Genomic DNA, 144,179 nt, shown 5'->3' on the forward strand with positions numbered 1-144,179 from the left:
TTGTCACAAAAGTTTGCACCCTTATTGAATGCCAAAACTCAACAACCTTTTGAACATGGAAACAACCTCCAAGTGTGGGACCTTGCGTGTGTGAGGTTGAGTCTCCAGAGAAGGCTGACATCCTTTCTTTGATACAAAGTGCAGTGTTGGACTAACCCAACACTTGTAAAGTCTATTCTATGATTTTAGGGGGGAAAAGGGGAGAAGGAATGCTAAAAGGGAAATGAGAGGTCATGCACCTAGATTGAAAGTTGATCCTCCCAACCCATAATTGCACAAGACATCAACATAAACTACCCAAAAATATGCACAATTTTCTATTTTAATCAGCTCCCTAAGTATATGCAAAGGTTAGAATCCTATAAGATGAAGAGAGGAATGAAGGAAATTCATAGAAAATGTCTATATGGGTGTTAACACAATCACATAATCTGAGAACAAAAAAGAATGCATTCAGATAAAGAGGTAAGATACCTTACACAAAATATTTGAATTGGAAAAAGCAAGACAAACAATTTTATTGATGTAAAGGCAAATAAAAGCTTATAGTTATAGAAAGTATGAATTCCTATAAGAGAAACAAGGAGAGAACCATTAGAAAGGGTTACAAAATTGCCTTTACAGATCAGGCGTAACTCAGATGATCCACAAGGTTTAAACACTCTAACCAACTAGGATTAGCCTACAAAAGAAGAATGATCAAATCCATACCAATTGATTTGATGGCTACGTGCCTTGCAGATCTTCATTGAACTAAGGAGCATCAATCCCCGAACTTAAGGAACCTCCTACATTGGGATGGCGTCTAAGTGTCTTGTCAGACGCATAAGTATTCAATTTGCAATAATGAGCATGGGGAAGTTGAGGAAAACATCTGTAGAAGCATGACAGAGTAATGGAAATCATCCCTTGGCTGTCTGAAATGTGGTTGGAGTAGATCAAATTTGATTTGGTTCGTTGACGGGGTCAAAAATCAATTTTTGACCCATTAAGTCAACAACCACACCAAGAAGTTGTTTAAATTTCAATGATCACCTCTAGTATAAATTTTTTCCACTATATCTCTCTCTTTCGTGTGTGGATGGTGGTTGAGATCATGACATGAAAGTCAAGCCCATGAACTTAAACAATCTCACTGCGGTATTGTGGCCAAGGATAGAACATATACTTTGACCATTGTGATACTATGATAATAAATACTCTTCATTATCAAAGTTATCACCACCTCACAGGGGGAAGGCCATGCTATCTCCAAAATACCACAGTGGAGTAGTAATAGATATTCACACCACTAGCGGACTATTGCCATATTGCAGGGGTCAAGTGGCAATTAGGGATAACCGTTGTGACCCTGTGATATCATAATTCACTCCTTCCTTGGTAGTCACCGCAACATCGCAATGGAAGAAAACTGTCGAGACCTTACCACTATGATAGAGTGGTAATAATTCCTCTGGGCCCCACCAATATCATCACCATACTACTGGAGGCACTTAACTTTTCTTTCAAACTATCATGATAATGCGATGAAGCTTTAGTGGACATCTCCATATCGCCAAGGGGAATCCATCATGAGCTTTGACCACTGTGATAGAGCAGTAAATAAAATAGTCACCACAGTATCATGGGGGGACCCAAAGGTAAGTTTGAACCACCACAATATTGTGATAAGACATATGATCCTCTCAGCCATTGGTTGTGGGTAAAAAGGGCCAGTCTCGAGATGAAAAAGAGACCCTCCAATCGGTTGGTTTAAGTGAAGTGACCACCTCAACCGGTCAATGAAAGAAAATAACAGGGCCAAGAAAAGGTTAAGGCATAAAGCCTTAAGGGGTTTAGTGTGTTAGGCCTTTGTGGAAACAAATAGGACTTAGCTAGAAGGTTATCTTGGATTGGTTGTTTGTATAGCTAAGGTTGACACAAAATAGTCAACAATTACCTATCATATGCCTCCTATTTTTGATAAGAAGAAGAAGGATAATGAAGGAAATAAAAAATTGAAGCCAAAGGTAGATTGGAAATTAGAAATTAGAACAATTTTGGATCCAATGCTATTGGACATACATGAGGATGAAACACAAATAATAAAGAAATTGGATTCATATCGATAGATTCTCTGTCAAGATTTGAATTAGGGTTAAGCTGGATGGAGGTAGTAAGGAGTGGTATTGATGATGGGACTTATCAGAAGCATCTCCTCAAGATTCAAAGATTCAATGAAGGAGTTGCAACCTATTATTTGTTGCTTCAACTTGAGAAGCAATTTTGAAATTTTGAACCAAGAAGTGACCATTGGTTCTCGCCTTTTTTGAATTTTAATAAATTTTGTTCTTTTGATTATTTGTAAGTAAAAGAAAGATTAGATCTTATCTTTAGGTCGATTTTAATCATGCTAAAAAGATTTGGAGGGATTGTTGCAAAGATTTGAGCATTGAATTCATATTTATTGAAGTTATGTAGTAATCTACTCTCTGTCATGGTAGTTTTAATGTGTTTGAAGGATTTTTATATTTTTCCAACTTGATAAGAAGACTTGTGTGAAAAAAAGAGGCTTCAGATTATCAACAACAACTACAACCTATAGAGAATGTAGAAGGATGTCTAAATTTGTCAACAATTCAAAAATTTGTTTGTCTTCTAGTGCATTAGGCAATTACCTACTACCACTTATCTTTTCTAAAAGGCCAAAATCTCGTTGCTCCTTTATCATATAAAAGGGAATTCAAGGCCCTATTTTAGGGGTTTCATGTTTTTATTAAGTTGTCTAAATAGGTCATATAGGAAGTTTTAGAAGTACATAACTATCTGCAAGTTTTTGAAGCAAGAATATGAGAAGTCTATGTTTTAGTTTAAATGTTATTTCATGAAAACATTTGAGATATTGAAACATGTGTGATTTTAGAGCATCTTGGAAAAACAAAGTGATTTTTTAGGTTATCTCCAATATTTGTGTTCAAAATCTCATGAAATCAATGGTCAAGGACCTATTTGATTTTGTCTTTGCACTGTGTTGCATATGTGTACTTGGTTTTTGTTTCTTCTAAAGTAGAGGAGTAAATACTTGAATCAAGTACACAAATTTTATGGAATACTTTTCTTGGATAATAAGTAGAGCTTATAATTCATTATCATAGCTTGATTGATATAATGTATTAATCAAGGACAATATGTATTCTTTTGGTTGACATATTGCAGTTGTTTTAGTGGTTTTGTTTTATTCATGACTCTATCTACCCTAGGATAGGCACCACTCATATCTCTTGGCTTCATAACAACATATTATCAAAAAATCAAAAAGCTACTTCCTTTTTTATGTTGTTTTGTTTTTAGTTTGTTTTAATTTTGAAGTTTTAGGGTTAGAATTATCTATTATCAAGGGTGTCAAGGCTCTTGAATTAAGGATAAAGCCAAATCTAATTGATATCATACACACTTGATTTTCACATAGGATAAAGCCAAGTATTGATATAGGTACACCCACCTTAGTCAAACAGAGCCTAAAGTGAAGAGGATTGCAGTTAGCACCTTATCTCCAACCAAAATCCTACTATGTTGGTCACTCATCCAAGTCCTTGTTGATTGAAATTGGCAACCTAATAGGGGTTACTATGGGTAATCAGTTGGGGAATCGACATAGTATATAAAGGTATTTCTCGATATCATTAAATTTTAAATACATGTAAAAGTGTATGCAAACAAGTTTCATAAATCAATGGAAACAAATAATATAACCACACCTCTATGATTAATAGGTTCAAGTTGTTCATACACTTATTCAAGAGTAAATTTATTTGAGTAGATGTGAGATAGTTGAGATATGTTAATTTAATATCAAGCCCCTAATTCATAAATATTAAAATATAAATTTTATAATGAAAATTATTTATGATACAACATACTTTGGATTGTATTATGTATATGCACTTTGATCTATCAAAACAAAAATTCTAACAAAAACAATTCAATTCTCTTACTTACAACTTACAATAAAAACATACATCTAATTCACAGAAAGTAGTTTCCACTATGTAGTTCTTGTTTCCTTTGATTGTGGGACAACATATATAAAGTGAAGTTTATTTGTTTAAAATGATTTGGATTTCATTAAATGTTTATATTTAACAATGTTAGTGTCTTTTCTTTTATAATTTAAAATTAAAAAAAAAATCAAATTTATAGTAATATTTTTAGTTAATATCATAAATATTTTATCTAAAAATGTCAATATATATATATATATATATATATATATATATATATATATATAAAATGTCATATAGATTAAAAATATGACTTGATATTGATAGTATTTTTTAGATAGATGCATTCAAGATATCTACAATAAACAAAATTCAAAGAAACACACTAAAAAGATGGAGAATTTTATGTCTTTTAATCAAATCTACACTTTGTTTAATTGAAAGGCAACCAACAATGAAACTTGTCTTTTGTTCACTTTTTTTATTCTCATGTTTTAAATGATTTTTTTACTTTCAAATATCAAGATATCAATTTTAGATACAATCTTGAAGACTTTGTACTCTGAACATGTATAATGTTAGAAATAAAAGATATTTGTAAAATGAAAATAAACATTAGAGGGATTATGATGACAATGACAATTATGTTGACAATGCTTAATCTCATTTATTAAACCAATTAAGTCACTACGCTCAATCCACCTATTACTTGTCGTATATCCCTCCATTAGAGGTGTGCATTGGAGTTTGTCTTTGTTGGTGTCAAGACATCTTTGACATCTTTCTAATTCAAATGCCTTGAAAAGGAACTAACACAAGATTAATAAACTAGAATACTCAAAATCCAAAATGAGATAGATTTAAAACTACAATGACAATCAAAAAAGAGGGAAAGAGTGAATACCTCAAGTGGAAGATCTTATTACAAAAGAGGAAGGGGTCGAGGATTTATTAAAACTTGTTATAGGGTACTTGCAAGAAGTTGGGTCCACATTAAGGGGAAGTGTTGAGGAAAAAAATCTTGATAGAAATAATACCCAATTTGAAAATGTGGTTACTTTTTTCACTTTGGGTGCCCAAGGCAAAAATCAAAATGGGTACCTATTTAGATTTGGGAATTGGGTCAAAATAAGTACTCATTCATAATAGGAATGCATTTATTAAGGGTTACCCATTTAAGAAATAAGTTCTTGTTATGGAAATGGGTACCTGTTTTTGAAAAACTTTTAATTTTTTTTAATTGTGAATTCATGTTTTCATCCTAGTGATAAAGACAATCAACAAGAGAAAATGAGTACCAAATTTATTGCTACTACCACCTCATCTAGCTAGCCTTATTGGTTAGCCAGACCTTCAAGCAAGTTTTCTTACTATTTTAATTTTTTTTTCTTGATTTAGGTTTACATTTAGATACTAGGGTTTATCAAGTTTTAAAATCTAAATTTTTAGGGTCTATAATTATACTAAACCAAGTATCACCAATGAAACTATCAATAAATCAACAAAACATAAGATCTTATACCTTGAAATTATTCATTCCTCTTTATTATCCCATTGTGTTCTATCTCCTATGATCTTGGTATTGGTGTTTTCTCTCATAATCTTGCACTAAATGCGTTCCAAGATGACTTCAAAGAGAATGAACTTTGTGGTTGATTGAACTTACAATGTGAAACTAAGATGATGATAAGATGGTATGCTAATGATATGAAACTAAGGATGTAAGAAAGCTTAAGATATGATACCTATGATGTTAAATGCAACAATGACGATTATGCTATGATAATGGAAGCTAACAGCCAACGACACACTTTTCATATTTTCTATGATCTCTTGAAAGCATGGAAGTATGATAAGCACATTAAATTCTTGACTGTTTGCTAAAATGATGATATGAGGTCTCATTTTATAAGAAATCCAAGGCTCTGATCCTATGTGGAAAATATCAATGGATAGGAATTGATCTTGAGAGAATGGATGGCTAAGATTAAATCAATTTTATTATGAGATAAAAATAAGGAGGATGTTCCTCCTATGTTCACAAGGTGGAGGAAAAGGTGGGAAGAGAGGCCACCTATCACGATGCTCTATATGGCCATGATAAGGAGGAGGAGGAAACATTCCAAGTTGTTGGAATGTGAGAGAAAAGGTAGAACTCATAAGACATGTGTCTCATGAGTCACCTTTGACTATGGTGTGAGGTGGAGAGACCACATTCTTGAAAATAGGGAAGGTGGAGAATGAAAAGGAGATAAGGCAACTCACAAGTCTCTCACCCCCTTTTGACTAGGAGGGATGTTAAAAATAAATATCCAATTAGATATTAAAAATATTTAATTTTCTTAGCCACATGTGAGCAAGGTGGCAAGTGAGGTAGTAGGTTGACTTAGAAGAGTGATGTGGAGGGTGAAGTGGACTTGACTTTGTCTTTGGAGAGGAATTAAATAATTTAGAGTTATTTAATTATCAGAGATTTAGGACTTAATAAATTAATATTTATTTGACCATAAGAAGAATATATTAAGAATGAATCACATAAATAAATTAAATTTATTTATTGATAGAGGAAGACTTTAATTAAAAAATTAATATTTAATTAATTTATCTTAAGCCAATTTTAGATGTTACATTTTGCCCCTCTTTGAGACAATGTGTTTTATCACATTGTTTCAAAGAATAAAAATATGATGCCACGATTTGTTGCCCCTAGTATAGGTTTTAGTGCTACTAGTATGGCCACTCAAGAGATCAGTGGTGAATGAAAGATTTAAAAAAAATGAAAATAGCGGATGATCTCGTAATAATGATAATGGGAATTGTGTAAGCTTGATTTGATGAAAAAATGATGCAATTATGTCTCTAAAGATATATTTTTATGCCTCCAACATGCATTCCCTATACATCTCTAGTTAGGGTTGATTTGTGCATAAATAGGTGTCAAGGGGTCCCTTTCAACTCATTTGCACACTTAGCTATAGAGAATTGATTATGGAGAGAAGGAGAACAAAGTGAAGCAAAATAATCTTGATGAAAATGGTGATTCTAGTATCCAAGCATAGGTTTGAGTGAGTTCGTTGATTCAATTGACCAAAGGAGTACATACCCTTGGTATGTGCACCTTCCATTGAACTTTCATTTGCATAAATTTCCGAGTCAAAATCAATTGTTTAAATATGCAAGATTAGGGTTTCTATACATATGTTTCTTCTTTTTGCACAATTGTTCTAATACTATTCATTTGAGCACAATATTTGTGCATATGCCCAAATGAAACACCCATGTATTCTTCCCGCACATATGATTGGAAGTTGCACATTAAAGCTGTGTAATTGACATGTAAAGCTGCACATCTATGTTTTATAGTTGTGCATCTAATTAATATGCTAAAATGTCAAGATATTTGAATAGGAAAAATTCATGATTGATGCTAGCCATTGGATAAATGCTCTGTGAGATTGATCAAATCACACAAGAGATGATAATATAGATAGGATAATATTGATAAGATATATGATAGATAGGTTAGATAGATTTGTAGCTTTAGGGTTGATTAACATGCTTGTTTTATGTTTACAGGAGGATTTGGATGTCATAATATGACGAGAGCGACATCTACCTATGCATATCTTGCAGCCATACTCTTCTCAAATAGACAAGGACATTATTGGGTCAATTGGATTGTGGCTATTGGAAACAAGGCAAAAAATTGAGAAGGGCGGGGGGTGAATCAGTTTGATCATAAAAAATACACAACCCAACTTAAATTTAGATCTGATAATTAATAATGAAATCACAAATCAACACCACATCAATAACACACATAACACTAAGATTTTTGATGTGGAAAACCCAGTTAAGGGAAAAACCATGGTGGGAACCTACGCACAATAAGATAATACCCTGTTAGGAGTAAATGAAATATTACAATGGGTAATGCACATGTATTCAGGAACACTACCTAGAGTTCACTACTCAAATCATAAAACAAGAAGGGCCACAACCCTGAGGAAGACTCACTGTCTTACAGAAAGACTCATATTGCATCTAGAGAATTATGAATTGATGAAATAGCATCTCCTACTGCCTGGTTATAGTTCCAGTTAAGAACAGTCTGATATGCTCTTCCACACTTTCTTTACACTTCTGAAAGATCAAAACACTTGCTCACACACTTATTCAATCACACACTCACAAATACCATGCAGATACATCTCTCAAATGCATATTACATATATTTATACAAATCATCAACCTATATTTCAAGGTCATCTCAACCCATAACACAAATTATAAAATAATATCCACACACACTACAAAACAATATGCAAACCAAAACAATATCGGCTAAGACATAGTCTGGACCCAAATAAACTCCTTGAATATACAACACCACCAACAATCACGCCATGAAAATATGCAACACACTACAATCATCGAGAATATTGCATAACATGAATAACACCACTGGATCAATAAAAACATCAATACCACACACAACGATCAATTTAGACCAACAACATAAATAGGTCACGATCTAGAAACATACACAATCATCATGAATTACACCAGCAATAACCACAACATCACCACATACTAGAGTCTTCATCATCATTATACCGAACCTCAAGAACACCAACTCAATTGATTGCCAAATTGAAAGATACACTTATGAACCTCCAAATCATGAAACATCTGAATTGAGGACACACCAAAACATGCCAAACACTTTGCCGAATTTGAAAACCAAGATATTGTAATTTTGGAGAAATGCGGAGTAAAAACTAGCTGATCTCACAACTCGATCAAATCACCATGCGAACCATAGAAACTTCATTTGAATCAACTAGAGATACTTATCTCAAAACCCTTTAATCCACAACAACTCAACTGCAACACATCGATCAAACCAACTTACTTAATCTGACTGCAACACTGAAACACATAGAAGAATATGTTGACATCAATGACAACACACACTCTAGCAAACTTCTCAACAATATCCAATAGTGGTATGCATTATCTATGCTTGAGATTCGAGAAAATATCATTATTTTGATAGATTTAGCAAAGAGATGGCACATGAGCATAATACTTTTCACTTGCCCACTAGTGAGATGAAAGTGACAATTGGGGATGTCTATTAGATATTGAGATTATTATAGCTAGCGAATTGGTGACCTATGATCAACATGGGAGAGCCAGGGTAGAGGCATGTTAGAGGGTATTTGAGGATGATGACATTGATAGCTAAGATCAGTTAAAGGAAAATAGTAGATTATTATGAACCACTGACTTTTATACTTGCAAGATTGATCATAGGTTTCATATGCCTTGATAGAAGATCTCATGGGTTTTCACCAGGTTAGGGTCACTGGAGTACATGGTGATAGTATTTACATGTTTTGTATAGGGTGTGTGTTTATTGGCACACCTTTATTATGACCTACACCAATTTTTTTATGATGAAGCAGTGAGTTTGTTAGTAGGTTTCACCTTGTTATACATATGGTCATGGGAGAATATAGTTGTAACACATCCTGTGTGTATGTGATTCAAAAGAGCAGGGCAACCTTCTATTTATGCCTATCATGGTATGTTATACCAACCTAAGCTTGGAAAGCTTGATTATTGGAGGCATGTGTTAGATAGTGTAGATGCAATTATTTTGTAGCCATACTTAGATTGCGAGCCATGAGATGACGATGATGTAGAGTTACCATATGTGTTTTAGATCCAATGGATTTTTAGTCAGACATTATATATCATTGAGCAACACATTGGTACCCATGTACTCAAATAGTTTAGGAGGATTCAAGGGATGCCCTAGGGTACTGTCGAATATGATCGTATGTACAAGGAGCATCCTCAATGGGGTCCTATTGTGTCTTTTGAGGCTGCATGTGTATATTTTCTATCGATTCCATATTAGGCATGGGACTTGCAAACACATATTTTAGATGCAGGAGTGACAACAGAGTATGCATAGTATTTTGTGGAGAATCCATTTCCTATATTGACTGGTATGAGTGAGATACTCCCTAGAATAGAGGATGAGGAGGAGGAGGAGGTTACGAGATAGTAGAGATGGTGATGAAGGAGATGGTAAAGGAGATATAGGTAGTAGAGGATATAGAGGCAAGGATGGTGGGGGTGTAGATGATGGTGGAGATAAAAGAGCACAAAGACTTCAGAGACAAAGGAGACATGTTAGAGCTCCTCGACAGGTACAAGATCAACCATATGGATAGGCACCAATATAGGATCAGACATAGGTTGCACATGTTGCACATGTATAGGATCAAGCATAGGAATAAGTACAAGTGCTAATTTAGGATGATGGACAGGTAGTAACCCTATGATCCTAGGCTACTCAGTTACAGGGACAGTTTGCACACCTACAAGAGGAAATGACGAGATTGATAGTAGAGCGCGATATTACTATCGACAGATATAGAAGATCAGAGGCCTTATTAGAGAAGCTTTAGTGGACTGTAACATAGGTTCCCATAGAGACAACATGATGGCTATGATGTTTGTGAGGAAGGAGGTCTATTACTAGAGATCATTATATGAGTAGGAAATCCCTCTTGAGTAGAGAGAAGGTAGTTTTGATCATAGCTCCTAGAGTAGATCTAGGCGTACATGGATAAAGTGTTGGAGTGATGGCACCACCACCTTGACCAAGACCACCAAAGGGATTAGGAGGAGCAAGACCATCAAGTAGCCATCAGACTAAGCTGATAGCTTTCGGTGTCAATTATTCTTAGGACATGTACCCATCAATTTTGATATGATCATTAGACTTGATTTTGACTTCAGATACATCTTTTGATTCTTGATATCATTGCACACTTTGACATTATTAATTTTGATGAGTTATTATGATATTAGATTGGCGAACTATTATATATGTTTATTATGGATGGATACATGTTTTATTTTATGCTTTCTAGAAACATGATTTTATGAAGATTCGACGATTATGGTTCTATTATGATTGTTCTATTTTGGTGATATTATGATTATGGCTCTATGATGATGATGTTTCTATGCAACCTGCAATTTCATGCTTATATACATTTATACTCATATGAATTTGTGATATCATCCCTATTTGGTTAATGTTATATAATGACTATATATGCTTGTGATCTATATTGGTGGATATCTATGCTTATGTATTGGATGCTCCTATATGATGAATACTTATCGTTGATGTTATATGTATATGTGATGGACATTTACATTTTTCAATGCATATGTGATGTAGTAACTTATGCCATACAAATTTTGATACAATATATATTTTTATTTCCTATGTATAATGTATATGATGTAATATGATATGCAAATGATACAAAAATTGTTTTCCATCCTTTATTTTGCATAAGATCTATATACATGATAACCTATTGATGTATGACAAATGATCAATAAATGAATAATTCAAGTAAATGAACAATATAAATGAATAATGCAACTGTAATGCAACAAAAATGTAATGTGATGAAATGATTTTATTTTATTTTTAATTCCAAGTGTACTCAATCATGAAATTAAAATATGATGACCATGAATAAAAGGATAACCTTTAAAATGCTATGAATAAAGTGCTTATAAGAAAAATAAAATGCAAGCTAACTAACATGAATGAATGAAGTCACCTTGTATACACTTTTCATGTGATTTTTGTCATCATTGAGCTTTAAAATGTTGTAAGAGAGTACACGAATATTGGTATAATTAAATCACGTTGATTTGACTATCCCTTACTATAGTGTCCTAAATTTTACGTGCCTACAATTTTGTCCTCACTTAGGCCTCACTTTGGCATTTGTCCTCTAAGGCTTGATTGAAGCTCCAATTATTCTCACACTTGTCATCAAACTCAAATTTTCACTATCTACACTTTCCTCCCTAAGATCCTAGGACCCTGATGTCCAGGATTAGGGCGCCCAATGCCCCGATCCTCCCAAAAAGGGCCCATTTTGGGGTCTCATAATGGTCGCCCAATTTGAGTGGGAACCAAGATCCCATGCTGACCTATTTCAAAAATTCAATTTATTTTTTGAGTAGCATGTATAAAATGAGGTCTCCCCCTCTTATTTTGATATAGCACATTCATAATTAGAATTCAAGATCTTAATTACACTCTATCAAATTCAAGTGAGAAAGAAATTAGTCTTGTTTCAATCATTGGAGAAAAAGTAAAGCCAATATTCAAGCATTGGAGATAACATTCATGTTTTATGTTTTATGAAGATTCTCTACTTGAAACCCTAATTCCTTGTGAAGACAAACAAAACTTCATTAAAAGGTACATCATTAGTGTTTCAAACATTTTCAGCCTTTCCCTAAAAAGGAAAGTACTTAATTATAATATTTCATTTACCTTTCAATTCTATTTCATGGTTAATTTCAAAACAAGGGTTTGACCTAAGGCAAACCCCTATTACCAACTATTTTCCCTATTTTCACTGTGTGTACGAATAGGTATAGATTTGCATTTAAGAGGAACAACAAGATTCACAGAGATGAACAGGTTCCCTTTTGGATGACGAAAAGTTTGATGACCAAGGTGACCACCACCATAGTCCTGACAATTCAAACTGAACTTCTAGGAACAAGTCTGAACCTTCATATGTACTACTCAGATCTAGGTTTGTGGCTCTGTTTGACAACTGTAGCTCATTGTTTATGCATAATTTCTTCAATATGTAGATATTTACCCTAATTTCAGTATCTTTAATTAATTCAATTTAATTCATAGGGAAAGAAAAACTCCATCTAGGAAACTAGGAATCTGATTAGAATCTTGATCTATCAAATTCCAAATTTCTCCAATCTAATGGTAATTAAGAAAATATTAGTGGTTTTATTATATTTAATGGTGAAACCCTAATTTTCACCCATTACACTTACATATATCAACATACAAGGATTTTCCTTGTTCATGTTCACACCCATAATGTCCTCGATGATCTCTTGTTAATCATGTCCTTAGATGAGTCTTCATACTACTAAAGTCTAATCCACAAGAAACAAATAAATAAAATAATCATTATTCATTATAACTCCTCTACTCTTGGACATCCTTGAGTTGCATAGGAAAGATAACAAAAATCAAGACAACCATTAAATTCTCTTGTCATAGATGTGTTTTTGATATCAAATATATGTGTCAAGATTTTGTTTGAGGTTCATTATTATGTTGTTTGTTGTCTAGAGATAGTATCGCAATCCAGATTTGTTATCCTTTGAAAGGTGGCATCAAGGATCCCATTTAAAACTAGGTCAAGGATTTACCCCCAGTCAAGAAAAGGACCTACTTTATTGTGGATGGAAGAATATGGATGAGTAGATAAAAAAAATTATTATGAAATGGGTGGATGGAAAACTAGTATGAATCTATTTTCATAATTGACCAATAATATCCAATATACATGTTTATTTGCCAAGGTAGGACCACTAGAATGTGTTTCATAGATACTGTCATGAACTTCCCTTAAGGTGGTTTGATATTGTGACTATAGAAATTTTAAATAACTTGTATGACTATAAAAAGATACCACAAACTCTAAAAATCCTATAAAAGCATTGAAAATCACCAATGAGACAATAAAACAAGTATACCAACAATGTAACTTTGTCAACTGTCCCATTGTGTCCTAATAAATTCAGATCTTTCTATTCTATGTTGGATGCTCTCAAATTGCACAATTATTTCTTCAAGATAATTAAAGCTAAATGGACTAATGTGGTATAGAAACTATATGAGAAATGCAACTATTTGGTGATAATATGCAAAAATATGGTGAATGGATGATATGCTATGATACTGCTATAATGATATTAAGCCTAAGGCACACTTTGAATGATTTATTGTTGTAAGATGCTAGATTGCTCTAAAAATGTTGGATAATGACTAGCCTAAAAAAACTAGAGAAAATCTCTTTTTATAGAGTTTATAGGGGAAATCCTACATGGCAAAGAAACAATGATTGAGAGTGAATCTTGATAGAAAAATGGCTGAGAACAATTGGTTAGAATGCAAGAGAGGAAGGAGGAAGATGTTCCTCCTACACATGCAAGATGGAGAAAAATGTGGGAGAAGAGTTCAAGTGGCAGTATGCTCAACTTGACCAAAGATGAAAACCCAAGAATATAGGATGGTTAGAGATGATGTAGGAAATGCAAGACAAGTGGATGTTGACTAGGTTGAGGTGGCAAAACCTCCTCCAAAGATGAAGGAGTAGTGGAGAGAATATAGGAAATGAGAGGACAACTAGGTTTCTTCCTCTTCTTGACTAGGACTTAGAAGTTGAGAATTAATGTGACAGTTTAAATATTCAGAAAAAATAATTTATTTAGCCACATAATAATGAGATGGAAAGATGGTGTGGATAAAAGAATGATGTGGGATAAAGATAAAGAAATTAATTAAATAATTAAGAATTATTTATTCAAGAATTATTTAATCAAGAAGAACTTTAGAAGAGTTGTGAAGATAATTAATTAAATAATTAATATTTAATTAATAAATTGACATAGAAGAATAGGATCAATGAATCAAATAAACAAAGTTTTTTAATTATTTTATTTAATAGGGGAATAAAGGTATTAAATAAATAATAAATATTTATTTAATTATCCTTAGCCATTTTTTAAATGTATACATTTTTCCCTCTTTGGGACAATGTTGGAACAACGTTGTTTCAAAGAAATTTAAAAAAAAAAATCAAGTCTCAACTTGCCCCTTAAGTTGGTATAATGTCGAGTATGCCCACTTGGGAGATTGATTAGTGATTTTTTTTGATAAATATAAATTAAAAGATCAATCTCACGATAATTTTGCAAAAGATGGCTCTTAATGTTATTAAAATTTTCCCCAACATTTTATGATTATTACACCCACAATTAGGTCAATAGAGGCTATATATGGCAAAGTTTGGGCCCATTGCCAAGTCATTTGCACACTTGGATCTTGGAGAGTAGATTGAGGAGAGAAACTTGTGAAGGGTTGATTGTTTCCAGCTACCACCATGATGATCCCCTTCCACAACCACTGTTTCAAGTGAGTTCTCAGATTCCAAAGGCTAGCCAATTATGCTCCCTCGATAGGTACCCCTGCTTTTGCTTAGTTCAATTTTTTTAATGCATTTTTTAGGTCATTTTTTTGAGTTTTGTAATTGCGCAAAATATGTTTTCTGATTTTTGAATTTCTTTAGTGTATTTGTCACATATTTTAGTGTTATATTAGGTTTTTTAGTTCTTTCATTTTATTTAACACATATGATAATTGTTTTCACGCATTTGATATTTTAGTTGGTGCTTCCATTTGTTTAGCGCATCTAATTAGTGTCTCAATGCATTTGATGAATGAAATTGTGCATACAAGGCTTTGGTGCATATATAACATACTTTAGTGCTTTTGAAATGTATTTTAGTGTGTTTGTTTGAATAGCGCAAATGTTAGGTTTGTTAGTGCATATGCAATTTGTTTTAGCGTCTTTGTTGTTCTAAGCCATATGATTGATATAATTGCATGCTTTTTAGATAGTTTGATAAGTTGATGCCATGATTGATGCTTTTCAACTGATAGGTGCTCAAAGAGACCAATCTAGTCTCTAGAGAGATAATAGGATAGGACTTGTGTGTCAGTAATGATGTTTAGGATAGATGCAACCATCATTGATGAGTGACTTTGACAACCTTGTCTGTTTGTTCCAGAGGATTTAGATATCCTACAGTCTTGGGAGTGATTTCTTGGGACAATGCACTTGATATTGGTTTTTGATGATGCAGTAGTTAGACATGTTGATGCTTGTGGTTTGAGACACCTCCTATATATGCCTGATATAAGGATAAATAGGATATTATTGACTGCACTCGCAAAGAGGTGGCATAGCAACCACAACATTTTTCATCTTCCTACTAGTGAGATTAGTGTGAAGTTGGAGGATGTTTATAGGATTTTGAGGATTCCCATTATTGGCAAGTTGGTGCAGTATGACCATCATGAGATGGGTAGCACAACAGTGCTACATAGAGTTTGATGATGACAAGATTGATGGACCAAAGATTCGATGGGAGAACACACTACTATATTATGAGAAACTGCCATTAGTATTAGATAGTCTGATTAAGGGATTTATTTGTTTGGCTAGGAGATGGTGTGGGCTATTAGTTGGATGGGGTTGTATCTTAGAGTAGATGATGAGCCATAGGACCTGTTATGCTTGGGGAGTATGCATGCTTATGCATTTGTATCATGATTTACACTAGGTGGTTTATGATGGAACTACCAATTTAGCATCTGGTATATATTATTGCAGATATGATGTTGGGAGCACATTGTTGTGACATGTCCACTATATGATTGAGTCAAAGGAGATGGTCAACCCTATTTGCATGCATATCATGGTATTGTTTCCCAGCCTAGGCTAGGGAAGATAGAGTTTTGGAGATATGCCTTGGACACTATGGATTTAGTCAGTTGGGTACCATATGTCAACTGCGAGCTGTGACTGGATGATGGCAGGGAGATCCCCGTGGTCTATCAGAGCTAGTTTTTTATTGGGAGGAATTATTATATTATCGAGCGATAGTTGGTTGGTGGGATATATAGATATTTTGGTTGCATCTAGGGGATACCCTTGTATTATCAAACATACAAGGATAGAGTAAAATGGGTCCCATCAATTTCTTTTGATATTGTGTATGCAGAGTTCTTAGCTATGCCTCATCATGCTAGGGATTTATGACCACAGCTCCTAGATACAAGGATGACTACAGATTATGCCAAGTACTTTGTAGAGAACCCATTCCCTAAATTCATTGATCCAATAGAGCCACCATCGAGCTTGGATGATGATGATGATGATGAGATTTGACCACAAGGAAGGAGGAGGTGACAGATTGTACAGGGTGGTGATGAAGAGGGTGACGATGGTGGTGGGAGAGGGAGAGGTGGAGATAGAGGAAGAGGGAGGGGTAGAGTGTGAGTGTGTGGAGGACCATTTGCAGAAAGGATGAGAGGTCTAATGTTGGTGATGGTTGGTCGTGATGGAGGGAAAGGCAGAGGGAGAGATGGCATTAGTGATAGAGGCATGGGAGGAGCTAGGGTACCCATGAGGATTGCTTAGGGTATTGATTTGGAGGGTGGATATAGAAGATACAAGGAGGAGGATCCAGAGGATGATGCTCCTTTCATTAGGTGGAGAGTGGTCAGGGTACAATAGGTTGATGCCCTAGTTCAGGCTGATATTGGAGGATAGAAACAAGATGAAGAGGTACAGGTACAGGAGGCAGGAGGAGAAGCTCAGCCAGATAATACAATTTCCTTGAGGGCTCAGATCACATAGTTACAAGCTTAGTTTGTACATGCAGGTTCATATCCAGGCTCTTACACTAGAGAGATATAACTATTGAGCACTATGGTGAGATGAGAGTACACTTGAGTATCTATAGCAGGTTGGGACCGAAGGACTCAGTGGTGACACTATTAAGGAGATGGTACAGGCAAGAAAGGAGATTGCATACTGACGTAGGCTATATGAGGATGTTGTTCCCCCAAGCTAGAGAGAAGGTAGTTATGTCCCTTCCTCACAATAGCCATCTTGATGAGGGTAGACAAAGAGTGGTGGTATTATGGGGCCTCCATGGAGGGACCCTAGAGCAGGACCATCTGGAGGGATAGGTCCAAGACACCAAAGACCAAAACCCTCAAGAGAGAGTGCCTCTTAAGATAATTGAGACTTAATTGTTGTATTTTATGGGACTATACACTTTTATGATTTTGATATCATTGTATACTTGGACATTTTATGATTTTATGATGATACATAGATAGACATTGATGGATTTTATATATGTGTTTTCATTTGATTTTTCATGCATGCTATTTTGATGATGATCTCTATCATGATGATTATGATGTTCTACTTGATGACATTTTTATTTTATCATGATTATAGATACTTATGATGAATCTATGATGATATGATGCTATGCACATGATGATTATTATGATGGCGATTTAGTATGCACATTGATTGATTATATGTGTGATGAATTTTTTATAATGATTCCCATTTCATGCCTATGATATTTGTGAAATGTATGAACATATGATGAATGCCTCTATTATGATGCTTATATACATGATGAAAATGATGATGTTATAGAAATGTAATGATAATAGATGAATAATATGCAATACAATTAATGAATGTTATGTACCTATGCAATATATAAATGACTTATTAATGGATAAATAATGAAATGGATGCATGATGTATTTAAAATGGATATATCTAACAGTTATATATACATTGTAAATATGATCCTATATATGGTAATGTGATGACACTATCAATGAACTTAAATAATAAAATTGGATGCAATAAAATAATGAGACTAAGAATGGATATTTCTAATTGAATCTAAATGATGATAATTAATTACAATGAACATAATGAATCCTAAATGATGAAAATGATACATTAATTTTTGTTTGTCCAAGTATGCTTAATCTTATTTTTGCATGACAACCGTTGATCCTATAGTATAATGAAAGGATAGCCTAATAAATGGATCACGAAATGATTATAATGGGTAATATTAAATGTAATATGTAACCTAAATGGATGAATTGTTATCCTTTTTCAGAATATTATGGTAGTGATTTATTTCATCATTGAGCTTTTAAAATGTTGTAAAAAAATACAAGCACCTAGTTATAATTACACCAAGATGACCCGAGTCCCTTGCATTAACAGATAAGGATTATCCCCTTTCATGCATAACTCAAAATATCCTCAATGATCTTTTTCCAATCATGTCCTTAAACAAGTATATACATTACTAAAGAATAATCCTCAAGCAACAAACAAAGAAAATAACCATGCTCCATCATAGATCCTATAGTCTCGGGCATCCTCGAGTAGCATAGGAAACGTGATTAACAAAAATTAAGACAAATGTTGAACCTTCTATGTCATAGATGCATTTTATTATCAAAATAGATATGATCATCCCATTTGATGCTTTTGATGTATATTGTCATTGTTTTGTTTCAACTTTTAAGTCAGTGTCTCATGATTCAAGTATTTTCATCATTCAATGATCCATGTCATGATTGTGTTTAAGGCTTATTGTTATCTTACTTGTTATCCGTATATCAAAATCCAAATTGTTATCCTCTAATGTGTGACATGCAAGGATCCCATTCTATAACTAGGTAGAGTATTTGTCCCCAGTCTAGGAAAGAACCGTCTTATTATGGATGGATGGATATGGAAAGATGGATGACTCTTATTATGGAATGGATAAGATAGGTGTGTGAAAGCACTAGCTCACAAGCCCTGGTAGGATTTTATTAGGTGGATATACACAATGGGTAATGGATAGGAATATTGTGATATGATTAGATAGATGTGGGTATGAGGTTTTATCATGGGTAAATATAATGATCATGGATATGGATGAATATGTAGAATCCAAGTAGATAGAAGGGATAGTTTATCACAAGTAGTGCCTATTGCCAGGTTTTCACCATTTGCTTTTATTGCATTTATTTATTTGTATTTTTTTTGAATTTTTTTATTTTTTAATTTTTTCTTGAATTTTTTTTTTGTATTTTTGCCCCTTGCATTAGGGTTTTAGAAAAAATTAGGTATAAAACCAACAAAGATGTAAATTGTTGATTAGATCATCCAATATCTCACCTTCAAGTGTACAGAGTTGATAGGCCCCTGATCCATAAGTAGCCACAATAACATAGGGACCTAGCTAGTTGGGCTCAAATTATTGGATAAACTAGGAGGCAAGGTATTGTATTTCAAATAGGTATAAATCTCATCATATGAGGGAGAATCGGGTCCAATCAAATGACATATAACACAGGATTCTACATCTTCATATGCAGGAGTGTATAATTGCTTAACCAAAGACTCATAGCGTGCATTCTTTTTAGATATCTCAAGAAGGGAGGCAATGGTTTCCAAAGCATTAGCTACTTTATTTTCCGATCAAGGCACTTGTTCAAAGAGAATGAAAATAAAATATTTCTTGAAGTCATCTACCATATGCTTGTATGGAATTAACTTTTCATCCTTAGTCTGATAATCACGATTCACTTGATTGATGACCAAATGAGAATATTCATAAACATTCGGATCTATTATTTTCCATTCTACTATCATTTTTATTCCTGTCACCAATGCTTCATACTCAACCATGTTATTTGTACAAGGAAATAATAGTTGGTATGATTTTGGTATGGTGTATCCTTATGGTGTAACAAACAAGATTCTGGCTCCTGATCCATGCTAAGTATATGCTCCATTAAAATAGAGTTTCCATGTGTGTTATGTGATTGTAAGGATTGGTGCATCTAAAAATTATAAATATAATGGTTGATTATTTGTTAAAAGGTTCCTCTGCCAACTAATCTGCAATTACTTGACCTTTGATAGCTTTTCGGTCCACATATTGTATGTCAAATTCATTGAGAATTAGAACCCATTTTGCCAATATTTCTATCAAATTTGCCTTCCTGAGCAAATACTTTAAGTGAGCTATCTTGGCTACAAGTTTTATTGGATGAGTCAACATATAGTGGCATAATTTTGAGATGCAAAAATTATAGCCAAACATGCTCGCTCAACTAGAGTGTAGTTCAGTTCATAACCCACAAGAGTCCCGCTAATATAATAAATTTCTCTTTCTTTCCCTTCAAAGCCTTTGTGAGCTAAGAGAGCACCAAGAAATGCTTGTGTAGCTGATATATAAAGAAAAAGGGGCTTCCCTTCAATAGGAGGCATGAGAATTGGTGGATTTATTAAATACTCTTTTAACATTTGGAAAGATTCTTCAAAGTTGTCATCCCACTTAAAAGGTACATTTTTGTGCAATAGGTACGGAAAAGGATGACATGTATTTGCTAATTGTGAGATAAATCAATAGATAGTTTACAATTTTCCTTGAAGTGAACACAATTGACTGATATTCTTGGGAGGCGGCATCTCCATGATTTGTTTTATGTTTTCAAGGTCTACCTCTATTCCATTTGCTAATACAATGTATCCTAAGAATTCACCAAATTTTACTCTGAAGACACACTTCTTTGGATTAAGACACACATTGAACTTCTCCATACGATTAAAGATCTTGTCTAAAATGGTGAGGTGCTCTTCTCTAGTGTATGATTTTGTAAAGATATCATCCACATAATCTTCTATAAAAGTATGCATAATGTCGTGGAAGATTGTGGTCATTGCTCTCTGATGTGTCGTGCCTATATTTTCAGTCCAAATGACATGATGTTCCAACAGTATTTTCCCCAAGGATAGGTAAAAGATATTTTGTCTTGGTCATCTAGGGCTATCCTTATTTGATTATAATTGGAAAAGCCATCCATCAATGATAACATAGCATGTCCTGCAGTCAGATCCACAATAATGTCTATATTTGGCAAAAGAAAATAATCTTTTGGGCATGCGTTGTTTAGATCTCTAAATTTTGTGCACACTTTGATGCTCTTATCTAGTTTTGAAATAAGTACAATATTTGATATCCAATCCACATAATCAATAGACCTAATAAATTCTCTATCCAACAAATTTTTCAATTTAGCTTTTACCAACGAGGATATATGTGGATGTATTTTTCTTAGCTTTTATTTTATAAGCTTAACAACCCCTGGAGCTATTGATTAATGGTGCATAATTAAATTTGGATCCAAGCCAAGCATATCCACATATGACCAAGCAAAAATGATTTGTTTCTCTTTGAAAATTTTGATAAAGTTTTATTTTACCTTTGCGGATAAAGATGCTACTAGATGAATGATTTTAGGACTATCCTCTATTCCAATATTAATAGGTACCATTGGTTCTATGATGACTAAAGACCTTTCTTGATATTTTGATTGGGGAAGAATGTCAAGCCTCCCAAACTTTAGTAGCTCAAAGAAGTTTTCACCATCAAATACATCTTTTGTTTTTACTTTTTCTAGATCTAACATTGTCATATCATGATTTTCACCATTATATCTATTATTCATTTTTATATTTTTGTGACTAGAAGGATTGGCATTTTCTCCAGAATTAGCCACATTGTTGAGTTAATCAATTGAGTGCATGTCATCAAATCCGCCATATAAAACATGCGTGGGATTCAAATCATCTATTATGGAATGGTCATTGTGAAAGGTTTGAAGTTCAGGTGGGGTTTCCTACCTCCAGTCAATAAGTTTGGGATGTATAAGTGGAAGGTCATCGGGTTGATTGGTATCAAAGGATATGTTGGTTAGGACAAATTTTTTTAAGGTCAATGATGATATCTTCAAGGTTGAGATTAATAACCACCTCAAGTTTGTCTGTTAATTCCGATATCGGAACATCCTCATGAAAGTCACTCTCGACATTCTGTGGATCTTGCTCTAATTATCTAGACCTTAAACTAGGTCCCTCATCATCCAGTCTATTATATGAATGAGTCACATCTATTTTCTTATCTTCAAAAGACACATCTGAAAGTCCATCCCATTCATGGGAATCGGTCTCATTGTCCTCTTGTAATTCTTGAATTTTCTAGTACAAATTGCGGGTAGCTTCCTCGACATCTTCTCTATATCCCAATCCTTTAGTTTCTTTAGGAGCTAGTGAAGTAGGTTGTATAGGTTCAGCAATTATTTCCTTCCTTATTCCAATAGGACCATGACCATTATATCCCATCATTTGCATTATAGTGAACCCTTTACCATAGCGCTCAAGAGTTAATTGTATATTTGATTCTCATATGTTTAATTTGTCTTCTTCCTCTTTGCATAGTCATTCCTTAATGTCTTTTTCATTAGTTTCATCAAATAGTGTCCCCCATTTGATAAAAGTATCTCTAGGTTATCTCTTAGAATATAAATAATTTTTCTCACCCAAAGTTGGTTTGCCATAAGATTTAGGTGAAGGAGGTAGCTATGAAATAAAAAAGGTCTTTAATTTTAAGCTTTGGTTTAGCTTGTTTAGATGTTGATGGTATTGAAATTGGGTCAATTTGAGAGATAGGAAGTGAAGTTGCATGGTTATTTAGGACAATTACTTTAGGCTTTGTCTTGATGGTATTGCAATATTGAAAAGGATTGGGATCTCCTTGGATGGTTATCTCTTGGCCATTATAAGGAAATTTCAAACATTGATGGTATGTAGATGGGATTGCTTGCATTGCATGTATCCAAGATTGTCTAAGGAGTATGTTATAAGCTATATCAAGGTCAAGCACTTGGTAAACCACACCTTTTTCCACTAGTCCCACTCTAATAGGAAAGGGAACAGATCCTTTAGATGCTCTCTCTTCCTCATCATAGGCCTTAATAGTAAAAATTTTCTTTGGATCCACAACATCCTTGAAAAACCCCAATGGAAGGACTAATTTAAAAGAGCATATATTCAAACCAGACCCTCCATCTATTATGATGCATTTTATTCTATGTTTATGTACAAGTACTTCTATATGAAGAGGTTCATTATAGGGTTAGTTTATAGCAAGGTCATCATTTTTGGTGAAAGATAGGAAGTGAGGAGTGACTAGGTGTCCCACCATGGCCTGACACTAGGTGAGATCAAGGTCTCAGGATACATTGGTCTCTTGCAAAGCTTTCTCCAAAATTTCTTTATGGGAAGGTGACAAATGTAGAAGCTCTAAGATGGATATGCGAGCAGGTGTTTTCTCAAGCTAGTCTAGGACATTGCATTGATTAGTCATAGATGATGGCTTAGGTAGTACTCCTTGAAGGGTGACTTTTCCTCAACATATTGTCACATTGCAATCAGGTTTGTTGTTTATGATAATCACATTTATATAGGAATTAATTTCAAATATGTGATTAATGACATATTCATAAGAGTCATTTGTATAATTGACCTTATCTTTACCTAATTTTGAGGGAGCTCCCTTCTCATAATTTGGAAGGGGATCTTTAAATTCCACATGCTATTCATTGGATTTATGACCATCAATTGAAATTTCTCCTTTGTCAATCAAATCTTATATAGTGTGTTTCAACCTCTGACAATCATTGGTTTTGTGCCCTTTACTCCTATGCAATTCTCAATAATCTTGGTCATTCCACCATGAAGTTTTCACCTTTGGTTCATAGTCTCTTGCTTCAATTAATGTGATAAGATTATTCAAGATAATTTTTCTCAAAGAAATTTTGAGTGGTTCACCTAATGGAGTGAATTTTCTATGAGGAAAATAAGAATTCTTTGGTTCAAATGCATTATTATTTTGAATTCCTGTTTTATTTTGAGGACCTGATAAGTTTAAGATGGGTTGTTTTGATTTAAGAGTTTATGAATCTACAACACCATCATTGACAATGTTTTTGTTCTAGGTCCAAAACCCCAATTTGTCATTGTTATGACTTGGACCAGCATTATCCTTGTAAATTTTCATTAATCCATTTTCTATCAAATCTTTCTCAATGAGAAGTCCTTTAGCAATGAATTTTGCAAAGCTATATGGACATTGGAGATGCAATCAGTAACTAAAATCAACATTCATATTGTGGATAAATATTTCAAATTTTTGTTGCTTCGGTAGATCATAGGGACATTTGTTGACAAGTTGTCTCCATCTTTGTAAGAAATTAATTTTTATTGTCCATTGCATTGTTTTCTATTGCAAAGGTCTAACATAGAGACCTCATTCTCAATATTCTAGGATAAGTGTGAAATAAAATTATCTACCAATTCATCAAATGATTTCATTCCCAGTGGCAAATGATAAAACCGCTCTATAGCTTGGCCACCCAAACTCTTAGAAAATAGTCACATTAGTTAGGTCTCAATATGTGTGATTTTGATGCATGCGGTGCAAAATTATCTAATGTGATCACGTGGATTACCTTTCCCCTTATACTTGTCAAACTTTGAAACTTCTAAATTTGAGGGAAATGGTAACATGACCAAGATTTTGTCAAATTTGTAAGGAGATATATCCTCAAGTGTATATCGTTTGGGTGATGATGCTAATTGTAACTTGGTAAATTGTGTTTGTAGATCTTGAATTTGTTGCACAAGCATACTCAAAGGATTCACTAGAGGATCTTTATCCTTTTTGCTTCTAGTTCTTGTGTTCAAATCAACTTAATTAATACCATCATTTGTATTGCCATTGGTATGTACATTGGCATTTGTTTCAGTCTTCATTGTTGGTGTGTAAATTGAAGGAAATACTTTTGTTTATGTTTTTCCATAAGTTTATGAAATTTTGGATCTTGTGTTGCTTCAAGAACATGTGCTTCATCTATGTCACTAGAGGTCTCATAGTTGCTATCATTATGATACAATGGATTTTAAGTACCTCCAAGAAATCTGATGAATCATATTGAGGATCTTTTCCTTCCCTTTTGTAAAGAATTCCATTGTTTCTCTAATTGCTCTTTGTCTTCTTGTTTCCACCATACGAGATTCTTTAAATTTCAATGAGGTGATTTAAAAGTATGAAGTTTGTGTAAATTTTGGATGAATGTTTGTATGAAAGTGAGAGAAATGTTTGATGTTTCGATTTGGAAGAATGAGACTTAACCAAGGTATCTAAAGTGCAAATTTAATCTTATGAAAGATTAAATCTTGGACTATTGAGAAATAGTGATACAGGTAAGTCAAATTGGAGATGATACATATTTATAATGGTGACTATCATTGCCAAGATTTGATTTTAGTTTATTTCCAAAGTCGAAGGATGATAAAATCCTGAAAAGGGAACCAACCAAGTTGAAATGGTGATCTTAAAATCACTAAAGGAGTCCTGATTGAAATTTTATGTACGGAATGTGTATGAAAGTATGGGAAGTTGTAAAATATCTCTGGTTTTGACAATGGACCAAGTATGTATTATCTAGAATGAAATCTACAAGAAAAAGGGTATCTAAATCATTTTTCAGTTTTCTCACAAGACCTCGAGAAATGCCCTTTGTCATAGATGCACTAAAACAAATGTGCTAAATGTTTGGACAAATACGCAACCTTTTTAGCCAAAAGCGCTACTCTGTAAAGCAAAAGTGCTATTCTGCAAAACAAATGTATTATATTTTAGGGTATATGCACTATCAAAATGATCAAATACGCTATACTGGTGATAAAAAGCACTATATTGTTTAGCAAATGTGCTAAAGTGTTTGACAAATGCACTATAGGAATAATTAGATACACTACACTAATGAACAAAAGCACTATTTTGGTTTACAAATGGGCTAAAGTGTTTAATAAATGTGCTATATTGTTACACAAATGCTATTATGGGTTTCAAAAATGCTAAAATGTGTTTTATCTAACAATTTCCTATGTTTTTCTTCAAGTTTTCTAGTTTTTCTCTCTATTTGTCTAATGTTTGTTAGGGGTGATTTTTTTTCTAATTTAATAAGAAAACACATCAGACACAATGTTTGCTTGAAAAATAAAGAGAAAATACATGCACAACCTAAAAAAAATGGTTTGGCCTAGACTTTACTTGTCGAATCCTCTGCAAGAATAGAATACTTCACTTACTCAAATAGATAGAAAATTGATAGCACTGACTCCCCCTTACACGACACTCACTTCTTGGACATATCAAGTTTCAAATTTCTAAAAATCCTGAGATTTCCAAAAAATTTCTCTCAAATTAAGTAGTACATGAGAGGAATCTTCGGAATGCATGTATCACAACTTTTGTGTCAACAAGTAGAAAGGGTAGGCTTCTAATAACAACAATTTCTAATAAGTGCATCCATTTGGGTGGTCATACAGGTGACATTTATCTCTTTATAAAAAGATGCCTCCTAGCCCTTGCGTGTTTTCACGCACCATTATGGGTACTAGGGGAGATTGACATCGATATGACACAATGACAACTGTCACTTATGAGTTTCCTCACAACTACATTTGTTTATATTGTCTTGGAAGCACTTGGCCTTATCCCCATTACCACTTGGGTCGTTCCCTCTCACTTGGCCTTATGGGCTACTTGAGAGGCATGCCCTCTAATGGGTATTAAAAATCTAAAAAGTCTTTGGTTTTCTGGTCACCCAATTAAGGGGAGAGCATATTCACCTATCACTTTGTGCAAACACAAAAAACACTGGTTCTTTACCCTCCTAGATTAATCTATGTGCAGTTTCTTTAAGAAAATAAAAAAGATTTTTCTTTTTCAATGCCAACTTTTGAAATGCCATAAATTAACTTCCTAGTTAAACTATGTGAAACAAGTATGGTCAAATTATTGAATCCCCTAATTAGCTATGTGCCTAAATGAAATTAAAAATACCATACAAGAACACCGTTAGTAGTTTCACTTTTTCAATCTTCAACGGTCGTGTATAGCTGCAGAATGTTAGATAATAAATTGACATAGAAGAATAGGATCAATGAATCAAATAAATAAAGTCATTGATTGATAACTAGCTATATGAATCTCCATAGATCTACAGCTCTCGACGTTTCCATTCTATGACCATTTTGAGGCCTATGAGAAGTGTTTCATATTCAACCAAGTTGTTGGTACAATGAAGCAATATTCTATATGACTTTGGTATGGTATCTCCTTGTGAGATAACAAATAGAATTCTTTCTCCTAAACCATGTTGTAAGATCCATCAAAGTAAAGCTTCCATAGTTGAGTTGTAATAGTGAAGATAGATTCATTTGGTAATTAAAAAATGAATATTATCAGTGACTAGTGCACCTATCAACTGATTTGCAATTAGCTGTCCTTTTATTGCCTTTCTACCACATATTCTATGTCAAATTCACTCAAGATCATGACCCACTTTGCTAGTCTACCATTAAGAGTTTCCTTACTAAGCAAATATTTCAATGGTTATATTTTGGCTACTAACTTAATTAGATGAGTTAGCATATAATTTCATATCTTCTGGGATGCAAATACTATAGCCAAATATGCTCACTCAATTGGTGTATAGTTTAACTCATAGCCAAGTAGAGACTAACTAATGTAGTATATCTCTCACTCCTTTCCTTCATGATCTTGTTGGGTTAGTAGAGCTCTTAAAGATGTTTCAGTAGCTGAGATGTATAGAAAGAGTGGTTTTCCTTCTATTGGTGACATTAGGATTGGTGGATTCATTATATATTCTTTTAGAATATTAAAGGCTTATTCACACTTCTCATCCTGTCAGAAAGGTACATTCTTGTGTAATAAATAAGTAAATGAATGACTTCTGTCTACAAACCTATGGATAGACAACAACTTTTCCTAAAGTGATCTCATTGATTGATGTTTTTGGGAGGTTGAATTTCTTTTATAAATTTGACCTTTGCAGGGTCCACCTCAATTCCATTTGTTGAAACTATACATCCTATAAGCTTGTCGAATATGATGAACATTGAATTTTTCCAATTGCCAAAAGATCTTATCCAATACACTTAGATTTTCTTCTCGTGTGAATAATTTTCCTAGGAGATCATCCACATAAAATTACATAATAGTGTGCATCGTATGATGTAAAATAGTGGTCATTTCTCTTTGATAAGTAGCTCCTATGTTTTTTAACCCAAATGGCATAGCATTCCACCAATTGTACTAGACGAACAAGTGAAAATAGTTTTTGTTGGTCCTCTGGTGCTATCTTGATCTGATTGTAACCAAAAACTCCATCCATTAAAGATAACATAACATGTACTACTATCAAATCTACAATGATATCTATTTTGGATAAAGGAAAGTCATCCTTAGGGCATGCTTCATTCAAATCTAATTTTTTTTTGCAAACTATGATACTCTTGTTTGGTTTAGAAATAGGAACAATGTTGGAAATCCATTTAGGATAATCAATTGATCTTATAAAACCTATGTCCAACAACTTATTTGACTCTACTTTGACTAAAAGTTTTATCTATGGATGCATCTTCCTCAATTTATGTTGCACTAGTTTAGCTCTTAGTGCTACCGATACATGATGCATGATGAGATCTTGATCAAGACTTGGCATATCCACATAGGACCAAGAAAAAATTATTTGTCTTTCTTTAAAGAATTGGATAAACTTGTTCTTTTCTTGCTCTGACAAAGATGTTGCTAGGTGAATGATATTCAAACTATCTTTTGTTCCAATGTTTGTAGGTGTTTTTGGTTTAATTGAGACTGAAGGCCTCTCTTGATAGGTATGTTGGGGAAGAGCATCAAGCCTTTCAGCCTTTGGTGCCTCAGAGAGGTCTTCACCAATGAATGTGTCCTTTATTTTATATTTTTCATGATATAATACTATCATAGTATGATTTTCACCATTAAATATATCTTTTATTATTATATTTTTGTGACTGAAGGGATTGTCACCCTCTCTAAAATAAGTTGTGTTATTAAGTTCTATAGTGAATCCTATCTTATTATCTCCTAGGGGTAAATGTTTCTTAAGACTTAAATAGTCAATAATAGGATCATCATTGTGGGAGGTATCAAGTTCAAGTGTTTCCTTTTATTTCCAATCTATAAGCTTAGGATATACAAATGGGAGGGGGCCATTTTGTTGATCTAGATCAAGTGAGACAATGGTTTGGATGGAAAAAATTTCCAGGTTTTATTATGGTATCTTCAAGACCAAGATCATCACTTTCCACAAGATTATCTATCATGTTAGGTATCCAACCTTCCTCATACGAGTCACTCTCGATACTCTATGAATCTAACTCTATTAGTCTAGACCTAAAAATTTGTCCCTCATGGTATGTAGTGTTAATGATAAGACTGAACTTCATCCACATGTTTATCTTCATAAGACACCTCAAAAAGCCCTTCTTGCTCATGAGAATCTATTTTACTTCTTGAAATTTATGGATTTTCTCAACTATATTTTTAGTAACCTTTTGTATGATATCTCCTTTAAAACCTAGTCCTTTAGTGTCTCATGCAAATGATAAAGAAGGTTTTATTGGTTGAGTAAGTTCTTTTCTTTATCTTATGGAACTGTGACCATCATATCCCATTCTATGCATAATAGTGAAACTTTTTCTATATTGCTTAGTTGTTAATTGTGTTTTCGATTCTTGGGACTTAGGATCACTTTATTCATCTTTGTATAACCATCACCTGATATCTTTCTCTTCAATCTCATTTGATAAAGTTTCCCATTTGAGAAAAGGACCATCAAAATGCTTTGTAGGATTTAAATATTGTTGTTTACTCATAGATGGTTTGTCATAGGACTTGGGAAACATAAAAGGATTATTCAATATAGTATTCTCCAACACATTTTTCTTTGAGCTTAAGTTTCAATTAAGAAAACTTGGATGTAGAAGGTAATTAATTCATCTCCACATGAGATGTGGATGGTGAGGTTGCATGGTTACTAGGTATGATGACTTCAGACGTGGGCTTAATGGTGTTGCAATAGTGAAAGGGATTAGGATATCCTTGGATTGTAATCTCTTGACCATTGTAGGGAAGTTTTAGGTACTAATGGTATGTGGATAGTATGGCTTATATTGCATGAATCCAAGAGCATCTAAGGAGAATATTATAGGATAAATCAATATCAAGTACTTGGCAAACCATATTTTTATCAACTACTCTAACTCTTTTGAGTAAAACAATAGATCCTTTAAAGGCTCTTTCTTCTTCGTCATATGCTATTATAGTGATTTTCTTCTTTAGATCTACCATATTTTTAGAAAACCCCAATGCAAGGACTAATTTTAAAGTGCAGATATTTAAACCAACTCCTCCATATATAAGGACTCATTTGATCCTATGTTTGTGAATAAGTACTTCAATGTGGAGCAGTGCATTATGAGGTTGGTTAATGGCCATGCCATCATTTTTCAATAAAAGATAAAAAGTTAGGCATAGTGAGATGTCCCACCATGGCTTGAAATTATTCTTTTTTGAGATCCATAGGTATGATAGTTTCTAGTAGAGCTTTATAAAATGGCTTTATGAGATAGTGAAAGATGTAAAATATCTAAAATGGATATATGTGTAGGTTTCTTCTTGAGTTGGTCTAGGATATTTGATATAGAAGATGGTTTGGGTGGAACTCCTTGAAGGGTAACCTTTCCTCAATGAGTAATAAAGTTACATTCAAGCTCATTCCTGATAGTGATCACATTTCCATGTGAGTCAATTTTAGATATGTTATTAACGGTGTACTCATAAGGTTATTTTGGGTAGTTATCATTATTACTACCATTATTGCTTGATTTTTAGGTACTTCCTTTCTTATAGTTAGGAAGTGGATCCTTAAATACCACATGTTATTCATTGGATTTGTATCCATCAATTGATATATGTTCTCTATCTATCAAGTCTTGGATAGTATTTTTCAATCTTTGACAATCATTCATTTTGTGACCTTTGCTCCTATAAAATTCACAATAATCAAAATCATTACATCATGATGGTTTAAATTTGGGTTCATAATCTCTTTCTTCGAGAAGTTTTATAAGATTTCTTGCAATGAGTTTCCTTAAAGTAGATTCAGTTGGTTCCCCTAATGGCATGAACCTTCTACATGGAGCATTAGGAACTTTTGGTTTAGATTCATTATTGTTTTGATTGTTTGAAGATGTATTGTTTTTTGGACTTGATAGATTTAAAATGGGTTGTTTTGGTTTCACATGTTGAGCATCTACAACTCCATCATTTACAATGTTCTAATTTTTGGTCCAAAACTTAGATTTTTCATTGTTGTTGTTTTAACTAGTTACTTCCTTATAGATTTTAATTTGTCCTTTGACTATCAATTTTTTTTCTATAAGTAATTCCATCTTAGTGACCTTACTAAAATAAGAACATTTAATTTAAAGTTGATAGAATAATTTTGTGTTTGGATTATGGACACACATTCCTATAATTTATTTTTTAGACATGTGGTATGGACATTTACTTGCAAGTGTTCTCCATCTTTGCAAGAAATTAGCAAATTATTCTCCATTTTTTAATCTATTGTTACAAAGATCTAACATTGAGACCTCATGTTCTATGTTATAGGGGAAGTGAGGTACAAACTTTTCTACTTGTTTGTTAAATGCCTGAAATGTAGGAGGTAGATGAGAGAACCGTTCTATTACTTGACCTCCTAAGCTGTGTGGAAAGAGTCGCATTAGATACATCTCATTGTGAGCAACTTCTAAACAAGAAGTACATAATTTTCTAATATGATCACAAGGATCTCCTTTTCCTTTATACTTGTCAAATTTTGGTACTTCAAAATTGGGGGGAAAAAGGTATTATAACCAAACCTTTATCAAAAGGATAAGAAAATATCTCCTCTAGTGAACATCATTTTGTTGAGGATCTAGTTTGTAAATCTACAAACTATCATTGTAAATCTTGAATTTGTTAATTACATCTAATGAAATATTTTCCATTTTATCCTTCTTGTTTTCATTTGTTTCCTTGTCATCCACAGGAATCATTTCTTTCAGTCATGAAATATCAAAATCCAGAGGTAGCTTTATCCCTTGTTGAGCAAGAATGAGAAAATATTTTTGTGGCTCCAATCCTATAACCTTTTCCATCAATTTATGAAACTTTAGATCTTGTTGAGAACTCAAGATATGTGCTTTAGATATGTCACCTACCTTATCTTTACTAGAGGTATCATGTTTATGTTTTGAACTTTCTTTAAAATCCATTTCTTTTCTCTTTTTCTTTTGTGCCCTAGTCTCAACCATACAAAGTTTGTTTTCTGAAGTGAGTATATGAGTGTGAGATACATACATGTGAGTTTTGACTTGATGAAATGTAGCATGGATAAAATCTTGAAATGGAAAGATATATAAAGAACTTTTATTCTCTTGTGTAGAAAGCTAATCTTGAACTATGATGAATAGTTATCAAATAATGATCCAAAGTAAGCCAAGGGAGTTGATGAATCTCACTATGATGAGAATAACTTTGTCAACTTTTTTAGTATAGCTCCTAGATAAAGGATGATGAATACTGATAAGGGGAACTAACTAAATTGTTGTTGAAATGATAAGATCTCAAAAGCACTTTGTAAAATTCTTGTTTTTCTTTGTTTGGATAGCTAAATGTGAAGTGTAGGTGCGGAATTTTTGAAATGAACGTGAAATGTCTCTGTATGACTTGTATGTTTGCTGAAATGAATTCTTAGAGGAAAAGGGTATTTGGATATGTTTTCCTTGTTTGCTCAAAACTTGGTTTCCTATACTCTATTGTGGATGTGCAGAAACAAATGTGCAAGAACAATGTTTAAATGCCCAAAATCAAAACTTGTATGCAAAAAAAAAGATTATATGCACATAAATATTTATCAAATTCATAGTAATAGTTATCAAATGCACAAAAATAGATTATAAATGTGCAACTTTGTGTTAATGACTATGACAAATGCACAAGAATAGAGTTTGAATCCACAACAAGATGGAACACATGTGCAATAAAATATAATGGATGTGAAGGAAGATTAAGTGGAAGCACAAAATTGTGGAGTAGATGCACATAAATATGAAGAAAATGCACAGGAATATGTAGTGGATGCGCATGAATACTTGTTAGATGCACATAAAAAGAAATGTTTAGCATAAATGAAGTCTGAAACTCAAAAAGTATTGAGAATCCTCCATGTTAATATTTTTACTCACTGGTATGGATGCGCAAGTCTAGAAAATATATGAACAGGAATGCAATGCTACACTTGTATACACTTGAGACTTGAAATTTTATGTTAAATTCAAGGTAGGGCCCTATGGTGGGCACCAAAAAAGTGATCTTGGAATTTGGAAACACTATAGAACTTACTAATATACCACAAATATTCTATAATTTTACTAAACCAAGTATCACCAATGAAACTATCAAGTAATCAATAAAACATAGATTATACCTTGCAAGTGTTGATTGCTCTTTATTCTTCCATTGTGTTCTATCTTCTGAGATCTTGGTATCAATGTTTTCTCTCAGAATCTCATGCTAATCTTGTTCCAAGAAGACTTCAAAGAGTGAGCTTTGTGGTTGATTGAATACAAAGTGAAAGGAATTTACAATGCAAAACCAATATGAAGATAAGATAGTATGTGGTGCAATCATGGTGGGAGGATCCTCAAAGAGAATAGTCATGACCGTGCAACAAGAGATAAACAATAGAAAGAACTCAAAGTGATGAAGGAAATGCAGAAACATGTTATATTATATCATAAAAATAAGTTACAAACTGTTGGCAATATGCGGCTCACAAGATTCGGCTCACAGGCTTGAATAAAAAACATGCGTGTAATGCAACATTTGGGCTCAAGAAAGAATGTGAGCCAACTTTGGACCTCCTTACCTCAAAAGTATTCTTTTATGTCCTAACAATTGATTCTAAATTCTTAATTACATTGATTTATATAACCAAAGCGTGATCCGCATTAGCCTAAGGTGAAACAATCATTGATGAACAAGACAAAACATGTAAAACAACAAGGTTGGCCTCCACCAAAGAGATCCATCCAGAAAATCCATAGGATGAAGTGTGGACCTAAGGGAAGGCCAACCTAATTCCTAGGAATGTTGGAAACAATGGACTAAAGTTCTGCAAGCTACATAAATGATCCGCAAGATTCACCAATAGCAAATAGGTCCAAGCGGTTCTGATGTTCTAAGCCAGAAAACTATCTCAGATTCTAGAAGCGATAACTAGCCGGGAAAAGATCCAAACATCTCATGGACTTAGGATAACACAATTGAACATGTCCACAATGAAAATCCTGCTCCGCAAGATCCAGTGAGTAAATGCAAAGAAACACAAAATGAAATGTTGAAACTGCAAAAAATGAAACAAACTGAAAGGAAAATGTTTTTGGTTGATCCAAGATTGCCAAGAACCAAGGATGCTCCTGCATCAGACATCCGAGGTTGTTGAAAAAGTGAGTCCATCACTTTTCTGGGGCTAGAGGAGAACTAAGACAATCTACCTCTGCCTGAGAAATCCATGATGAATCTTCAACTACTCTGCCTTTCCACTTCACAAGATACTCCCTGTACTGGTTGCTCCAGGTGCTACGCCCAATTTTGCTATCCAAAATCTCTTTAATCTGGTTTGGGATCCCCTGAGGTATCTGCTTCTCTAAGTCTTCTACACTATCCTCACTTAATTTTGTCTCATGATACTGATGTAGTTTTGCAATGTTGAATATAGGTGAAATACCCAAGCTATCCAGAACTGAATTTCCTCAAGATCTTATAGGGTCCAAACTTTCTCATCTGCAACTTATTATAGGTTCCCACTGGAAATCTCTCTTTTCTCAGATACACCATTACTTCATCGCCAACCTTAAATTCCTCATGTCTCCTCTTTTCATCTTCTTTCTCCTTATACTTACTATTCATGTCTTCCAAATGTTGTTTAACCTGATTATGCATTGTCTTCATATGCTCTGCAAATTCTTTTGTTTTCTGCACACCTTTTATCTTAATTAGTAATGGCTCTTAATTTTGATATGCCTCTAGGGTGTGCTTTGATAACAATATCAAAAGTAGTTCTTCTGGTACTCCTGTTCACTAAATTATTGTAGGCAAATTCTTCTTGTGCAAGATTCAAATCCCAATTTTTGGTTTTCTCTCCCACTAAGCATCTCATGAAATTTACCAATCTCCTATTCACTACCTCTGTTTGCCCATCAGTTTGTGGGTGAAAAGTAGAATTAAACTTCAAATCTATCTTCATCTTCTTCGAAAGTGTTCTCCAAAAATATCCAACAAACTTAGTATCTCTGTCTGAAACTATGGTCTTAGGTAGTTCATGTAATCTTACCACCTTCTTGAAAAATAGGTCAGCTACATGTACTACATATGTTGTCCTCTTATAGGGTATGAAATGTGCCATCTTTGAGAATATATCCACCACCAAAAATGTAGAATCATTTCCTCTTTGTGTCTTAGGAAATCAAAGTATAAAATTCATGCTTATGTCCTCCCAAGGTCTCTTTGAAATTGTCAAAGGCTTATACAATCCAACATTCAGACTACGACATTTTGAAAGTTGACAAATCCTATAGATCTGCATAAATTTCTTGACATCCTTATGAATTTGAGGCCAAAAGTAATTCTCAGTAATTAATGCCATGATCTTATCAACTCCAGAATAGTCCAACTAATCCTCCACTATGCTTCTCCTTTATCAGAATTTCTTTCTCTCATAGAACTTCTAGGTATACACAATTGAACTCCTCTAAACAACATCTCATCTTGAATGAAATAGTCCAACCACTTACTTTTGTCTACCATAACCTTTTCCTTACAAACTTTCCAAGGTTTTACAAAATCCGGGTCATCCTCATACAAATTCTTCAATTCCTCAAAACCTAATACCTCCACTCTCATCTCTATTAGCAAGTTCCTCCTTCTGCTCAATATATCAACAACTTTATTTGACTTTCCACTTCTATGCTTCAACACAAAGGTATAAATCTACAAGAACTCTACCCATATCATATGTCTTTGATTCAACTTACTCTAACTGTTCAAATACTACAAAGATTGATGATCCATATACAACAAACTCCTTAGGCAACAAATAATGTCTCCACTTCTTTAATGCTTGAATTATGGAAGAAAAATCCCGATCATACATAGATTATATTCTCTTTGCATCATTCAACTTCTCACAGAAATAAGCTACTAGTCTTCCTTCATAACTTAACACTGCTCCAATTGCATTCCCACTTGCATCACAATCCACTTGAAATACTTTATTGAAATTTGGTAAATCCAACACATGTTGCTTTGTCACCTTATACTTCAATAATTCAAAGCTCCTATTTGCTTTGGTTGTCCACTTGAAATCCTTTCTATCTCCTCTCATTGCTGTTATCATAGGGCTACAAACTGAACTGGGATTTCTGATAAACTTCTGGTAGAAACTAGCCAACCCATGAAATGATCTTACCTCTCCAATTCTTTCTGATGTAGTCCATTCAACAATTGCTCTTACCTTTGTAGGATCCATATTTAATCCATCCATAGATATCACAAATCCCAAATAGACTAACTCTTCCTTCATGAAACTGCACTTCTTAATGTTTAACAACAACTTCTCTCAACCTCTGCAAAACTTGTCTCAAATGCAACATATATTCTTCCTTTGTCTTATTGAAAACCGAAATGTCATCCAAATACACAGTAACAAACTTATCCAAGAATTTCTTCAATACCTCATTCATCAACCTCATGAAAGTGCTCGATGCATTAGTCAATCCAAAAGGCATCACGAACCATTCATAAAGTCCTAAATTGGTCTTGAATGTTGTCTTCCACTCATCTCCTTCTCTGATTTTGATCTGATGGTATCCACTCTTCAAGTCTATCTTTGTGTGGTATTTGGATCCACTCAAACAATCTATTATATCATCAATCCTAGGGAAGGGAAATATGTACTTCACTGTGATCTTGTTTATTTCTCTAGAGTCAGTACACATCCTCCATTCTACATTATTCTTAGGCACTAACACTACTGGTACTGCACAAGGATTCAAACTTTCTTTGATCAAACTTTTCCTCAACAATTCATGTACTTGTTTGTTCAGCTCCTCATTCTCTACCAATGTCATCCGGTGTGTTGCTTTGTTAGGAAAACTAGCTCTAGGAATTAGGTCCATGCAATGACTGATACTTCTCATAGGGGGTAATCCATTGGGTACATTATTTGAAATGATGTCTACAGACTTTGTCAACAAATCCTTTATCTCCTCTGGTTGTTCTTCTTCATGCTTCAGATCTTCAGTCTTCTTAGGAGCTATAGAAAAACATAAATTCTCATGTCTCATCCCATCCAGGAATTTCCTTCCATCCACCAAACAAATTCTAGCACTGGTAAAAACTTCAGTTTTCAGAGGCTCCTCCAAGGGTAACAAGGTCTGCTTCATCCCATTTGCAATAATAGTGTACATGTTTTTCCTTCCATCATGTATTACTTGTCTATCATACTGCCAAGGTCTACCCAACAAGATATCCATAGACATGATATCACACAAAACTTCATCATGATAAGATTCAAGCTTCAATCTCACCAAACATTGTTCACTCACTAGTATCTTATGATCATACCGAATCCATGCTATCTGATAAGGCTTAGGGTGCTTCAACCTTTCCAAATTTAGCTTATTCACCATCTCCTCTAAAACAAGATTATCTGAACTATTACTTACAATTATAACTTTACAACACTTACCAAATACATTACATCTAGTCTTGAATAAATTCCTCCTCTACAAGGGCTCCTCATCATCTCTAGTATGACACAAATCTCTCCTCATCACCGATAACTCTCCATCTAATGGTTTATTAGCTGATCTGGTATGGTCTTCTTCTACCAATGCCATCCTTCTAGTGTTCTGGGTCTTCTTACATTCAAAAGCTCAATGTCCTTCTCCTCTGCATTTAAAGCAGGTTCCTTTAAACATTCTTTTATCTTGTCTTCTATCATCTTTTCCATAACTCATATTCTGGTATCCATCAGGTTCTCTTCTCTGGTAAATTTTTGTATCATCCTTTCAATATGAACTACCATCGCTGCTAACTTCCTTGTCATTTTTTTGATTTGTACAGGGTTCTCTTCCTCCGGGATAGTTTCTTCCTCATTGAAATCTTCGTCAGGAAAACCATTCACCTCTACCTCTTTACTTCTAATCATGTCTTTTGTTCAACTTTTCTTCGGCCTTTAGGGCATATTGATAGGCTTCCTCAACACTCAGCAACTTGATTAAATTGAGTTCATCTTGTTGGTTACCAAAACCACAGATTAGAAAACCAAAAGACTTGCCAAATCCTCAAGTAGTCCAATCAGCCTTGGCCAAGGAACAAGGACAGTCAAGGACTAGATCCCTCTACACTTTAGGCTCCACTCAACCTAGGTGGGTGTGCCTCTTCCTCTCAAGAACAAAAGAGGTTATTTATAGTGGATTTAAACCTTTTAGCAAGTCTATATAGCTGGCAAATTATTGTTCTGCAACTATGCTTTATTATGTGCTTTAACTAAATGCTTTGTAAAGAAATGATTGTGAATGTATATTGAAAATGAGATTGCTTTCAGGACTTAAATGAAATCTGCATACATTAGTTCATATAGGATTTGGGAAGAATGTTTCTCTATCAAGGACCTTGAATGCATAAATATCAAAACCCTAAAAGATCAATAATAGAATAGTGCCTTTATCCAGGGATATATATGACACTTTGTGGACAAAATATCTTATCAACTCAAGAGAAAATTTCTCATCAACTATGAAGGTTCAGTATGTGTTACACAAACAATAAGAACTCAATCTTTCACTTAATGCAACGGCATGTGATTCACATCATAGCAAATCTATAAACAAATTTATGAAGAGGACAAAGATAATCATCAACACAAAAGTGTACACATTTGGAAAAAGAAACAACGAACCTTATATATTAATCTTCAGGAAATAAATGCATACATAAGCTGCACTTGTAGATACTCCATTACAGATTGCTTGCACAAAATGATACTTCTTCTTCCTATAGACTTCCCTAATACAAAATGACATTCAGTCCTTACAACAGTATGTTGTTCTCATGATTCTTCTCCCTTTTACATATAAAATGACTCCCTATAAGTATGTGAATCCATAGGCACATATGAAAGGACACACCCTTTCATACACAAGAGAGAGTTACAAAAAGTTGTTTTCCAAAGGACACACCCTTTGGTTTACATATATAATTTAAAAGGAGAACCCTAAAACACCATACTAAATAATGCTTTAATAATATATCCTTTATCCTCCGCTTTGATAACATTTCTCGGCAAATATTCATCATCTCCTCAATATCTCCTGCACATAAAACAAACCAATCAAATCCCTTGATTTGAACATTAAATATATCTCACCTTAAATTAGGTTTTAATTTGAAGAATCAATAATCTTTATTTCCTTATATAAATACTTGTTTAAAATAATTCATTTAAATCAAAGTATTACAATCCTTTAAGAAAATAATTTGCAAATATAACATCCATTGATATAAGATAATAATATACCCTAATAATAGTTTTTTAATATATGGTAAAAGATTTTTATATCAAATATAAAAGAAAATACTTCCCTTAAAAATGATATCTGTGAACAAATATTCCAGCCATGTGATGAGAATAAATTTTCACATCTGTAGGGCAACTCCAATTCTCTTGGGAATACTTTATCATATATACTTGCAAAAAACCAATCCAACCATTATTATATGATGTAAATATATCATTCCTTTTGGAAAAATTATCTTACCGTAGAGTAAACATTTTCAATATATTGACTTAGGGTAAATATCATATGAAAAGATGGCCTCATAACACCCAAAATACAAAATACTATCTGTCATTATCATTGGTATAAAAGAAACACAAATGCATTTTCTCTTTTAATAAAATGTTTCTTTGTAATTATAATATTTCTACTTTAATCTCTTAATAATACTTACCCTAACATATAATAAATTTAATGATTCAAAGGGTAAAAGTATTTATAAGAAAATGATCAAAATATATTATGATTTTTAATATGCATTTAAGAACATAATATTCCTTTATCCTTTTAACAAAATATCTCCTTTTTAATTTTCATAGGATAATGAAAATAAATATTGGAATATTATTTGCAAAACAAAAATGCCATTTTAAAGATAATGATAATATAAATCATTAAATTAAACTTTTGGTGAAAAATACTCCCTGTCCGGGGAAAGATAAATAAAATCATTCTGCACCCAAGATGGCATAATTAGTTATTGGTAAATAAAATTATACATTAGGGATATTTAAATATAACATCCCTAAAATATAACTAGTGAAAACAAACTTTGTCCTAGAAAAATATTGGAATCAATATGGGACAAAATGCTTTCAATAAATCATTGTAATGATTACATGATGTAAATAAATAAAAATAAAAATAAAAAATACCTTTGATGATCCTAAAAATTCTCCAATATACATGCTTAATTAATGATCTTTGAAAATATTTCATTAAAAGATAAAAAATAAAAACATTACTTAGAAAGGATTTCGGGAAAATATAAATTATTACCCTAGAAGGATGCAAACAAAATATTTTCATACTCACCTAATAACCAAATTAAAAATTAAAATTAATTACCTTAATGATCTCCATCAGAACTCATCGGGCATCGAAAGAGGGCAAAAAATGTTATGTCGATGCCCGATAAAAACTCCTCGTATTTGGATATCTTCATCGGGGTAACTTGCAATGTCGAGGTAAGTATTTTATCGCTATGTCGATCACCAATGACAAGCTTAGGGTTAGGGTGCCAGTGTTGGGTTTGCAATAAGACTTTCATAAATGATCTGAATATGGTGAGCATTGAAATGGTTGAATAATACTCTTCCACTGCCGTCTATTCATCCAGAACAAATGGATTAGACGAAGCTGAGTTCACATGAATTGAAACTCTAACAACACTAAATTCCTCCTTCTCTGGCATTTGTTTCTCTCTTACGGAGAAAACCTTGAGCATGGGCAATTAACATAATATGTGGAAGTCATGCATAATCTACTGGACCACTAGCAATTCCATTTCTACCTTGTATGATATGGGTTCGCAAAGACCACTTTTATATATGTAGATACCACTAGTGCTACGGGTACTGTTGTAAAACCAGAACTATCATTGACTGATGCATAATCATAGTCAAACACTTTAATCATCAAATATTCTTTTTGTTCACAAATCCCCGGCTGGAAATGGTGTTTGAACATGATGCAACAAACATCCGATGCACAACAATGTTAGCACATCATCTTATTGGAGACGTGAAATATGTGTAGAACTCCAGGGCAAGTCTATAATGATAAAAGCTTGATGATTCTGAAACTTCTCCAGTTGATATGTATTAAACTTCTCCAATTGATTTGTATTCAGTCTCTGACATTGTCCGAGTAGCCAATGCTTCAAATGCATTCTCAATTGTTGGATTATTACCGTCTCGCAAAGTGGAGCTGCACATTATATTCTCCATTTTGAAAACACAATGCATAGTGTCTCAAGGAGGTAGAAGCACAATGTGATGTTCCATACACATATGTATTTATTCCTTTGCAAATTCAGATGTTGCCTGTCATTATCCATAATGTTTGCATCTTGAACTGCCAATGATTTATGTGGACTATCTTTCAACTCCTCTGTAACTTGCAATCTTAGTAACACAAAATCCTCGGTAATGAGCAACAAAGTTGAGACCAAATTGGTTGGATAAGCAAGTGCCTTGTGGAAATAAAATTCATTACTTCCTTTGCAATATATTTAGTCTCTTATTTAAAAGATCAAATATATGTTTCTCAAAAGATGCTTTCATAATATACATTCTTAAATCATTTATTAAAATGACTCAAGAAATATATTCTTCCCATCTAATATTGGCCCCTTATTCCTTTTGAGATAAACTCAGTATTTCCTTTTGCAAACTGCTTCAAACTATGCAAAAAACTAAAAAAAAAACAATTTTTCCTGTGGCTCATTGTGGTGTAATTTCATTGCCGACTAACCAGGCATCTGATTACCAAGAAACTTGGCCAAAAGTTATGATAATTTCAATAAAACATGGGTTTTATTTCAAATTTCAATTAGCTCGCCAAATTTTGGTACTTTCTTTGTAAACTGGCATGTCAGAGCTAGTCGTGGGCAATATAAATTTTAAATTAATACATCAAACGACCTTTGATCTCTGTGAAAATTAGGAAGAAATTGACATAAAAATATTAGGTGGGTTGTCCTCCGATTGTTCAAATTCAAAACTTTTTTCTAACGCATTTTTATGTCAGGGTCAGTCAGGACACAATTAAAAAGCATATTAGAACTTCTTCGATCCTTGCGAAATCACTCGAGGTCATAATCCCATATACCAACAAATATTTCACCAATCGGTTTCTTGAGATCATTACTGAGTGCAAATATTTTGATCACTAAAGTTGACAACTTTTCATTTCTGAAAATTTCACTGGCGTAAACATTTGAAAACTGCCTTTGGTCTTGCTTTCAAAAAAAAATCAGATGAGTTGATGAAGGTTTGAAACCTGGAAATTGACCACCTTGTTCATGCATCAAAGTAGGTTGCAAGGAACTCAGAGTGGAATACATACTTGATCTCAATAATTGTAGAGAGAGATTTGCTTCCTAGTATGAATCTGAAACCTTAAATTTTTTTAAGGGTCCAACACATCTTGTATAGAAATCCACAACCCATTCAAATATCTAGCAACGTGTTCAATCTCATCATCATGTCCAGATTTGATATTCAACTTGTAAAATGCTTCAGTATACTCCTTCACACTAGATTGCTTCTACTTCAAGTTTTGCAACTTTCGAAACATATTCACTTGAATTTCAGTAGGCATAAACTTTGATTACAACTTGCTGACCATCCACTCCCAAGATTTGATTTTCTCTTTACCTCTTCTCTGTCTATCAACTTGTAAATGTTTCCACCAAAGAGATACACATCCTTTAAACTTAGTGCAAGCATATCTCACATTCCTATCTTCCATGGTGCCTTCAAAATCAAAATACTTTTCCATCTCTATGATCCAATCGAGCAATTCATCTGAATCCAACTTGCCATCATAATTTGTGGGGTAAAATGTGGTCTAGTATTTTCTCTAGACAATGCTCTTATAAACCTTTCATCACCCAGATCATTCACCGGTAGATTTGCTCCTTGTTTTGCAACCACTTCTTCTTCCTCATCATCACTCACATCTTCAACATGTCGACCTCTTCTCTAGGTCATTTAAACAACTTCCAATCGGGCTACAATTCCTCTCAACATTTCCATGACAATAGGGCCTGCATTTCCACATGCTCCAACACCTCTAGCATTTCTCTGAGCCATCTTTACACCAGTCCTCTATAGCTACAGGCTAGATATGAAATCTTTCACCCTACAAAAAATCAAACAAGATGCCGCAATATCCAAAACAAAAATTTGCTTTGATATGAATTGGTGCAGTCATGGTGGGAGGGTCCTTAAAGAGAACAATCCAAACCATGTAGCAAGAGTTACACAATAGAAATGACTCAAAGTGATGGAGGCAATGTAGAAATAGGTTATATTATATCATGAAATTCAGTTACAAACTACGATTCACAAGATTTGGCTCACATGCCTAAATACAAAATATGTATGTTATGCAATATTTGGGCTCAAGAAAGAATGTGAGCCAACTCCGGACCTTCTAACCTCAAGATTATTCCTCTATATCCTAAAACTTGATTCTAAATTCTTAATTACATTGATTTATATGATCATGGGTGATCTGCATCGACCCAAGGTGAAACAATTGCTGATGAACAAGATGAAACGTGTAAAACAACAAGGTCGACCTCCGCCAAAGAGATCCATCTAGAAAATCCATAGGATGAAGTGTAGACCTAAGGGAAGGTCGACCTCACACCAAAGAATGTTGGAAACGATAAACTAAAGCTCCGCAAGCTACACAAATGATCTGGAAGATTCCATAAGCAATAACTTGCTAGGAAAAGATCCAAATATCCCAGACTTAGGATAAGAAAAATGAAAATGTACACAATCAAAATCCGTATCTGCAAGATCCGGTGAGAAAATTCAAAGAAACACAGAATGAAATGCTAAAACTACCAAACATGAAACAAACTGAAAGGAAAATGTTTTTGGTTGTTGCGAGATTGCCAAGAATCAGGGATGCTCTTGCATCAGTATATTAATGATATGAAACTAAGGATGTAAGGAATCTCAAGATATGATACATATGATGTCAAATGAAATAATGAACATTATGTTATGCTAATGGAAGATAAAATCCAAAGGCACACTTTTGATATTTTCTATGATCTCTTGAAAGCATGAAAGTATAATAAGCACACTAAATTCTTGACTATTAGCTAAAATGAGGATATGAGGTCTCCTTTTATAGGAAATCCAAGACTTTGATCCTATGTGGAAAAGATCAATGGATAGGAATTAGTCTTGAGACAATGGATGGCTAAGATTGAATTGGTTGGATTGTGAGAGAAAAATAGGGAGGGTGTTCCTCCTACATTCATAAGGTGGAGGAAAAGGTGGGAAGAGAGGTCACATGTCATGATTCTCTAAATGACCATGAGAAGGAGGAGGAGGAAACATTCTCTAAATGTGTCTCATGAGTCACCTTTGACCATGATGAGGTGGAGAGGCCAAAGTCTTGAAAACAGGGAAGGTGGAGAATGAATAGAAGATAAGATGACTCACATGTCTCCAACTCCCTTTTGACTAGGAGGGATATTAAAGATAAATATCTAATTAAATATTAAAGTATTTAATTTTCTTAGCCACATGTGAGCAAGGTGGCAAGTTGACATTGTTAGGGTTCCCACAGATACTGAGAGGGGGGGTGAATCAATATCTGACCGGTAATGAAATTTTCTTAAAACTGAATATGCAGAATATAAAGTAACAGTATACCGGTATGCAAGAATTAATGCAAATAACATAATCAAAAGCATCCACATGAAAAGAACACCATAACACAAGATTTTTAACGAGGAAACCCGGTGTGGGAAAAACCTCAGTGGGATTTGTGACCCACAATATTCACTTATTGGTGGCATCTGTTCTGGAGCCTTTAGCTCTATTGGTTGCTTTGTTCTTTACATACACCCTTGACCTATAATTCGCACATTAGGTCTACCTTATAATTTATTTATTGCTTTCTATCCATATCCTACAAATGCCTACAATGATCTCTTTTATATACAAGAGTCATTTTACAATTTTCCAAGTCGGCTTACAATGATAAACAAAATATTACATATCAAAAATCCTGTCGGCCTCTGTGCCGGTATACATATTTCCTTCTGTGCCGGTGTACATCTTCTGTGCTGGTGCTAGTATAGATTGATTTTGTTGATGCCGGAGCACTATTTTGTTTGAGTAATGCTTTGCCGGTATAATGTCTTGCTGGTGCCATAGGATTGCAAGGTTGCCTGAGTAATGCTTTGCCGGTGCCATAGGATTGCAAGGTTGCCATCAATGACAAAACCTTCAATCACACACAATGTCTCATTGGAGTGTCCATATGCCAACAATCTCCCCCTTTGGTATTGATGGCAACACTCATGAGAAATTTCAAAAAGATATCCAAAAATGTGTAGACCAAAAAATGTTACCAAAAATGTGAGAGCTCCCCCTGAGCATGTGATCCCTGTGTTTTGAATTTTCTCATCTACTACTCCCCCTTTGGCATCAATGACAAAGGTTAGTAGATTTTGTAGTTGTACCAATTCATAACCTCAACCTTGTAGTTGGGTAGTTATTATCTGAAGAATATCTCCCAAAATTAAGTTTATGCCATCCATAAACTTCTTGCTCTCCTTTATTGCTATCCCAGTTCTGTATACTGTACCGGTGAGATGCTGCAAGTGCTCTGCTGGTGTTTTGCTACCCTGTGTTAGTGCCTCTGAGATTTCCTTACGCAGAGATGCTAAATAGTCCAATCTTGGACTTAGTTTAGATCTCAAAATTTTTGCCTTGTTTATTGTTTTCTCTTTTTCTCTTTCTAATTTGAGCAATTCTTCCTCAAAATTTGTTATCTTTTCCTCAAAAACTGATAATGTATCAGGTGAGTTAACAAAATTATCAGCAAGTTTATTGATCTCTTCCTGTACCTTGCTCATCTTTTTGTCTACATCCGTGGTTAAAATTTTTATCTTACAGGTGTCTTTGTACAGAGTTTTGTACTCTTTCAATAAATTGCACAGTTCCGGTAGAAGTGTGTCAAATTCCCTGTTACACTTCTTTATTCCTTCCTCAAATAATTTTTGTTACTCTTTTTCTACACTTTCCTGTACAGTTTCTATCTTTGTTTGCTCAAAATTTCTAGAAATATATTTACAAAGTGTATCCAACTGGCCTAAAGAATCTTTGTTGGCTATATAACAATTGGGAGCTATTGATTTCAAAACTGGAATTGAATCATCTATCGCTTTATAGGCTTGTGAGCTATAATCAGTTATTTTCTTGATAGATTCGAGCAATACCTCTGTTACATTTGATGGTGACCCAATAAACTGAGTGCCGGTGGAAGTGACCATGCTGGTATTGACCTCTGGTAGGTCTGTTTGTGTCTCCATCTCTTTAAGCATAGTTTTTCCTGCATCATTTTCATTTTGCAATTTTTCACAGAGTTCTCTTCTCTTGTTTCTTGTAATAGTAAGATTTTCTTGAAGTGCCTGAATAATGTCCTGAGCTACTTTTAAATCATCTTCTAATTTGATATTTTTCAACTTCTCTGCATCATAGTCAGTAAGAGCTCCTTCAAGTTGCTTCATCAGATTTTCCATCTTTACCGGTGTCAAGATCTTCCTCAAGCTGTTAGGCTTCTGAAAATAGAGGACCAAGCTCTGATACCAATTGTTAGGGTTCCCACAGATACTGAGAGGGGGGGGTGAATCAGTATCTGATCGATAATGAAATTTTCTTAAAACTGAATATGCAGAATATAAAGTAACAGTATACCGGTATGCAAGAATTAATGCAAATAACATAATCAAAAGCATCCACATGAAAAGAACACCATAACACAATATGTTTAACGAGGAAACCCGACGTGGGAAAAACCTCAGTGGGATTTGTGACCCACAATATTCACTTACTGGTGGCATCTGTTCTGGAGCCTTTAGCTCTGTTGGTTGCTCTGTTCTTTACATATACCCTTGACCTATAATTTGCACATTAGGTCTGCCTTATAATTTATTTATTGCTTTCTATCCATATCCTACAAATGCCTATAATGATCTCTTTTATATACAAGAGTCATTTTACAATTTGCCAAGTCGGCTTACAATGATAAACAAAATATTACATATCAAAAATCCTGTTGGCCTCTATGCCGGTATACATATTTCCTTCTGTGCCGGTGTACATCTTCTGTGTCGGTGCCGGTGTAGATTGATTTTCTTGATGCTGGAGCACTATTTTGTTTGAGTAATGCTTTGCCGGTATAATGTCTTGCCGGTGCCATAGGATTGCAAGGTTGCCTAAGTAATGCTTTGCCAGTGCCATAGGATTGCAAGGTTGCCTGAGTAATGCTTTGTCGGTGCCATAGGATTGCAAGGTTGCCATCAATGACAAAACCTTCAATCACACACAATGTCTCATTGGAGTGTCCATATGCCAACAGACATAGAAGAGTGATGTGGAGGGTGAAGTGGACTTAAAAGAATTGACTTTTCCTTTGGAGAGAATTAAAGAATTTATAATTGTTTAATTAATAGAGACTTTAGAATATTTAACGTAATAAATTAATATTTATTTGACAAAAAGAAGAATAGACTAAGAAAGAATCACACAAATAAATTAAATTGATAGAGGAATAGACATTAATTAAATAATTAATATTTAATTAATTTATCTCATGCCAATTTTAGATCTATACACCTCTGATTGAAATTTCATCTCAATTTCCTATATCACATGTTGAAAATCTTAATTGCCACCGACACACAGTTCTAACTAGTGAGTATGCAATCATTTTTTTTAACTAATTAGTCACTTCCTCTCTTTTCGAAACCACCTTTTTTTATTGATTCATCTATCCACTTATTAAGTTAGTCACATGAGTTAAGTGCTCAATCAAAGTCAACTATGCTAATTAATTGTCTCCAACCACCTTGTCTCATCACACTAATACATTTGGCCTCAAATTCCGACGGAGGTTTCTGACGAACAAGGCATTTTGTGATCAATTTTTTTTTTTATTTTAAAAAATGCCCGATAACGTAGAAATGTCGATGACGTTTTCCGACGAAGCATGTGTTAGTCGTAATTTCAACGACCAGAGGCATTATTAAAAAAAAAGCGCGGGTTCATTTGAAAATGACGTGCGATAGATTGAATTAACTCTTGACTTCCTCTACCTCTGCCAATTCCATTGTTTCTTTTGCCTCTTCCTCTACCTTTGCCTCTGCAAATCGGGTTTGACATTTCCTTTGCCTCTTTTGCCTCTACCTTTGTAAATTGGGTTGTCTAGCAGGTGATATTGAAGGATTGATTCTATAGTTTGGAGGTATCGAACTATTGGAGATGGCAAAATTCCTGTAGATTTTTGTATGCCTGTAAATTCCTGTGGACTTGCAGGTTGTGTGTTTGAATCATGTAAATTTGGTTGTAGACAAGTTCATTTTAGAGTGTGTCTCTCATAAATTTGAGCTTGTCATCCTACCGGTATGTTCTCATTTATCTATTTTTCTTTACTTTCCTAATGCTGCAGTTCCTAGTTATTGAAAAGTCTTCCAATTATCGATTATGTTAGATAAAGGCTAAAAGTATTGTATACAAATTAAAAAATAAGTAAACCTTATTTACTATACCAAAATCAATTTGCTTGCTTGCTTGTAAATGAATGTTTTCCATCTGCTTGCTTGTAAATGAATATTTATAAAGTAGTGATTGTATGAATTAGAAATATGATTCCTTAATGAAACTTGCTTTGGAAATACTTGATTCAAATATATAAAATCAATAAAAGGCTAGTGCCTTGATTCCTTACTGGTTTCATATAATTCCAAATGAAAAATCCTACGTTTAACCTTAGAGACAGTTTTAATAACTTGTTAATGTAACAAGACTGTCATCTCAAAGGATTCCATATGAATTGCAATTAAAATGTGACATCCAGTTAGTCTTACTGAATTTAACTTTACTTTGAAAGACCAATAAGATAATTCAAAGTTTGCCAACCAATCCTTCAAACTGAAAAATCAATCTTAATTACAACAACATAAGATTGCACAATGAAACAACCTATGTAAATAGATTTATCCAAGGAACTGATCAATCCATTGAAAAGATAGATACCATCATGAATGAGAAACACTTGAATATTTATATTGAAAATAAAATACTTAAACCAGTTGATTTCAGTGCATATCCTTAATCAACTTGGTACTTCCAGACAACGAGTTCATAATAAAATGCATAGAGATTGTCTTGATTAAAAAAACTATAAACTTGTGATATCCGTGTCTCCTAAAAGATCCCCCACATATAGATGAGGATTCAGTTTGAAAAATGAAAGGGCATACCCTTTCATTAAACTAAAATTAACAAAAAACTAACTAGAAACTAACTACCTAAAAATTGTCATAACAAACTAAAACTATAAAATACACAGTCACATATTTAAACATCTTTTGATATGTATGGCTGGTCTCCAAGCATCTGATCTCACTTTTGAATGTGCTTCAAATATCACTATGATTTGTTGGTATTTGCATTGTAGATAATATCTCTAACCACAATCTCCAAAGTGATGAATTTTTCCATCTGCTCGATTGTGTTTGTGATGTCAAGTACATCAGACCGGGCAATGTTAAGGGAAGCACTGAGAAGACTTTGGCACTCCACAATTCATTTATCCTTATCCTTAATCTGTGCATTCTGATCTTCAATTTCTGGAAAACCATGTTGTACTATTTCCTTACATTCATTAAATTAATTTTGCAATTCTGTGTCAAAGTCTTCATACTTTTTCAACAACTTTTGTATTCCTTTAATGACTTCAGCATCTGTATTGGACATTATCTTATCATGCAATAGAGTTCCTAGTCTGTTATAAATCCGGTTGTGAGATATTGCATTATCCATATTCTTTTGATAAACAACCCATAAATTTTCAAGGAAACCCTGCAATTTTTCAAATCTCTTAGTCAATAAAACAGAGGCTGTGTTAGCCCTCACACTCTGCATTTTCCTTTTCAACTTTTTATCTTCTAGTTGCACTTCCTAACATTTCTTTTTCCACTGAGACCCATCATGGATTTGTGGCACAGGTTGTCCTCCTCTTTTTAGCAATTCTTCATATAATCCCTTGTACTGACTCTTTCTTTTATCACTTTGACCAATTGTGATTTATTAAATTTTGAAATATCAATACCCATAACAGTAGTAACAATGGGATCTACTTCACCAAATTTCAATTTCATCATGTGACCAAAGGATTTATCCACATCAATGATTTTTGGCCTTTTATTTGGAGGGTAAAGAGCCCATAAAAGAAAAGTCTCTTCATTCTGGTCAAATCTATAACCGACATACACATCATTTACCCCCTAAATATCTAATTTAAAATCCTTATTCTCAGAATGTAACATGCTATCAAAAATAAATGATGCACTCATGTCCCATCTGGGAAAGATGATGATGCCTACTTCACTAAGAAGTTTTCCTCCCCTTTGAGGGGTTATAGTGGTCAATTCTAAACTGATTTCTTCCTTTAGTTTCCCCAACAATTCTGATTCTTTTTTAGGGGTTATATTTGGGATAGAGTCTCTCAGTTTTTTCCCTTTCAAATTATATAAAAAGGATTTAAATTATTTTGAATTAATAAAAAAATCATCAGACACAAAGGCATAATACTCATCGTATCTTGCATCACTATGGATGTTCAGCCTGACAATAATTTTCTCTTGGAAGTCTAGCTCTTCTGTTGTGTCTGGTGCTTGATGCTTAGATACCACCTCAACTTCTTCAAACTCACCTTCACTCTCTTCTTCAATTTCCATTTCTTGCAATCTCTTTTTCTTTTCTTCCAATTTCTTGTTTAATTCATCAATGGCCATCTGGGCCTCTTCCTCCTCCATGTTTCTAAACATGTCCTCTGCTTTCAAGTAAACATGAATATAATCTCCCAGATTTTGACTTTTCTTGCAATTGTGAATATATCCATCAGGGTCATAATTGACCCTATCAACATATTTAAACAAATTATATTCTTCAATCAGTTTCCTATCAATATCTTCATAAGCCTTTGTTGATACAATGGTAAAATCTCCAAAACTAAGAGTCCGAGGTAGGAAATTCTGCTTATGCATACCTCCAAAATGTTTGGCATTCAAAACACTTAACTATCTCACAATCTCGAGATAAGAAATTATGTTTGGTACAAGTTTTGGCAATAGATATGTGGTTCCTTTGAAACCATAAATCTTGAAGCAAGTAAAATCCTTGTGAACAAACCAATCACCCCAGTTGTGATTGACAATACCTCTTTCATAAAAAACAATAGGTCTAAGAAATCTTTTAACTTCAGTGGAAAAATATCCTAAACATGAGACACCATACATCTGGTATAACGGCTTTACTATTAGCTCTTTAAACTTGATGTAGTTTAATTTCACATATCGTGAATCCCAAACTGATGTCCATATTTGTACTGGTTGTTCTTTACCTACTCTGTTCACTGTGTTCAATTTTAAATTCATTGGCCACATACCCCTAAATCTTCCATAAAATCAAATCAAATGCATTAACAACGAGTAAAACTTGAAAGTGGGCTCCCTATTATCTCTGAGGTTCAAGAAAACTTCATGTAATTTTTCTACAACATAAGTAGCATAATCAAAGGGACTTGGCTCATACATCTGTACATTTGCTGCTAACACCAACGACCCAATATTAGCTACATCAGGGACCTCTATACCTCCAACCTATCTGCATGACATATAGGTGTACTATAAGTAGTGTCTGAAAATGTCCATGTTGAATGGGAGACCATCCTCTTTGATTAGAATGCCCTTTTGAACCTTGTGGAAATCTAAGTTCTACCCTTTATAGGTAGTATCCATTTTAACAAATTCCTCCTCTAGTTCTTCAAACCACAAGGGTACATCAGGGTTAGGGTCTAAGCTAAAAACTTCATCTATGGTGCCATGACTAAATCTGATATACACTTCGCCATTTGGAAACTGAACGCATCTCTTCACATAATTGTAATTTTTGACCAAGACTTCCATCAATCTGATATTTACGAAAACATTTGGAAAAACTAGTTTACCTAAGTTGGTTATCCACGGGTTACAAATTGGCACTTCTCTGTCCTTTCTAAGAAGTTCATAAGGAAGAGTTCATAACCTCTCACCTTTGTCCACACATCTCCAACCCCTTTAAACCTATCCTCAAGCTTGTCTTTTCTGGGCAAATTCTATTTCGACCTCCTTGATTTTGGGCCTGGGGACTGCAATTGATCAATGATATCCTGATTCAGTTTCTGTGCAGGAGGGACTTCCATTGTTTTGGATATTTTAGACTTGGATTCAGAGCCCTTAGTACTCCTCTTTCTTCTTGATGAACTTGCAGCCTCCATGATGCGTGATGAATTGTGAGCAATAATTCTCACCTTGTGTAATTTTTACTAAGATGCAACCTGCATTTGGTTCTTAATTTGCATCATGTGAGCCATCAATCTACTCAATTGCACGCATTAAATACAGGCTGATTTGGTTTCAGTTTTGAATTGTATCTGTAATGACTCATCGGTATATGCTTTCCCGATGAATTACTCCCTTGGCACTATCGACAATATTTCATTCCTTAAGTCACTTTGTTTTTTATCGGTGTGTGTCTTCCTGAGCCCTCCATCGAGTATCGACATAACCTTGAACAACCTCTACCGATAGTTACTTTTTCCTCAATGAGTCTCCTTCTCTATTGTTTCCATTGGGCATCATGATAGCTTGAAATGTTACACCCCGATCTCTTTAAGTTGTACCGATGACTAAGGCTTCTCTTTCTATCGATGTAAGTCTTACCGATAGCCTTATCAGCTTTTGACAAGACAACAATTTGCATGTTCCGATAGCGAAAGTCACGTTGATGATACTTTAGTAATGACTCGGTCGGTGTATATCCTCCCGATGTGTCTATCGGGTATCAGGATAATTCCTATCCCCTTTTAGTGATAGTTAATCACTTCTTGATGACCTTTGGCTTTGATAGGGTGCTTTCTTTGGGGTAGGCTACACTGATGGTTTGATTTGCAGACTTGTGGAGTTCTAATGGACTTCTTCCATTTCTCTTCCACTTTTAGACATCCACACTCTCTTGTTTCTTAAATAAAGTGGAGAACTAAATGGTACTAAGATTAAGAAGCTACATACTCATCACAAGTAATGAGAAATAAACAAGCTTGTCAAGCTTGAAATCAATGTGTGAGGCTAACTGAGCCATTTTGTCAAAAGTTGTCAAATTGTCCTATTCAGGTCCCGATTGTTGAAATAATGTAAATGTACGCATGGAAGGGTAATAAAGGTTTAATATATTTTTTTGAGTCCATTCTAAGGTGTTCAAAGTATCTAAGTAATGTTTAGTGGTCATTCATGTCAAAAGGCAAAATTTGTCAAGGTGTCACTAAAAAGTTGTAATGCAACAATGCATAAAATGTTGTCAAATTGTACATTTCGGTCGTAGGGGTAGTTGGAATAGTTATAGAACCATGAGAGGCTATAAAATTCATCATTTATTTGGATTAAGTGTGTGTGACAAAGTTGGAGGAAAGTCTTGTAAGGCTTGATCAAATAAAGCCTCTGGCTGTCACTTAATTCTGCAGGGTTGTGACAGTTACAGGGTTGTATATCGGTTTGAAAGTAAATATTCCATGTAATTGTTTGTTGAATAAATAGGAAGGAAGTGTATTTATATAAAGTATGTATTGGAAAATGTTTCTGATGAAGATTCAATGAGAAAATTGATATTTCGTTCAATACTTTTAACTATTGTTTTTGATAGTCATGATTATTTGTTGCTTTAGATGTTTTTCCTAATAAGATTTGGATTGAATCTAACCCCTAATAACCTATTTGAGGTTGTATAATGAAGAGTTATCTTTAATTCAAGATAGATTTGAAGTTTATCCATGGATTATAAAGAAAGTTCTAATGGTTTTTGTCAAAACTGTCATAAAATCCTTGTTGACAGGGTTGCAACAAAAGAATTGATTATAACTCTTAATGTAACTGCTCAAGTTTCTTCATATTTTGGATTCTAATAGTCAATTCAATTCTCTTTCATATGAAGTTGGTTTCATGTTGACTTATTCATAAATTTATCATTCCTAAGTTGATTCTATTAGATGACACAATAAAAAGGTTTCTCATTTTTTTAAACTTAAATATTTTTCATCAACTTGCCAAAATCAAGCTTCTTTTTTAGCCAAGAAAACTATCTAAATAAAATAGTCCTCATAATTGAAGAGAGTCTAAGTTTAAGTAACATTTCAACTTCTATATAACTATTTCTAAGAAGACTTCCGTACTTGCGATATCCTTTTGCATAGTTTGTGAAGGTTACGCACTGAAGTTTCAATAGCCCGACTTTTTTACATGTGAAGAAAGACTATGTCAGAAAATATCAATGAAGAACAAAATAAGGAGACAATTCCTAGATTGTGGTCTAACTTGAAAAGAAAAGGTGATGGAAAATGTTATTGTCCCTGCAAAATTTGTAAGGGATTAAAGACTAGAAGACTTCTAATAAAAAAAACTAAGAAACATTGTAGGCAACATGGTCACATTGAAGGGGGACATGATTATCATCCATTGGTAAGTTGTTCATTATATCATTTTAATAATTTATATACATAAGAAATCACTTCATGATGAGATCATGATCATGGTTTATTTATGTTGATCATTTTTATATAGGTCGAGCTCCCCAGGGCACATGATATGGACAACACAACCCGGAGAATATGTTTTTCGAAGTGGAGGAACATGGAGGTGTGAATATCGAAGCTGAAGATAATGATCCCATGGAAGATGACGATCATGCGCTAGAAAACACAATTGAATATGATGGTACAAATACATTAATCCATGACACATTTAGTACTGGCGTAGCCGATCATGATGATCAAGATGACTTTGATGTTGTTCATGATTTACCTATACTTGAGAAGGCATATGAGCCCATTTATGAAGGCTCTCAAACAACTCTTCTCTCCGTTGTATTATTGTTGGTGAACTTCAAGGTTATGAATGGTTTATCCAACATAACAATTTCATGTATGTTAAGGTATGTCGTATATGTCATTATAGTTAATAAAGGGTGAGTCATGTACCATTAATATTCTTTATATTAACAAATTAATATTCTGTAGATTGATAGGTGAGTATTTTTTACCACCATCAAATATTCTACCTCACTCATACCAAGAATTATCTTCCATTCTGAAAGATATTGGAATAGAGTATCAAGCAATAGATGGTTGTCCCAATGATCCTATTATATATCATAAACAACATGAATTTGCAATAGAATTCCCTGAATGTCATATCAGTAGATATCGAACAGATCAAATAACAAAAAAAGTGTCTCGCAAGGTTCTTCGTTATATTCCCATTATTCCATGTATGCAACGATTATTCAGGTGCACTATCTTGGCACAATTTATGGATTACCATGCACACAATAGAAGTTGAGATGACATTATTTGAATGCCTGTGGATGGTTCAACATTTATGGACATAGAGGAAAAGTGGCCACACTTTGAAGAAGAACCTCATAATCTCAAGCTTTCATTGGCAGTGGACGATGTCAATCCATTTGGAGAGATGAGATCTGTTTACTTGGTGTTGCTAGTTTTTGTTATCAACAATAACATTCCTCCATGGATGTCAATAAGGAGGGATTTCATAATGTTGGTGATGATTGTTCCAGGTATTTTATCATTTAATAGTCATCTACATTTAATTATAAATATTGCAGTAAAACGGTAATAATAATTATGTAATGTTTTTGTTCATTCAACTAGGTAAGTACCATGTTAAAGATATGAATGTGTATATTGAGCCTCTTATTGACAATTTTCTGGAGTTATGGAATTGTGTCACTATGTATGATGTCTCCAGACTAATAGGACAAAGACAATTTCAATTCCATACAATGCTTGTATGGACAATACATGATGCTCCAGGATTAAAATTAACATATTTAATCCAATTATGCATTATCTTGTAGGTCTTTAACCAAAGGGAAAATTTGCATGTCCATTTTGTGGTCCAAAGATGAAATCCCATCATTCAAAAAGTTTAGGAAAGAAGGTGTTTGATGAGTATAAGCACTTCCTCCACAATAATCATAAGTATCGAAATACTGGAAAACATCTTTTCAATGGGAAATAAGAGACTACATCAAAGCCACAAAGAATGACACCTTGCCTATGGAAGTTGGAATATAATAGAATTAATCATCAAGGTAATGTCATTCCATCTAATGGTTTATGTTTGGAATTTGTATTTTTCTATTCTGTTTTGTTTACTGATGATGTAATTGATGATCATGAAGGTCGTCAAGGCATTAATGACCACCTTCCAAAGGGACTAAAAAGTTATCCGAGACAATTTAGTAGGTTGCCCTACTATGAGAAGCTACAAATTGTGCATTTGTTTGATACTATGCATATTGGAAAGAATATAACAGAGACATTATGGAAAATATTGGAGGAAAGGTGAGACAAAGAAAAAGATGTCAAAAATTGTAGTGACATTCAGGAATCCAACCATGCAATGAAAAATGTCATTAAATCAAATAGAAATGGAGACCAGGTTAATATAAGTGCCCTTCCTTGGTTATTAATGGACCAGCAAAGCAATGCTATAAAAGAAGTCATACGAAAAATTCAATTTCCCACAGGATTTGCTGCGAACATAAACAATCTCATATCAAAGAAAAGTGAATTTGGGCCAAGGATGAAAACACATGATTAGAATACAAGGTAATTCATGTTCTTGTGTATTTACTAAATATTTGTATACTATGCATGTACTTTTTGTTGTATTATGTTAGAAAACAATGAAAATATCATTTGATAATTGTTGCAGTACTTTCTACCTTTATCTCTCCCAGACAACTTTGACAATAATGTCAAGCAAGTCATATATGATCTTGGAAAATACATGAGGTAAGTAGTGATGTTTGTTCAATTTGTTGTATAGATAATATATTTGCGATTTGTTTTACTTTCTATATAATATATTGTATATTATTTTGTAAAGTCTCGTTTATATATTTTTGCGTCTTTAATCTCTTCTAGGTGGTTGTCATCTAAAGAAATCCATAAAGAAGATATAAAATATTGGAAGAGAAAATTCCTCATTTAATGTGTGAAATGCAAAAGTGTCTACCTTAAACATTTTTCAATGCACAAGAATAGTACCTCATACACCAAGTTGAGGAGATTGAATTGTGTGGACCTATACACACTAGGTCAATATGGATGGTTGAGAGGCACTTGAAATTTTTGAAGGATTTGGTTCGACAAAGAGCACATCCTGAGGGTTCTATGGTGGAGGGATATATGGTATACCAGACTATGGTGCACATTTCTGAATATCTTCCTAAGTTTGCAACAAAGATCCACATAGATTGCATTTGGGATCCCAACCCCATTAACAAATTCTAAGGGGAGTACTTGATGGGGAAAGGTAGACTGAGGAAAGTGAGAGGTAATTATAAGATGTTATTGTAGTTAATTAATTCTTAATCTTCTAAATAAATCAGTTGTAAGTCATCTATTAATTATTTGTACAGTTGGTCGGGAGTGGGATGTGCTACATTTTTATATTGCAAACAATCTTGATTGGATGACGGTGTAGATTGAACGATGTCAACATTATGGTCGCAAATTAACATGGGAAGGTGTTTCTTCATTGGTTAAAGAAACACATTAATGTAATTTTTTTTGTTAATATTTTAGAGCATGTAGTCGATGGTGACCAAGTGGAGCATGATCCGGGTAGACAACATCAGGAACGTGATGTTCCCCAATCAGGTAAAGAGGACTACTATTATTCCTTTAAACATATTTAATTGCAATTGAAGTATTGATTAATGCAACCTTTTGTATTTCAACTCCAGAGGATCTAGAGGGTGTTCAACATGTTTAGGTTGAGGCTAGACAAAATGATTTTGAAGATGATGTGGCCCCATCAGGTAAAGAGAACCATGGTTATGTTCTTTAAATTAATGAAATACTTGTAACAAAAATAAAAAATAATTTGAATTTAACCCATTTGTTTGTTATTGCAGAGGACCCCCCTTTGCATCAGTGTCCTCATCCTCAAAAGAGGACTAGGCATACATTGAGATCACAAGCAGAGGGCAGAACAATTGAAGAGGGGGGAAGTGATGAAGAAAACGATGCTCCACTTAGACTTTTCATAGCTTCAAAAAAAAAAATGATTGTAATCTACATTATTTGATAATGACTGATTTTTATGTGTTAATGAATGTAATTATGTGCTAATGAATGTTCATGAATGATATGTGTTAATTAATATTGATGAATGTTGCGTGTTAATGAGTGTTAATGAATGTTATGTGTTATTGAACGTTATGTGATAATGAATGAATGTTAAAGTTTATTAATGGATGAAACAATGAATGAATGAATATTAGATGTTAATGGGGGAATTTAGAGTGATGTTAGGGGGGGGAGGGGCCAAATGAGCTTCCACCTTCATGTGGTTGGACCTGTTAAGTAGAGAATATTAAACTATTCACGAAACAAACCGAATCTCAATAAAATAAAACACTTTTCAATATTTAATTATGTTGCATAGTTGATCTTATTGAATAATGTATATTGAATCTTAATTGCAGGGTCCAATAGAGCCAACACGAACAACACCACCACAAGAAAGCGGTTTGTTTTTAAGTTTTTTTTTCATGATAATCTGGGAAGGTTCATCTGCAGTGTTATGTGTATCTATGAAGGTGATAAATAGTTTTTGTGATTCTGACATTTATTTTTTGTTCTAGGTGGATGACTTGGAAGAGGTCAGTGATTACTATCAAAATAGGGGTCGCTTTGATGAACTCATATCCATGTTTGTGATGAGCAGCAACACTAGAAGGAACTTACATATTTATATATTCAAGATGATGAATATGATAATGCTGCCATTACTATCATGAACCATTCTCTAGAGGCATGGGATCATATGCAATTCAAATATGTTGTAGTTAAAGTGACCAATGTTGAATTGTACTACAAAGTTGTACACTTTTATTTGCAAGAACACCTAGATCTTATTGATGACCTCTTGAATGTCCTTTCCCTTAGGGTAGACCACACATGAGTGGTTGACATCATGTGTAAGGTATGACTCTAAACTCTTTTATTCTATTACTATTTTTAGAATTACTGAGATGTCTTTCACTTGAGTATTAAGTTTTTCTAGATGTTCTCTTTAGCAGCTATTTGGTTTGGAAAAATTTCATGGGTATCTTTTGTTCTGTTATATTTGTTATCCACGCTGGAATAACAAATATGACTATGTATCTTTGGTGTCACTATGGAATGGTTCTTTCATTTAAGTTAAAGTGGGATGTAATTTATCATTTGAATAGTTTTATAATGATCTTCAATTTCAATTAGGCTGAGAAACATGAACTTCTTTAATTCCGAGTAAAGGCTTTTCTATAGTGAATTTTCGAGGAGGCAAATGATTCTTGAATTTTGTCTGGTTATATTTATTGCTTGCTGAAAATTATGAAATGCTTACTTATAAATGTTTATGAAGTTGTGCCTGTATAAATTAAAAGTATGATTCCTTGATGAAGATTGCTTCTAAAAATACCTAATTTAATTATATCAGATCAACAACAAACCAGTGCCTTCATCCCTTACTGATTTCATACTATTTCAAATTGAAAGATCCTACATATAACCATGGAGGCAGTTTTAATAACTTGTTTTCAAAACAAGACCATCACATCAAAAGAATCTATATGGATTGCAATTGAAATATAAAATGTAGTTAGTCTAATTGAATTTTAACTTTGCTCTGAAAGACCAATAAGACAATTTGAAACTTGCCAACCAACCTTTCAAATTGGAAATTAATCTCAATCACAATACCATAAGATAGCACATTGATAGAATCTAATAAAATAAATTTATCACATGGAACTAATCAATCAATTGAAAAGAATATACCATTCAGAATGAAGAACACTTGAAATTTATATTGAAAATAGATAATCAAACCAGTTGATTTGAATATGTATCATCCATCAACTTTGACATTTTGAGAAAACAAACTGCATAAGTGTTGTATAAAATTGTCTTGATAAGATCATTAAACTCGAGGTATCTCCCCACTTGTTATAAAAGATCCTCCATTTATAGATGAGGATTCAGTTTGAAAGTGAAAGGGCATACCCTTTCATTAAAACTAAAAATTGCAAAAACTAACTAAAAACTAACTTCCTAAAAATTGTCTTTACAATATGAACATATTATAAAAACATAGAAAAACATGACTCTAGGCTCCAACTTAGACATCAGGTCTGGTCTCCTAGCATCTTGCCACACTTCTAGATATGCTCCAAGTACTTCTCTGACTTATATGTGTTTGCATTGTTGATGATATCCCTGACAATGACTTCCAGTGTGACAAAGTTTTTCATTTGTTTCAGAGTCTCTTTCAATTCAATTCCATCAATTTGGGCAATATCAAGGGCGACATTGAGAAGACTACAACATTATGAGATCTATACATCTTTATCCTTTATCTCACCTTTCTGATCAATTAACTCTAGGAAACCATGTTGAACAATGTCTTTGCATTCATCATCTTCAAATTGTAATTCTTCATCAAATTTATTGTGTTTAGCCAACAACCTCTTTATTTTTTCAATTTCTTTTGTTTCTGCATTGGCCACTGTTTTATCATGCAACCTTGTTCCCAATCTATTTGAAATTTTGTTGTGTGAAACTGCATTGTCCATGTTCTTTTGAAACACTATCCAGAATTCTTTTAGAAAGCCTTGTAAAACCTCAAATATTTGAGTTAGTAATACACCAGCAGTATCTGCCCTCACACTTTGCATTTGTTTTAATATCCTTTTATTTTCTTGCTGCAACTCGCATTTTTTCTTCTATTGAGAGCTATCTAGAGTAAGAATCATTGGCACCTATTGCCCACTTCTCCTTAGAATTTCTTCATACAATGCCTTGTACTCGTTCCTATCCCTCACTACTCTGACCATATGTGCTTTATTGAATTTTAAAATATCCACTTTGATATCAACAGAAACAATTGGATCAATTTCACCAACTTTTAGTTTAATCATATGGCCAAAGGCCTTGTCAACATCAATGATCTTTAGTCTCTTTTGGGGAGGGTACAAAGCCCATAACCTCAAAGATTCCTCATCCCAATCAAATCTTGAACCAATATATACATCATTTACACCTTGTATATCCAATTTGAATTCCTTGTTTTCTGAATGCAATAAATTGTCAAAGATAAAAGAAGCACTGAGGTCCCATCCGGGGAACAAAATCACCCCAGCCCCTATAAGAAGTTGCCTCCCCTTTTGAGGGGTCATTGTGGTTATCTCTGCATCAATTTCCTCTTTTAATATCTTTAACAACTCAGCCTCATTATCAGGTATTATGTTGGGAATAGAGTCCCTCAATTTCTTCCCTTTAAAATTGTACAAGAATGTTTTAAATTCTTTGGAATGAATAAAAACATCATCAGCAATAAAAGCAGAAAACTTCTTTAACCAAGAGTCAACATGAACTTCTAATGTTGTCTCTATTTGGCCCTGCATGTCTAACTCTTCTTCCTTCTCTGGCACTTGCCATCTAGAGACAACTGCATTCTCATCAGATTCACTTTCTACCTCCTCCTCTTCGGTTTCAATTTCCTTGAGTCTTTGTCTCTTTTCTACCAATTCATTATTCACTTGATCAATTACCTCTTTGGCCTCTGCATCCTCCTTGTTCCTAAAGAGATCTTCAGCCTCAATACTGACATGCAGATAACCTCCCAAGTTCTGGCTCTTCTTGCAAGACTGAATGTATCCTTCACGATCATAGATTTTCCTGGCATAATGCTCATACAAATTATATTCTTCTATCAAATTCTTATCAATTATTTCATAAGATTTGGTTGACACTATGGTGAAATAACCAAAACTCAGTGTCCCAGGAAGGAAGGATTGCATATGCAAATCTGCAAAATGTTTAGCATTGGACACACTCAATTTCCTCACAATCTCTAGATAAGCTATTATGTACGGTACTAGTTTTGGCAACATGTACGGGCTCCCCCTTAAATCCATATACTCTAAAACATGTAAAATCCTTATTCACAAACCGGTCCCCCTAGTTATGATCAACAATGTGTCTTTCATCATAATCCCTGGGTCTTAGGAACCTCTTGATCTCATCAAATATAGACCCTTCACATGAAATCCCATACATTTGATACAATGGCATCATAATAAGTTCTTCAAACTTAATATAGTTGGACCTCATATATCGAGAACCCCAAAGAGATATCCACAATTAGATGGGTTTCTCCTCACCTTCCTTGTTCTTGGTATTTAATTTTAGGCCCTTAGGCCAAAAACCCTTTACATATCCATAAAATAACAATAGATGCATCAATAGTGAATAAAATTTAAAATTGGGATGAGTATCATCTCTAAGGTTTAAAAAACCTTCGTGCAACCTCTCCACTAGATATGTTGCATAGTCAAAAGGCCTAGGCTCATACATTTGTATATCAAAGGCTAACACCAACGTCCTAGTGCTTGCCAGATCAAGCACCTCCACCCCTCCTACTTGCCCACACGACATATATGTGTACTGCAAGTAGTGTCCAAACAAATCAATGCTGAATGGTAGCCCGTCTTCCTCTGTTAATTTTCATGCTTGCCTCTTGTGAATGGCAAATTTCCAGCCGGTATATGTAGTGTCCATTTCGAGGTATTCTTCCTCCAACTCCCGAAAGGACAAGGGCTTATTAGGATTGGGGTCTAAATTGAAAACCTCGTTTATGGTACCCACAAAAAATCTAATAAATGCTTCCCCATTTGGGAGTTGAATGGACCTCTTCACCGAATTATAATTCCTCACCAAAACCTCTAGCAATCTTATGTTTACAAAAACATTGGGGACTGTTAGCTTACCTAAATTTTTCATCCAAGGATTGCAGAGCAGCATCTCCTTGCTTCTTCTGAAATAGTGGAACATAAACAGTTCATGTGCCCTTACCTTGCTCCAGACATCTCTAACCTCTTTGTACTTGTCTTCTAAGTGGTCTCTCCTTGGCAGGTGCTGCTTCAACCTTCTGGATTTTGGGCCGGGTGCCTGCATTTGGTCTATCATGTCTTGGTTTAACTTCCTGACTGGAGGCACCTCTTTAGTTTTTCCTTTCTTCTTCTTAGAGTCAACGCTCTTGGCCACCCTCTTCTTTCCTGTTGAACACAAAGTTTCCATTTCTGCAATTACAATCCTCTGCTCTATTTTTCAAAGGTGCAATGTGTTCTATTTGTGTATTCTTCTTTCACCAACATAGTATTTAGACAAGGCAATTTCTAGTTTCGCCATATTCTTTTGCAATAATGAACTTCTCGTAAAATTTTCCTTGTGCAGACCATAGATGCATCTACTGCAAGTATTAAATAGAAGACTTTTAAATTTTTGGTTTTGAATTTTTATATGACAATGGCTCGTCAACACATGTCTCCCTGATGAATATTTCCCTTTTGGTGCTCTCTGAACAACCCTTTATTTTCTTTGACATCTTACATTCTCTTATCGGGATACCCTAAGCCGATGACTCCTTTTCCTCCTCATTAGTATATCTCAAACCGATATTCTCATCAAGCGTCGGGTGAGCTCATTTAGCATTATCGTGATAGGCATTGTTTCCTCGATGGGCTTCACCATCGGCATAGATCTTCCCGATGCAACCGACTTCATCGCCATGAGTCTTCTCGGTAGTGTCTTTGCTCTGCTTAATCAGTCTGCTCCTTAATCGGGTATCGGGGTAATCCAAAATGAAACATACCGATAAGAAAATTCTTCTCGATAGAGTATATTCCATTGGTATATGTTTCACCAATGATTTCTTTGGGCATTGGGGTGGCTCAAAGTAGCACATACCGATCTCTTTGGTTATACCAATGCAACCCGCTTCATTGAGTATCGGGGTAATCTGAAATGAAACATATCGACAAGCAAAGTCTTCCTGATAGAGTATGTTCCATCGATATATATTTCACTGATGATTTCTTTGGGTGTCGGGGTGGCTCAAAGTAACACATACTGATCATTTTGGCTATACCGATGGACTCTTCTTTTCACCACTCATATCGGTATAAGTCTTACCGATACCCTCATCGGCTATCGGCAAGACAATTCTCCACTGCTGCCGCTAGTGTTTACTATGTCGATGGGTCATATTGGTATAGTTTTTGTCGATACATCAATTCTCCTCAACTTTACTCCTTGATTGGTATAATTTTTTTCAATGAGTATAACTCTGGCTTGCTATGCTCTCTCATTGGTATATGGTATCTCAATGCCTCCTCGCCTTAATCAGGTGATCGTGAACTTGCAGAGGAATTGCTAGTGTATTTTGTGGAACACGTATACAATTGGTAAAACATATAGTTGGTTGTTCTTTCTCATAGGGTAAAGTATATTTTGAATTTTCATTATGGATTGGGGCATTGAAATGGGGCTTACTTTTGCAATTTGGAACTGCAGGGCAAGAAAGAATGCTTTGCTTCATGCTTGTTCATATGCTATGACTTGATCAGACCAGATGTGGCTTTGGAACTTGCCTAGATGAATAATATGATTGACTTTGTGTTTCCATATCTACTTCAGGTTCTTGATATACTCTAATGATTCTGTGAATATTTTAAGTTTCTCTTTAATAAACATTTTAAATCTTCTACACAATTAAATAGCTAATATTCAAAAAAATAAAATTTCAAAGTTCATTCGAGAATACATGACAAAAGTTGATGAGCTTGTTAAGGACAAGTTAAAGGTTGTCCAAGAAGAGAAATCCAAGGAGAAAGAAGAGAAAGATCTTGTTGCTCAACACGTATGCATTTTTCTTAATTGAGCCTCAAGGAGCACTTGTTCTACTCTACTGATGGTTTTTAAAAATTCAAATAAATATGGGTCTATTTTATTTACAGAATATAGCATTTTAAGAGCATAATTAAGGAAATTGTAGAAAATAGTATTTTTAAGAGCATAATTAAGGAAGTTATAGAAAAATAGCATTTTTTAGGAAATTATAGAAAAACTATGTGCTAACATATTGCACTGTCTAAAAAGGATAATCTTTACGAGGATGCAATGGAAACTAGTTCTCAATTGGGTGATCGTGAACTTGCAGAGGAATTGCTGGTGTATTTTGTGGAACAGGTATTTTGTGGAACAAGTTAGAGGCTATCCAAGAAGAGAAATCCAAGGAGAAAGAAGAGAAAGATCTTGTTGCTCAATAGGTATGCATTTTGCTTAATTGAGCCTCAAGGAGCACTTGTTCTACTCTATTGACAGTTTTTAAAAATTCAAATAAATATGTGCCTATTTTGTTTATAGAATATAGTATTTTAAGAGCATAATTAAATAAATTATAGAAAATAGCATTTTTAAGAGCATAATCAAGGAAATTATAGAAAAATAGCATTTTTTAGGAAATTATAGAAAAATTATGTGCTAACATATTGCATTGTCTAAAAAGGATAATCTTTACAAGGATGTAATGGAAACTAGTTCTCAATCGGGTGATCATGAACTTGCAGAGGAATTGCTGGTGTATTTTGTGGAACAAGTTAGAGGTTATCCAAGAAGAGAAATCCAAGGAGAAAGAAGAGAAAGATCTTGTTGCTCAACAGGTATGCATTTTGCTTAATTGAGCCTCAAGGAGCACTTGGTCTACTCTACTGATAGTTTTTAAAAATTCAAATAAATATGTGCCTATTTTGTTTACAAAATGTAGCATTTTAAGAGCATAATTAAGAAAATTATAGAAAATAGCATTTTTAAGAGCATAATTAAGGAAATTATAGAAAAATAGCTTTTTTTAGGAAATTATAGAAAAATTATGTGCTAACATATTGCACTGTCTAAAAAGGATAATCTTTACAAGGATGCAATGGAAACTAGTTCTCAATCAGGTGATCATGAACTTGCAGAGGAATTGCTGGTGTATTTTGTGGAACAAGTTAGAGGCTGTCCAAGAAGAGAAATCCAAGGAGAAAGAAGAGAAAGATCTTGTTGCTCAATAGGTATGCATTTTGCTTAATTGAGCCTCAAGGAGCACTTGGTCTACTCTATTGACAGTTTTTAAAAATTCAAATAAATATGTGCCTATTTTGTTTACAAAATATAGCATTTTAAGAGCATAATTAAGGAAATTATAGAAAATAGCATTTTTAAGAGCATAATTAAGGAAATTATAGAAAAATAGCATTTTTCAGGAAATTATAGAAAAATTATGTGCTAACATATTGCACTGTCTAAAAAGGATAATCTTTACAAGGATGTAATGGAAACTAGTTCTCAATCGGGTGATCGTGAACTTGTAGAGGAATTGCTGGTGTATTTTGTGGAACAAGTTAGAGGTTGTCCAAGAAGAGAAATCCAAGGAGAAAGAAGAGAAAGATCTTTTTGCTCAACAGGTATGCATTTTGCTTAATTGAACCTCAAGGAGCACTTGTTCTACTCTACTGATGGTTTTTAAAAATTCAAATGAATGTGCCTATTTTGTTTACAGAATATAGCATTTTAAGAGCATAATTAAGGAAATGATATAAAATAGCATTTTTAAGAGCATAATTAAGGAAATTATAGAAAGATAGTATTTTTTAGGAAATTATAGAAAAATTATGTGCTAACATATTGCACTGTCTAAAAAGGATAATCTTTACAAGGATGCAATGGAAACTAGTTCTCAATCAGGTGATCCTGAACTTGCAAAGGAATTGCTAGTGTATTTTGTGGAACATTTATTTTGTGGAACAAGTTAGAGGTTGTCCGAGAAGAGAAATCCAAGGAGAAAGAAGAGAAAGATCTTGTTTCTCAACATGTATGCATTTTGCTTAATTGAGCCTCAAGGAGCACTTGTTCTACTCTACTGATGGTTTTTAAAAATTCAAATAAATATGTGCCTATTTTGTTTACAAAATATGTATGCTCAGCTTCTTCCCCTTGCTTTTCTAGCACCTCCAATAGCATTTTAAGAGAATAATGTTACCCTTAGTTGTCCTTGGTGACAAAAAGGGTGCCATTTTGTTATCGGCAACTTGTAATATATTTGTAAAATGTTTTGGTTCAGTACTGCCAACAAATATCTGATGCGGGTCCTCTTAGTGCGATGACATGAAGATGAGGTGGCATTTTTAAAGTGACTTTGGTTGATATTTTTTTAAGATGCAGATTTCAAACAAACGTTAAAATAAAACAAAAGGATTTTGTTGGAAGTAAATTAAAACTCTTTCGAAAGCTTTTCTCTGGCTGAGTTTATCAAACCCTAATACATCCGCCGCCATGAGTTTCACTCCAGCAGTTACAGGGCAAAATATTGTCAGATTCTGGTTATGGGTTTTTGGTATGACAATCTGCAAGGTTAAACAAGTCGAATGGTGGTCTTAATTGCCAATTTCAATGGGTTTTTGTGCAGATATTTAGGATTTCATTCTCCGGTACATCTCTTCAAAAGAATAGGTAATATTGTTTCAAAATACTCTCGTTCTTACAGTTTTCAGGGAGATATATGAGATTATTTGAATTATAAATGATAAATAATTCAAAGATTAGTTGGTTGCTTTGAAATTTTTCAACATTCTGTTATTTCTAAAAATTCCAATGAAAAAAAAGAAAAGATTTTACAGTTGCAAGGTTTTATGTTTTTTAATGAAATCATTTTTTGTTGATTTCATTACAAAGAGGATAATTTATTTTCTTTACAAAGAACATGTTAGTCGATTCAGTTATTGATTAAACCCTAACCCAGTGTGGGTAACCATATACGAGGGTTACTCTTGAAGACAATCTTTGATCATGTTCTGAAGAACACATTGAAATTATATAAGTTTTTGGAAACAAGACTCTTATGAAAAAAAATAGGGAGAGAGAGAGATAGAGAGACTTGAACAAGAAAATTAGTAAAAAGAAGATTGACAGACATTTTGTTTTTCATAGTGTTCTGGACTATTACTCTGTTTTGTAGAGTACTTGGTCCCACTGAGGTTGGAGTTATTATTATTATCCAGAGATTGAGTGTACTCTCTCTGATTGTGTTTAAAATTAAAAAATATCATTCTTTGTCTGCTATACAGAGATATGAAAGACATTGTTGTTCATTTAATTGGCTAATTAATTCCTCCTATTTTTGTAAATTAATTAATTAATGAGAAATTATTAATTAATTTACCTAATTTGCATCAATTTTCTAATTTCCAAGTCATCATTTCTAACTTAATTTTCTAATTTCTCCTAAATTCCTAAATGTCTATTTCTATTTCAAATTCATGTCATAAATCCTTGCATAGCAATTTGTCATAATTTGTCATAATTGACAATCAATCAATTCTTGACATAGAAATTTGTCATAAATTGTCATGAATCATCAATCAACAAATTTTGCATAGAAAGTGCATAATTTGTCATAATTTGTCATAATTGACATAATTGATTTGCAATTTTCCATTTGAATTGAATCATGCTAATTTGATTCATTTCTCCAATTTATCTATAAATTGGATGATTTTCTTCAATCAAGATCCCCAATTGATCACATTTTGAACCCCTAACCAGATTATCAAATTTCTAATCAATCACATTTTGAGTACTCTTGATCAATAATCTTGTCTACTTGCTTTCAATTATGTGTGTGCACTTGTAGGTGAGATCCACAACCAAACTGTTTGAAGAGGAAAGAAGAACAATGGAGCCGCATGAAGGAAGCATTCAGATCTGCATATGGTTTGCATAGTATTTACTTTTGAATGTTTTATCTTTATGTCTTTATTGAGTGTTGTTTAGGATAGATCATTGCAGTTTTGCTTTCGTGATTGAGCTAATGATTAGTATGTTTATAATGCTTGTGATGATTCTTAATTTCCTATGCTACAGCAAGGTTTTATGTTTTTTAATGAAATCATTTTTTGTTGATTTCATTACAAAGAGGATAATTTCTTTTCTTTGCAAAGAACATGTTAGTCGATTCAGTTATTGATTAAACCCTAACCCAGTGTGGGTAACCATATACGAGGGTTACTCTTGAAGACAATCTTTGATCATGTTCTGAAGAACACATTGAAATTATGTAAGTTTTTGGAAACAAGACTCTTATGAAAAAAAATAGAGAGAGAGAGAGATAGAGAGACTTGAACAAGAAAATTAGTAAAAAGAAGATTGACAGACATTTTGTTTTTCATAGTGTTCTGGACTATTACTCTATTTTGTAGAGTACTTGATCCCACTGAGGTTGGAGTTATTATTATTATCCAGAGATTGAGTGTACTCTCTCTGATTGTGTTTAAAATTAAAAAATATCATTCTTTGTCTGCTATACAGAGATATGAAGGACATTGTTGTAATTTTTTTTTTAGTGGGAATTAGATTGAGAGATTATTATACTCACTCCAACCATTGATAGTTTTGTGACTGCAGAACATAGTGCAGTCATAAAGGTACCAGTGATTGTAGCTTGAGTTGGCAATTTTTGATGTTGTATAAGGAAGAGGGGTTGGTGCTCCTTGAGGCCTTGTGGCTTCTAAATTTTGTGTACTGAGTTGGTGTGAAATAATACAAGGAATCTTTTACCGAGTGGTTTTTCTACCCCAAGAGGGTTTTCCACTCATGAAAATTATGGTGTTATGTGTCCAATCTTGTCTCATTTTTTTTCACATGCTCTGATACTTTAGATCTTTTATTATTTTTCTTTCTCTCTCTACTGTGTTTAACTGTATGGTATATAATCTTTGCAAATCATTTTTAGATGTTGCATGTTTTGTGAAAAGTGGCAAAATCATCTTGTTTTCAGAAAGCTTAAATCAAAGATTATCTATCTGTCATTTGAATGGTCATTTTACATACTTTGTTAACAGTGTTGTTTTTACAATGTTTAGTCATATTTGGGTAAACTTACAACTCATGTGTTTAATGTCATCCACCTGTTGTTAATCAAGATAGTCTTTTTCAAAGTTTTTTTATTTGAGTAAAAAATGTGACACTCTGATTCACCCCCACCTCTCAGAGTGTCTCCACTTCCAACACATAATTAAGGAAATTATAGAAAATAACATTTTAAGAGCATAATTAAGGAAATTATAGAAAAATAGCATTTTTCAGTAAATTATAGAAAAATTATGTGCTAACATATTGCACTGTCTAAAAAGGATGTAAAGATGCAATGGAAACTAGTTCTCAATCAGGTGATCGTGAATTTGCAGAGGAATTGTTGGTGTATTTTGTGGAACAAGTATACAATTGGTAAAATATATAGTAGGTTGTTCTCTCTCACAGGCTAAAGTATATTTTGAATTTTCATTTTGGATTGGGGCATTGAAATGGGGCCTGCTTTTGCATTTGGAACTGCAGGGCAAGAAAGAATGCTTTGCTTCATGCTTGTTCTTATGCTATGACTTGATCAGACTAGATGTGGCTTTGGAACTTGCTTGGATGAATAATATGATTGACTTTGTGTTTCCATGGATAAAAGTACAAACCTGTGTCACACTTTTACAAAGGAAAAGGCTAACACAACAATAATTGTTCAATTTCGTCACCATAAAAGTGTCATTTGCATTTTGAATTTGAAGATGATGTAAACTGATGAAATGTGTAAAATTTGTTGAAGTTTAAGTCTACTATTTTTCAAAAAAAAAAAATTCAATAATTTATATGTTTTTTTAGCTTTAAAGTCCATTTTTTTATTGCTGAAAAATGCTGAAAAATAGGGGGTTTGGTTCTCACCTCAAAAGTAAATGTAAATCAACTTTTTTTTTTCTCATTTTGATATCCATTATAGATCACATATTTATATAGTGCATGAAAAAAAATTAAAAAAATTGATGTATATTTTCTTTGTAATAGCATTTGGAAGTCGAATAACCAGAATTTGACAATTTTTGTCTCCCACCACAATTTGTCTATTGAATTTATGATAATCCGAAAACTAAAAATACCCTTTTGGAGAAGACTCTCTCTTCTAGTGAGCCATATTTGTTTCAAATTTTTTTGAAGTGATTCGATATTTTTTTTGTTTTTCAAAGCAGCCTGTTATCGAACAAAAGAATACCTAGTTGTAGTATTTTTAATTTTTTATATATTAAATGTAATCAAAACGTTAAAAAAATTATGAGTAGAATCATGACTTCGATCTCTAAAAAAGGGTATTTTAAATTTTTTTAATAAGTTTAAATTACCTATTGGTTTTTGTTGCAGAAGTGACAAGTTTGAGAAAATCATCATTTTTGTTGATGTGGCTGTCACTTGGCATTCCACATAAGTCGTTCCGGCCGAAACTATTCAAAAATAGTTGCCTTCCAGTGGGAACTGTGAGGGCTGATGCAACTAGTCGTACAAGCGACTGGTCGCTTGAACCACATATAAAAAGGAATTATTTTTCCCATTAAAAAAACCAAAACAATCAAGTGCGAAAATAATAAGTTATTTTTGCAAAAAATCATTTTTTTTTTCAAATAAAGTGGCATTTTGGAGCGAGTAGGAAGATTATAAAGGGGCGAATATTTCTAATTTTGTAAAAGGGCGAAGATTTTGAATTTTTTTTCGGAAGGCATCTACCCTTTCCAAGTATGTTATTTTAAATTATTTTCTCAATCATGCTTAATTTACAATATTAGATGTTTTTTGGAAATTAAATATTTTTTAGATTAATCATATTCTTTAGTCACTGCAATACCACGATAACCATTACTTGGCCATATATCCAACACTATTTAGTACTGAATTATATTATATTTTATTTTCTAATACTTGACTCAAATTCTCTATATATTAGCTAAGTGATTTCAAGCAATTAATGTTATTAAATCACGTTCATATGTACATTGCATATAGTTAGATGTCTCTAATTGAAGTATACTTAATTTCTTACTTTTTTTCAATGCTCCTAAATTTCTTCAAGAGCCTTATTTTTTCATTTTCTAAATTATAAAAATTGGACTTCAAGTCAAATGATCTAAATGGATGAAATTTACACATGTGAAGTTTAAGAATGCAAAATTATTTATACATTTCACGAATTACATTTTTTTTGTTAAGAACCGAGGAAAAGTAATTAGATATATAACCTTTTTAGTTCAAAGCACTAAATTTTGAAGATCTGCATATTTGCATGTTTTGTTTTTAGGTTCAAAGCATAAAATTTTGAAGATCTAAATATTTTTTGCAATGGGGAATAAGAGGACTAGATCAAGGTTGTATGATCATAAAAGGGGTGATAAGATGAAAGGTCATACAAAATGTAGTCAACAACAATCTGTTGTTGTTCAAGATCAACCTGATGATGTTCAAGAAACATCTACTCAGGTATGAGATGAATTTTTTTTTTCTGGTATGGAAAATTTGATGGAAATGGATGAAGATAGTCTTTTCAATGAAATTCCATCTAAAGATATGATACTTGAAAGCACATTTAAATTGCATTGTAAGAATTTGTGGGATGATTATTTTAAAAATAAGTCTATTGTTGGAAGAGCACAATTATTTGCTAAGTTATTTAGGAAAAGGGAAATGAAACCTGTTTTGGAGTTGTTGGGTGTTGGTAATAAGAAAGTTCTCCTGATACATTAGTAAAAGAAACTATAATTGAAAATTTACAAGAAGCATTGAATTGTATTGAGAACACAAGTCGAGGTGCTGATTTAAGTGTTGCACGTAGAGCATTGATGACTATGATTACTAGTAAGGAATTGACTTGGGAAAAACAAGTTAATGCAATTTCTCAATTAATGCATGTATTTAGAAGAACTCTTCAAAGATACATTAGGAAGAGAAATATGTTGGATGAAAACATCGAAAAGAATTGGGTAAATATTTGTAGGGTTCCTAGAAAAGACAAAATTTCTGAAGATGTAAAAAGATAGGTCATTGATTATTGGACCAACCAATCTCATGTTTCTTCCAATAGAAGGGATACTATACAAATGATAGATGAAGATGGTAAAAAGATTACACATCCAAAATATTTCTTAGATACAACACAAAGTGAATTGTTTGAAGCATTCAAACAAGAATTTTTAGATGTAAAGATTTGCCAAAGGATGTTTGAGAGATTTTGTCCTTTCTTTGTACGCATAAATAAGGTACGGGAAACTTGTTGTTATCAAAATCATGTTGAATTTCATCTACACTTGCAATCATATAAGAAGTTCATGGCAACAATTAATCCAAATCTAGTCATTCCTACAACTACAACACAATTTGTGAAGTCTATTTTATGTGATAAATTAGAAGATTCAGATGAGTTCAAAATACAATGTATAAAAGGTGAATGCAATGATTGTGGATTTTTGAGTAAGTTTGTGTCGCAAACTGAGAATATTGATATTCATGCACTAGTTATATGGAAGAGATTTGAATATGAGACATACCAAAGTAAGTCAGGAACTGAATCCAAAAAAATTATGTTAAAAGAGAGTGAATTGCCCTACATTCAGTTTATAGATAGATTTCATAATATGATATATCCACATATCCAACATTGTCATGGTGCAAGATGGCAGGCTAAACAGTTTCGTGATTCAAAGAATTGTTTTCCACTAGGTTGTATTCTTTCAATTGTAGATTTCTTCGAGAACTATACATTTAGTCCTCGCACAAAAATTCAAAGTCAATATTGTCATTCTGATCAAGTTGCAATATTTGTACAAGTTTGCTATAGACATGCACAATTTCATGTGGATGGTATAGAGAGTACTGAAAATGAACGTATTATCATCAAGGAGGTCCATTTCTATATCAGTGATGACACGTGTCATGATACGAGCTATGTAGCACATTAGTTTGGAATGTTTTTTGAAGATATTAAATATCGTGGGATAGAATGTACACAACATTGGATTTGGTCAGATGGATGTGCTGGTAAGTACATTAGATTTGAAATTGATTATTTAAGTTTTTTTTTTTATTATTATATATATGATTTGATTGTATATAACAGGTCAAAAGTTTAAATATATATAATATATATGTTATTCATGTCAGGGCAATTTAAGTCTGCAAAAGCTTTTAACTGGTTATCCCTACAACATACTCGACATAGCATAAAGTTTTTGTGGAACTTCTTTGAGAGTGGACATGGAAAAGGAGAGCATGATGGAGCAGGAGCATGTGTGAAGCGTGCACTTCGCCAACATGAACTTGCAGGTAAATTATATATATATATATATATATATATATATATATATATATATATATATATATATATATATATATATATATATATATATATATATGTATGTATGTATGTATGTATGTATGTATGTATGTATGTATGTATGTATGTATGTATGTATGTATGTGGGTTGTCCAATTTTCTAAAGAAAGAGCTTCTTTACAGGTAACGACATACATAATTCAAATGATATTATTGAATGGTGCAAAAATCCTTTTTTTGGTCGTGTTACAACTTACAACAAGCATTATTTTTGGAAGTTAAAGGTATATATATAATTTTTCTTAAACATTCTTGGTGTTCTTGAATTATTTTAAAAATTTGTGTATATATATATGCGCGCGTGCATGTGTGTGTGTGAAATGAACTAAAATTGACTCAATTTTTTTTGTATTATCAGATATTGATCGATCAAATCTTTATATTTGTCAATCAATTAATGGTATTAGAAGTTTTCATCAAGTATTGACTACGAGATTTAGCAAGCCCCATGTTATTCTTGCAAGAGGAAAATCATGCTTTTGTGTTGATTGCATTGCGAACAATAGAGATACTCATTGTCAAAATATTGCTAATAGATATGTTTTGCAATAGGAAATGAAATAATTTTACACAATGCCTCCTTACGAAGATAGTGACACTATTGATATTCATGATCCTCTATATTTAGCTGAATATGAACGTGTTTCTGATTTAGTTGTTACAGGTGCGTGCATGCATATTTTGTAAATTACATATATGTACATGTACAAATTTTTAAATTCTTCATTAATTTAATATTGTTCAAAATTAATTTAAAAATGTGTAATGAACTAATATTTCTTGTAATATATATGCATGCACGGTCTATTTCCACAGGTGATATTTTTGCAGTGATTGCTGATCCTGACAATATTGAAAGTGTAGATTATTATCTACTGAGATGCACACAACCAAAATCCAAGTTATTGGAATCAATCAGTGATGATGATGGGCAACAATATCCCACTGGTTTAGTTGTTGTTGAAGGCACCTATTATCAACAAATAAAGATAGATACAAATGGTGTAACATTCATTGATTATATGCCTTGCCAAAAAGTTCTACACTACAGTCACTTAGTAATAGCGACAAAATTGCAATTGGAGACATTGCCAAAAATAGGACGTGGCAACCAAAAGTGGAGGTTGCCTATTGAAGATCATGATTTTTTTTTAGAAATTATAAAAGATAGGGAGGATCCAGATTATATGTACCACGAGCTTTAAGTTCACTTGTCATGTTTGAACAAGTAAATTATATTAGATAGGTCTTATTTTGATAAACTCATATATATATTTAGATATTTTTAGACATGTGTAGCAATTTGGATAACTTGTGGAAATTTAGTTTTGTTGATGCATTTATTTTACGTTTTATACGTTGATTCTACATGTTTTATTCTTAAATTAAATATTTTATGTCTATGCATTGAACATGTATACATATTGATTTTAATTTTTTAATTTTATTTGTGTATGGATTCATTTCATTACATGTTGTCTTAAGGGGTCATTTAAACACATGTATGGATTCATTTATATTTGTACACATGCATGGATTCATTTTATTCATCTATGTATTCATTTAATTTTGATTTACACATGTATAGTTTCATTTAATTATGTTGTATATATAGTTATGCATGCATATATAGTTTCACTAAAATGAACAACTAATTATGTTGTCTTAAGGTGTTTTAAGTGGTCTTAAGGGGATTTAAGGGGATATTTGCATCATTGATTCTTTTTATATTTTTACACATGCATGGATTCGTTTTATTCATCTATGTACATTCATCTCATTCATATTTACACATATATTCTTTCATTTAATTATGTTGTTTCTATTAATCTAATTATGTTATCCTAAGGTGTTTTAAGTGGTCTTAAGGGGATTTAAGGGGATATTTGTGTCATTGATTCTTTTATATTTTTACGCATACATGGATTCATTTTATTCATCTATGTACATTCATTTAATTTATATTTATACATATATTGTTTTATTTAATTATGTTATTTGGATTCATCTAATTATGTTGTCCTAAGGTGTTTTAAGTGGTCTTAAGGGGATTTAAGGGGATATTTGCGTCATTGATTCTTTTATATTTTTACACATGCATGGATTCGTTTTATTCATCTATGTACATTCATTTCATTTATATTCACACATATATTGTTTCATTTAATTATGTTGTTTGTATTCATCTAATTATGTTGTCCTAAGGTGTTTTAAGTGGTCCTAAGGGGATTTAAGGGGATATTTGCGTAATTGATTCTTTTATATTTTTACACATGCATGGATTCATTTTATTCATCTATGTACATTCATTTCATTTATATTTACACAAATATTGTTTCATTTAATTATGTTGTTTGGATTCATCTAATTATGTTGCCCTAAGGTGTTTTAAGTGGTCTTAAGGGGATTTAAGGGGATATTTGCATCATGGATATAAGTTCATTAAAATTTTGAAGTAAGTTCATTAAACAAGTACATAAACACTTAACTAAAATGAACAACTAAATTAAATTTTAACGACTAAATTTGTTTAAAAATGGACAACTAAAATATACATAAACACTTAACTTTCACATACACATGTACAATTAACTAGAACACTTAACTAAATTCAAATGACTTAGAGATTCTATCATTTAAACACGTAACTTTCAAAAACGTAATCTATCTATATATAAATGTGCAAAGTAGTATGAAATGTAGATCTATCTAACACATACACACACACACATGAAATATGGAAAATAAATATCTAGTACACATACACATATGAAATGTGTATAATACACATGTATGAAATGTCTAGTACACATGTACAAATATATGAAATGTCTATAAAATGTGTGCACATGCACATATCTATATATATATATATAAAGAATGGGCCACTCTGGGCCCTGTCCTGAAGCATGTCCCGATCCATGCGCTTGCAATAGAGTATGCACACATAAAATCATACATTAAACATTTAATTTTAATGTAATAGAGTAAATTTTTTTAAGTAACATAGATTATGAGAATTTGTACGTAGACAAACATACCTTTGAAGAGTCTCTAACATCACCACCATGTGCATGCAAGATTCTAGAACATCTATGTGATGAGGAGCTCAACCCGTGTGATAGTGGTGCATCCTGCAATATTGAAATTTTGCTAGATATACATATACACATTTATAACTTGCAAACTAACTCTTTAAAAACATAACTTAAATATTTAAGATTCAATTAATTTAAAGTTATAATGTATGTACCTGTGTCTCCTGATGAACAGGGTCGGTGGCAATGTGCAAATCCTCAAACATCGCCCCCTGGGCCTACAATATAAATTACACATGAACTTGAACATGTACATTATTTAAACATTCATTATTAAGTTTTAAATATATAAATATATATATATATATATATATATATATATATATATATATGTAATTTATTTTAATGATCAAATCTAATCTACTTGAACATGTGGTTGTAGATAAACATACCTTAGGGTCTCTAACACTTCCATCGCGCGCATGCTGGACTCTAGAACATTTGCAGGATGAATGGCTCATCCTGCACAATGCTCGCTCATCCTAGACAATGCACACATTTTGTTCTATATATATATAATTTAAATCGCTTGAAATTATTTAATCAACACCTCGATATCCATTTAAATAGAACTTAAAAATTAAAAAATAATAATTTAAACTTTATATATACCTGTGTCTTCTGATGAACAACTGTGTCAGTGGCTACATCCAAATCTCCATACATCGACCCTAACGCGATACCCTATATAGTTTAAAAAATACAATCCAATATATATATAATTAATTTAATCTATGCAGTTCATGTGTACAATCAAGTAGCTATATAAAATTTCTAAATTAAAATTAGTAAATTAATATTATATAATTCATACCTCTCCTACAACATGCAAGGCTCGTCTGATCCTGCTGATGTCAGAATCATGCAAGGAGCCCACTGCAACATGATCCCCCTCACTGTCTGGCTCCATAAGCATGGTAGTGAACATCCTTGAAAATCCAGTACCAAGTGTTGTGGATTGATCAACTGATGTATAAATAGGAGGAGGAGGTGTATCCTAACCAACTGTTGTATGCTAGGGTGAGGTAGTAGGATGTGCAGCAGCAATAGGATGAGAATCTGTATGCTCACAGACATAGCTAGATGCACCCGGTCTACCAAGTGCACACCTAACAAATGATGGGGCATCCTGTAGTGGGATCCCATGCTCCATAGAAATGACTTGATATGCATCCAAGAGATCACTGGGTAAGCATGCGCTCATCTGTCATAAAGGATCTATGTCATGCATGCATGTAGCATCCATCAACGATGGTATGTCTACTTGAACATATGGATCATCACTCATTGATGCATCATGAATGCTAGTATGAGAGCGCAACAAATATCTACCCACCCAGTCTGATGTCATCTCATCCACCTGTGTGGCTATAGTAGCAATACTGGAAAATATGGATTGTCGAGTGTCATCTAGTACACTATCTGTAGCATGTGCTAGGTTCGCACTCTTGGGAAGAACCACAAGGTTTGGACCAATCGATGCCCATTTATTAATAGGTGGGGGTGCACCTAGTCGTCTAAACTTATCTAAAAATATGTCATTCCCTTGCCCAACATGTTTCAAAAAATCGATGTAATCAACATCATCCAACAAATGAAACTCTGCAAACAATTGTTTGTAGAAATAAAGGGGCAACCCATCCTTTTGGGGCCACCTATGATGAGTGGCTAACCATCTAGGATAAATAAATGGTGCTACTAGTGCATCTATGCACCTAGTAGGCATATAGCCTTACACCCTACCAAAGGCCTGATAATTGTTGATGAGGTCAATCATATGAACTAGCTCATGTCTAATAGTCTCACCCCTTTGTTTATTTGTTTGATCACGCATGTTTCCCAAAGTGATATTTAAATGATCTAATGCATGTTGGAGTGCCTTTGCTGTCTGATTGTAGAGTTGTTGTCTCTCTTGTGGAGTTGTTGCAGACCTATGTGACGTCTGCTCACTCCCACGAGGATGAACACTAGGCTCAAAACTACTCATGTTATGTGATCCAGGATCGTCAGACATGATGTGAGTGTATAATGTAGATCTAGGTATATATATATATATATATATCTGCACATGTGCATGTATGTAGTACACATTAAACAATAATTAAAAATGTATACATACATTTAAATCATTTTAAACATATTTAAACATATAAATTAAAAAAATTAGATATATACATTTAAAAGAAATTTAAACGTCATAAATGCATACTTGAGTTAAAATTTTCTAGATATAAAGACAAATTTAAGACAAATTTCTAGAGATCTATGCACAAAAGAAATTTAAACAACTATAAATTTAAATTTCAATTTCAATATATGTCTAATTTACAATTACATATATTTGCATATACAATAATTAATTTGAAAATTAGTCAAATTAAGATCCCAAGTTAAGTCAAATTAATTTACAATTAAGTCTAATTAATTTATAATTAAGTCAAATTATAATTAATTTACAATTTTAAATATACAAATTAATTAATAGGTCCTAATTTGGTCTTATGTGGGACCCTAATAGGTCTTAAGGGGTGCACAAGTGTCGTAAGGGGCCTTTAGTAGTCCTAAGGGGTCACACATGCATGACCCCTTAGGACCACATATGACCCCTTGCGACACCATTTGGTCTTTTGTGGTCCTAATAGGTCCTAAGGGGTGCACATGTACCACAAGGGGCCTTAAGTGGTCCTAAGGGGTCACGCATGTGTTCTAACACATGAGTGACCCCTTAGGACCACATAAGACCCCTTGTGACCCCTTAGGACCACATATGACCCCTTGCACCACCATTTGGTCTTTTGTGGTCCTAATATGTCCTAAGGGTTGCACATGTGTCGCAAGGGGCCTTAAGTGGTCCTAAGGGGTCATGCATGTGTTCTAACACATGTGACCCCTTAGGACCACATAAGACCCCTTGCGACACCATTTGGTCTTATGTGGTCCTAATAGGTCCTAAGGGGTGCACATGTGTCGCAAGGGGCCTTAAGTGGTCCTAAGGGGTCACACGTGTTCTAACACATGCGTGACCCCTTAGGACCACATAAGAACACATGCGTGACCCCTTAGGACCACATAAGACCCCTTGATACACCATTTGGTCTTATGTGGTCCTAAGGGGTGCACATGTGTCGCAAGGGGCCTTAAGTGGTGCTAATAGGTCCTAAGGGGTCACGCATATGTTCTAACACATGTGTGACCCCTTAGAACCATATAAGACCCCTTGAGACACCATTTGGTCTTATGTGGTCCTAATAGGTCCTAAGGGGTGCACATGTGTCGTAAGGGGCCTTAAGTGGTCCTTAGGGGTCATATAAAATAATTATATACTCCATAGGATGTATACATACACATACATACATACACCTCAGGACATGCTATCAGGGGTCGTGTGTGGTCCTAGGAGGTCACACATGTGTAATAGGTCCTAAGGGGTGCACATGTGTTGCAAGGGGCCTTAAGTGGTCCTTAGGGGTCATATAAAATAATTATATACTCCATAGGATGTATACATACACATACATACATACACCTCAGGACATGCTATCAGGGGTCGTGTATACACATACATACATACACCTCAGGACATGTGTGTGACCCCTCAGGACCACACACGACCCCTGATAGCATGTCTTGAGGTGTATGTATGTGCTAAGGCTTATATAATTATTTTATGTGTATTTATGTATGTGTATGTACATGTATGCATGCATGCATGTATGTATGTATGTATGTAGACCTAGGTATGTATGTGTATGTATTTTTATGTATGTGTATGTTCTAAAGTGTACATATAATAATTTTATATGTATGTAGGTAGGTATGTATGTCTGTGTATGTTTGTATGTAGGTTTGTATGTATGTGTATGTATGTATGTAGGTTTGTATGTATGTGTATGTATGTGTGTAGGTATGTATGTATGTATGTGTATGTTTGTGTATGTATTTGTATGTATGTGTGTATTTATTTTCTAATATTCTAAACTAATATGATAGAATATATACAATATATATATATATATATATATATATATATATATATATTAAAAACTTAAAACAAAAAAATTTCTATCAAAAATTTAATTTTCTATTAAAAACTATTTTTAAAAAAACAATATAAATTAATATGTTAAAATAAATACATTAAAAAAAAAAAATGGTACTTACCACCAAAACACTTCCACTCGGATCTCTATGATTTTTTGTGCCCTCTTGCTCAATTCCAAGCCGCTCGATGCAAAATGAGGGGCCTGGGCGGATTTCAGCTCTTATATAGGGCAAGGGTGTTCCGGCTAGAACAACCTTGCCACATGAGCGCTATGTGGCTGCCGAATCGGGCCAAATCATTTGGGCCGGAATAGGCATTGTTAGCCTAAAGTGTGACATAGATCCGTACGATCACCCCATACCTACTTCAGGTTCTTGATATACTCTGATGATTCTATAAATATTTTAAGTTTCTCTTTAATAAACATTTTAAATCTTCAGCATAAATAAATATGTGCCAATTTTTTTTACAAAATATGTATGCTCAGCTTCTTCCCCTTTTCTTTGCCAACACCTCCAATGCCTAGCATGGGAGGTTACTTTCAGCTAGGTATGAGTGGAATGTGAATGCCTCCCATGCCAACTTATGGTATGCCACCTATGGGTGCCTATTGATGGGATTGAAGAACTTAACATGGGACACAATTCTTCAATCATACATGGTTTTTTGAGGCTGGTCTTTGAGTGGAAATATTGCATTGTCAAATTGTTTTTATTGTTGTTTGGTTGGTTGATACAAAATAATGAATCTTTAGTATTATCATATTGGTCAATCAGTTCAAATATTTCCATCCACCAAGCATTCAATGCCTGAATCGTCGCATGATTAGATTGTTAAATTGTTTTTATTGTCATTTGGTTGGCTGATACATAATAGTTAATCTTTAGTATTATCGTATTGGTCAATAAGTGCAAACCTTTCCATCCACCAAGCATTTGATGAGGGTGTTGTATGTCTGACAACATCCTCGTCGAATAAGTAGTGAGGGGGTGTCAAAATTTCAACACCCACCCAATTTATTTCGACGACTTATCGAGTTTTGCCAATGGCTAAGCAGTGAGGTGGCGTTGAAATTTTGATGCCCACACAATTTATTCCAATGACTTATCGAGTTTTGCCGACAGCTAAGCAGTCAGGGGCATCAGAATTCCGATGCCCACCCAATTTATTCTGATACCTAAATCATTGCACATACAACAACCTCGTCGGTACAGATGCCCTCGTTGCCATTGGAATTCCGATGACTAAATAGTGACGGGGACATCTGAATTCAGATGGCCGAACCATCGCTTATATAGCGTCCTTGTCAGTATGGACGCCTTGGTTGTCGTTGGAATTGCTACGACTTATCGAGTTTTACTGATGGCTAAGAAGTGAGGGGGCTGTCAGAATTCCAATTTATTTCGATGCCTGAACCGTCAGAACATTACCTACAAGGCGTTGGAATAATGACGACTTATCGAGTTTTACCGACGGCTAAGCGCAATCATGGTCATCGTTGGAAGAGTCTTTACTGTCGTCAAAATTTTGATGGGCTTGAGCACCGTCAAAATGTTTGACTATAAGTTTTCAACAGCATTGCTCATCGACAATCTGACGAATTGTAGTCAAAATCTCGATGAACTGTCATCGAAATTTCAAGCCAAATGTACTAGTGTCAAATCCCATCTATTGATGGTATTTTTTCTCAAATCAATCTCAACTGTCAAATCAAATTCTCAAAATCTATATAATGATCATTAATCCTCAATCTTTATAACCACAATCTTTGAGTTCTTACGCTTTCTCTCTATAGGTATTTTTGTAACTCTGAGAGACATCATCAAAATACCAAAAGAAACAAGAAGAAGGGCAATTGAGGCTAGATGCATAGAATTGGAAATGGAGTTTGGTTTGATTTGATTATTGTCATTGGATTGTCTATTTCCTTATGCATTCCTTTATTGATTTAAAATTGAGAAGTTTGTGATGGAATTGGGTTTTAGTGGTTTCCTAATAAGTCTATTACATTATGTTTTCCCTCAAATTTATAATGCATACAAATGGTGAACCCAACATGAAGAACAATTGTCTTTTTTTTTAAGAGTTTGGATTTGTCCAGGTTATATAGGTCACAAATTACGCATTTGAAGAGCATATACTGCATTTGCTAAAGATTTTATGTGGACATCTCCTAGAATATTGCAGATCTGCATTGCCAAGTGATAAATTCAGAGGTTTGAGTGATGCATTTACACTGTGGATTGACACATACACAATAATTACTACCACATTTGATAGACAAATTACCGCATCCACGTATTTTTGTACCACATGCATTATCATTGGTAACATATTTGTCTAATGAAATTTTGAAGGTAAAATTTTGGTTGGGTACTTTTCTTTTTGTGTTTATGTTATTCTTAGTTTCTAGTTTTTGTCATTTTTATGTTCCTAGGATAGGATTTTATGTTACTAATGTTTTTTTAGCATGTTGCAATTATGGGACCAATAATCCATCATTAAAATTACTGACAAGTTTGTTGTAGGCTCCTAGAGTTTTGTTTCATTTTATTTGCTTTCATATTTTTGTGTATTTGATACCTGTATAGTATGAAAATAGAAGTAGGTAGAATTATGACCTAAAACTACTTTTATACAATCATTGGAATATGAAAACACCTAGAGGAATGATCCTCTTTGACTAACTCTTTTGAAAGAGATTCAAGGGACACTTCTAGGGTTTCTATTCCTTCATTGATATGAAAGGAAATAAGTAGGGTGTAGGATAAATGTAAAACTTACAATGATAATATAAATAATAGTGACTAAATAGCAATAATAGTTAACTAAATGATAATATAGTTGAAGCGATTCTTTTGTGCACTTGTGAGAGAAAACTGAGCCTAAATTGTTAAGACAAGGGCGTTGTATGCCCTAGTCTAAGAAATAGTGAAGAGCTAGAAATAAGGAACCTAAATTTTGAGACTGTTTTAGTAGTGCCTATAAAATTTGAAGTGAAATAAGGATGTCCGAGGTGTGGAGTGCCCTAGTCCTTGAAATCTAGGGCCAGTTTCTAATGATGGGTCTACACCTATTTACTAAGACTTCCTAGAAATTACCAACTCTAACGAAAACCTGTAACTACACCTACAATCTAAAAAATGGTGTATTTGTGGCTATATAGGGTTCTACCTGTAAGACCCCACACCATTAATACAATCCTAATTGTTGCAAAATATCATAGTTAAACTAAAATGGTGGGAGAATGGAAGTGATGATATTCTATTAGTTGTGTTTTTATGCATCACTCTAATTGCGAGAAAAGTTAAATAGCTAACAATTGCATATGTGCATATGAAATGATGATATAATATGGGACTGCTTAGAAATGATGTTTAAATAATTCACAAGTAAAAATTATTGGGAATTTGGACAACAATTTATATGCAAAATTATGATGATCTAATTGTGCTTGTGGCTGGGTAATGCAGGATAGATGGTGTACAATATAAGGAAGAAAAGGGGATTACTCCAAATCAAATATCTTGTGAAGGTGTTAGAAGGGTAACCTATTTTGCATAGAAATAAATGAAGGGATGTATTTATCTTATTTAGAGTCAATTTTAAATGTGTGGAGAGGGCATAGAACTTTAGGTCATGTGGTGAGAGAGGAGATCTGTGTTTGGAAACCCTTTGGGTAAAGCCAAAACTCGAATGGGTCTTTGTGTGGGTTTCAAAAAGGTATTGTGTGGTCAATTTTATGGGTTTATGGTACAAAAATGGACCCCTAGGGTCAATACCTTGGGGTTGGGGAACTTTAGAACATGTGATAGTGTCCTTTGGGCTTGATGTGACCCTTCAAAATCCCACTTGTTTGTAAGTGACGGGATTAGGGTTGAGACCCATATATGTCTTAGCAAGAAACTAGAGAGGGCATTACCCACTTCTCCTTTTTGGAGAACTTGGATTGAGAAGAATTTGTAGATGGAAGAAGAAGAAGAGGAAAGGTTCTTGATGGAGAAGGAGATAATTTTGTGGGCTTGGAAGAAAGATAAGTTATTCTTCACTTTTGTTGTTGATTTTAGCATAGATGATACTATGAGGATTGAAAATAATGGAAGACTTGAGTTGTGAGAATGTTATGAGAACAAAAAAAAAAGAGTGTTAAAGAAAGAATATGCTATACTAGGATACCTTCACCATAGATTTTCATCGTGTATAAATTTTTTATCTTGCTTGGGGGTATGGCTAGAGCTCATGAGGCTTCATGATGTCATTATGGTTGGGAGGAGAGCAAGCCTTGTTTTGTGTTTACCCATTGTCATGTACGATTGTGAGATTTTTCAAAGTGTTCAGTTAAAGAAAAGTTGTTGTGTAATGAAAGAGAAAGCCTTGTGTTATCTTATACCCATTCGTATACTCCTTTGGGAATCAATTGTTGAAATGATAGTTCCAGGTTTACTTTGCAATGTTTGGTTAAGGAATATTGTTATGTAACAAAAGAGAAAACTATGTAAGATTTTAGAATTTATGTAAGGAGTAAGTTAGGCATATTTAATATTAAGAGTTTAAGCCTACTCATCAACATGATAATACTAGGAAGCTAAATGCTTGAGATTGTATAATGTTGACAATCATTTTATTGTATTCAGTAATTCTCTTGAGTTCAAAATCTGCCTTCTAAGTAAGTTAAATCTGGTATTATATCTCAATTGTTACCAGTAGAATGAAGGATGTGAAGTGATCATTTAAAATAGATGAAGGTATTTGCTTATTAAACCAGATATATATATATATATAAAAAAAAGGGGTACAATACCAGTGTCAAGATAAGCCAAAACAGATTTCATATCTCCAATAAGAAAAAAATAAAAATAAAAATAAAAATTTTGCCAACTAGATTTTAAACTAAGAGAACTACACTCATTAAAGTGTTAGGCTATCTAAACTGTACTTTCTCATTCCAGTCCTACAGCCCTTGTTTTGTAAAGTGGTCTCAAACAAAAGAATATGGTAACAAGCCTGTACATATCTCTATACACTTGTTTGTAAGATTTGAGCCCTTACATTATCATATATTGACAGATGAATCTCGAACACCATATAGGTAAATACACATTAAAATCTTTAAGTGATTGAATAATCGCATTCTATGTTTAAACTGTTGTCTTGGTGACATTACATTATCAGAAGTTTGTAAGATAATAAGTTATGACCCTTACTAAGCTGCAACTTAAGGCTATAGGGTAGATATATAATATCTCTACTTCATTATTGATTTGGGAATTCTCCTCTCTCTTAGGGGAGAAAATAAAATGTCCATAGCCTATTTCTGGTACAAATATCCTAAGTGTAATATGAAATTTTTAAAACCTGTAAACAAAATGTAGATACGCATTATCTTTCCCTTCACCCAGATCTACAGTTCTGAAGCCATAAGTATATCCACTACAAAAAGCTACAGGGAGCGTAAATTGCAAACTAAAATAATTATTTAAGAAAATAAACAATATCCTATTTCTGTAGTGCGGCATCCAACAGTCATCATCAATAGCTCTCAAGCCCACATCTCTTATGCTTTGCCTCTTCAATATCTATTATGTGTGACGCCCCCCAACTTCCAGCATCACCATTACGGTCTCGATAATAAATGCTTTCAGTGTCCCTTCTATCCTCAACCTATTTCATTTTGAATCCAACAGTTATAGTGTTCTTGATGTGTAAGAAGAGTTGTTCTTCCCCATTTTTGCAACAACACCGATGCTTCAGCTAAATAATCAAGCTAGCAAGCAGAGATTTAGTACAAATAAAGTCTGATTCAACATAAAGTAATCACCTATATCTTGAGTTATACGCCTTTCTCTGACAACTCAGTCAACTCGCTAGGTGGTTCCTGTAATACGGTATTGAGCTAATCCTACCTAACCACATAAATGTACATTTGCATCTGTCTGAGTCATTCACGTGGTCTTGAAGAAAGGAACAACGATGTTATATGGGTTTGTGCTCCACATTCTTCTCTGGCATAATATTAAATGAAACTTTTAACCAAAACAAGAAAAAAAGAAAATTCGTATAAGTTAATTAATCTGAGGGGGTTGAGACACAAATTCATTTCAACTACTGTAAAATAGTGGATTCATTCAATACTGATCATATCAATGAATGTGAGTTTAATCATCTTATTGTGAATCGTAATATAAGATCTCATATATACTCCTTGACAATTTATGAAAATAAAAATTAAAAAAAATTAGCATTACCTATATTGCACCAAATATATGTATTAATCTTCTTAAGTAACTATGAATTCACCTGGATGCTGGGTAATAGCAGATTCATATGCAGTTTCAAAAATAGACAAGCACTGTAAGGAATGAATAGCCTAGCAAAAGAAAATACATAAATGCAATTGTAAAAATAAAATAAAAATTAGGTTGTTTCTTTTTCTTATTGTATTAAAATATATTATAAATGAATAATGTTATTGGATGTGTCTAAATTCTAACTGAGATGTTTCTAATTTTTTTTATATGACATTTTAGTTTTAAAATTCTTCTTTGTTTTTTATCTTTAAAATAGATATTAAATGACAAGAAAAGAAACTAGAATTTAAAATTCATAAATTTTATTGGATGTTTCTAATTCTTTTTATTACTTAGATCTTTCTAAGTTTAAACATTTCATTTCGTATACAAATATTAAATATTATCTAAGATAGAAATATAATAATTTAAAATTTGATCACTTAGTTAGTAATATAGAAATTTTATATTGTTGATGTTCAATAATCAAGATTTGAAAATGAGAGATTAATTTCTTATTTGATACAAATTTTAAATTATGAATGTTTTATAAATAAATATGTGAATTATCATTCTCCTTGGAGAATAAATGGACTTGGTTAATATTTAAAAAAAAATAAAAAAAATAATAGTTATATAGATTGAGAACTTATGAAGTAGAAGAAAATATTTGTAGTATTTAAGAGAATTAAGTGTGTTAATTGGATGATTTTGATTTTGTAGATGGATCACAAACTAATTTCTTGGGTTGGCATTATTACCAAGGATAGTAGTAAAGTATTATTAATAATATTAATAATGTCAATGAGAATAGTAGTGGATTGATATGGATTTTTTTAATTTTTTTTAATTTTTATAACAATATGGATATTAATACTCCTAACAAGAACCTTAAGGGGGATGTGATTATTATTAGTGTAGAGTAATGATGTTAAATGGAGTGCTAGTAATTTTCATTTTCCATTATTAATAATGTTAATCTCAAATGAAAACATAATTTTGGCAATAAGGTTAGTAATAATATTAATTGAAATATGAACATTAGAATAATAATAATAATAGTAGCAGCAAAACATACTATTGATAGAAAGTATAAAGTGTAGTACATCAGTAGGAGTACCGATTTAGTGGTTACAACAGATAATATAGTTAAGTTTATAGCAATGTTCCAATAAAGTTTCTTAAAAAAAAAAAAAAAATGGTTGTGTTTTGCCTAATAAATTTTTGGGCATTACACTACCTTAGTCAAACCCCTTATTTTGGTGATTTTATACGTCAACAAATAGCTGATATTACAATTGAAAATGTGTGTGTGCTCTTGAATCTTATGTGTTTGTAAGATTTCTATGAGCTATAAGCAAACTAGATTTCTACCCTATGTTTTGAGAAAACCCTAAATGCTTGTAATGAGTACTTTAAATCACAATTGTAATACAAATCTGAAAACTAATGTGATGTAGATCTGAAGCTCAATGTAGAGACATGAAAATAACATGAAATCATACCAAATCCTACGGAAGAGGTACAAGGCAATCAACAATTATTGATTCTCTTATTATTCTTTAATATCTCGTAATGCTTCCATAATTGATGAAAATGTTGATGAAGAATTGATTAATGGATGAATTTGCTGATCTTAGACTTCATACAAAGATACAATTTCACTTCACAAGGATCTCATTTCAAATTGCTAGATTAGTGATCCTCAAATGAGGAAAAGAACTGCCATATATATGAAAATATAGGTTTAAATTTTATAAAAAGATGACTTAGAATTGATTAAATTTGACACCAAGTGGGATTTGAATAGGATAAGATCACCAAATTAAGCTCCTAAATTTTGGGAAAAAAGTTCAGGACTAGGTAGTATAGTACCTGGTCCAACCAACTTTTTTCTAATTTTCTAGAGATGCAAGCTATCATGATTCTAATGCTAAATCCAACTTGGTGGCACAAATTAAGATGTGTAGATGTGTGAAATATATCTTGGGTAAGATTAGGATTAAAATAGGATTAAATAAAAAGGGGAATGGCTAGGATCAAGGGCCCAATTTTATGATATGTAACTTAATGGTAGAGGACTTAGGGTTAATTAAATTAATAATTAAATTCTTAAAGAAGTCTTATAATGAAAAAGGCAATGGGACACACTAAGATGGGTGCTAACCTAAGTGTGGAATTGGACAACCTAATTAAGGGTGTACTATTTATGATGCTACATTTAGCCCCCAATTTCATGGTCATATGACATATGCATTTAGCGGTCATAATGTTTGAAGGTAGATTTGGTGGGCTTCTAACTAAAAGGTGTCTATCACAATCTGAGCTTACCAACACCTCACGAACATAAAAAATAACACTACTTAGAGTATAAAACCCCTTTTAGATTGACAAGTATGACAAAGGCTAATGCCATTTGTATTTTGACTTTGTCTCAATCCAATTTCTATAGCAGACTGGAGGAAAGTAACCCTTTAGGTCATTCCCTCTCTAGACTGATTACTTCTCCAAGAGGAAAGCCTTCTAATTATTGAAGGTGAACAAAAAAGAAAAGAGATGGGTCTAGTTTTTGGTCACCAAAGTTTACACATGGGGAGATCACACACCTACCAACTCATAAGCATGGAAGACAATGATTAATTAACCTTCTATATTAAACTATATCAATCTTTACTAAACACTCATGATGCATGTCTAATATGATAAATAAAGTGGAAAATAATGAATGTTCACTTGCAACCCTCCTACTTAAACTTAGTGATCTATCTAGCAAAATAAAAAAATATGTAAGTTATTGTCCCCTAGTTAAACTAGATGTTGCTAATTTAACAATGCAGGTATGAATGCAAGAATGATGACCTAATAAAATCAAAGCAAAAAACTTGCAAAACAATTGACTACTAGTCTCAAATTTGTGTCTTGGACATACATAAACAATTATACAGATTGTTAGTGACAAAGTTATCTTGAAATCTAAATTGAGAAAGCAACTGAAAACTATGAAGTCCTAGTACTAAGCTAACTATGAAAAATGCACAGGAATAGAGTTTGAATGCACAACAAGATGGAATGCATGCACAAAAAAATAGAATGGATGTGAAGGAAGATTAAGTGGAAGCACAAAATTGTGGAGTAGATGTGCAAAAATATGAAGCAAATGCACATGAATATGAAGTGGATGCAAATGAATACTTGTTAGATGCACATAAAAAGTTAGCATAAATGAAGTTTGAAACTAAAAAAGTATTGATAATCCTCCATGTCAAGATTTTTCTCTCTGGTATGGATGCACAAGTATGAAAAATGTATGCATAGGAATTCACTACTACACTTGTATACACTTGAAACTTGAAATTTTATGTTAAATTCAAGATAGGGCCCTATGGTGGGCACCAAAAATGTGAGCTTGGAATTTGGAAACACTGTAGAACCTACTAATATATGATAAATATTCTATAATTTTACTAAATCAAGTATCACCAACGAAACTATCAAGAAATCAATAAAACATAGATTATACCTTGAAAGCGTTGAATGCTCTTTATTCTCTCATTGTGTTCTATCTCGTGAGATCTTGGTATCGAAGTTAGCTCTCAGAATCTTGCTAGTGTTGATGACTTCCAAGAGTCTAAACTTTTTGGTTGATTGGATGCAAAGTGAAATGAATTTATAATACAAAACTAAGATGATGATAAGATGGTATGTTAATGATATGAACTAAGGATGTAAGGAAGCTTAAGATATGATACATATGATGTAAAATGAAATAATGAATATTATGTTATGCTAATGGAAGATAAAATCCAAAGGCACACTTTTGATATTTTCTATGATCTCTTGAAAGCATGAAAGTATAATAAATAAGCACACTAAATTCTTGACTATTAGTTAAAATGAGGATATGAGGTCTTCTTTTATAAAAAAATTAAGGCTCTAATCCTATGTGGAAAAGATCAATGGATTGGAATTAGTGTAGAGTTAATGGATGACTAAGATTGAATTGGTGTAGAGTTAATGGATGGCTAAGATTGAATTGGTTGGATTGTGAGAGAAAAATAAGGATTATGTTCCTTCTACGTTCACAAGGTGGAGGAAAAGGTGGGAAGAGAGGCCACATGTCATGATGCTCTACAAGACCATGTGAAGGAGGAGGAGGAAACATTCTAATTTGTTGGAATGTGAGAGAAAAGGTAGGCCTCATATGACATTTGTCTCATGAGTTATCTTTGACCATGATGAGGTGGAGAGACCAAAGTCTTAAAAATATGGAAGGTGGAGAATGAATAGGAGATAAGGTGACTCACAAGTCTCCCACTCCCTTTTGACTAGGAGGGATGTTAAAGATAAATATCTAATTAAATATTAAAAATATTTAATTTTCTTAGCCACATGTGAGCAAGGTGGCAAGTGATGTGATAAGTTGACATAGAAGAGTGAAGTGGACTTAGAAGAATTGGCTTTTCCTTTGAAGAGGAATTAAAGAATTTATAATTATTTAATTGATAAAGTTATAATTATTTAATTAATAGAGACTTTAGAATATTTAACTTAATACATTGATATTTATTTGACCCTAAGAAGAATAGACTAAGAATGAATCACACAAATAAATTAAATAATTTATTTATTGATAGAGGAATAAACATTAATTAAATAATAATATTTAATTAATTTATCTCAAGCCAATTTTAGATATATACACCTCTAATAGAAATTTCATCTCGATTTCCTACATCAAATGTTGAAAATCTTAATTGCCACTGACACTTAGTTCTAACTAGTGAGTTAGCAATCAATTTTTTTACCTAATTAGTCACATCCTCTCTTTTCAAAACCGCCTTTTTTTCACTGATTCATCTATCCACTTATAAAGTTAGTCACATGAGTTAAGTGCTCAGTCAAAGTCAATTACACTAAGTAATTATCTCCAACACCTTGTCTCCTCAAATCCCATCTATTGATGATATTTATTTTCAAATCAATCTCATCTGTCAAATCAAATTCTCAAAATCTATAAAATCATCATCAATCCTGAATCTTTATAACCACAATCTTTTAATTCTTACACTTATACTCTATAGGTATGTATGCAACTCTAAGAGACATCATCAAACTACCAAAAGCAACAAGAAGAAGGGAAATTGAGGCTAGATGCATAGAATTGGAAATGGAGTTTGGTTTGATTTGATTATTGTCATTGGATTGTCTATTTGTTTATGCATTCCTTGAGTGATTTGAAATTGAGAATTTTGTGACAGAATTGGGTTTTAGGGGTTGCCTAATTAGTCTATTACATTATGTTTTCCCTTACATTTTAATGGATATAAATGGTGAACCCAACATGAAGAACAATTGTCTTTGTTTGTGAGCTTGGATTTGTGTAGGTTATAGATCACAAATTATGCATTTGAAGAGCCTATACTGCATTTGCTAAAGATTTTATGCAGACATCTCCTAGAATATTGCATCTACATTTCCAAGTGACAAATTCATAGATTTGAGTGTTGCATTTATAGTGTGGATTGACACATACACAGTAACTACTATCACATTCGATAGACAATTTACCGCATGCACGTATTTGTGTACCACATGCATTATAATTGGTAGCATATTTGTTTGATGAAATTTTGGAGGTCAAATTCTACTTGGGTACTTTTCTTTTGGTGTCTTTGTTATTCTCAGTTTCTAGTTTTTGTGCTTTTATGTTCCTAGGATAGGACTTTGTGTTACTAATATTTATTTTTAGCATGTGAAAATTATGGGACCAATAATCCATCATTAAAATTACTGACAAGTTTGTTGCAGGGTCCTAGATTTTTCTTTCATTTTATTTGCTTTCATATTTTTGTGTTGGGTACTTGTATAGTATGAAAATAGAATTGGGTAAAATTATGACCTAAAAATACTTTTTTATAATCATCGAAATACGAAAAACACCTAGAGGAATGATCCTCTTTGACTAACACTTTTGAAAGAGATTCAAGGAACACTTCTAGGGTTTCTATTCCTTTGTTGATATGAAAGGAAATGTGTATGGTGTAGGAGAAATGTAAACTTACAATGATAATGTAAAAAAGAGTGACTAAATAGCAATAACAGTTAACTAAATGATAACATAGTTGAAGCAACAAGTACATATTTGATAATGGGATTCTTTTGTGCACTTGTGAGAGAAAATTCAGCCTAAATTGTTAAGACAAGGGCATTGTATGCCCTGGTCTAAGAAATAGTGAAGAGCTACAAATAGATAACCTAAATTCCGAGACTGTCTTAGCAGTGCCTATAAAATTTGAAGTGAAATAAGGAGGACCAGGGTGTGGAGTGCCCTAGTCCTTGAAATCCAGAGCCAATTTCTAACGATGGGTCTACACCTATTTACTGAGACTTCTTAGGAATTTCTAGCTCTAACGGAAACCTATAACTGCACTTGCAATCTAAAAAATGGCTATATAGGGTTTTTCCTTAGTCAAACCCATCTTTTTGGTGATTTTTACCTCTACAAAAAGTCGATATTACAATTGAAAATGTGTGTGTGCTCTTGAATCTTAACTGTTTTTAAGATTGCTATGAGCTATAAGAAAACTAGATTTCTACCCTATGTTTTGAGAAAACCCTAAATGCTTGTAATGAGAATACTTTAAATCACAATTGTAATGCAAATCTAAAAACTAATGTAATGTAGATCTGAATCTCAATGTAGAGACATGAAAACAACATTAAATCATACCAAATCTTAAGGAAGATGTATGAGGCAATCAACAATCGGTGATTCTCTTATTATTATTCAATATCTTCTAAAGCTTCCATAATTGATGAAAATATTGATGAAGGCTTGATTGATAGATGAATTTTTTGATCTTGGACTTCATACAAAGCTACACTTTCACTTCATAAGGATCTTGTTTCAAATTGCTAGATTAGTGATCCTTAAATGAGGAGAAGAATCGCCATATATATGAAAATCTAAATTTAAATTTTATAAAAGGCTGACTTATTATTGATTAAATTTGACACCAAGTGGGATTTGAATATAATAAGACCACCAAATTAAGCTCCTAAAATTTGGGGAAAAAAGTTCAGGACCAGGTAGTATACTACCTGGTCCGACCAACTTTTTTTTGATTTTCTATAGATGCAAGCTATCATGATTCTAATGATAAATCCAACTTAGTGGCACAAATTAAGATGTGTAGATGTGTTAAATATATCTTGAAGATTGAAATTAGGGTAAGATTAGGATTAAATAAAAAGGGGGATGCCTAGGATCAAGAGCCCAATTTTATGGTATGGAAATTAATGGTAGAGTACTTAGGTTTAATTAAATTAATAATTAAATGCCTAAAGAAGTCCTATAATGAAAAATGCAATGGGACACACTAAGGCAGGTGCTAACCTAAGTGTAGAAGTGGACAACCTAATTAAGGGTGTACAATTTATGATGCTACATTTAGGCCCCACTTTAACGGTCATATGACATTACATGCATATTCAAGCTAAAGTAGAGAAAAGTAAACATTCATGTTAAAAAGGATATGTCTATAAGATGTCGAGTGAAGCCCCTAACAAAATCTGTAGTATAATGTTAGGAATTGTGTTCTACAAAACCACATTGTTAGTTGAAATCAAAAAATCTCCTAAAATTATTATTAAGAGTGATGATATTCAAGCATAACTATATGCCCCCCTATTTTGACTTTCTAATTAGAAGGTTGAAATAGTGTATGATGCTTTGCACTTCAAATTGTGAAAGAAAATTGATGACAAATGCTTGAAACAAGGTTTGATACAAGATAAAAAATAATGGAGAATAATTTGTATGAAATATATTTGAAGCACGATTAAAATGCAACTAATGGTGTGAGAATCAAAGCTCTCTCACTTAAGATGTGAAATATTAAGTACAAAATGTAAAATTTAGGGTTTAGAAAAAGAACTACCTTAAAAATAATGGCAACTATAAAGGGATCCTTTTGATAGATAAACGGAGGAAGAGCTCATTATCCAAATACATCCACCTTAAAGAATAGAGGGGATATTTGATAAAGATAACATCTTTAAAAAGGAGAAGGAAAATAAGAATGCACACCTTCTCCAATATTTAGGAAAAAGTGGATTCTTAGTGAAGGATTGCATACTTTCATGAAGGAGAGATTGTTTATGAATGATGTATCATTTCAAATAGAGAATAGGTCTGAAATAAGGAACACACATATTCTATGAAAGAAATGACATCAAATGAAAGATTCAACACAACAAAGGAAAGGTGAATCTTTGGAAAAAGATAGAGTATTTAAGTCTTACTCTTACCCCCGAAGAATGGAGACATGGACACCAAAGAGAGATCATTTATAAAAGAAACACACATCTAAATAAGTAAAAGATCCTCATCAAAGATTCATTTTCTTGCAAGATGGATGGGATCCTCAACATGGATAAGCATGTCCACAATATGGAAGGGTTCATTATCAAAGATATCACTCAATAAAGAAAAGGATTTGATGAATTATTATATACTTCCAACACTAAAGAAGAGGTCCAAATCACGGATATATAATTATAAGGATAAGATCCTCATCAATGATACTTGTTCCAATAAGAGAGAGGGAATTCTCAATAGGAATATATACCTCCACAATAAATAAGAGATCCTTATAGAAGACAACACTTCACAAAGGGAAAGTTTTGATCTTGATAAGGATAGATATTTGAAATCATTCCTTCCACCTTAGATAGAGACAAGATACAGTATAAGCTAGTCTATTATGTTTCTACCAAAGTATGATTTCACATGAAATTGTACTGCCATGAATGAAAATGAGGCCCCAATAGGTAAGCTACTAATGTCACATAGTGAAGAGAAACATAATAGCCACTAATGTTATTTAATTATATGATAGATTGGATGAAGAAGTTGAATACGACATGCTAAAATCCTACAATAAATGAAAGTAAAACCATTCATAAGATGATAAGTATTGAAATTTCTTGATAAAAAATATAGTCTCTAGGAGAATAATATGCCTCTAAGCCATGCTCCTTTTGCACACAAATTTCCTCATGCATAAAAGAAATCTTAGGAGAGGGACAAGTATAATTCATTAGGGCCTCATTTCTATAAGCGAGGGTATAAATAGAAGGTAAAGCCTCATAAATGATATTATCAATCTCCTCGGGAGATTCATAAAGGGACTTGTCAATAATCATAATTTTCTTATAAGTGGGATGAGTGTTGAGAGATGTTGTTGGATATTTCAGAGAAGTTTGTTGGAGTGTGTGTTGTCATTGATGTTTTGTCATTGATCTCAATATATTCCTTTGTGTGTTTCAGTGTTGTAGTTAGATTAAATGAGCTGGTTTGGCCAGTGCGTTGCAGTTGTGTTGTTGTGGATTAAAGGGTTTTGAGATAAGTTTGTCTAGTTGATTCAACTCAAAATTTTGTGGTCTGCATGGTGATTTGTTTGAGTTATATGATCTGGTATTGAGGTTTATTTTTGATAGGGAGAGTCCTAATTTACCACCAACTAGATTTCTTTGATGGTGTAATCCTATTCACTATTAGGGCCCATAGTCTTCTACTATGAACTCCCCTACCAATAGTTTGCTTGTTTCACCTTCCTCATTCTCATAAGGTAAGCTTGCTCACTATATACTTGCATGGGTGCAGGAGAGTCAACACTTATTCTCTTTCTTTGCAAAACCACCCTTCATGTTTGGTTTGGTAAACTCTCTCCTTTCGGTTACAAAATGACTAAGTTCCAAGGCTTGTAGCCTTCTGGATCTTTTTCCAGTTCTCAATAGATTCCTCCCCTACAAGTTATCTCCTTCACACTACTGACACCTAGCCGAACTATCACCAAGCTCACCTAGGGCTAGTTTGCAAGAATAGCTAATGCCATCTCCTGGACTTCCACAAATGAAAACTTACTATACATGATTGGCTCTTCTTGACCACCTCCAATGGTCATGTGGAGTTTCAAGCCAGAGCCATGTTGTTATTTACAAATAGAGAACCTAAATTGAAAAAGGAAAACTTATTTACAGATTCCAAGCTTATTCTCGGGTTCAATCCAGTAACTCATAGAACAGAGAAATGAAGCGTTTACATTGACTGCATAAGTGAACTTAAAGATTTTAAAACATTATTACAATTCACAAACAGAAATCTGACACTGAATGGAAACCATAAAATAGACTTCTATTTATTATTCAGGAAAACATATGTGTTCTCTGTGGCAATCAACAATCCACATTGAAAAAAAAAAAAACCCTTTTATAGATTCCTGTTGGGTCTTTTATACATTCCGTCCTCTGTCACGAACTCCTCCTATTGGACAAGATTGATCTCATTACCAATGGTTTCCAGCAGTAACTATCAGGCAGGTTCTATTGAAGCATCGGGGTAACATCCAAACAAGGTTACCGGTGTCCGATGACAACCTCCAACTCTTTGCACTTCCTATCGGCTCTTCAGTTTAACATTAGAATGAATACCGATGGCCGACGTCTTCGCACTTCCACTCCACACTTTCCGTCGGGTCATCGAGTGGCATGACATTACACTTTTCCGATGGCTGATGTCTCCAAAGTCAACCTCCTTCGCTTGCGCCTTGTTATCAGGTTATCAGGGTAACAAGAAAACACTCCTCCCGATAGCCAATAACAATACTCCATGCCAATGTTTGCTCATCGAGTCGTTGGGGTAGCTTGAAAACACTTCCGTCGATACCCAATGGCTCTGCTCCAAGCCAGTGCTAACTCATTGGGTCATTGAGGTAACCTTAACCGACTCCTTTAGATACCCGATGAATCAACAATAAACAACCCATCGGAATAGGTTATACTGATGCACCTATGGGATACTATTTCAAATTGAGAAAACACACATTGAACCTAATCACACCAAAATTGTTGAAAACTTTGAAAATGCAACCAAAATTGGGTGCTCCTGTACCATACTCCCCCAATGAGAAAGAAGTCAAGTGACTCCATGTGGCAACATAGAGGAGGGAATTCCAAGCTTCGAAAATTTTTCTGCAAGGATCCAAGTGGCCTCAGATTCTGGAAGAGGCTGCCATCTAACTAAATGCTCCATATAGGTTGTATGGCTGGTCTTCTTGAGGACTCGTGAATCCAACACCCTTTCATCTTGTGGCCTATTTTTTGGTGGTAAAGGTAGGTTTGAAGTTTCCTATGAGACCTTTAAAAATCATTGACATTCTTCTAGAAGTGTACCCTTATACGGTACCAAGTCTGCAACATTGAAAATAGGAGATAAAACCATGTCTCTGGGTAAGTCAAGTTTGTAGGCATTATTGCCATACTTGGCCAGAATCTTACAGGGTCCAATTCTCCTCATTTGAAGTTTTCTAGGGATACCTTTTTGAAGCCTTTCTTTGTTCAAGTGAACCATTACCAAGTCCCCAACAACAAATTGTACATCTCTTCGCTTTTCATCTACTTTGTCCTTGATTTTTTGAGAGTTGTCTAGTAAAGTTTTCCTAACTTGCTCATGAATCTCCTCCATGGACTGAGCCATGTCAACAACATTTCCACTCTATTGTCCCATCTTCTCAATTTCTCTGAGCTCCAAAACACCTCTGGGATGAAGGCCATAAACTACTTCAAAAGGACTCTTACCGGTTGAGCTATTCACACTGTCATTGTAAGAAAATTCAGCTTGATGGATGATCTGATCCCAGGCTTTCCCATACTCCTTTGTCAAACATCTGAGAAGGTTCCCCAACGTTCTATTGACCACCTCTATTTGGCCATCCATTTGGGGATGGTATGCTAAGCTGAAAGACAAGTTAGTTCCCAATCTCTGCCATAACGTTCTCCAGAAATGTCCAATTAATTTTGTATCTCTATCTGACACTATACTGATGGGTAAACCATGAATCCTAATGACCTCTTTGAAAAACAAATGAGCAATATGAGTGGCATCATGAGTCACCTTACAAGGAATAAAATGGGCCATTTTATTGAATCTATCTATGACAACATAGATGCTATCAATCCAGATTTGGTCCTGGGTAAACCAACAACAAAGTCCATACTTACACACTCCCATGGCCTATTTGGGATAGGTAAAGGCTGATACAGTCTAATATTATAAGATGTTCCCTTGGCTCTTTGACAAATTACACATTGCTCCACATATCTCCTGATATCCCTTTGCATCTTCGGCCAATAGTAGAATCTTTGAACAAGTTCCAAAGTCTTATTCAAGCCAAAATATCCACTCAAGCATCCATTGTGCTTTTCTTGCATCAAATTTTCTCTCGTAGACCCTCTGGGTACACAAAGTTGTCCTCCTTTGAACAAAAGTCCATCCTGCAAAGTGAAATCTGCATATTCACTATGAAAATGATTCCTAAACTCTTGGCAAACCTTGTAGGCAGCAGCAAAATTTTCATCTTCTGCATACAAATTTTTGAAACTATCCACTCCAATGCTTTTGAGCTGCACTTCTTGCACCGTTAGTAACCTCCTACTCAATACATCAACTACCTTATTACATTGTCCTTTCTTGTGTTTGATGGTAAAAGTATATGACTGCAAATACTCTACCCATTATGCCTATGGTTTAACTTTTCTTGAGAATTAAGAAAGCTAAGAGCTTGATTATCAATGTAAACCACAAATTCCTTAGGTAGCAAATAATGCCTCCATTTTGTAAGTGACTGGACAAGTGCATGCAATTCCAAATCATAGGAATAATACCTTTTGTTTGTATCATTGAGTTTCTTGCTGAAAAATACAACTGGTCTATTGTCTTGACTCAAAACTGCTCCAACCGCTATGTTGTTGGCATCACATTCAATTGTGAAAAGTTTGTCAAAGCTTGGTAGGATTAGTACCGGTTGTGTAGCCACCTTTGTCTTCAAGAGATCAAAACTTTTTTGTGCTTCCTTTTTCCATACAAACTTGGTTCACACACCTCCCTTGATGGTCTCTAGCATAGGTGCACATATCTCACTGAACTCTCTAATGAACTTCCTGTAAAAATGAGCCAAACTGTGAAAAATCCTTACTTCACTTGTTGTTTTAGGAGTAGGCCAATTGGTTATTGCTTCCACATTTGAAGTGTCCATTTTTAAATCACCACTTGAGATTACAAACCCAAGATACACTAATTCTTGTTTCATAAACTCACATTTCTCCAAATTGATGGTTAGTTGTTCATCATATAGTTTCTCCAATACAATTTCTATATGCTTAAGATGCTCATCTTTAAACTTGCTAAAAATTAAGATATCATCTAGGTAAACAACAACAAATTTACCAATGTAGTCCTTGAGTACTTCTTTCAGGAGCCTCATGAATGTGCTAGGGGCATTGGTGAGTCCAAATGGCATAACAAGCCATTCATAAATTCCTTCTATAGTCTTGAAGGTTGTCTTCCATTCATCTCCCTCCTTGATTCAGATTTGGTGGTAACCACTCTTGAGGTCTATCTTGGTAAAATACTTAGCACCCCCTAAACAATCCATCAAATCTTCAATTCTAGGAATAGGAAATCTATACCTGAATGTAATCCGGTTGATGGCTCTCGAGTCAGTGCACAGTCTCCAAGTACCTCCCTTCTTTGGTGCCAACACAGTGGGAACTGCACATGGGCTGATACTTTTCCTTATCAGACCATTGTCCAAAAGCTCTTGTATTTGTTTAGCTACCTCCTGATTATGCTCTGGTGTCATCTTATAGGCTTCCTTATTAGGCAAAGAAGCTCCAGGTATGAAGTCAATTTGGTGATTGATGGCACATTGAGAAGGCAAGATTGTAGGTGTTCCATCACTAATGATCTCCTTGAACTAGTTTACTATCTGCTGCACTTCATTGGGAATGCATACTTTATTTTCCTTGCTTTCTTCTTTAGGTTTCACTACAATTGCAAAACCCACTCCTTCTCCTTCCTTGAGGCTATTAATGAAATGCTTCTCACCAACTAGTAGCACATTGGAACCCTTAGGTCTGCTTCCTTCTTCATCTTTTATGGACTGAATTTTGTAAGTAGACTCCATCTTTTTGGAAAGTATAAGAATTCTTTTCTCCATGGTGTACTACTTTCCTGTCAAATTGCCAGGGTCTACCTAAGAGTAGGTGGCATGCATCCATTGGCAAGATATCACACAAAATATTATCTTTGTAACTTCCTATAGTGAACTCCACCGAAGTTTGTTCATTCACTAGAACAAGCTGCTCCTTATTGAGCCAACTAACCCTATAAGGATCACTATGTGAAATTCTGTGCAGGTTAAGTTTACTTACTACTTCTTCTGACACAATATTGTCAGTGGAACCTGAATCTACCACCACTTTACACACTTTACCCATAACCTTGCATTTTATCCTAAACAAGGATCTTCTTTGGCTATGTTCCTCCTTAACCAATTCTTTGATCAAGACTCTTCTCATCATGAGATTCTCTCCACTCTCAGAATCTAAACTCACTTGCGATGCCTTCACATTTGTTGCATCTTCTTGAATATAATTTACTCTCCTTTCACCTCCTTGGGATGAAGAAGACTTCTCAGGACATCTATAAGCTGGGTGTCCAAGCTGATAGCAGTTGTAGCACTTCATTGTGGCAAAATAGGACCCTCTTCCCAATCCACTAGACTTCCCTCTATTAGAGTTGCTAGATCCCCTTCCTCTATAGCTTCTCTTGCTATTCGAATCCCCACTTTTCTCTACCAACTTGGATTCCTCTTGGGATCTTTGGTCTACACTTCTACCAACATAGCTACTTCTATGACCTCTGCCATCTCTTCCTCTACCTCTGCTTCTGTTTCTTTGTTCTTGTTTCTTCTTGCTCTTTTCCTCCACCTTTAGTGCCAATTGAAAGAACTTATGCATGGTGTTAGGACATAACAAACTTAACTCCTCTTGAATATTCCATCTCAAGCCATTCAAGTATCTGGCTACCTTGATGCTCTCATCCTCTACCACCTTGGATCTCAGACACAACTTCTGAAATTCCTTAGTGTAGCTGCTTACATCCAAGTCTCTTTGTCTCAAGTTTTGTCTCCTTTTATGTAGTTAGATAACATAATATTCAGGGTTATGGGCTTCCCTCACCTTGGCTACCATTCCTTTCCAATTGGCTATTTGATTCTTACCCTCTTTTTGCCTTTCTTCTTGGACAAACTTCCACCAAGTCAAGGCTACTCCTCTCAATCTAGACTTGGCTACCTTCACCTTTTGGGCTTCACTAATTCCATCACACTCAAAGTGATTCTCCAATCCTTCAATCCATTCCATAACTATTTCAGGCTCAATTTTCCCATTAAAAAGTGGAACTCCTTCCAAGGATTTTCCCCCTAAGGCTTTATTTGCTTTAAGGAAATGTTCTTCAAGTAGAACAAAGTCTGGTTCAGGTATCCTATCCTCTTCTACTGATTCTTTTCCCTTCCCTTCATTGACCTTAATTGTTACTTTCTTAGTTTTATCCCAACTATGTCCAGTTTGCTCTCCAATTGTAGCAATCTTTCTCTCAGGAGTCTATTCTCTTCCTCCTGATCTCTTCTTGGCTAACTGTACATTGGTCACCATTCTGAGACTATTTTCTCCTACGGATTCAGTGTCTATCATCAACAAGTTTTTTTTCCAAGTCTTAACTTGCTCTGATACCACTTCGATAGGGAGAGTCCTAATTTACCACCAACTGGATTTCTTTGATAGTGTAATCCTATTCACTATTAGGGCCCATAGTCTTCTCCTATGAACTCCCCTACCAGTAGTTTGCTTGTTTCACCTTCCTCAAGCTCACAAGGTAAGCTTGCTCACTATATCCTTGTAGGGGTGCAGGAGTCAACACTTGTTCTCTTTCTTTGCAAAACCACCCTTCATGTTTGGTTTGGTAAACTCTCTCGTTTCGGTTACAAAATGACTAAGTTCAAGAGCTTGTAGCCTTTTGGATCTTCTCCTAGTTCACAATAGATTCGTCCCCTACAAGTTATCTCCTTCACACTACTAACACCTAGCCAGACTATCACCAAGCTCGCATAGGGCCAGTTTGCAGGAATACCTAATGTCATCTCTTAGACTTCCACAAATGAAAACTTACTGTACATGATTGGCTCTTCTTGACCACCTCCAATGGTCATGTGGAGTTTCAAGCCAGAGCCATGTTGTTATTTACAAACAGAGAACCTAAACTAAAAAAGGAAAACTTATTTATAGATTCTGAGCTTATTCTCGGGTTCAACCCAGCAACTCACATAATAGAGAAATGAAGCATTTACATTGACTGCATAAGTGAGCTTAAAGATTCTAAAATATTATTGTGATTCACAAATAGAAATCTAACACTGAATGGAAACCAAAAAATAGACTTGTATTTATTATTCAGGAAAACAATGTGTTCTTCGTGGAAACCAACAATCCACATTAAAAAAAAACAACCCTTTTACAGATTTCCATTGGGTCTTTTATAAATTTTGTCCTCTGTCATGAACTCCTCCTATTGGACATGATTGATCTTGTTGCCAACACTTTCCAATGGCAACTGTCAAGCAGGTTCTATCGGAGCATCAGGGTAATATCCAAACAAGGTTACTGTTGTCCAATGACAACCTCCAACTCTTCGCACTTCCTACCGGGTCTTCGCTGTAACATCAGAACGAATACCGATGACCAACCTCTTTGCACTTTTCATCGGGTCATCGAGTGGCATGACATTGCGCTTTTCCGATGGATGATGTCTTCAAAGTCAACCTCCTTCACTTGCACCTTGTTATCAAGGTAACAAGAAAACACTCCTCCCGATGGCCGATAACAATACTCCGCACCAATGTTTTCTCATCGGGTCGTCGGGATATCTTGAAAACACTTCCGCCGATACCCGATGGCTCCGCTCCAAGCCAATGCTAACTCATCGGGTCATTGGGGTAACTTGAACCGGCTCCTTCCGATACCTGATGACTCAACAATAAACAACCCATTAGAATAGGTTATCCTGATGCACCTATGGGATACTATTTCAAACTAAGAAAACACACATTGATCCTAATCACACCAAAATTGTTGAAAACTTTGAAAATGCAACCAAAATTGGGTGCTCCTACACCAATTTTTTAGGTGTTCAGTGTTGGTTAGTGTTTTGGATTTCGCTCCACATTGCTCTAGAATTGCAATATCTTAGTTTGCATATTTAGAAATGTGTTTGGGATGTTTAGGCGTGTCCTCAATTCAGATGGTTCATGATTTGGAGGTTCGCAAGTGTATCTTTTAGTTCGACAATTAGTTCAATTGATGTTCTTGAGGTTTAGTATAATGATGATTGTAGCGTCCTAAAATTGCAACACTTGCAATTTCGACTGCATTTCGGTCTTCACGATGGCGATGCAACATGCAACCTGAATGGAGACCCCGAAACCTGATTATGACACCAAAAACTGCATTTTCTTGCACCTTGGCCTGAACCTCCTTTGCACCCTGCTGTCCCGGGAGGTGGGACCAGAGCGCCTAGCGCCCTGGTCCCTGGGTCCTATTTTGGGCCCGGTCTCTTTTGGACTTCGGGTCTTTATGTTTGCAAATTGGAAAATTATCTTTCCTGGTCGGCCTAAGGTCGGGAAAATCAGTCTATCAGCCCTAATTGACAAGTATATAAACTACATTTTCCTCTTTCATTCGATATGAGGGAAAAAGCGTGGAAACTATACTCAAGCATTCAAGCATTCAAGCATTCTTTCAAGCAATTGATCATTCTAAGTCTCCATTCAAGGCTAAGTGTTGCATTCAAGACAAGGATTCAACCATTGAAGAGGAGATCATATACTACATGCTACATACAACATACAACATACAACAAATAACAACATCTATACCTTCGCACATAAGGATACAAACATCCTTACAACAAGGTATTAGTACTTGTTTTACATTACATTTATAGCATTTCTCATTTCTTGGTTAATTCCAAAATCGAGGTTTGAACTAAGGGAAAACCCCTAATCCCTAACCCCCCAATCGTCTTTGCTTTTCTGTGTGTAGGTTGCAGGTACGCGGCTGAAATTGAAGATCTGGAATCCTTGTGCAGAGACGAACAGACCCCCCTTCGTTTCGCGGATTTTTCGAAGGACCGTGTGCACGCCGGGCGCCATCGTCCCGTCAACTTTTGCTCAAATTTGTAGGACAACGCCGTATCGACATTTTACTGCTAATTCCAGGTCCGCAGCTTCATCCTATATCCCTAACTCAGTTTATAAGCGAATCTTTGTCACTTTCTATGCATTCCTAGCTTAATTCTTCTATCAACATTCTTTACAAAAGAGGGTAGCCTTGCTTTCTTAACCCTTGAAACACATTTAGCATCCAATCTTGCATTGTGTGGGATTGGATCTTGTGGGTTTCAACCCCTCTTTTGAATGTAAAGTCCCTCCTAAGTGAAAACCATCAACCCTATAGTGACTCTCCCTTCTCTCTCCTTGGAGTTGGAAGAGGGGAGAGCAACTAGGGTTCGATCGCGATTTTCTGCTTTACATTTTGGTGAACTCGACGTGAACATCCTTTCTGATTATTCATAGTTAGATCTGAAAATTGGATTCCTTGATTACATTTCCATGTTTGATCTTTTGCAAAATTTTAGAGGTTAATTGCATAAAAACCCTAAATTTTCTTTTTAAGTAATTAAACTTGTGAAATGTTTAATTGTTAATGCTTGTTTCAGATCTGCCCTTCTATTACAAATTATCAATTCATATTTGTGCTTTAATTTTGAAAATTAAGTGGTTAAGTGTCAAAACCCTAATTTTTGAAACCCTCTTGATTCAACCTTTGTCCGACAATTTCACTGATCAAAACATCCCCAAATCAGCTGTAACTTTGGATTCCGCAATAAAATCACAATATCTTTCATCCCTGAAAATTTGGAAAAAAGTTGCGAGGACCATGTGCACTCCGAGCGCCATCGTCCCCGACATTTTTTTCGAAATTTCGGGAGCGAGATCTTACTGTATTTTTCTGCTAAAATCCAGAATTTTGGCTGATTTTATCAATTACAACACTTTCAAAATTACAGTCAAATTTGGTCTTGTGATTGCTTGGATTAAGGCCTCTAAACATTCAAAATTTGTTGAAATTGAAATTTGTGTCAAAATTGTGTTTCTTACAGTCCTAAATCTAAAAAGTGTGTTATCATTCATTCGAAATTTCAGTGATTCATTCAAATTTTTGCAATTTGTGACTTTTGAAATTAAGTGCTTAATTACAACAACTTTGATTTTCGCTTTCAGAAGTGAATTTTGCGTGAAATTGAGTCAATTTTCAAATTTCAAAACTTGCATTGCTGTTGGTATTCCCTCTAAAATCATAAAATTCAAAATTTCAGTTTCCCTCTCTTTTTCAAAATTCAAATTTTGTATTTTTCGACAATCTTGGTAGGGTTCAATTTTGAGATTGCAACTTTAATTTGGCCTATCTACAGATCGTAAAATCACTCAATTTTTTCAGGTTAGCTGTAAAATCATCATAACTTTCATCCCTGCAAATTTCGAAAAAAGTTGCAAGGACCGTGTGCACTCCGAGCGCCACGGTCCCGGACATTTTTTCCGAAATTTTGAGAGATTGTCCTGATTGTATTTAACAGCTTAAATCTGGAAGATTGGCTGGTTTTACTGAAATTTGCTACCTCTAAAATTCAAAATCTTCTCTCTTTCTCTAGTGCATGAGTTTTACAACAATAAGCCCTACTTACAGTATTCCCGTTAGACGAAGCCTTAGAATTAAGTCCTTCCAAGGTTTAATTACTGAGGAGATGGAACCTAATTTTAATGGTCTTTTTAACGAGGACATGGGTAATTCCTCTAATCCTCTTAATGATGAAGAAGCTCTCCATGAGGTTTCTGTAGAACAACTTTCAAAATTGGATAACCAATTTGACGATTTTCGACAATGGATGTCTCAAGAATACCCTGATAGTCAAGCTCTTCCTTTAATTGAGGGTCTAAAACGTATGCTTCAAAGTGATAAGAATGGAATTGATATTTTGTGTGGTATTGCACACATTGTGGATTCAAATGTGATGCCTATGAAAAGTTGTGCCAAAACCTTAGGTTATACACAACCTCCTACTCAAGACAATCATTCTATTCCTTTGACAACTCCTATTGCTAGTATATCTACTTTTACATCAAACATAATGACTACTTCAATACAAGACATTCCTCCTATGATCACTAATCATGGGGGCAATCCCTCTTCTTCAATCAACCCTCTTCCTTCATTCAATCCAACTTCTTCATTCATTCCTTCAGTAAGTGTTCCTATTATATCTCCACAAATGAACATGACACAAGGGGGAAATTCATTTAACCATTCCATTCCTCCTTGTAGTGTTCCTCCTTTCCAATCATCTCCTATGACTAACTATCATAGTGTCCCACCACCTTACTCTCTACCTTCTTTCAATAACATAACACCTCCATCACAATCTAACACGTCTAATATGAACTCTTCGACTGAAGCAACCATTAACAATCTTGCACAAACTGTCTCTTCTTTACAGCAACAAATTGCCTCTATGAATCAATCTAAGTTTAGTGTGCCCACATTTGATGTTGCGAGTCCACTTTCTCTTGACATTGTTTGAGCTATCCCCCCTAAACATGTTGAAATCCCACATTTGGAGCTTTATAATGGTAAGGGTGATCCTCTAACACATGTTAAGACATTTCAAACAATATGTACCGATTTTGCTTATGACCAAAGGTTGCTTGCAAAACTGTTTACTAGAACATTAAGAGACAAAGCCCTACAATGGTATTGCTTGTTGCCTTCCTATTCTATTACTTCTTTCGAACAACTTGCAAATGCTTTCATTCAACAATTTCAAAACAATATAAGTCCTAAAGTTACTTTGATTGATTTGATGCATTGTAAACAAGGTGTTAAAGAAAAAGTGACTGATTTCATTGGTAGATATAAGCATTTGTATGCTCAAATTTCTTTTCCAGTGCCTGACAATGATATTCAAAGAATCTTCATTTCTAATTTACAAAAAGACATTAGAGAAAAACTCCTGTTTTCTGAGTTTACTTCTTTCCAACAGTTGTGCGCAACTCTTCACAATTATCAACTGACTGTGAGTCAAATGGAACAATCACATCCTATGACTCCGAGTGATAAGGGTGATAGTAGTCAACAACCATTTGGGAAGTTTAAACTGAACAAAGAGTCCATTAAATTCAATGAAAACATCATCAACAACAATGTGAATGCAGCATCAGGTGTGTCTCCTATTTCTAAGTTTTTCAAGAAAGAAAGAAAGTTTACTCCTTTGAATGAATCATTGCATAGTATTATGAATAAGTTATTGGAACAAAATGTGCTTACTCTTCCTCCTATAAGGCAAATTGATCCTGCAAAGATTACTTCACCTTATTTTGATAACAAATCTTTTTGTCAATTTCAACGTCAACCTGGGCATGATACTGAAAAATGTTTTGCTTTAAAGGGTAAAATTCAAGATTTGATTGATAATAATACTATCTCTGTTTCTGGTGTGAATGATAAAGGCAACACATCTGTAGCTCCTCCTAACCAAAATCTTCAGATTTTCATTGATCCATTACCTTCTCATACCTCTAATGCGATTGATACTACTGATTCCTCTGTCTCACCTGATGATCTTGTGTCCATGACTCCGAATGTGATTAACTTTGTAGAGCAGCAGAAAATCCCTAAAGAACCTTCCATCACATTTGATTCCAGTGAAACTATCAGGGCACCTGATGGTCCTTTATATATAGTTGCAAAAGTCAAAAATACACCTTGCCGTGGAGTGCTTATTGATCCTTCTTGCATGGTTAATGTCATTACTGAAGAATTCCTTTTTACTTTGCAATTGAATCAAGTTATCTATGATGAAACAAATGTGGTTGTGAAACTATTTGATGCATTTTCTTCTTCTGCAATTGGTTCTATTACATTACCTATTGAGGTCCGTAACAAATCCCTTGATGTGGACTTTGCTATTATTCCATCTTCCGAACAATTTCGTGTGAAGCTTGGCTATCCTTGGCTATCTTCCATGAAAGCTATTGCTTCTCCTATCCACAAGTGTTTGAAATTTCCCCATAATGGTGAAATTGTTACTGTCAATCATAGTCTCTTTAAACCAGCTGAAAGAACCTCTAGTGTTCCTATTGATTATTTTTGGCCTAAACAATTCCAATCTCTTCCTCCGCGAAGTGATCATCTTTTTAAATCTTATCAAAAGTGGAAAACAGATATGATCCTATCTCTAAGTGAACCTAGAACACCCAAACTTGACATTCCTATCATTCTTGAGAAGGAGGTTCTTCTTTTGAAAGATAAAACTAATGTCTTTCCTCAAGAAGATTCCCAACCCATTGCTATGGATGTGACTATGCCTATGATTAATAAACTTCCTAAAAGCAGACCTATCCCTCCTCGTCATGATGGACTTGGTCTCCTTCCTAAACCAAATATTCCTCCTTTATATGGAGCAGTTCCTCCTCCTTCCTCTTATGGAGAGAAGAGACCTTCCTCTTCTCCTGTTGTTCAACCTAAGAGACCACAACCTAAACACCCAAATGATAAGGATGAGAACATTTCTCCTCCTCACTCTTCGCAACTTCCTACTAAGACTAGACGAAATCGTTCTGCACGTGAACGCCGATGAAAGCATCATCTTAGAGCTCAGGCAGCTGCTTCTCAAACCTTGCAATCCCCAAAAACACCTTCAACAAGCATTATTCCATTTTCTCCTCAACCGACGATTGAGCCGAAATCTCCTAAACATAAGATGCATGATGGTCTTGATCCTGTGCGAGTTAAAGATCCTATTTTTATAAATCTTGATGATGATATAGATGAAAATGTTATTCATGATGCAAATGTTACTCCTGTTCATTCTAATAGTGAATATGAACTTGTTGATATTGATAACCATTTATCTAACGAATTTTCTAAAGCACTTATCCTAGCTCCTAGACAAGAACAATGTGGCTCGGAACATGAACATAGCCCTTGTTTGGATCTTGTGATAGCTCCATCTGCTGTGTTGGATGTTCCTCCTCTAGCGTGTTTCCTACCTTCCCGAAACATTGATCAGCAAGATCAGGGGGTAGATGACGTGCTAGACTAGTTTCATTAGCATAGCAGATTCTCTCCCCCTCTCTTTTGTTACTTCCTCTATATGTTATTCTCATTCTTCTATTTGTTGTCCTTAGTGTTGTCTACTTGAGGACGATGCAAAGCATTGAGATCTCTCGATCTCTCTCATGTTGACTCAAAAGACACATGTGTTCCCTTCTTCTAGGTGACCTTCCTTGATTGGGGAATGAAGAACAATTATGCATACATACATATGATATACATGAATAATCATACAGCATACTGACCCCGAGGAAAGCGAAGTCACCTTGTGCTTTGTGTTTTGTGTCTATTATCCTTGGGCTTATCTCACACTTGGGGGCTAAATCCTTGTGATAACGTGCTCCTTTCTCATTTCTTATATGTATCACTACCTTAAAGCAATCACCCCCGGTGAGGCGTGTGCGATTGCTTTAACGTAGGGGGGCATACATCCCGTCCATATCTTTTCAAGATACTCGAAAATTTCTTGACAAATTTAGCTTTGCCTTGAAAATTTTTGATATCTTTCTTGCATGACTCATAGTGAGGGAACCTTACTACTGACAGTCATGGTTCTCCCTCATGATCTTCCCTTTTACTGTGTCAATCGAAGTCGTAAGATCCTTAGTCCACTGGGGGCTTGGTGTATCTTGCCTCCTTGACGTGGTGAAAGTTTTTCAATGTTGTTTCCTTGTAATTTACCGGAAGTATGAGCGTACGCTTATACTCCCGCTAAAGTGGGGGCTAAATGTAGCGTCCTAAAATTGCGACACTTGCAATTTTGACTGCATTTCGGTCTTCACGATGGCGATGCAACACACAACCTGAATGGAGACCCCGAAACCTGATTATGACACCAAAAACTGCATTTTCTTGCACCCTGGCCTGAACCTCCTTTGCACCCTGCTATCCTGGGAGGTGGGACCAGAGCGCCTAGCACCCTGGTCCTTCAGGACCAGGGCGCCCAGCGCCCTGGTCCCTGGGTCCTATTTTGGGCTCGGTCTCTTTTGGACTTCGGGTCTTTATGTTTACAAATTGGAAAATTATCTTTCCTGGTCGGCCTAAGGTCAGGAAAATCAGTCTATCAGCCCTAATTGACAAGTATATAAACTACATTTTCCTCTTTCATTCGATATGAGGGAAAAAGCGTGGAAACTATACTCAAGCATTCAAGCATTCAAGCATTCTTTCAAGCAATTGATCATTCTAAGTCTCCATTCAAGGCTAAGTGTTGCATTCAAGACAAGGATTCAACCATTGAAGAGGAGATCATATACTACATGCTACATACAACATACAACATACAACAAACAACAACATCTATACCTTCGCACATAAGGATACAAACATCCTTACAACAAGGTATTAGTACTTGTTTTACATTACATTTACAACATTTCTCATTTCTTGGTTAATTCCAAAACTGGGGTTTGACCTAAGGGAAAACCCCTAATCCCTAACCCCCCAATCGTCTTCGCTTTTCTGTGTGTAGGTTGCAGGTACGTGGCTGAAATTGAAGATCTGGAATCCTTGTGCAGAGATGAACAGATCCCCCTTCGTTTCGCGGATTTTTCGGAGGACTATGTGCACGCCGGGTGCCATCATCCCGTCAACTTTTGCTCAAATTTGCAGGACAGCGCTGTATCAACATTTTACTGCTAATTCCAGGTCCGCAACTTCATCCTATATCCCTAACTCAGTTTATAAGTGAATCTTGGTCACTTTCTATGCATTCCTAGCTTAATTCTTCTATCAACATTCTTAACAAAAGAGGGTAGCCTTGCTTTCTTAACCCTTGAAACACATTTAGCATCCAATCTTGCATTGTGTGGGATTGGATCTTGTGGGTTTCAACCCCTCTTTTGAATGTAAAGTCACTCCTAAGTGAAAACCATCAACCCTAGAGTGACTCTCCCTTCTCTCTCCTTGGAGTTGGAAGAGGGGAGAGCAACTAGGGTTCGATCGCGATTTTTCGCTTTACAATGATGAAGATTCTAGTAAGTGGTGATGTTGTGGTTGTTGATGTGGTAATTCATGATGCTTGTGGATGTTTCTAGATCATGTCCTATTTTTGTATTGTTGGTCCACATTGATCTTTGTGCTCGTTGTTGGTTATTTCTTTGGTATGTTCATGCTATGCGATATTATTGGTGATGGGATGATTGTAGAATTTTGTGGATGTTCATGGCGTGATTGTTAGAGGTGTTGCATGTTTGAGGAGTTGATTTTGGTCCAGACTATGTCTTAGCTGACATCGTTTTGGTCCGCATGTAATATTATAGAATGTATGGTTATATTTTGTAATTTATGTTATGAGTTGAGCTGACCTTGAAATATACGTTGATGATATGTATAAATAAATGTACTATGTTGTTGTGGATGTATCTACGAGTATCTGAGGTATCAACGAGTGTTTGTAATGTGTGATTAATGCTTTAATCTTTTGGTGGCAAAGAAGAAGTGCGAATAAGTGTAGAAAAGTAGTATATGTGCTTAATCAAAATTGTAACCATGCATAAGGAGATGTTATTTTATCAGTTCATGATGTTCTAGATGTAATCCAAATCTTTTTGTAAGACAATATGTCTTCCTCAGGGTTGTAGCCCTTGTTGTTATTGTGTTTGAGCAATGAGCTCTAGGTAGTGTTCCTGAATGCATGTGCATTCCCCATTATAATATTTCATATACTTCTAATAGGTTATCATCTTATTGTGGGTAGGTTCCCACCATGGTTTTTCCCTTAACTAGGTTTTCCACGTCAATTTTTTTGGTGTTATGTGTGTTATTGATGTGGTGTTGATTTATGCTTTCACTATTTATTATCAGATGTAAATTGGTATTTAAGTTAAGTAAAGTTTTTGTGCAAACTAATTCACCCCCCTCTCAGTTTGCTGCATTGTTGCCAACAATTGGTATCAGAGCTAGATTCTCTGGAAGAATCTTGACTACTTGAGGTGATCCAGGATGGAAATCTATGCTTACAAGAAGGATAGTCCAATATTTGATGGAACAAACTACTCTCTTTGGAAGAACCAGATGGAGTGTCATTTGAGATGCATCGAAGAAGACAATTGGAAGATTACTAAGAATGTGTATAATGTTCCTCAAAATGGTCCTTCCACTCTAGATGGGATAAAGGAAGTTGAATTCAATATTATAGCTACGGAAGAATTGTTGAGTGTCTTGACTGATTTTGAGATGACTAATGTGATGGATTTGCATACTATTCATGAGATTTTGAAGAAGCTAGAAACTTTGTATGGAGGTGATAGTCACGTGAAATTTGCAAAGTTGCAGAGCTTGAAGGGAAAATATGAGATGCTGAATGTTGGGGCTTCAAATTTCCAAATAATTTCAAGCACCCCACTATTAAAAATGGTGGTTACTTCATGGAAATGACACATAATGTATGATTAATGATTTGAACAACTAGAGTAAAGGAGGATATGAATAAATTAATTCCAATGGACCCCATGAAAGACTAGTGTTTTTGATATGTAGAAAAGATGATATGAACAGAGAATTAAAACGAATTAAACGTGAAAATATAAGAAATAACCATTTCCAAAAATCAAGTTTCCAAGCTCCAGTAAAAATATTAGATTTGTACATTGTGTTTTTGGTTGTAGACCATACAGAAGATCGTAAGAAGGCTGAAAAGCCTGTTATTTCGACCTACATGAAAGAACATGTTGACTTGGAATGAAAATGTATGCAACTATCCAATCTGCTGAAGACCCATTTTAGAAGTGGATGTTTCCTACCACCACTAACATTTTCAGATTCGTATCTAAATTTTAAGACTTCCAACCAAACAAAAACCCGAAAGATAGCTTAAAACAAGGTTATTGACTAACAAGTTTGCATATTAATTTCAAAGGGTTTTGTTAATTTTAATGTAAAATGGTGACTTTTCACCCTAAAAGGGGTATGGTGCCCATTCAACCACATATATAAGTGGTTAAAAAATGTATATATGAGGGGGAGAGTGAGAGAAAATATAGGAGAGACTCTGGATAATATTGTACTATTTTGAACCTTTTAATACAATCAGTTGTTTTCCTTCGCATATGCGTTGTGAGTTATTTCATTTTCTATAGGCAGTTGTTTGTGATATTATCTAAAGGAGATAAGGTTATTTGTATTCTTACAATGAAGTTTATGTTTCTATGTTATAAACTTGGATTAATAGGATCTACTTGGGAATTGTAATTATTCCTTGTAGTTCTTCCTTGGATGGTCCTTTAAGGTTAAGGTTAAATTCATTCAAGCGGTTTATGATATAAACATTTAACAGATCTCATAAGAAACAATAACTGATAGATTTACCAAAGAGGGTAGGTTTAAAAATTATCTCACAAATCATACATTAAGTCCTAGAGAAATATAAGACTCTGTAGCCCAAATAACAGGAAAGACACTGGTCATTCACAAATCACAACCTTTACCATATTAATTACCTTTACATTAAAGTAATAGGAATAGTTTAGTAGGACACATAAAACCAGTTAACAATAGTATACATATAAATTTCAAGTACAAAGATTGAATAGCTTCCACAATAACAATCTTGAACTCATCTAAAAGCCACCCATCCTAGGAACCTATGCCATTCTAAGATAGGAGGAAGTTAGATTAAGATAAACAATCTGCTATAGAAAGCATTAGTTATCAAAAGCCACTAGTGAATAGGTACAACCGCCTAGGTCTTGCAGAGCCTAAAGTGAGGGAGTTAGTAACCAAATAGGTTCACTCTATAAGTTGGCCAAGTCAATTGGAAGGTTTGATCATAGGAGTTGGCATTTCCTTAGAACCTATCCAATTTGTTGATTTGAGATCCAATAGATTGGCGACTCTGCTAGGGAAAACAAACATAAAAATGACTCTGCTATGGGAAAGAAACTCAGAAGAAACAAAAAGACATTTTGTCCTCTATGAAGGAGGTGGTGACTCTGTGTATAGTTAATGAAGAAAATATCAGTGGTTGATACAATATCAATCCAAAATGTATCAGTATCCATATTCTTATCAAGCTCTGTGTTCAGGGATACAACATACATATACAAAATGACAACTTTATGAAGCATACAAGCCGTTGGATTTCAATAGCATCCCTATGTATCCATATCCATTTCCCTATAAGCTTAAAACTTGTATTCCGAGGTTTCATGGAGCAGAGGGTGAATCACCGATTGAGCATTTGAAAGAATATTACTGGTTTATTGAAAAATTTCAGTTTTGTGCAGAGGAATTGATCATGAAACTGTTCGTGATGACACTAGAAGATGTTGCAGAACAAATTTTTAGGTTGTTGTCCCCACAAAGAATCTCATCGTGGGAGGAACTTGAATGGTGGTTTGTAGGGGAGTTCTATGGCATCATTGAAGAAAATGTATCTGTCATCTCTACTAGTCTATTCTCCACAATGTTTTACATTCCATAATCATATTCAAACAGATCATTATATTGATTCTTTCGCACATATTACTGCATTGTTCAGCATAAGGAGAAAGGAAGGAGAATCTATAAAAGGATTAATTGGTAGAACAATGACAACTTATTTTCAAATACCTGTATAAGGCCTAATATATCTATGCTCATGAAATTACTCATGAGGGAATGCAGACCTGATAATTTGGAATTAGCATGTTCAGTTGCTATGGAGATGAACATGACACTACATGATATACATGAGAAGAGTAACATCAACATAAGAGATGCAAATGAAGATGAATATGTAGGAGAATCAGTTATCCATTTGGAAGGCCCATTTGATGAAGAAGCAATTGATGATGTTTGTGAGTACGAGTCAGAACCTGAAGAAATTATTATTGATAGTGATGATGAGGAATGGTCTCCATGTGAAGAAGCATACTTGTTTGACAATGAAAAAATGGCTAATTCATCAATATGAGAACTGTGATGATTTAATTGGTGAAGAAGAAGTATAATTCACTCAGTAGTGAACAAATTTCAGATTTGTTGGATATAGAGTATCATAAATATAAGAGAAATTCAAAACCTCTATCTCCTCCATAGATAAAATTTGATACTGAAGATATGCATCATAGAAATTCACAGAAGAAAAAGGAGGTTGTATCTAATAAAAATGTGCATTGTGATCAACACATAGAAGAAAATACATTTGAAAATGGCCTCCAAATTTTTTCAAATCCATTATATGGCAAAGTCTCAAAGGAACCTCAATTATTTTGCTAGGGCATATACACATATGGTATGTTTGAATTTTCCAATCCAATGTTTGAAGAGGAAAAAATAAGTTTAGATGGAATGAGCGGTATAGTGATGGATGTTGGTTCAATGGGAAAATATGAGGTGTATAGTTTTGTGGAGGAATGTGAAACAATATCTGACGAAAAAAATATTTACTTCTTGAGTTTTAATGTTGACATCACTAAGGATGAAATAAAACTTGAACAACAAAACTTTTTGATTAGAGTGGAGCACCCCTATAATATAGGGATGAACAATAGGGCATTTGCGGACATGAAGATACTTCAAAAGGAAAATAGGAAAAATTATAAGTTTTTAACTTTTTATGAGGAAATACCCGAAGAAGAGAGTAATAATATTTTGAACCCTAATATTGATATCTCGCCTAAACCTAAGCATGAAGTAGAAGGCAAAAACAAATGTCAAGTGGGTAATGTGCAACATGCTCGAAAAAGAGGAACAAGAAATAAGATATATGTAAAACGGGGACAATTTCAAAGTGTGGATATAATAATTTATGAAATTCCAAAGTCCCCAAAAGTAAGGGGAAAAGGAGAAAGTAATTACCTGAGTAATTACTCAAAAGACCATTAACCAGGTTATAGGACAAATTATAATAATAGAAGTCACTATAACATATATGACAAACATGGAAAGATGACAATTGATGTGCCTCATGATGAAATTGGATTGGTCAATGATGTGTGCCAATTTGGAATGTTGTTGCAAAATGAGAACTAGGTGTTTGATCCAGGAAAAATGAGTGTTCATGTTTTTGGGACCTAGGGGCCACCAGATGCAGTTTTAACATAAGCTATAGAAGGGAGGTGATTGGCAATAGTCTACTCTACCAGAGAAAATTGGATTCTTGCTATGCCCGAAAGGGGCATACATCCCCAGACAGAGCCACTGTTGGGGCTTCAAATTTCCAAATAATTTCAAGCACCCCACTATTAAAAATGGTGGTCACTTCATGGAAATGACACATAATGTATGATTAATGATTTGAACAACTAGAATAAAGGAGGATATGAATAAATTAATTCCAATGGAACCCATGAAAGACTAGTATTTTTTATTTGTAGAAAAGATGATATGAATAAAGAATTAAAATGAATGAAACATGAAAATATAAGAAATAACCATTTTAGAAAATCAAGTTTCCAAGCTCTAGTAAAAATATTTCATCTATACAATGTGTTTTTGGTTGTAGACCATACAGAAGAGCGTAAGAAGGCTGAAAAGCCTATTATTTTGACTTGCATGAAAGAAGATGTCGACTCGGAATGAAAATGTATGAAAATATCAAATATTCTAAAGACCCATTTTAGAAGTAGATGTTTCCTACTACCACAAAAATTTTCAGATTTGTATCTAAATTTTAAGGCTGCCGACCAAAAAAAAACCCGAAAGATAGCTTAAAGCAAGGTTATTGACTAACTAGTTTGCATATTAATTTCAAAGGGTTTTGTTAATTTTAATATAAAATGGTGACTTTTCACCCCAAAAGGGGTATGGTGCCCATTCAACCACATATATAAGTGGTTAAAAAATGTAGATATGAGGGGGAGAGTGAGAGAAAATATAGGAGAGACTCTAGATAATATTGTACTATTTTGAACCTTTTAATACAATCAGTTGTTTTCCTTCGCATATGTGTTGTGAGTTATTTCATTTTCTGTAGGCAGTTGTTTGTGATATTATCTAAAGGAGATAAGGTTATTTGTATTCTTACAATGAAGTTTATGTTTCTATGTTATAAACTTGGATTAATAGGATCTACTTGCGAATTGTAATTGTTCCTTGTAGTTCTTCCTTGGATGGTCATTTATGGTTAAGGTTAAATTCATTCAAGCGGTTTATGATATAAACATTTAACAAATCTCATAAGAAACAGTAACTGATAGATTTACCAAAGGGGGTAGGTTTAAAAACTGTCTCACAAATCATACATTAAGTCCTAGAGAAATATAAGACTTTGTAGCCCAAATAACAGGAAAGACACTGGTCATTCACAAATCACAACCTTTACCATATTAATTACTTTTACATTAAAGCAATAGGACTAGTTGAGTAGGACACATAAAACTAGTTAGCAATAGTATACATACTTATAAATTGCAAGTACAAAGATCAAATAGCTTCCACAACAACAATCTTGAACTCATCTAAAAGCCACCCATCCTAGGAACCTATGCCATTCTGAGATAGGAGGAAGTTAGATTAAGATAAACATTTTGCTATAAAAAGCATTAGTTATCAAAAGACACTAGTGAATAGGTACACTCGCCTAGGTCTTGCAGAGCCTAAAGTGAGGGAGTTAGTAACCAAATAGGTTCACTCTATAAGTTGGCCAAGTCAATTGGAAGGTTTGATCATAGGAGTTGGCATTTCCTTAGAACCTATCCAATTTGTTTATTTGAGATCCAACACTGGAAATGGGTGAGGATGAGAATATGAAGGAAAGATACCTCTTAAATTCTTTTCATGTAATAAGATAGGACATTTTTCTTCTAGGTGTTTGGAAAGAGTTTTTAAGAAGCCACTGAAGCCATACAAGCCTAAATATCAGAAGAAGTTTTATTATGTTGTTGATGAAGGTGTGACAGATGATGAGTCTCAGAAAAAAAATTTAGGTGATGTATGGGTATTTATTTCTATCAAGGAAGATAATCCAATGCCTACGAATTCTACTAGCTGCATTAATGAGGAGAAATCTTTGGCTACTAAAATTGAAGAGAAAGATGAATGTGTTATTGATAGTGGTTGTTCTCATCATATGACAAGTGATAAGAGTAAGTTTGTGAGTTTGAAAAAGTATGATGGTAGTGTGTTAAGATTTGGTGATGATAAAGCTGGTATAATCCATGGTAGAGGTTCTATTTCTCTTGACGGTAAGCATAATAATGATAATGTCTTATATGTTGAAGGTCTAAAGCATAATATTTTGAGTGTTGAATAGATGGTTGACAAGGGATATTATTTGCAATTCAAGAATAGGAAATGTAAGATCTTGAGTAGTTCCATAACTGAGACTATATCAAAAACATAAACTTAATGCAATATATTTCATTTGAATGTTGGTGTTGAAAGTTGTTTGATTCCTCAGGTTGATGAAAGTTGGTTGTGGCATAGAGGGATGTGTTATGTGAATTTTGATTGCATTGTTAAGATAAGTTATTCTCAAGCAGTGAGATATCTTCCTAAGTTGGTAAATCCTACCAATCCAATATGTAAGGAATGTCAGTTAGGGAAGTAAACAAGAGTTACTTTCAAAAGAAAACAATATAGTTCTAATGAATTATTAGATCTTGTGCATGTTAGAGTAATCGCGTCTTTACTTGATTAATTAAACAACATTTGTTTAAATGAATTAAGTTCCCTTTATCTCTTTTACACTTAAGCTAACATTAGGTGCATAATAATCAATTCTTTTATTAATTATTATGTGCAAGCCTAAGGTTTTCCCTTTTAGGGTTTCTTGACCTATTAGAGGTTAATTATTTTCTTTGTATCATTATCACATTACACATTTTTGTGAATATTGAGCTCTCATCTTTTTGAGCATTTTTCTGTGTATTGGTTTTTTCTTTGTTGCTTCCTTGTTTCTCCTTGTAATAGGTTTATTTCAGCTTGCAGAGATCATTTGGGCTCCTATGGAGTTGTATTTCTCAACTCTCACATGGTATCAGAGCTTCAGATCTGCAACTACCTGTTCTTGTTTTGAGTTTTTTGCATTGGAAGCAGATCTAGGGTTTCAGAAGTTTTTTTTGTGCACCTAGGGATAGGCCTTTTTTAGCACTTTGAGCCTAAATGGACCTCATCATCATGCTCAGAAGGCCCAAAAACTCCTATGGTCATATAAAACTTGACCAATTTTGACACTTGAGCCTCTCAGGGTATATTTTTCTTCTATACCAGGTCGTACGACCCTGACACGTAGTTCGAGAAAAAAATTCAATTTTTTTCCTTTTTACTACATGCAGGCCGAAATTTGATTTTTTGCAAAAAAATAAAAAAAGCAGTATTTTTGGCAAAGTTTGTTTAAAAAAAAAACACTTTTTTTGGGGTTTGTTTTGGGTCCCTGCCAGCCTGACAGTCCGGCCACTGACCCTGTCAGCGCGAGCCCCGCCCTCCAGCCCCCACCGGCCCTCAGCCCCCGCCCGCCCGTCGACCTCCTCCTGCCCATCGACCTTCCCCACCCACGCCCACCGGAAACCACCGCCCAACTGTGCTTCCTGGCCACCGCTACATTTGCACCACCCGACCGCCCCCTGCGCTTCCTGGTCGCCGCCGACCCCTGCCGGTCTCCGCTCCTGCTACCACTACTGTGCCTCTCGCCTGCCGATGTAGCCCCGCCACTGTAGTGCCACCCATGGGCCACCTCCGCCCCGACCCTACCACCAGACAACCCCTCCCTATTGCTTTTGAAGGGGGGGTTGGGTTTTTCCTCATAACTTGGGCAAATGGAGTCATTTTTTCAAAAACAAATAGGCGTCGGAAGCTGGTTCTGAGTCAGACCTTGTGGTATTGGAATTTTTTTCCAATTTTTCTGTTTAACTGTACTTTTTTTCATGTCAAAGTGGGGTCTCTTTTCTGCACTTCTAGGACCGTAGAATGAGCATCCAAACTCCATTTTTCGAAAAATTTATATTGTTGGAAAGCTTGTTCTGTGCACTTTCCAGTCATATGATTTTTATTTCCAAATTCTCCTCCAGGAATATTTTTTTCAGTTTTTTTCTATTCCGCACTTTGGTAAATATCTTGGATGTTTCAGGTACTTGGATCTCCTTCTCTGAGTAGGATTTCTCAGTTTTGGTTGTTCTCTCTGTTTCCAGTCTTCTTCCCATTGTAGATTTTTCTTTATGCAAACGCACTGAGATAAAGTGCCATCATGCATTATTTACTTGGGATCTTGCACATCTTGTGCCTTATTGTACATGAACTACTTTTAAAGTGCCATGGGGGGTTGATGTTTGCCTTTGTTTTCCATCTATCTTTGTCACGTGAGTGTTCCTTCCATGAAATTATCCTCATGATGTGTGTCAAGTGAGTGTTCCTTCCACGACACTTTGTACTCTCTCTGCACCTACAATGTTCTTGGTTCGTCATCATGTAGTTCTTGTTGGCCGTTCTTTTCAGTGTACCTATCCCTCTCCCTTTTCAGCATTATGGGGAGGCTTCTCCTATTGGTTCTAATGCTTTCTTGGTTTGATTGATCATCTCTTTAGGCTTTGGTGTCTCATACCATCTGTATCTTCAAGTTCAGTTGTTTGCCCTTGTTTGCCATCTGATTCGAGTAGTGTCATTTGAGGGCACTCATGCAGATTACAGTCTTCTCTACCTAGTCATGTTCTATTTTAGTGGAGGTTCTTCAGATCAGTAGTTACTCTTCGACAGTGTTTGCATTTATTTCATGCTTCAGTGGTGTTCTTTTATCTCTTTTTGGAGAGGAGTTTTTCCCCACTGGGTTTTCTCCTTTTTCTCTGTTTCATAGAGATTTCCTTGTATTTGGGTACCTGATCAAACCTTGTTGTTGGGACCCATCTTTCCTGCTTTCAGTAGATGTTATAGGTTTTAGCTTCTCCCTAAGTCTAGCTTAAGGGGGGTGTTAGAGTAATCGGGTCTTTACTTGATTAATTAAACAACATTTGTTTAAATTAATTAAGTTCCCTTTATCTCTTTTACACTTAAGCTAACATTAGGTGCATAATAATTAATTCTTTTATTAATTATTAAGTTTTCCCTTAAGGTTTCTTGACCTATTAGAGGTTAATTCTTTTCTTTTTATTATTATTACATTACACATTTTTGTGAATATTTAACTCTCATCTTTTTGAGCATTTTTTGTATATTGGTTTTTTCTTTGTTGCTTCCTTGCTTCTCCTTGTAACATGTTTATTTTAGCTTACAGAGATCATTTGGGCTCATGTGGAGTTGTATTTGTCAACTCTCATAGTGCATACTAATTTGTGTGGTCCTTTTAGAGTGAGAATCTTGCAGGGTGACATGTATTTCATGTTGTTGATTGATGACTATTCAAGGATGATGTGGGTTAATTTCTCAAGGGAGAAATATGAAGCATTGGAGAAGTTTAAGATTTTCAAAGCTATGGTTTAGATAGAGACATGACTAAAACTGAAGTGTCTGAGATCTAATAGAGGTGGTGAATTTACTTCCAATGATTTTAATGCATTTTGTGAAGAGCATGGAGTGAAGAGACAGTTATCTGCTCCGCGAACCCCTCAGCAGAATGGTGTTGTGGAAAGGAAGAACAAGATAGTTCGGGAAGCTACTAGAACCATGATGATTGAAGGAAATGTCCTACATATCTACTGGAGAGAAGCAGTGGGTACTACTATGTATACTCTTAGCCGGGTTCATATCAAAGGTGATACTAGTAAGACTCCTTATGAGTTATGGTTTGGTCATGTTCCTATAGCTAGATTTTTTATAATTTTTAGAAGTAAATGCTATATCAGAAGGGATGAAAATTTAGGGAAGTTTGATGGTAGATATGATAAAAGAATCTTTCTTGGTTATTCTACTAAGAGCAAGGCCTACCGATGTTATAACAAGAGATTGAGAAAGATAGTTGAGAGTGCTAATGTGAAAGTTGATGAATACAATGAAAGATAGATTAGATCTTGTAGATATGACTCAAATGATTAGGATGTTAGTTCAGATAAAGGAAAGCAAGTGCAAACCCAAAATCAAGTTCAGAGTGTTTTGGAGAAGCATGAAAATGAAAAAGGAGAGACAAGTGCCAGTGCAGAAAAAAGAGTTCAAGAGTCTGAAAATCAAGAAAATACTAAGGCTCCCAGGTATGTAAGGTTGAATCATTCAGAGAATCAAATCATAGGTGATACGAATAAAGGTGTGATGACTAGGAGAAGGATTGCTAAAGAGTATTGCTTGATTTCTAAGATAGAACCTAAGGATGTTGATGAAGCTCATAAAGATGAAAATGGGGTTAAACAATGAAAGAAGAGTTGAATTAGATTGAAAAGAATAATACATGTATTCTTGTTCCTAGACCTAAGGATAAAAATGTAATTGGAACTAAATGGGTCTTCTGGAATAAATTGAATGAACAAGGTGAAGTTGTTAGGAATAAAGCTAGACTTGTTTGTAAGGGATACTCAAACAAAAGGAATTGATTTTGAGGAGACTTTTTCTTTGATAGCTAGAATTGAAGTTGTTAGATTATTTCTTTCTTATACTGCTTACAAATATTTTAAAGTTTATTTGTGTTGCTTTTAGTTGACAGATGAAAGGGTTTGCAGATTTAAGAAAGCATTGTATGGACTCAAGCAATCCCCCAGAGATTGGTATGCCAAATTGGATAGGTATTTGGTGAAGCTTGAATTTAATAAATGTATTGCTAATAGCAATTTATATTTCAAGATTGATCATGATAACATTTTGATTATTGAGGTATTTGTTGATGATATTATTTTTGATGGAAATGATAGTTTGTGCAAGAAGTTTGCTGATGATATACAGAATGAATTTGAAATGTATATGATTGGTGAGATGAAATTCTTGTTGGGATTACAAATTACTCAATCAGGTAAATGTATCTTTATATCGCAATCTAAGTACGTGAAGGAATTGTTGAATAATTTTGGTTTGGATGATGCAAAGCCAGTTGGTACTCCTATGATAACCGGATGTAAGTTGACAAAAGATGATGATTCTCTGAAAGAAAATTAGACTAGATACAGGTCTATGATTGGTGGACTTCTATATTTAACTCAGACTAGACCAAATATTATGCATGTTGTTTGTTTTGTTGCTAGATTTCAAGTTGATCCTAAGGAACCTCATGTTATAGTTGTGAAGAGAATTTTCAAATATTTGAAAGGGACAATTGATTTTGGCTTGTGGTATCCTAAAGATGATGATTTCAATTTGAGTGCTTTTACTAATGCTGATTGGGTAGGTGATGTTTATGATAAAAAAAGTACTAATGGTGGTGCATTTTTCTTGGGTAACATATTGGTTTGATGGGTAAGTAAGAAGAAAAGTGCTACCTCTTTATCTACTGCAGAAGCTGAATACATTGTTGTTGCTAGCAACTGTACTCAGCTAATATGGATGAAGCAGATGTTGAAGGATATCAGAGTTGTTTATGATGTGCCTACTGCTATATATTTTGATAATTCAAGTACTATCAATATTTCTAAGAATCTGGTGTTGCATTCCAAGACTAAGCATATATCAATCAAGTTTCATTTCTGTAGAGAGAAGGAAGTGAGATGGGAATATGTGTCTACAAAGGAATAAATTGCAAATAACTTCATGAAGCCTTTTCCTAAAGATACTTTTGAGAATCTCAGAGGGAAGCTAGGGGTGATTACCCCTTCTGATGAGAACTAAGATGCATGGATTTGCATTAGTCCAGTGAATTTGACAGAGATATCTTGTGCTCCAGATTGATGAGTGTGGCTGCTACTCAGGGGGAATAGTCAATGTTGTGGTTCAGAGGTTCAAATTTGTTAGAGAGATTTGTGCAATATGCGTTTTTGGTATTCTTTCAAAGGGGAAGAGAGTCATGTGAAAAACTATAATATCATATGCATGATCTAAGGGCGAGTTTTTTAAGAGTTGTTCTATCTTTGCATTGATTGTTTTTCAGATTCATATATTGCAACCAATGCCAAAGGGGGAGATTGTTGGATATTTTTGATAAGTTTTTTGGAGTGTGTGTGTTGTCATTTATGTTTTGTCATTGATGTCAACATATTCCTCTATGTGTTTTAGTTTTGCAGTCAGATTAAATGAGTTGTTTTGGCCAATGTGTTGCAGTTGTGTTGTTGTGGATTAAAGGGTTTTGAGATAAGTATATCTAGTTGATTCAGCTGAAGTTTATGTGGCCCGCATGGTGATTTGTTCAAGTTATGTGATCCAATATTGAGGTTGATTTTTTAGTTGGTTAGTGTTTTGGATTTTGCCCTGCATTGCTCCAGAATTGCAATATCTTGGTTTGCAGATTTGGTAGTGTGTTTGGGATGTTCAGGTTTGTCCTCAATTTAGATTGTTCATGATTTGGAGATCTGGAAGTGTATCTTTCAGTTTGATAGTCAGCTCAGTTGATGTTCTTGAGGTTCAATATAATGATGATGGAGATTCTAGTAAGTGGTGATGTTACGGTTGTTGTTGTGGTAATTCACGATGCCTGTGGATGTTTCTATATCATGTCCTATTTGGGTTGTTGGTTTTCTTTGATCATTGTGATTGTTTTTGGTGATTTATTTGGTATGTTCATGTTAAGCGACATTCTTGGTGACTGGATGATTATAGCATGTTGTGGATGTTTGTGGCATGATTGTTGGAGGTGTTGTATGTTCGAGGAGGTGATTTGGGTCTAGAATATGTCTTAGCCGACATCATTTTGGTATACATGTAAAATTGTAGCATGTATGGTTATATTTTATAATTTATGTTATGGGTTGAACCGACCTTGAAATATACGTTGATGATATGTATAAATTGATGTAATATCTTGTTGCAGATGTATCTGCGATATTTGAGGTATCAATGAGTGTGTGTAATGTGTGAATAATGCTCTAATCTTTCAGTAGCAGAGAAGAAGTGTGAAGTGTAGAAGAGTAGTATATGTGCTTAACCAGAACCATAACCATGCATAAGGAGATGCTATTTTATTAGTTCATGATATTCTGGATGTAATTCAAATCGTTTTGTAAGACAATGAGTCTTCCACGAGGTTGCAGCCCTTGTTGTTATTTTATTTGATTAGTGAGTTCTATGCATTGTATCTGAATGTATGTGCATTCCCCATTGTAATATTTTATATACTTCTAACATGGTATCATCTTATTGTGGGTAGGTTCCCATCATGGTTTTCCCTTAACCGGGTTTTCCACGTCACAAATATTGGTGTTATATGTGTTATTGACGTGGTCTTGATTTATGCTTTCACTATTTATTATCAGATCTAAATTGGTATTTAAGTAAAGTTTTTGTACAAACTGATTCACCCCTCCTCTTAGTTTGTTGCATTGTTGTGAATAGACATAGAAGATGATCTAATTGAGATGAAGTTATCATCATTACTAAATATAGCATTTACATTGAGAGATGGTCTTAAAGATACTTTGGTGGGCTTTGAAGGATTATACCCATGTCCAAATGAGGCATTACATATGTTATTTTCTAAAGGAACTATATCCCTTGTTCCCTTGCACCACAACCATTGCCATTATATCCACTCTTAGCTAAAATGTGAAAACCTAGACCATAAAGGGATTCCATATTAGAAAGAGATGGTAGGGCCTCATAGGTCTCAATGTCATAATCAACTAAACTAGAGGAAGGTTTTGAAGAATTGTTAGAAGAAACCACAAAATTGTTACTAAGTTGCTTAGACAAAGGAGGTTTCTTCTTAGGTTCCACCATATCATCATCCTTTTTAGTCTTTGACTCTATTACGGGGGATTTTTATTCTCCTATAAAAGAAGGTGTAAAATATAAGGACCCCCAATCATCTTCTAACAGTACCTATTCAAATGAGGAAGTATATTTAGGATAAGATGGTATCTAATCTTGAGTAGTAGAATAATTAAAAGAATGTGAAGAAGATTTAGAATCAGATAAAGTTTACAAATAAGCTTATAAATTAGTATCTATGTATAAAGTATACAACTTATTGTTATAATGAATTTGGCATTACGATGAAGAGTAGAAGGGAAAATTTTCATACTATGAATCCAAGGTCTCCCTAGAAGAAGGTTATAAGTAAGTTTATAAGGCATGGATTGGATAGGTGTAGGTAATATAACGGGTCATACCTTAATAAGCAAGGTTATAGTACCTAAGGACTCTCTAACAACATTGTCAAAGCCAAAAATAGAAGGAGATTATGGTTGAATAAGAGAAGTGCCCATGTTAATCTTATGCAACAAATAAATACTCAAAACATTAAGGCTAAATCCATTATCCACTAAGGTTCTTCTTATAGAATTACGATAAATAAGGAAAACAATCATAAGAGGATCCTATTGATTTTGAATCTCCTTAGAAGGAAACTCATCTTGTGAAAACACAATTTGAGCTTTAGGTGCTTTCATAGGTTCAATCATAGAAGCCATATTATTAGGTGTCGCTGTAGGTTGGACCTCTAAGCTCTTTAAATATATTGTATCATTCCATGATGTGTGGATGAAGTTTGGATTAAATCCAAAAGGGATATCTTGATGGGAGTAGCTTTAACTTGTTCAATAAGGTCACTCTTTACCAATATGTTGTGATAAATGAGGTGTTGGTGGAAGTATTGGTTGAGAAGTAGGGAGAGAAGAAGGGATAATTGAAGGAGGATTAGGTTTCTTATCTTTCCTCATATTATATGTGTGGGCAACCAAATTGTAACTCTCTCAGGTGATTTGTTTGGCATATTCATAAGGACTCTTAGTGGCATAACCTCCTTGCACAGTAATAAGTAATTTATTAGGAGTGCAAAAGGTATCATTACTATAACTACCTTGAACCACAAATAGAGGCTTATTAAGAGGTTGAGAATTTTGAGGAGGACTGCCACCTTGAAGAAAAATCATAGGATTGTTAGGAGTTTCATAACCATTCACATGTATCATAATGATCAAAGATGGTTTGGGAATATTTGAGGAAGGTCCAATAGGGCTTAAATCAACAAGTGTTTCATGAAGAGGATTATCAACCTTGAACATTTCTTCATGAAGAGTACTATCTTTGGATTGAATGAAAGGAAAATCCTCATAGAGGGGAATTTTAATAATATTAAGCCATTGTAATCTAAGATCATTCTCTTGTTCCAAAGTATCCTTATAAGAGGTGTACATTTTAGGAGAAGGATCAACATCATTCCTATGAGAGGGATTATTGAAATAAGTGTTATAGTCTCTTCTTGCACCAAAATGTTATCTTTGATAGGATCAATTTTGGGAGAAGGACTAGAACTGGTCTTTAATGCTTCATCCCTATAGGTAAGGTTAGTAAAATGGAAAGAAGATATAGTGTCACTAGGAAATATATGAACCATATCATCCTCTAACACCAAATGATCCTCATGAGGGAGGTGCACTCTAGGAGAAGGACTAACATCACCTAAATTCTAAGACTATCTGAGTAGTACTTATAAAATTTGAAGTGAAACAAGGAGGACTAGGGCATGGGGCACCCTGGTCCCTAAAATCCAAGGCCAATTTTTGATGATGGGTTTACACCTATTTGTAGGGACTTCTCAAAATTTACCTGTAACTACAATTGCAATTAGAAAAATGGTGTGTTTGTGGCTATATAGAGTTTTTCCTTAGTTAGACCCCTTGTTTTGGTGATATCCACCTTCACAAATAGTCGATATTGAAATTGAAAATGTGTGTGTGCTGTTGAATCTTATGTGTTTGTAATATTGCTATGAGATAAATCCAAACTAGAGTTCCACCTTGCGTTTTTGAGAAAACCCTAAATGCTTGTAATGAGAATTCTTTAAATCACAATTGTATTGAAAATCTAAAGCAATAATGTATATCTGAAAACTAATGTGATGTAGATCTAGAGCTCAATGTAGAGACAATAAAATAACATGAAATCATACCAAATCCTAAGGAAGAGGTAAAACTCAATCAATAGTTGGTGATTCCCTTATTATTCTTCAATATCTCCTAAAGCTTCCATAATTGATGAAAATGTTGATGAAGGCTCGATTGATGGATGGATTTGCTGATTTGAGACTTCATACAAAGCTGCAATTTCACTTTACAAGGATTTCCTTTCAAAATGCTAAATTAGCGATCCTCAAATGAGGAAAAGAACCACCATATATAGATGAAACTCTAAGTTTAAATTTGATAAAATGACAAATTATAATTTGATGAAATTTGACACCAAGTGGGATTTGAATAGGATAAGAGTGTCAAATTAAGCTCCCCAAAATTGGGGAAAAAAGTTTAGGACCAGATATTATGTGAGCTATCCTGATTCTAATGCTAAATCTAACCTAGTGACACAAAGGAATATGTGTAGATGTGCGAAATATATCTTGAAGATTGAAATTAGGGTAAGATTAGGATTAAAATAGAATTAAATAAAAAGGGATGTGCCTAGGATCAAGGGCCCTATTTTATGATATGTAAATTAATGATAGAGGACTTAGGTTTAATTAAATTAATAATTAAATTCCTAAAGAAGTCCTATAATAAAAAATGCAATGGATGCACTAAGGCGAGTGCTAACCTAAGCGTTGAATTAGACAACCTAATTAAGGGTGTATAATTTACAACACTATAGTACTATAGAATACACTTCACTTCTTAAAGGTAATGAATCTTTTTGTTGTGTTTTATGCAAAAGAACACTTTTGTTTAGATTATAACCTAAAGTATTATGAAGGTATCCTCCCCCCTTACCTCTAAGAAGTCTTGATAAAAGAGAAATCAAATTATCTTCTTTGTGTTTAGAGGGCTTTCCTTTGGACTGACATTTACACTCTAAGGGGAATTGACCCAAAACGACCTTTCCTTCCACCCACTATATAAATGGTAAAGGTGAAAATTGGAGCCTAACTTGGGGGTTTATGTTATTGGTGTCAATTTGGGGGTGGACTTAAAGCCATACAGGTTTGACTAAAGCCTTAAGTGGCTTATAACCGAGTACAAGCACACAAGTCTCTTGAACAATTACTAGATTCCTTTGCATTTAGAGGCCCACCCCTTTTGATTGACTGAATATTGTGATGATTTTAGTGCAAGGGATGTGGATTGTGCCCCGAAGTTACTCACCTTAGATGAGACAAAAATACCTCGCTTATCATAAGGTATGTGTATCTTTTTGAGGAGAGGTGATTGGGTCATGCTTCTACTCTTGGAGAACCTTGGGTGTCCTATCTTGCAAAGACGAGAATTCCCAACACTCCTTAAGGTGTTGCAAATTTGAATCAATAGAGATTATAGGTTTCATGTGCCTAACTTCATCACAATAAGCCTTGACCTTAGTATGTAAACATTGTCTAAATTGTCTTCAATTGTGTTGATCCTAGTGGAAATTTAGGCTAAATTTGGCCTAGAACATGCACATGTACACTAATACAAGTTTAAGTTAACAACCATTTGTATTTAGCTATTTTTTAATTGTATGTAAATTTGACCAAAACTGAACCAGAAAACTAAAAAAATAAGTCACACATTCACCTAATTTTCTATGCATTTGAAGACTTTGTCTCACATGTGCTTTATTATTGTTACATTTGCCCAAAATTTGTCATGTTATTTCTTAGACACTGTACCACATTTTATTATTTTTGTAACGCATTTTCCTAATCAAAATTTCAAACTGATTGAACCATTCCTAAGTCAAACCTAGGATCCAAAATTGTCTGCCACTACAATCATCAAGACCTTTAGAGTCATCAGTAGGAATCCCTTACATATTTTAGTGTCTCTATTATAAATTCCAAATATATCCTAATAGTCATTATATTTCCTCATATAAGTTCATTATCATAGTATTGAGGCCAATTTTGAGAACATAGGAATCCATATTTGATTGTCATGCTATAGTGGTGATTAGATCAATTTGACCTCCCAAATTTGTCTTGTCTTCCCATTAGCAAGCTAAACCCCTCTACTCATTAGTCTAGTGAGGGTAAAAACTTTTATCACATTTGTCTATCATAAACCTTTTTAAAGATTTGAATTATCTCTTCATTTACCTTAGATATCTCTCATAGGCTGGGTTGTCCTACCTTATCAAGGTTCAAACATGTCAAAACAAAGATAGAGTCATTCAAGTTTCTTTAGTGCCATCAAACATTATTCCCAATATCCAAAAAAAAAACACATAGGTTTGAATAAGTCATTGTCTTAGGTTGCATAGTCATCCCCAAAAATTACAAAAATACCAAAAACAGTCTTTATCTTTTTATTCCTTAGTGCACTCTTAGGAGTCCTCCATGGCCTATACTCAATCACAAATAGTAAAAATTTCAATGAATCCCACCCGTGATCTAAATTTCAATCCCACCAGTACTATAGACTTGGCATCATATTCTCATAAATAAGCTAAAAAATAGGCTATCATAAGGCTACCACTTCTAATCCTAATGATCCATTTTTCATGGAAATATAATTCAAAATAGGTTAACTATTGAGGAACTCAAACTAGCACAATAAGATCTCCAATCCCTTGTAGTCATAGATGCACTTTTCAATTATGAACCAAATAGGCACTTCCTATGTTTGCCCACAGTGGTGCCAAATTACCTCCCAATTTTGATGTTTCAAAGATAATGTAACCCTGAGCCCAAAATTCACAAAGTATGGGATCCTCATAGGAGTCATCTTCACAAAAAGTGTTTGTTGGTCTTCCTTTGGTTAGTACCACCCAAAGTCTATGCAGAGTGCCACATCTACCTCTTTATACAAAAATCCTCTTTGCAACACCCCACCAATTAGTCAAACCAATGTTGCTTCCACCCAGGCTCTTGTTTCTTTTAATGTCAACACCCAAAGTTAGAGATAAACTCAAAGTGCATCATCCTTGAACCCTTGGAAAATAGAAATGCCTCATCTCAAGCAATTATGGGAGCATCCTAAATCTCCACTTTGGTCCCAGTTGAATCTACATTTAGTAACCAAAATGCTCCACCACCGACTGAGAACTTACAAAATCCCTTTACTTGGAACACACAAGAATGTTTATGCCTAATATACATACTTTATTTAGTGCTTTAGTTAATTCCCAACTCTTTCATAATTTTACCTTCCACCAACCATTAGTCTATACCAATACCAACCCTTTCATTGACCTTAACCTCAACATTCAAGTTCTGCTAACACAAACTGATATACTTATGTAGAAAGTGCAAATCTCACAATGCCACATGACTAACCTTTAAGTTGGGGGTTCTAATAAAATTTAAACCATTGGAGAGTTATGTCCTTAGCCCTTTGACAAGACATTGTACATGCCACCTTTCCCCCCATACTTTAATGTTCCTAAATTTGAAAAATATAGTGGAAAGGGAGACCCCTGAGACCACATATATGAGTTTTTTACTACTTTCATAAAGGTTGTAGGCAATGACACTTACCTCATGTGCCTCTTCCCTCAAAGTCTAGGAGGGCAAGCTACGGAATGGTTCTCTCACCTACCACTTGGAATACACACATATGGTAAGATAGCAGAAAATTTTGTGGCCCATTTCTTGCATAACATAAAAAAATGGAGACTCCATTGCTTCTTTCTTGCAACATTGACAATCACTTGCAAGAAAGAGTCTATATGATATACTAGAGAAAGAGAAAGCAGATATGTTTATGGATAAATTAGTTCCACAAATGAAATACCTACTAAAAATGCAATGTCTGGATGAATTCCACCAAATAATAGAAAAAGGGATAAAATGAGAAAGAGGTCATATTGCACAAAATCTCATAAAAACCTTTAAGGAAGATAACCAAAGGAATTATATGTCTAATGAGAAAAAAAATAGAGAATAAGAATGTCATGAACAACAGAGTGGTTGATGTAAGGGTAGTCAATAGGGCACAACCAATGAAAATACACCACCCCCTAACAATAATCAACCATGCAATAATGATCATTTGGCTAGCACTACTCAACCCAATCCACAACATGGTCTTAGGACTAATAATCTAAGGCAAACTTATACCCCCTTGAAGAACCAATTGAGTCAGGCCTTAAGAATTTGGTCCAATCTCATGTTATCACATTACCAAAAGTTAAGCCTTATGAAAACAACCCCTTTAAGCTAGCTTGGTGGAATGATAATGACTTCTGTAACTATCATAGAACTAAACGTCATAAGACCTCAAACTATTTTAAACTCAAGAATCTTAGTTAGGATTTAATCAACCAAGGTGAGATAACAGTTGAAAATACTAAGGAAACTTCTAATGTCAATCACACTATTTTCAAGAATTCATTTTAGAACCATGATAAAGGTAAGGCCTCTAGTTCAAGAAGTCAGAATAATAAGGTTAATTATGTAAATGTGTCTCATGAGTACACCATTAACCACATCAGTTTGGCTAATGAGAGTCATCACTATAACTCTCAAATGTAAAAGTCTTGATTATGTTGTAGCTATGCATCAATCTAAGGTAAACCTACATGGGGAAGCACCAACCTCTCAACCCATGAGTTAGTAAAATGTCTTAGATCATCTCAAGAAAACTCCTACCTATATATCCATCTTTGAGATCCTGCATATATCACTAAATCATAAAGTTTCCTTAAACAAAGCGTTGTGAGAGTTAGTAGCATCTAATGACATAAATGTCAATGAATTTTAAACCATGATGAGTCGCCTTTCTAGCACACCTCAAGTCACATTCACCAAACAAGACCTATGAGAACATAAACCTCTCCATAATGATCCCCTCCATCTTGAAAATTAGATTCATAAGCATAAGATCAAAAGGGTCCTAGTAGATGGTGGAGTTGGCATGAATATCTACACCTTAAAACTGGTAAAAGCTTTGGGATTCTCTAAGAATAGTGTTGATATATAAAAGTGCATAAAAATAAACACATATGATGATGTTAAGAACCTCTCTAAAGAGATTTTCACTCTCCCCATCAAAGTTGGTCTTGATATTCAATATACTATATGCCAATAATTAGACCTTGACCTTAGGTATAACATACTCCTTGGCTAACCATGGATGCATGCCATGCAAGATATCCACATATACCACTAGTGCATTAAATTCCCCTATAAAGGCACACATATCATGGTAATAGGTGATCCAAACCCCTTCTAATATCGCAATAACTTGAGAGGCACCACTGAAAATCAAGTCTCTATTAATCAAGAAACCTCTTATTTTACCTCATCACATCTAGATCCCTCATCCTTGTCACAATCATCCATTCCATTCACTTCTATTCTCAATGTGAAGATCCAAGTTAATGAAAAGGGATGTGGAGGGTACACCTATGCAAAAGATTTCTGTATAGGTAAAGTGCCAATAGCACCCAAATATTATGGTAAACCACAACCAATATAGTGTTTAGAGAAGGTCAACATCCAATATTAGCCTTGTACTCCCTTCATTCGATCGAGTCAGCTTAATGAAGAATATCTTGAAAAAGATATATCCAACTAGATTTATAGAGATGAGGAAGACAAACCGCTAGTTCAATTACCCTTAGAAAAATATGGGAATGGATTTGCTAGGCTGCAAAGCTATGGTTATATTAGTACACAAGGACATGATGTGATCTAGATTCATCTCTTCCTAAAAGGAGACTTGAAATCAAAGGATAGGGTATGGAAAACTATTTGAGAACTCTCCCAATCAAGTAAAAAAGAACTGATAATCATTTAAAAAGTCTACAAGTCAAGAACTCAAAAATATACAACCAATTGTAACTTTCTCAAGTACTTAGTTGTCTCTAAATGAAGATGTCGGTGCTACTAATGATGATAGTACAGATGAGGAGAATTACATAAAATGATTTTAATGAATATAAATATAATTCATTTAGTAGTTCTATAACCTCTGTTGTGGAGAAATTCTATCGAGGCCATGATCTTAATGATGATGACACAATATTTGAAGACAAGAAAATTGATCCCAACTCTTGGAGACATTACTTTGACACCGTTGCTTGCACCTTAGCTGTTATCCCCACAACCTATATAGATCACGATGAAAACATTTGTGTAGTATTCCAAAACCTTATTGATTGAGACCAACAAGATCCACCACATTTGGAGACATTTGAAAATGATGAAGCAATTGCTAAATTTTTGGGAATTTGAGAAGGAATACCTTTTGGGGACCATAAAGCTATATTTTCCATAGATATTAACTACATCACCTACTTTGAGAGTCAAAACCTCCTTCTAGCCAATAAAGTGAAATTAAAAATAAAAACACTCGATCTTTAGGTGAAAACCAAATGGCACATTCTAGCCACAAAATAGTAAAAAGAGAAGGCGTAACTGATGGTGAAAACCTCTCTAAAGCAGCAGAGGATAGAATCTTGGACCCTCTCCCTATTGATCAGGAAAAATCATCATTGTTACTATAACAAACACAATAAGTGAACCTTAGTGACAACAAAGACACAAGAAAAGTCTACTTTGTGAAATCTCTTTAACTAGTTGAAAAAATAAAATTTCATCAAGTTCTTTAAAGGGAGATAGATAAAGTTTGCATGGTCTTATGCTGATATGTGAAGGTTAGATCTTGAACTAGTTCTTCATAATTTACCTCTCATTCCTGGGGCCAAGCCAATAAAGTAGAAGTTAAGGAAAATGCATGCGCAAATCACATTGCTGGTCAAAGTAGACCTAAAAAAGTTGCTAGTTGTAGGTTTCATCAAACCCATAGACTATGCAAAATGGATATCCAACATAGTACCTATCACCAACCCAAATCAGGGCATCGAAATTTGTATTGACTTCAAGGATTTGAACAAGGCTTGTCTAAAGGATGATTTTCCCCTACCAAACATTGATATGATTGTGGACATTATCGCTAGTTATGAAATTCTTTTACTAATGGATTGATTCTCCAGATACAACTAGATTAGAACACCAAAGGATCATCATAAGATTTATTTCACTTGTCCATGTAGAACATATTATTGGAATGCCATACCCTTTGGCCTGAAAAATGAAGGGGCAACTTGTCGAAGAGCTATGCCAACCTTGATCCATGACATGAAACACACCATAATAAAAGAATCCTTGAGAAAATCATCTTGTTGTCCTATCTCAGATCTTTGATAGATGAGAAAAATACAAGGTCAAACTAAATCCAAAGAAATGTGTATTTGGTGTCACTTCAAGAAAGCTTCTTGGATTCATCGTATCTCATAGAGGAATTGAAATAGATATGGCAAAAGTCAAGGCCATTTTGGATATGCCTCTACCATTTCAACATTTACTTCGAAAGGGAGTGCCTTGTAGATCAATGAATCAATGTCAAAAAGCCTTCTAATAGCTTAAAGATTATTTTTTTGTGCCACCATTATTGGAACCTGGTAATTTAGGTAAACCTTTATTGTTTTAGGTATCCATTCCTCATGTAGATGACGTTTTGGTAGGCAAATGTTAAGAACTTCCATTTTTTTTCTTTGTTTAATTTCTCTTCATTAAATGCATTGTGTTTCCGTGATACTTATTAAGATGATGAATTTGGAATTAAGAAAAGAGCAAAAATATTGTTAGATTAACTCATGGAATTTAGTTGCTTTCAAGTTTGTTAGATTAGATTTTATTTCCTACACTCATAATATATGTTTCATTTCTTGCAAACATAAAAATAGGTTCATTTCTTGGTCTTTAATGATAGATTTGAATTAATAGGAAATTAGAAGTTATTCAAGTTTTTGATTAGATAATTCCATGGTTGAATCTTAACTTTGTTTAGTTCAAACTCTTGAAGTCAAATCTGAATACTTCCTAGGATAGTTTAGTTTTGTTAATTTATGTTTGAAAAGTGTCTTTTAGTCTTAAAACTCAGTCACAAGAGAGAGCTCCCAACAACTCCCAACACTCTTGAAGGAGCATGATCCAATCGATGTCATTATTTTATAGTGCAAAAACCCCCAAAATTGAATATCCCCATATTGTGGACAACTTTCAAATACATGCTGATTCAATGATAAAAAGAATTTAAATGGTGTAAGTTGTGACATAAACGACCTTGCCCATATTGAGACATGAACCAGCTAGGACTAGAACCTAGGAACTTCCATACATTGCTGGAGTGCTCTACCACTGAGCTACTAGCCCCTCTTGGACCAGTCCATCATCGGTCTGAGTGTAACTTATTTCCAACACCAACACCCCCCCTTAAGCCACACCTCTCATGTGCTTGGGGATCCTAGCCTAGACCTAGCTCTAATACCATGTTGAGACATGGAACAACTAGGACTCAAACCTAGGACCTTCCATATGTTTCTCGAGTGCTCTACCACTGAGCTACTGGCCCCTCTTGGACCAGTCCATCATTAGTCCGGGTGTGGCTTATTTCCAACACCAACATCCCACCATTTTTGGCACTATTGTTGGGGAAAACTTAAAAAGATCTAGCTATTAGACTTATAACTTTACGGTTGATAAGGGACATACAATTAGTTGATGAGAAGATCTAGAGATCAATTTGGAAGATTTTTTCCAAGGCACTATAATCTTGATCAACTAGAAGAACAAGTTGAACATCAACAACAAAATGAAATGGGTGACCATGTGGAAGCTGAAAATCCTCCACCTAATAAGATGTTCTCATATCCTATCAACTTGAATATAAGGGATCATGAACCTACTATACATTTCACCCTCAATATTACCAACTTTTTGAGGAAAAACTTCCGACGACCCTAATCAGTTTCTCTTTGAGTTTAAAGTCCTATGTCAGACTTATGACTATACATCTAATAACTAGAAGTTGAAGTTATTTCCTTCTACTTTACAGGAATCAACACTGAGATGATTTATGGGTTTATGAATGGCTTGAAATGGAAACACTATTCTTGGATAAATACTAGGATTATTGTTGAGTAAGAGATAGGAAGGATGAGTTGTTTTGGATGAACCAATTAGAAGATGAGAGTTTAGAGGATTACACTAACTGATTTATGTTTGTATACAAGAGATGTGTTGAAGGACTCAATGATAACATCAGTCGAACAATTTTCTTATGAGGAATTGATGATGAATCAAAAGAGGCTTTGAACTTAATGGGGAAAGGTGATATTAATAAAATCCCTTTAGAGGAAATTATTGATATTTGCAGAAATTACTCTAGGAAAAGAGTAGGGACTAGAGATTCTAGAAGAAACAAATCTTTAGGACCTGATGTATCATAGGTAATGGAAGAGTTATCAAACTTAAAAACTAATATACTCCTCCATCTTAATACTTAGGTAGATGAGAAATGCACTGAATCTTTGGCCATATATTGTTCAAAGTGTAGGGGATAAAATCTTTTAAGGGAATTCCCATTGAATCAGATTAACCTCTATGAAATTTATGAAAAGAATCATGCAACAAGATCTTGCAATTTCTTACCAAAGATTAATAATAATTTGAATAAACCCCCAATAATTGAAGAAGACCTTAATTATGTTGGTCAGAGATCACATAATACAAGATATAATTCTTATTCAGGACAATATGGTCCTATGAATAGCTGGAACTATAATCAGTGGACCCATCCTTTTGTAATGGAACCACCCCCTACATCTTGAGGACCTTCAGAGTGGGTTAGTCCTTAATGGAATAAACCACAATGGAACTGATCCTGGTAGCAAAATCAACCACAGTGGTAGTAGAATCACCAGCCATGGCAACAAAATCAATCTCAATTTTAACCATAGAAAAATCAAGGCCCAAAGTGACCTTGGGGACAACCTCAACCTCTTATCAATAGTCCAAATACTAATAATGAGTAAGTGATTCAACCTCAGATCCCAACACAACTATTTCCAAATCCTAAGAATAATTATCCTTAACATATATTTAATACTAATATAAATCTCCCTGGTTTGAAGATGATAGAAGTTAATGATATTGAATTAAGGAATTGTAATGTTCCATCAAAAGATGATACTAAGGAGAACGAAAAGATAAAAGAAACAAAGGAGGAAGAACATAAATATGATAAAGAGAAGGAAATGACTAGTAAAGCCCCATATCCAGAACATTTAGACATACCAAAGAAAGCTCTCGATTCCTCTCGATCTGATCATATCAACATGGCTAATTCACCACTTCTTTGGGAGTTGAAAAAAATAACATAGAAATTCCTTTGTTGCAAGCTATCAAGGATATTCCTGAAATAAATCAACTTATCAAGCCACTATGTGTAAAGACACTTGGAAGGAAACACAAATTCCCGCGCACAATATAGGTAGGAACTAAACTTATTGATGTTTTGTCAGGAAGGTTGATTCCTAAGGAATATAGTGAGCCTCATAGTCTTGTGATTACCTTGAGTGTAGGAGAAATTGAGATACCTAATGTGTTAATTGATTTAGGAGTGGCCATAAATGTTATCACTGCAGATACAACAGAGGTGTTAGCCATGACTAAAGTTCAACCAACAACAACTGTACTTCAGTTAGTAGATTAGTCTACTACTAAACCTGAAGGTGTTTTTAAAAATGTCACACACTATTGACAATTAGGATTATCCTATAGATTTTTTGGTCCTTAAGGCTCAAAAAAGGGCATCAAGATATCCAGTCATACTAGGAAGACCTTAGTTACAAATTGCAGGAGCACTAATAGATTGCAGATCTAGTAGTATGACTATTTACAACGGTCAAAAGCAGAAGGAATTAACACTATATCCTCCAACAAAACAAACAATTAATTCTAGTACTCAACAATGGATTATGATGATATGTATTCAGAAGGGGGTAGAGTTGTTGAATTAGCCATGGTCACTTTGACTAAACATATTGAAGAGTATGTGGAATATGTAGATCAGTAAGAAAAACTAGATAAGAGAGGAGGACTTAATGAAAGAAATTGAGGAAAATTATTTTCAAAACGAAGTCAAGAGGGGAAGCCACAATGAAATCCTATGTCATAATAGTCTACACCCTTGTCCTCTTAATACACTTATTGAAGATCCAATTGAAGGGAAAAATCATACGAAAGAAATTTTAATTTTAGTAGACAAACCTTTCTTCATTAATTCATCTTTGACTTTGACACAAGAGGAAAAGTTAAAACTTACTTTGGAGAAACATAAAGAGGCATCCTTTTGGTGGAAAGTTTGTGATGGGAGAGCTAGGAGTAGGAAGCGGAAATGGGAGAATTCAAAATTCAAAATCTCTGCAAGGTGGGAACTCTGGTTCCAATGGTGGGAGCGGCCAGAACAATGTAGTTGGTCCCATAGGAGAGAAGGATAAGCCTCCAAACATTTTGAAGGTTGTTGACATCCCGCAGATTGGTGGTACTCTGCCAGAGAAGATAGTGGGTTCCTCTGGACTTTTGGGAGAGGGGTCCAGCGGGGGCCCATCCCACGTGAAAACTCCTTGGAGAGCGGAAAGGAAAGAAAAAATGGTCTTCCCTTTTTGGAACTAAACCATCTGGTAAATCCTCTTTACCTCCTGTCAAGAATATTTCTGATCCTTCTGGTGGAAAGTTTTCTATCTCTATTCATGATCTGGTTCTGGAACATAATATAAATAGTATGTTGAATTCCTTGGTAGGCAAATTTATGGGTTCGCATCCTAATATCAAAGTTGTTAGGGCTTATGTTAAATGAAAATGGGCCCTGAAGGGTAATGTTGAAATCCTGGCTTTACCTAAAGGCCTCTTGCCTTTTACTTTTTCATGTGAAGAAGATAAATTAAGGATTCTATGTGGGAGTCCTTGGATGGTAGGAAAGACAGCTTTGATTCTTCAAAAATGGCATCCGAATTTGAACATGAATGACTCTCTCTTGGCACAAGTTCTAGTATGGGTAAAGCTACCAGGTTTGCCTCTTGAATATTAGGAAGAAAGCATATTCTTAGGAATTGCAAACTCCTTTGGTGAACTCCTCTTTATAGACCCAGTCACAACTTCAAAAAGGAGACTCACTCATGCTAGGTTCTGTGTAGGGATAGCCCATGTGCAAATATGCCAGAACAGATAGATCTAGTATCAAAGTTGGGAACATGTAAACAACATATTGAATATGAATCTATCCCCTTTGCCTGCTTCCATTGTAAAAAAGTAGGTCACTGGGCAAAACCCTGTCCAATCAAGCCGAAGGCAGAATCCAAGCAGTCTAAACCCTAGACTGAAAATTAAAAGGCTCCAGAAAAAATGGTATGGCAAGTTAAAAACTCAGAGAATAAGGAAGAAGACTATAATTGCTTTAATCCATTGGGGGAGATTAAAGAAGCGTCCTCAACTTCTATCTCTAGCCCCTCAACCCAGGAAGTATTGAGAAACAAGTCAACCAAAGTCAACACCTCGGTTACAAATTGAATAGAGGAACTGAAAGATCAGACTGAATCTTCAAATAACATAGCTGAAGTGGTAGCTGACACTTACTCGAGAAAGGAATTGCAAGAGAAAGATGACCAACCTGAGGAAGGGGAGATCCCTAGCTCCCAAGAAGAAAAGACTGACTCTTCACTGCTCATGCCAAGTTTTGAAATACAAGAAGCCCAAAAATGTGCAATACTGGGTATGAACCTTTCAGACTCAGACCAGAGATCAAAAATAGTTAATAGTGATTTAAATGCTTCCAGAATCCCTAACTGGGGTAACGAAGAAGAAATTTCCAAAATCCTCAGTAACCCGGAAGCAGCTCCTGAGATAGATGCTAAGTGGAAAATACCAAAACATGGGAACAAGAAAGGAACCACTCCCTCGACTTCTCTTCTAAGGAAATCCAGCAAAATAGCTCAAGTTGATGTTGGGTATATCTCCTCTTCCCCAGGTTGACCCTCTAACCATAAAGGCAGAGACAAGGAGGCTAGTAAGAACATTGCAGATGGGACCCAAAAGACTCTTAAGGAGTTAGGAATTGGTAAGTAACTATGAAGAATATCTCTTGGAATATTAGGGGACTCAATAATCCTCATAAACATGACATCATTAGGAATATGATAAGGGATAGTAAACCTAATATTTTTCTAATTCAAGAAACTAAAATCAGTAGAGAAAAAGTTGAATCTTTGAAGTTTTTCAAAAATGGTAATGTTAGTGGTGGTAGTTCGGAAGGTGCTTTAGGAGGCATAGCTACCATTTGGAACCTTAATATTGTCAAAGGACATGTTCTTAATCAGGAAAATAATTTCTCTTGTATCAAATTTGAGCATTTGAAAGATGGTACTTCATGGTTCCTCACTAAAATTTATGCTCCCAATACTTTGAAGGCTAGAATTTCCTTTAGAAAAAAGTTATACATGCTAGGGACAGCTTCAGAAATCTTAGCTAGCTAGTTATGGGAGACTTCAATACTCCTTTGAGATAGGAGGAAAAATTTGGAGGAAGACCCTCTTAGCTGGAAAGTAGGTTGGCCCTTATGGATTTCATTAATACTCAGGCTTTCAATGATGTGGAAATATAGGGATGTAATTACACTTGGACTTACAGGAGAACTGGTAATGATCTTATCCAAGTTCATCTTGACAGGACTCTCATCTCTGATGACTGGTACAGTCATTATTTCTGTTCTTTGTCGGCCCACATTTGGGTTGGGTCAGATCACTTTCCTATCACCTTCATTGCTTACTCAATTAATAGAAGGAGACACTTCCCCTTTAGATTTGAAAAAATATGGACCCTACACCTAGATATCAAAATTAATATTCACAAATGGTGGAGTATCCAAGTTGAGGGAACTACTATGTATAGAGTTGTTAAGAAGCTTGAAAGTGTAAAGGATAA

Source organism: Cryptomeria japonica, chromosome 9 (assembly GCF_030272615.1).
Source record: "Cryptomeria japonica chromosome 9, Sugi_1.0, whole genome shotgun sequence".
NCBI classification, from domain to species: Eukaryota; Viridiplantae; Streptophyta; class Pinopsida; order Cupressales; family Cupressaceae; genus Cryptomeria; species Cryptomeria japonica.